The 144,179-nt window shown below is 44.2% G+C and overlaps 3 protein-coding genes across 4 annotated transcripts; 2 read left to right on the top strand and 1 right to left on the bottom strand.

The window, feature by feature from the left end:
- Positions 1-24,098: 24,098 nt before the first annotated feature.
- Positions 24,099-26,837, top strand: LOC129713184 (THAP domain-containing protein 2-like). The gene is made up of 4 exons (XM_055662029.1): positions 24,099-24,273; positions 24,992-25,064; positions 25,158-25,426; positions 26,494-26,837. Exons 1-4 carry the CDS (start codon positions 24,114-24,116, stop codon positions 26,652-26,654), a joined length of 663 nt encoding a protein of 220 aa, XP_055518004.1. The 5' UTR covers positions 24,099-24,113; the 3' UTR covers positions 26,655-26,837.
- A 27,200-nt stretch (positions 26,838-54,037) lies between these two features.
- Positions 54,038-96,962, bottom strand: zgc:152830 (uncharacterized protein LOC767682 homolog). The gene is made up of 17 exons (XM_055662028.1): positions 96,855-96,962; positions 87,654-87,695; positions 86,703-86,799; positions 86,131-86,196; positions 81,383-81,465; positions 80,943-81,051; positions 80,288-80,412; positions 79,291-79,390; positions 69,345-69,420; positions 67,607-67,692; positions 64,155-64,259; positions 62,411-62,486; positions 62,014-62,132; positions 60,617-60,709; positions 58,415-58,472; positions 57,243-57,424; positions 54,038-55,473 (listed from the first exon to the last, which is right to left on the bottom strand). Exons 1-17 carry the CDS (start codon positions 96,878-96,880, stop codon positions 55,339-55,341), a joined length of 1,578 nt encoding a protein of 525 aa, XP_055518003.1. The 5' UTR covers positions 96,881-96,962; the 3' UTR covers positions 54,038-55,338.
- A 109-nt stretch (positions 96,963-97,071) lies between these two features.
- On the top strand, positions 97,072-139,767 carry fahd2a (fumarylacetoacetate hydrolase domain containing 2A). 2 transcript variants are annotated; one of them, XM_055662027.1, is made up of 9 exons: positions 97,072-97,188; positions 107,767-108,053; positions 112,953-113,169; positions 113,638-113,697; positions 119,614-119,776; positions 121,069-121,177; positions 134,693-134,780; positions 135,711-135,806; positions 138,464-139,767. In XM_055662027.1, the coding sequence occupies exons 2-8, from the start codon at positions 107,884-107,886 to the stop codon at positions 135,771-135,773; spliced, it is 870 nt and encodes a 289-aa protein (XP_055518002.1). In that variant the 5' UTR covers positions 97,072-97,188; positions 107,767-107,883; the 3' UTR covers positions 135,774-135,806; positions 138,464-139,767. The 2 variants fall into 2 exon arrangements, with proteins under 2 accessions (XP_055518002.1, XP_055518001.1); XM_055662026.1 differs by having other exon boundaries at positions 97,112-97,188; positions 107,754-108,053.
- Positions 139,768-144,179: the final 4,412 nt, after the last annotated feature.

The following is a 144,179-nucleotide window of genomic DNA, read 5'->3' as shown; positions in this document are numbered from 1 at the left end:
AGGTACTTCAGAGCCGCGTAACATAATTCAAAAACCAGGTTCAAGTTCAAAAATAGTTTTAATTATTCAATGGAACACAAAACCCAAACCTGATTCAAACAACCCAGTCAGGGATATGGATGGACTAACAAACAATTAAACAGTGCTCCAGCCAGCCACGTAATGGACCGTCGAACCAGAGACTCTAAAACCTGCCTAAAGAGATATAACCCTGAAACAAAATACCCGAAAACACTAAGGTCAGCCCTTATCCGTCCCAATTCAATATTTGTTAACAAGTAATGGTGAAAGTACACAAAGTTCTATGCCATGTGGCCAGGCCTTCCTCAGCTCACACCAGCAGGCTGCTCACAAGTCAGGGTCTACGAAGAAGAGAGGGAATCCTGAGAAACTCTGGTATTTAAGCTTCAGATGAGTCACCCGTCACCTGACGCAGCTTGGCTAATCGGGTACAGGAGCCTTTAACCCCTTGATTCCAGGCTCACAGCCACGAGGCCTGTACTCGGGAGAGAAACAGAGAAAGTTAAGTACATAGGATTCACCAGGGGGGGAGCGCCTAACATACACTTTAATCATATTTTCTACTTAGCCATTTTCTAATCTCTAATTGTTCTCATGCGTTTGCTGAACCAGGTCCAGCTCAGCTATTAAAGAATAAAAACCATGCCTCAAGGTACAGATTCTGCGCTTCATGCATGATAAAATGTACAACTACACCCAGAATCGAGAACACATAGTCTACTCATCGCACGATGATGTCCTTGGCAGGACATTGCTTTGAATCTATGAGCTGGAACAAAATATACAGTACAATCCACAGTAAGCAAAATGCAGTGGACGCAAGAAAAATGAAGTAAAAGCTCTGTACAGTGACATGGGGGAAGGGAAGATGGCCATGCTGCCCATTATCTGCTATAACCAAGTGAGGGATTACCTAATGATGGAATATCATTGTATAAGTAGTATAAATATCTTAGAATAAAGGGGAGGTCATTTAAGACGGAGGTGAGAAAAAACTTTTTCACCCAGAGAGTTGTGAATTTATGGAATTCCCTGCCACAGAGGGCAGCGGAGGCCAAATCACTGGATGGATTTAAGAGAGAGTTAGATAGAGCTCTAGGGGCTAGTGGAGTCAAGGGATATGGAGAGAAGGCAGGCACGGGTTATTTATAGGGGACGATCAGCCATGATCACAATGAATGGCGGTGCTGCCTCGAAGGGCCGAATGGCCTCCTCCTGCACCTATTTTCTATGTTTCTAAACAAAGAACGAATAACTCAGCGGGTCAGGCAGCATCTCTGAAGAACATAGACAGGTGACGTTTCGGGTCGAGACCCTTCTTCAGACCTTCGGTCTGGAACTGGGCCTGGAATCCAGGTGAGTTGAGGTGAGTATCGGCGGAGTCAATGGTCGTGGCCCGCGGGTGTGGGGGGCCGGGGTGCGGGGGGCCGGGGTGCGGGGGGCCGGGGTGCGGGGGGCCGGGGTCCGGGTAAGGGTTGGCGGTGTTTATACATCTTTGGAGAACATGGATAGGTGACATTTTGCGTGGACTCATTTCTTAGACTCAAGAAACATCACCTATCCATGTTCTCCATGGAAGCCACCTGAAACGCAGTTACTCCAGCACTTTGTATCATTGTTTGTAAACCAGCATCTGCAGTTCCTTGTATCTCATTGCAAGTCCATACTTCACAAGGAAATAAGAGCACAGATTCCGATATGAAGTTACTGACACATGTTTCCGTCTTCTTCTACAAACATGACTGCCTGGTATTTTTTAGTGGCAGCTTATCCCAGCTGACTGAATTTGACCTCACACCGACCTGACATATTGCCTGTCCATTCCCTCCCCAGATGCTGCCTGACCCATTGAATTCCTTCAGCACATTGTGTTTAGCTCCAGATTCCAGTACTGGGAGTCTCTGTGTCTGCATAGGTGGATGGTTAAACGTTAACAGTGCTGATCTTGCTCTTTATTTTGTCCTGGAGATTCTCTGTTCCTATAGCGCTACCACACTACAGTATATTCCGCATTGAGAATCCGCCTCTTTCCACTGTACCTTAATACACATGACCATAATAAACCTATTATCACTGTGGCACAGTGGTGGTGCGGTAGAGTTGCTGCCTTACAGAGCTTATAGTTCCAGACTCAGAGACCCAGGTTCGATCCTGACTACGGATGTGCTGTCTGTACAGAGTTTGTACGTTCTCCCCGTGACCTTCGTGGGTTTTAGCCGAGATCTTCGGTTTCCTCCCACACTCCAAAGCCATGCAGGTTTGTAAGTTAATTGGCTTGGTATGAATGTAAAAATTGTCCTCCGTGTAGGATAGTGTTAATCGCTGGTCGGCACGGACTCGGTGGCCAAAGGGCCTGTTGCCACACTGTATCTCTAAACTAAACTTCTTCAGCTTCAACTTCACTGTCCCTTCCCAAACTGGAAGAGGTCTGTTTACCACACAACCACAATGCCCTTGTTAGCGAGCATGAGTAGTGCTGGCTGCAACTTGGGATCAAACTGCACGTAAAGACTAGCTGCGCACATATGGAAATCTGTGACAGGGTGACACTTTTTCACAGCCTGGGGAACTAACTGCTTGGATATATTAAACAGATTTTACACCTTGGTGAGACCACACCTGGAGCATTGCGTACAGTTTTGGACTCCTAATCTGCGGAAAGATATTCTTGCCATAGAGAGGAGTACAGACAAGGTTCACCAGACTGATTCCTGGGATGTCAGGACTTTCATATGAAGAAAGACTGGATAGACTCAGCTTGTACTCGCTAGAATTTAGATTAGATTAGATTAGATTCAATTTATTTGTCATTTGGACCCCTTGAGGTCCAAACGAAATGACATTTCTGCAGCCATACATTACAAACAAATAGACCCAAGACACAACATAATTTACATAAACATCCATCACATTGCTGTGATGGAAGGCCAAAAAATTGAATTTAGAAGATTGAGGGGGGATCTTATAGAAACTTACAAAATTCTTAAGGGGTTGGACAGGCTAGATGCAGGAAAATTGTTCCCGATGTTGGGGAAGTCCAGAACAAGGGGTCACAGTTTAAGGATAAGGGAGAAATCTTTTAGGACCGAGATGAGAAAAACATTTTTCACACAGAGAGTGGTGAATCTCTGGAATTCTCTTCCACAGAAGGTAGTTGAGGCCTGTTCATTGGCTATATTTAAGAGGGAGTTAGATATGACCCTTGTGGCTAAGGGGTATGGAGAGAAGGCAGGTACAGGATACTGAGTTGGATGATCAGCCATGATCATATTGAATGGCGGTGCAGGCTCGAAGTGCCGAATGGCCTACTCCTGCACCTATTTTCTATTTTTCTATGTTTCTATGTCTATATACTTCAGCGAAGGACCAAGTGATACCTTAAGACGAGTTTTATTTAATTACTCATAGACAATGAGGTGAGCTTATAATACCCACCTATAGTTGTCCTTGAACTGTGTGGATCGTGAGTCTAATTATATTTGAAAGTCACACACAAATCAGACCAGAATACGTTTCGAAATGAAAGAGACCGAAAACAATTGTGGTGTTAGAATTAACAGTTGGAAAGTAATGAAACTTTTGTAAAGATGGTCTGGAGTTTAACTGTTGAGGCAGAGATAGATAGATTTTTGATTATTACAGGTGTCAGGGGTTATGGGGAGAAGGCAGGAGAATGGAGTTAGGAAGGAGAGATAGATCAGCCATGATTGAATGGTGTAGTAAACTTGATGGGCCGAATGGCCTAATTCTACTCGTATCACTTATGACCTTATGGCCGGTCAGATATCACAGGCCAGACCAGTCCGCACCGACCAGCGATCCCCGCACATTAACACACTGGGGTAATTTACACTTATACCAAGCCAATGAACCTACAAACCTATACGTCTTTAGAGTGTGGGAAGAAACCAAAGCTCTCGTAGAAAACTCACGTGGGTCACGGGGAGAACGTACAAACTCCGCATAGACAGCACCCGTAGTCAGGGGGGGGATCTTATAGAAACTTACCCGTGTCTCCAGCGCTGCAAGCGCTGTTAGGCAGCAACTCTACCGCTGCGCCACCTACTGTAGCTGTGGGAGGCAGTACATTTATATAAGACATTAGTGGATTGTTTGTCTCATGAGAAGGAGGCAGAGAAATGCAGAAAATGGAGTGTTGAGAATGGTACAAAATCTGTAAAACATTGAATTTATAAAAAATTGTTCTCGATTTACAGCTATGAATGTTGAATATTAAAATCCTGCAAGTTATTGGGTGACAATAGACAGTAGACAATAGGTGCAGGAGTAGGGCATTCAGCCCTTCATTTACTAATTCTAAATAAAACCTACAGAGAACAATATTTGACAACAGATTAGATTAGACAACAGATTGACAACAGGCAGCAGACAACAGATCAGTATATCGATTGCAAATGATTTGATCCATTCCACTGCCTGATTTTATTCCCGGGCTGTGAGAGGTTTAACATTTTGAATCAGTCTCAATGGCAATTCATCTATACATTAGAAGAAACTGGATTATTCAAATGGCCACAGCAAATGAATCTGTACAGGAGCTTAGAGTTTAACTAGACTCAGTCACACGGGAGGCCTGGTCCCCAAACGCAACCCATTCTGCAAACCAATGTTCCCCCAACGCAACCCGTTCCCCAACGCAACATTCCACCACTCACCCATAGCCCCTAACTGCGCATGTGCGGCTCATTTCCCCTCATCCCCCAGCAGGGAGGGTTGGAGGGGGGAAGTGGGGTGTGTGGCGGGGGGGGCTGTGGGGGGGAAGGGGGGGGAGGTGCGTGTGGGTGTGAAGTTGTAGGGGGGGGGGGGGGGAAAGGGATGGCCTGGGAGGAAGGGGATTTGTGGGGAGAATGGGTGTGTGAGCAGGGGGGGTGTGTGTGGGGAGAGGAGTGTGTGGGGGGTGGAATGGGGGGGTGTGGGTGGGATGGGGGGGGGGGAGGGGGGGGGTGTGTGTGGGGGGGGGTGTGTGTGGGGGGGGATGGTTGTGGGAGTAGGGGGTTGTGGGGGGAGGGGGTTGTGGGGGGGGGTGTATGGGCGGGGGATGGGTGTGTGGGTGGGAGTTGTGGGGGGAAGGGGTGTGGGCAAGGGGGGGTTGTGTGGGGAGAGGAGTGGGTGGGTGGGGGCTGAAGGCGGGGGAAGAGAGCTTGGAGAAAAGACGGGGAAGAGCCATGAGGGAGAGGGGGGTATCATGGGAGAGGGGGGCAGGAGCCAGTGAGACGGACCAGAGGGGAAGGGGTTGGAGCACGAGATGCAATGGGGGACTCACAGTGGGCGCTGGTCACTGGTCGCTAGTCGTTTTCCTCCACCGGGATCAGAGTCTCCGCTTTCCGTTTGGCAACATCGGCGACATCTCCGACTCCACGCCGCACCGCACACGGCTGGATCGGGCCACTTCCGGTCCCTCCGAAAATTGTGTCCAGTTGGAAACCTCCGTCAGCCACCCTCAGCCCCAGTAAAGACGCGATGGCGCAGGAAGGGGCGGACCGTCACAGGGAGTGACAGGAGAAGAGACCAATCTGCGCAGCGCTGACTGGCAGGAGAGGAGATCGACCTGCGCACGCACCTTTTTTACGATTTTTAAACCTCGCTAACTTTTACAATATGCCACCGATCGGAATGAAACTTAGTGCACTCGCAGTGCAGGAGAACGGTGAGTGAGCTGGCGAAAAATCATAGCGCAATCCTGTACTGTTTTTGTGCAAATAGAAAAAACGCCCAAACTGAATGATAACAAGATCAGAGTTTTATGGATAGATAGATAGATAGATAGATAGATAGATAGATAGATAGATAGATAGATAGATAGATAGATAGATAGATAGATAGATAGATAGATAGATAGATAGATGTTAGCACCAAGCAGCAGGGAAAAAGTAATCAAAACCCAGGATATAAACTTTTTTAATCAAATTGTCTCCATGGTGTTTTGATTTTTGAGGCAAGCATTCTTATGCCTAGAATTTGTATTGATCAATACATACAATAGTTAGGTGAGATGCAGAGCCTTATGTCCAGGATTATGAATTATATATACTAAGAGTTATTTTGGGTCCAAAGATGAATTAATTGCCAATGGTAGGAAGCTTCTCACCATTGGTGCATCACGCCAATACTTTTTCTGTGCATTATTAACAGCATGCCACTGTACCTTAATAAATCACATTATTCCCCCAACAAATCTGGGGATTTATTAAATGGAAGAGTTTGGTCTCTCAGGGGCGATACAGACTAAGGGACTGTGGTACACTGTGAAATCGACAGAAGGATGGAGGGTTGGGTGTTTATGCGTGCTATTTTCGTGATATTTATTTAGTTGTTTATCTTTTAATATTTTACCGTGTATGTATCGTTAGCATTTAGAAATGTTTGAATGGTGCACTGACTGGCTGACATTTTTAAATTTCGTTGTACATGGCTCATGTTACAATGACAATAAAGAAACTATTCTATTCTATTCTATAATAACAGGCAGGGTTATTTTACAGAAACACAAAAGAGACTGCTTGTGAGAAAAACAGCTGGAGGAACTCAGTGGGGCCAGGCAACATCTGCAGAGGAAAAGTGATGGTTGGTGTTTCTGGTGGAGACCCTACATCAGGACTGAGAGTGTAGAAGGATGATAGGTGGTGAGGAGAAAGCGAGAGGGGGGGGGTGGCGGGGGGGGCTGGTAGATAATAGTGGAATCAAATAAGGGGGGGGGGGAGAAGGAGGTGTTAGGGAGAGATGGGTTGGTCAGGGCAATAGGTGCACGTATGATGGGCAGATGGAAATGTGAAAGGTGAACAAAGGGAGAGAGGATCGTAGAGCACGGAAAGAGAATTGCCGTGCATGGCGTCAGAGAGCCATTCGCTATCTATAGTCCGGGTTGGGTCTGAACTGAACTAGGAGGTGGGGAACTGGAGCTGGAAACCATGAGGTACAAGATGGAGGCGCAGGCAAGTCACGAGGAAGCAAATGTGGTTGTGGTACTAGGTCTGGGTTAGGATGTGGTTGTAGATTTGGACGGATGGGAGAATCACAGAGGGGGGGCAGTGAGAGAGGAGGTTGTTAAACTGTCTTCGGAGGGAGGAGGAGAACATCTTCAAAGTAGGCATACCTTGAGGAGACTTCGCAGTGGAGTAGACAAAATGTTCAAGAAGGAACTGCAGATGCTGGAAAATCGAAGGTAGACAGAAATGCTGGAGAAACAGCATCAATGGAGCGAAGGAAATAGGCAACGTTTCGGGTCCTTGATGGATTGATGTGAAAGACACCGGGGGTGTGGCGTACCTGAAATTGCTAAATTCAATGTTGATACCATCGGCACAGTGGGTAGAGCTGCTGCCTCACAATGCCGGAGAACCAGGTTCAGTCCTGACCTCCAGTGCTGTCTATGTGTTATGATGGTTTGCCAGATGCTGAGAGAAGTAGGTCGACAGGATGCGCTACCATGGGTGGCGTAGCGGTAGAGTCGCTGCCTTACAGCGCTTGCAGCCCCAGAAAACCGGGTTCGATCCCGACTACGGGTGCTGTCTGTACGGAGTTTTCCTGTACGAGATCTTCAGTTTCCTACCATATTGCAAGTTAATTGGCTTGCTGTATGTGTAAATTGTCCCTGGTGTGTGTAGGATAGTGTTACTGTACAGGGATCACTGGTCGGTGCGGACCCTGTGGGCCAAAGAGCCTGTTTGCACGCTGTATCTCTAAACTAAACTAATGCTGAGAACCATATACAGCACTTTTATCTTCCCCATTGCTCTATCTATTTAACTTAAGTTTCGATATAACCATATAACAATTACAGCACGGAAACAGGCCATCTCGGCCCTACAAGTCCGTGCCGACACAACTTTTTTTCCCTTAGTCCCACCTGCCTGCACTCATACCATAACCCTCCATTCCCTTCTCATCCATATGCCTATCCAATTTATTTTTAAATGATACCAATGAACCTACCTCCACCACTTCCACTGGAAAGCTCATTCCACACCGCTACCACTCTCTGAGTAAAGAAGTTCCCCCTCATGTTACCCCTAAACTTCTGTCCCTTAATTCTGAAGTCATGTCCTCTTGTTTGAATCTTCCCTATTCTCAAAGGGAAAAGCTTGTCCACATCAACTCTGTCTATCCCTCTCATCATTTTAAAGATCTCTATCAAGTCCCCCCTTAACCTTCTGCGCTCCAGAGAATAAAGACCTAACTTGTTCAACCTATCTCTGTAACTTAGTTGTTGAAACCCAGGCAACATTCTAGTAAATCTCCTCTGTACTCTCTCTATTTTGTTGACATCCTTCCTATAATTGGGCGACCAAAATTGTACACCATACTCCAGATTTGGTCTCACCAATGCCTTGTACAATTTTAACATTCCATCCCAGCTTCTATACTCAGAATCAGTTTCATCTGATTGTACGTATGTGTGAGTGGGTTGGATAGCATAAGAAACAAATCTTTGTACTGTACTGTTGGACAAGTGACCATAATAAACTTAAACCTAAATTTCAGGGTAATTTTGAACTGGGTGGCAAAGGAAAAAGGAATATTGAATACGATTTCTATCTTGGTCACAAAAAAATCAACTTGCACACAAGGCATTAGTCTGAAGAAGGGTCCTGACCCAAAATGGCACCTATCCCTGTTCTCCAGCGAATCTGCCTGACCCGCTGAGTTCACTAGGTTTCTAGGTTTTCAGTGTAGAATTAGGCCATTCGGCCCATCGCGTCCACTCCGCCATTCAATCATAGTTGATCTCTGCCTCCTAATCCCAGTTATCTGCCTTCTCCCCATAACCCTTGACACCCGTTCTAATCAAGAATTTGTCTATCTCTGGCGTAAAAATATCCACTAACTTGGCCTCCACATCCCTCTGTGGCAATGAGTTCCACAGATTCACTACCCTCTGACTAAAGAAGATCCTCCTCACCTTTTTAAAAGAGCGCCCATTAATTCTGAGGCTATGTCCTCTGGTCCGAGACTCACCCACCAGTGGAAACATCCATCCACCCTATCTATGCCTTTCATTATTCTGTGAGTTTCAATGAGGTCCCCCCGTCAACCTTCTAAACTCCAGCGAGTAGAGGCCCAGTGCTGTCAAGCACTCATCATATGCTAACACACACATTCCTGGAATCATTCTTGTAAACCTTCTCTGGACCCGCTCCAGAGCCAGCTCATCCTTCCTCCGATATGGGGCCCACATTTGCACAGTTCCTCCAGCATTTAAAATAGAGAGAGCAAAGGGAAAGATACAGAGTGCAGAATGTGGTTCTCAGCATTGTAGGGCATCCCTCTTCAGTATCCCGTTCCCCTCTCCTCATTTGGTCTCGGAGGAACCTTCGTCCCTCTAAGCTGGTGAGCAGTTTGTCCATTTATGAACACAAACCAGCATCTGCTGTTCCTTGCTTCTGCACAAGGAATAGTGTGGGAAACTCTGTATGATAGTTATTGATAGGGGACGATCAGCCATGATCACAATTAAAAGCGGTGCTGGTTCGAAGGGCCGAATGGCCTCCTCCTGCACCTATTTTCTATGATATACTACGATAGAAGTTTTTTTATCCAAGAAGGAAATTGGTCTGTCAACAGTCATAGAAACACAAGATACATGAAAGTGACAAGTGGAAAGGATTGGGGATGTGCAAAGATTGGGGAGGGGGGTTGGGGTGAGTCAGTCTACCCCATGACAGAAGGGGGAGGAGTTGTACAGTTTGATAGCCACAGGGAAGAAGGATCTCATGTTGCATTCCGTGCTGCATCTTGGTGGAACCAGTCTGTTGCTGAAGGTGCTCCTCAGGTTGACCAGTATGTCATGGAGGGGGTGAGCTGTATTGTCCAGAATGCTCCGTAGTTTGAGAAGACGGAGCCGGCCTTCCTGATGAGTTTGTTGATCCCATTGGTATCCGCGACCTTCGCCCTGCTGCCCCAGCACAAGGCAGCGAAGAAAATGGCACTGGCTATCACCGATTGGTAGAACATCTGCAGCATCTTACTGAAGATGTTGAAGGAGTGGAGCCATCTCAAATGGTAGGGAATTGAGGAATGCAGTTGAACAGAGGGATCTGGGTATAACCGTGCATAGTTCCTTGAAGGTGGAATCTCATATAGATAGGGTGGTAAAGAAAGCTTTTGGTATGCTAGCCTTTATAAATCAGAGCATTGAGTATAGAAGTTGGGATGTAATGTTTAAAATTGTACAAGGCATTGGTGAGACCAAATCTGGAGTATGGTGTACAATTTTGGTCGCCCAATTATAGGAAGGATGTCAACAAAATAGAGAGAGTACAGAGGAGATTTACTAGAATGTTGCCTGGGTTTCAACAACTAAGTTACAGAGATAGGTTGAATAAGTTAGGGCTTTATTCTCTGGAGTGCAGAAGGTTAAGGGGGGACTTGATAGAGGTCTTTAAAATGATGAGAGGGATAGACAGAGTTGATGTGGACAAGCTTTTCCCTTTGAGAATAGGGAGGATTCAAACAAGAGGACATGACTTCAGAATTAAGGGACAGAAGTTTAGGGGTAATATGAGGGGGAACTTCTTTACTCAGAGAGTGGTAGCGGTGTGGAATGAGCTTCCAGTGGAAGTGGTGGAGGCAGGTTCATTGGTATCATTTAAAAATAAATTGGATAGGCATATGGATGAGAAGGGAATGGAGGGTTATGGTATGATGAAGCAGGCAGGTGGGACTAAGGGGAAAAAAAAAATTGTTCGGCACGGACTTGTAGGGCCGAGATGGCCTGTTTCCGTGCTGTAATTGTTATATGGTTATATAGTACAGCCGGCTCTGTCCCTTCTTGTACAGGGCCTCAGCTGTCCAGGTACACTCCTAGGTATTTGTACTCCCTGCACATCCACACCATTGATGGGGACAGGGGACAGGGGTGTTCCTCTCCTCCTAAAGTCCACCACTCACTCCCAGTGTAGGCAGACACTGGAAATCGATGAAAACCATCCAAGCCAGAGACAATGAGTCAGTCAGTGTTGTATTCTGCATGGTCTGGTGTTCACAGAAACTGCAGGGTGGAAAGGGCAGCATTGGAAAGAATCTGAAGGTCACAAAATGGTCTTAAATCACAGCCGCAGCAGCATGACAAACCTCTGGCTCGATCTGCAGCCTCTTTACTCATCTTTACTACATTCTTAAGTTCATATTTTAAATAAAGAATTAATGGCATTACTAAATGCAAAAATATTCAAAATGAATCTGCAAGTCAATGAGGTTGTTCAATCAGCAGCAGGTGAACATGTCCACAAAACATCACGGTAAATGATCACCACATCCGAACTTTGCATTGGTGATGTTCAAGGACATTTATTAATAGATGTGATAAGTCTTTTGTAATACATTTAAATATTATTTGCAATTGCATTTTAATTGCAGACAATTCCCAAGGCTTTCAGCACTTAGAAGATCCAATAAAGAGGTTATACCGGGAGCTGTTAAAGAGCCTATATAAAGAGCCGGGATGGCGTGGCAGCGCAGCGGTAGGAGCCACTGCCTCACACTGTCAGAGACCCAGGTTCGATCCTGACTACAGATGGTGTCAGTGTGGGGTTTGTACACTCGACCTGTGACTGTGGGTTTTCTCTGGGTGCTCCGGGTTTCCTCACACATCCAAAAGACGTGCAGGTTTCTAGCTTAAAGGGCCTGTCCCACGAGCATGCGACCTGGTTGCGGCAAGCGCGACCAAACCGGAAGCGGGGGCCGTGCGGAGGTCGAGTGATCCCCGTACAGGGCCGGTCCCACCAGCATGCGCCTGCATGCGGCGAGCGCGACCAAAGTTCGCGTGTGACTTATGGCGTCAAGACGCTGCACACATCGTTGAGGCGGTGCGTACGGCGTTGAGGCGGCTGCGGGCCGGCAGGCTGTTGCCGCGCGGAATATTTGAACATGGTCAGTTTTTCGGAGCCCCGCGCGATGTCGGGACCAGCTCCGCACAACTCCAGGCGATCGAAGTGGGACCGGCCCCGCGAGGCCGTACGGCTCAAGCGACCACGTTAGGTCGCGCTTGCCGCATGCAGTCGCATGCTCGTGGGACAGGCCCTTTGGCAGCTACTGTTAAATTACTCCTAGTGTACAGGATACGAGAGTGGGATAGCATAGAATTATTGCATGGGAGATCGATGGTAGAGGTGGACTCGGTGGGTCGATGGGCTCATTTCCACGCTGTATTTCCAAATGAAACCTATCAATTGTCTATAGAATCGTATAGTATGGAAACAGGCCTTTCGGCCCAACTTGCCCACACCGACCAAGGTGTCCCATCTACACTAGTCCCACCTGCCTGTGTTTGGCAAAATACCATGCCTTTTCTTAGCAATTAAACAAGTAATTTGAAGCAGCATAAACAAAATCACCAACTGCAAATTAGTTTTCATGTTTACTTTAATGTTTCCTTTATAGAACACACAAAACTTGAGGGAATTTTAAAAAATATATTGATATTCTGAATTTGCATACAGAGAAACATAGAAAATAGGTGCAGGAGTTGAACATTGTTTCACCTTCCAACACAGTGGGGAATGTGTAGGAGTCACTGTGGTGGATGTTCATGTTAAAATGTGTTTTTTTGAGTGATCTGTTACTTAATTATATGGCTGACCTGGCCAATGAAATTCCTCGTATGTTGCAAAACATACTTGGCGAATATAGTGTGATTCAGATTCTGATTCTGATCGTAGTAGACCATTCGGCCCTTCAAGCCAGCTCGATCATGGCTGAACATAAAAAATCAATACCCCGTACCTGCTTTCTCCCCATATCCCTCGATTCCATCAGCCTTAGGAGCAATATTTAACTCTCTTGAAAACATCCAGGGAATTGGCCTCCACTGCCTTCTGTTGCAGAGAATCCCACAGATTCACAACTCTCTGGGTGAAGAAGTTTTTCCTCATCTCTGTCCAAAACGGCCTACCCCTACCCCATTTTCTTAAACTGTGACCGCTGGTTCTGGACTCCCCCAACATCGGGAACATTTTTCCTGCATCAACCCTGTCCAATCCCTTAAGAATTTTATAAATACAGAGAGTCATACAGCACAGAAAGAGGCCCTTCAGCACAGAAAGAGGCCCTTCAGCCCAACTTGTCCCTGCTATATAACCATATAATAAATTACAGCACGGAAACAGGCCATCTCGGCCCTACAAGCCCGTGCCGAACAATTATTTTCCCCTAGTCCCATCAACCTGCACTCTCTTCAAAAAATTCAAGAAGATTAGTCAAACATGACCTTCCAGGCACAAATCCATGTTGACTGTTCCTAATCAGACCCTGTTTATCCAGATGCTTATATATATTATCTCTAATTATCTTTTCCATTAATTTGCCCACCACTGAAGTCAAACTATCAGGTCTATAATTGCTAGGTTTACTCTTAGAACCCTTTTTAAACAATGGAACAACATGCGCAGTACGCCAATCCTCGGGCACTATTCCCGTTTCTAATGACATTTGAAGTATTTCTGTCATAGCCCCTGCTATTTCTACGCTAACTTCCCTCAATGTCCTAGGGAATAACCTGTCAGGACCTGGAGACTTATCCACTTTTATATTTTTCAAAGGTGTCAGTACTTCTTTTTCTTTGAATCTCATAGTATCCATAGCTACCTCACATAATTCAATATCCTTCTCCTTGGTGAATACCGAAGAAAAGAAATTGTTCAATATCTCCCCCATCTCTTTTGGCTCTGCAGATAGCTGTCCACTCTGTCTCTCCAATGGACCAATTTTATCCCTTGTTTTCCTTTTGCTATTAATATAGCTGTAGAAACCCTTTGTATTTACTTTCACCTTACTTGCCAAAGCAACCTCATATCTTCTTTTAGCTTTTCTAAGTTCTAAAGATTCTTTATTTATACTCCTCAAGCAGCTCACTCACTCCATGCTGCCCATAATTATTGTAGATCTCTCTCTTTTTCCGAACCAAGTGTCCAATTTCCCTTGAAAACCAGGCTCTTTCCAATTTTTACTATTTCCTTTCAAACGAACAGGGACATAAAGATTCTGTACTCTTAAAATTTCCCCTTTAAATGTCCTCCATTTCTCTTCTACATCCTTCCCATAAAACAAAATGTCCCAATTCACTCCTTTTAAATAATTTCGCATCTCATCAAAGTTAGCCTTTCTCCAGTCAAAAATCTCAACCCTAGGTCCAGTTCTGACCCTCTCCATAATTATATTGAAACTAATGGAAATCTCCCACAATCACTACCTTGTGCTTACTACTAATATCTGCTATCTTCTTACATATTTGCTCTTCCAATTCTCGTTCCCCATTTGGCGGTCTATAATACACCCCTATAAGTGTTGCTACACCTTTCCCATTTCTCAGTTCCACCCAAATAGCCTCCCTAGACTAGCCCTCTAATCTATTCTGCCAAAGCACTGCTGTAATATCTTCCCTGACAAGCAATGCAACACCTCCACCTCTTGCCCCTCCAATTCTATCACACCTGAAGCAACAAAATCCTGGAATATTTAGTTTCCAATCACAGCCCTCCTGCAACCACGTTTCACTGATCGCCACAACATCATACTTCCAGGTGTCAATCCAGGCTCTAAGCTCATCCACCTTTCTTACAATGCTCCTAGCATTAAAATATGCACATTTAAGAAACCCACCACCTCTTATTCTCTGTTTATTTTCTTTTTCTTCTTTCTCCCCTAGAATTAGTGTCCGAGTGCTTCCCTTCTCTGCCTCCTGCCTCACACTCTGTCTACTAGCGTTCTCTATTCGAGTCCCTCCCCCCAACCATTCTAGTTTAAAGTCTCCCCAGTAGCCTTTGCAAATCTCCCCGCCAGGATATTGGTCCCCCTCGGCAACCCATCCTTTCTGTACAGGTCACACCTTCCCCAAAAGAAGTCCCAATGATCCAGAAACTTGAATCCCTGCCCTCTGCACCAGTCCCTCATCCATTCATTTATCCTCCACCTCGCTCCATTCCTACTCTCACTGTCGCGTGGCACAGGCAGTAATCCTGAGATTGTTACTTTTTTGGTCCTTTTTCTTAACTCTCCTCCCAACTCCCTAAATTCTCCCTTCAGGACCTCTTCTCTTTTTTTACCTATGTCATTGGTACCTATATGTACCACGACCTCAGGCTCCTCTCCCTCTGATTTCAGGATATCATGGACACGTTCAGACACATCGTAGACCCTGGCACTAGGGAGGCAGACCACCATCCGGGTCTCCCGACTGCGTCCACAGAACCGCCTATCCGACCCCCTAACTATAGAGTCCCCAATTACTATTGTCCTCCTCTTCTTTTCCCTACCTTTCTGAGCAACAGGGCCGGTCTCTGTGCCGGAGGCCCGGCCGCTGTCGCTACCCCCAGGTAGGCTGTCCACCCCAACCGTACTCAAACAGGAGTACTTATTTTCAAGATGTACAGACACTGGGGTACTCACTCATCCCTGCCTCTGCCCCATGTCCTTCCTAAGCGTGACCCACATGTCTGTCTCCCGTGGTTTTGGAGTGACCACCTCCCTATAACTCCTCTCTATGATCTCCTCACTCTCCCTGACCAGACAGAGGTCATCCAGCTGCTGCTCCAGGATCCTAATACGGTCCCTTAGGAGCCCCATCTCGATGCACCCGGCGCAGATGTGGACGTCTGGAGGGCCATCCGACTCCATGACCTCCCACATCTGACATCCAGAACAGTAAACTGCCCTGGCCCTCATTCTCCCGCCTTACCCTGGATACAATACAAGTACAAGTACAATACAATACAATCTGCTGGAAGAAATCAGCAGGGATCTGACTCGCAATCAGCTGCTCCCTTTTGTCCTTTAAACTGTACCTTTACTAAAAAAAAAAAGCACTGTACCCTTTACCCCTCTCCACCTCCCTCCCCACTCTTCCACTTCTCTCCCCCTTCCCCTCCACTCTCCCTCCCGACTCTTTCCCCTCTTTCTAATCTGAATGGAGCTGTGTATTGCATGCTCATCAATTGAAATTATCAACAATAGGATTTAAAGTTTTGGAGTTATGCTGCAAGCAAACAGGGCCTTCGGCTGAACTTGCTTATGGCAACCAAGTTGCCCCGTTTACCCATATCCTACCTACCTGCATCTGGTTCATCTATCTATCTATATAGTTGCAAGCCGGGAACACTGAACTTTTCACTGCTGCAGCAGGCAGGGATTTTTTTTTAAAGAGACAGGGCAGTGCTGGAATCTTACTTTTCAGAACGGCTTCAGTTCCATTGGAGGAGACGGGTGCATGGTGGAATATTGGGCTGGGGGATCACACCATTGGGGGAGCAGACCCAACCCTTCACTTGCTGACCAAGATGCTCCATATGAGCTAGTCTCATTTGCACATGTTTGGCCCATATCCCTCCAAAGTTCCCTAGCCATGCACCTGACCAACTAATGAAAACTCTTGAAAATTCAGCAGATCATGCGGTGGCACTGCAGAGTATTTCAAATGTTTTGTTTTGTTAACTTCAGATTTACAGCATCCACAGTAGTTTGCTCGTCTCCTCCAAATACAACAGATTGAGTGAGCACAATACTTAAACTGATGTTTTAAGGTAATTCTGAGGAAGATCTACAATATCAAAGCCGTCAAGGCAATCAACTAACTCTAAACCTGATTCACTAAAAGTATTTCAAGCTCTTTCACCTCATTGCATTTGCGTATTGTTTTGTGAACAACATACATTTGTCAACATTACATTTGTCAACAGTTGTAATGTATCGAAGGTAGACAAAAGTGCTGGAGAAACTCAGCGGGTGCAGCAGCCTCTATGGAGTGAAGGAAATAGGCAACGTTTTGGGGCCGAAACCCTTCTTCAGGCCCATTATGCATCAGTCATTCGTCATTTACACATATTATGAAGTATTATATGTATAGATATTAAAAATATAGATGAGTGTGTGTGTGTTGGAAATAACTGCAGATGCTGGTTTAAATTGAAGATAGACACAAACTCAGCGGGACAGGCAGCATCTCTGGAGAGAAGGAATCGGTGACGTTTCGGGTCGAGACCCTTCTTCAGACTGATGTTAGGGGAGTGGGCAGTACAGAGGTAAAATGTAGTCGGAGACAGTAAGACTGGTCGGACAACTGGGAAGGGGAGGGGATTGAGAGAGGGAAAGCACGGGCTACTTGAAGTTAGAGAACTCTATGTTCATACCGCTGGGGTGTAAGCTACCCAAGCAAAATATGATGCACTGTTCCTCCAATTTGCGCTGACAATGGAGGAGACCCAGGACAGAAAGGTCACTGTGGGATTGGGAGGGGGAGTTAAAGTGTTTAACATCTTGGAGATCAGGTAGGTTTCGGCGGACTGAGAGGTTGAGTTCAGCGAAACTATCGCCGAGCCTGGGCTTGGTCTCGCCGATATACAGGAGTCCACACCTGGAACAGTGGATACAGTAGATGAGGTTGGAGGAGGTGCAAGTGAACCTTTGCCTCACCTGGAAAGACTGTCGGGGTCCTTGGACAGATTCTAGGGGGGAGGTATAGGGACAGGTGTTGCATCTCCTGCGGTTGCGGGGGAAAGTACCTGGGGAGGGGGTGGTTTTGGTGGGAAGGGACGAGTTGACCAGGGAGTTGCAGAGGGAACAGTCTCTGAGGCACTAAAAACTTGTCCCACTGTGGTCATTCCTTCTTCTCCCCGCTCCCAACAGGCAGAAGATAACTGAAGCTTGAAAGCCCGCACCACCAGAATTAGGAACAGCTTCTTCCCCTCTGTTATCAGGCTGCTGAACGGTCCTTCCATAATGGGAATGGGAGGGTGTTGAAGTGTTGAGCAACTGGAAGATCATGTGGGTTTAGACGGACTGAACGGAAGTATTCAGCGAAACGATGGCTGAGTCTGCGCTTGGTCTCACCGATATATAGGAGTCCACACTTGGAACAGCAGATACAGTGGATGCAGGAGGTGCAAGTGTGCCTGTCCCGCTGAGTTCCCGATGTTGGGGGAGTCCAGAACCAGGGGGCACAGTTTAAGAATAAGGAGTAAGCCATTTAGAACGGAGACGAGGAAACACTTTTTCTCACAGAGAGTGGCGAGTTTCGGGATGCTTTCAAGAGAGAGCTAGATAGGGCTCTTAAAAATTGCAGAGTCAGGGGATATGGGGAGAAGGCAGGAACGGGGTACTGATTGGGGATGATCAGCCATTGAATGGCGGTGCTGGCTCGAAAGGCCGAATGGCCTTCTCCTGCACCTATTGTCTATTGAGTTATTCCAGCGTTTTGTGTCTATCTTCGATTTAAACCAGCATCTGCCATTCTCTCCTACATGTAAATATCCTTTAGTTTAGTTTTAGTTCCGGGATACAGCAATCTATTGGGAGGAAATGTCTCACCGTACCATAACTAGCCAGAAACTGAAACACAACTGGAAAAGTGGGCGAAAAATAGACTGCAGCGTAGAGGAAAGAAAAGAGCAGGATTGCAAAGGAGGAGAGGAATGAGGAAATGATTGGAATTAGGCTTGGGGTGTTGCTGGAATCAGATGAGAGGAGGCAAGGGTGAAGGTAGCTTGGGTTAGGAGCAAAAAGGTAAATGGTTCTGATGGAGGATAAACGTCAAAACGTTCAGAACATCACTGCAGGAGCCCCTCAGGGCAGAGATTTGGGTTGAATCATCTTCTGTTGCTTCAACGGCCTGCTTCCATCTTCATGTGAGAAGGGGGATGTTTAATCTCATTCACAAGTCTTCAGCAAAATGAAGCAATCACCTATATGCTCCCAACAGCATTCAGGCATGGCTCGGTAAGCGGCAAGGAATATTTGTGCCACGGAAGTGCCAACAAGCGAGATGTGTAGGAAAGAATTGCAGATGCTAGTTTAATTCGAAGATAGACATGAAATTCTGGAGCAACTCAGCAGGACAAGCAGCATCTCTGGAGAGAAGGAATGGGCGACGTTTCAGGTCGAGACCCTTCTTCAACACCCATTGCTTCTCTCCAGAGATGCTGCCTGTCCCGCTGAGTTACACCAGCACTTTGTGTCTATCTTTTCCAACAAGAGAGATGCTACTTACCTCAGCCTAGACTATCAACATCCTGAGGGCCACCATTTATCAGCAACTCACTGGCTAAGCAACATAGATATTGCAGTCTGAAGAAGGGTTTCGGCCCGAAACGTTGCCCATTTCCTTCGCTCCATAGATGCTGCTGCACCCGCTGAGTTTCTCCAGCTTTTTTGTGTACCTTCGATTCTCCAGCATCTGCAGTTCCTTCTTAAACACAGATATTGCAGTGCTGAGGGTCAGAGGCTGGGTAGTCTGTGGTGAGCGACTCATGTCCAGTCATCCCACCGTTTTTCCAGCATTTCTGAGTCGCACCAGGAGTGTTTTAAAAAAATAAAATAATTATTATTTTTATTAGAAGTAATTGTACAAGAATAAAACATTCGGCATGTAAAATTATACAATTATACAATTATCATACAGCTTCCATTTTAACCTTTTAACCTGAAAATGAGAGAAAAGAGAGAAAGAACAATAGAAAAGGTGAAAAGTGAAAAGATAATAACCCTAGATTACCAACGTAGTGTGGCCAAAGAGTGAATAAAGATATGAGCGAGAAAAAAAAAAGGAAAAAGAAAAAAAGAAAAAAGTGGAGATATACCTGCCCCTCGTCCCCCCCACCCACCTCACATCAACCCAGAATCGGATTTAAATCTAAATTGGTGTTGCTAGGCTGTGGGCCGAGCATCAAAAATGTGTCTAGAAATAGTTTTTCGTGACCCAAGTCACCAAACTACATGATATTTTTCACAGATTTAGATGAAATATAATTGAGAATGATGTCATAACTCGTCATTGCCAAAAGTTGCATATTAATTAATTAAACTAATTAGAAAATGAGAGCGGGAAAATAAGCGCCATCTAGTGGCCAATGCCTGTATTACACCATGGGCAGCCTATTTCCGTGTTGCAGTCCATTTAAACTGTATATTATTATACCAATATATATATAGATATATATATATATAACCTGTTAATATGAATGTTATCATATATAATTAAGTATAATTATATTATATAAAAATAATATGATGAATATAATTGTGAGTGTTTTTTTTAATGACACTGTCGCAGAGGTCCTGCTCCTGAACCAGCCTAATTAATGGGTTAGGGCAGTTCTTGTGGGTTCCTCCCTTTACTGAACCCCACTGACTGCCAGTGTGCAGAGTGGGGGTGACGGCCATAGTGGGACTGGGGCAGTGCCAGGCAGGCATGTTCCAGTCGCTTTAATAGGAAATTAAATGAGACTGCAGCAGATGTCCCAGGTTTTAAGGGCTCATGAACCTGCCTAATTAAAGGGTCAGGACAGTTCATCTAGGTTTCCCCATTTACTGAACCCCGCAAAACCTGACTGCCAAAGTGGGGAGAGTGGGGGTAACGGCCATAGTGGGACTGGGGCTGTGCCAGGCCTGTAAGAGACCTGTCTTATTTCTGATGTAAATGTCACATCCTGGCCAAGAATCGAATGCTCTGATGAATATTCATTTTAAGCTACAATGAGCTTATATTTATGTTATAGACCCCCCCCCCCCCCACGATGGTGCCTTTGCAAATTAGGGCGATTACCGTTGACCTAAAAGAACCCTAAAAGTGTTGCATTGTTTATCTCTAGTTTGTGTGTGTGTCTGTGTCTGCCTTTCAAACGTGTATCTGTGGATGTAAGTGTGTACGTGTGGATGGATGTATGTGTGCATGTGTTTGGATGTGTACATGTATGTCTGCGTGTGAATGGATGTGTGGACGCGTGTGTGTGGATTTATGTGTGCATGTATGTGTGTGTTTGCATGCATGAAAGTGTGCGTATGGATGTGTGTGTGTGTGTGTATGTGCGTAAGTAAAAAGATTTGTTGTTTGAGTCCTATCATTACCTTTCTTCCTTCTAGACTTTGCTATCGCTCAATTTATTGTTATGTTGCAGAAGTGACGATAGCACTCCGCATGATAACCCGGGATACACTGCTGCCTCCTAATAATAGAAGATAATATGTGTCAAGGTGTATTTTACATCTTTTCATGTTTTATATTATGTAAGACAATATCGACATATCAATGAGGAAATTAAACATGCATGCATATCCAGGTAGATGGGATGGCAAGTCTGCAAATTATCAAATTAGTGTTCATTAAAGCACACTGCATGTCCACACAAAACACTTTTGTGTGGACAGACTCTGAAGAGTGGAGGGGCAGAAGCTGCAGAAAAAAAACCTCATATTACTTAGGTCTGCATGGACTTCAATTCATAAAATGTCAATCTCTTCTTAATGTCAATGAGACTTACACTGTAATTTACTGCCATAGATAAGACTTCAAGTTCAAGTGCAGGAGCAGAGGCTGCAGAATAGCTAGAGAAAGAAACATCTCATAGTACCCAAGTCTGCATGGACTTCCATTCATAAAGTGTCAACCTCTATTTAATGTCAATGAGACTTACACTGTAATTTACTACAATGGATAAGTTATTTCAAGTTTAAGTAGAGGCTACAGAAAAAAAAAATCTCATAGTCATTAAGTATGCATGGACTTCAATTCATAAAATGTCAACCTCTTCTTAATGTTAATGAGAATAACAATAGGTCACTACCATAGAAAAACTAGTTCAAGTTCACATATCACCAATTCATTTCTACAGAAACATCAACCATTTCTGACCATTTTTCACTGCAATGGAAACCTATAAATTGCGATCAATATCCCTCCGTTTTTCTCCCGTGGCCGGGGGCTGGAAACGGCCGCTACAGACGGCATTATGTACAGCTTCCACACCCCACCCCCCCCGCGGAGATGATCGGCGGTTCCGCGTTTGCGAATCGGCCGCTTCTTAATTGAGACCGCGGCTTCACTATATTAAGTACCTAGGCCCCGCGGTTGGAACACCTTTTCCCGGTAAGTTATCGCAGGCAGCTCATAGATTAGCTGTTAAAGACTTATTACTCTACTACAAGCTGGCATTATTGACAATGTTTAATTGACTGTGTTATGGATACAAATAGTTTAGGCCCTCAACTTCATGAATGAATGAATTTATTCACATTCATGAAGTTGAGCAATTAAATTAATTAAAGTCCATACAGATAGATTTTCATAAATTCAGACTTTAAATCTTACCTTTCAGTTAGAGTTGATTCCTGGCTGTCTTTGTGTTCCAGCACCTCAGCAGTGACTTTGCTTTCAAGGCTTTCTTCCACTTAGCAGCACATTCTTCAGCCTTTTTAATGCTTTTCGCACCAAATTCAATTACCCTGCTGCAAGTTTCCACGACATTTATTCCACAGAACAACAAATCGGAATCTCCAGTAAAACAGGCATCTGTAGAGGCACCCTCAGCCATGTTGTGTGCTAGCCTGAAGCAAAGCAACATGCTTTGATTGAACTAAAAATTACGCAAAATTTTTCTGGCTTTTCTCTAATTTAATAAAAATGTGCAAGTCTTGTTCATGTCGAGTTTCTGGGGTGATTTATATAATTATTTTACACAATATGTGACAATTTCATGTAGTTTGGTGACTTGGGTCACGAAACAGTACAATAAAGCTCTTCGCCCACAGCCTATGCGTCATACTATCCTTGTACGAATTCGGTAAAGGGTGTCCATGTCTTGAAAAATTGATCTGGTTTTTCTGCCAAGACAAGTCTAATATTTTCCAAATGTAGTGTCTCAGACATGTTTGTAATCCACATCTTCACAGTAGGGACTGGTGTGTGTTTCCAAAATCATGTTCCTGTTATACCAGGAGTGTAACAGGAACATGATGGAATGCTCTCCACTTGCCCTTGGTGAGACCACACCTGGAGTATTGCGTACATTTTTGGTCTCCAAATCTGAGGAAGGACATTATTGCCATACAGGGAGTGCAGAGAAGGTTCACCAGACTGATTCCTGGGACGTCAGGACTGTCTTATGAAGAAAGACTGGATAGACTTGGTTTGTACTCTCTAGAATTTAGGAGATTGAGAGGGGATCTTATAGAAACTTACAAAATTCTTAAGCGGTTGGACAGGCTAGATGCAGGAAGATTGTTCCTGATGTTGGGGAAGTCCAGGACAAGGGGTCACAGCTTAAAGATAAGGGGGAAATCCTTTAAAACCGAGATGAGAAAAACTTTTTTCACACAGAGAGTGGTGAATCTTTGGAACTCTCTGCCACAGAGGGTAGTTGAGGCCAGTTCATTGGCTATATTTAAGAGGGAGTTAGATGTGGCCCTTGTGGCTAAGGGGATCAGAGGGTATGGAGAGAAGGCAGGTACGGGATACTGAGTTGGATGATCAGCCATGATCATATTGAATGGCGGTGCAGGCTCGAAGGGCCGAATGGCCTACTCCTGCACCTAATTTCTATGTTTCTATGCCCGACTGAGTGCACTTACAGCAATGTTTGAGAATCTCAACATGATGCAAAACACCTATTTGAATGGTGCATCATCCAACACTATAAACATCCATGAATAATAACGTGATGCTTTTCAGAAGAGTGTTCTACTTGAGATATTTCCCACTGGAAACAACTAATGGGCCAAATTAGAATTGATGACTGTGTCTGTTTGCGTATCGTCACCAATCAAATGCGTCTCATTTAATAGAAAACTAACACAGTTGATTTTCAATGGATCGATATTTTTGATTTGCTTGAGCACTGAAAATGTCTGCAAATTCTGCATGCAAATAACATCCCAAAGATAAATGGATTAGACAAATACAGATATTATGAAAACCGAAATCACTAAATTTATTAGTGGGGCTGCATTGCTAAATGCATTTAGATTAGTTGCTTGAAAAGGTCATGTAATATTAAATACAAACTAGGAGAAAAAAGTATTCCATATAAAGTTTATTGTCAAACATATATGGTGAGGTACGGGTACAATAAACAATTTTCTTGCAACAGCATCATGGGCACATATTCAGCCAACACACAATAGCATACATCTCATGTTCAAGAAGGAACTGCAGATGCTGGAAAATCAAATGTAGACAAGATTGCTGGAGAAACTCAGCGGGTGCGGCAGCATCTATGGAGCGAAGGAAATAGGCAACGTTTCGAGCCGAAACCCTTCTTCAGACCAAAGATCCTAGAGGGACAAGATAGACCACTCCTCGAAAAACGCGTAGTATGACGTGTGTGACCGTCGACGCCATATTGTTAAGCATTTATTGGGCTGTAATGGCGTCCTCAGCTAAATCTTCATCTCACTGCTCCGCTATCAACTGTTCTAATCGTAAATCTAAACGACCAGAGCTGTCATTCTTAGGTTCCCCAATAAAAAAGAAAGGTAAGAATATATTATTATAATTTTTTGTCGATATTCTGTCGTGAAAATGTTATTTTCTGTTCTCCCATCAACGGCCACGGGGTTTGTCGGTACATTAGAAAGTTATTAGACTTATTTTATTACATCTTTACTTACCACAATAATAAAGACAAGTTTAACACTTCTATACGTTTTTTGTTTTGTTCTTGTAAGGGTTTGGTCTCCAAAATATGGCCCGCGGGACACATTGGGCCCAGTGACCACGAGATTTTTCGAGCTCAGACTCGAGTCCGAGAACGCGGCGGCTGTTACCCGTTATATCCCTCGAATTGTCGTGAAGAAGGGTACAATCAAAGATTATACAACTCAGCTCTATCATCTTTGGGTGCAATGGTGGGCCGGGGATTCGGCGGCGGCGGTTGCAATGAAAGATAGTAGAGTAGCTCTGCACTATAATCTTTGGTCGGAATGGGACGGCTGAACGTTATAACATGCTATCGTTCCACCCTCCCTCCCCCCCCTTCTCCCTCTCCCCCCCTTCTCCCTCTCTCCCCCTTCTCCCTCTCCCCCTTCTCACCTTCTCCCTCTCCCCCTTCTCCCTCTCCCCCTTCTCCCTCTCCCCTTCTCCCTTCTCCCCCCTTCTCCCTCTCCCTTCTCTCGATCCCTCTCCCTTCTCTCGATCCCTCTCCCTTCTCTCGATCCCTCTCTCCCCTCTCTAATAAACTCTTCTACATTTAAGGTGAAATGACATATAAGAGACAAAAAGCATCGTCAATATACAGGTCTCTCCACACAACTGAAAACAATTGCACTTAAGTGATATGTCATCCATTGTGCAGGCATCTAGTTATGATCATTTTTTTTTATTATTAGTTAATCATAAATGATATCTCCTGTAATTTCAGATGTCAACGGTGGGTCCAGAATACTCGTCGACAAGATTTCCTACACCGAAGTACGGAGTACTTGTCAGCCAACTGTTGTCTTTGTTCTGTACACTTTGAACTTGACCAGTTTTCCAACAAGCAGACTAAGAACAGGCTAAATTGGAATGCTGTTCCAACGCTCTTCGACGTTCCTAACCCGCCGAAACGTCTGTCTTCCCAACGGAGGTTACTCAAGAGGACGAATGTGAACCTCCCATCCTCACCAACGCCTTTAAAACAGCAACGAGGCAAGTAATTTTCTCCTTTTTAAAATAATTTATATTCTCTCACTTTGGCTAAATATGAGAAAAAAATTGTATCCAACCTGATATGATTGCTAATGGTCAATATGTAATGGCATGTATGGTACTTTGATTTTCATTTGTGAAATGTTCACAAAACTATAATCACATATAAGACTGCACAGTGTGGGTGGTGGAATGCGTACTAGTATTTAATTCAAGTAAGAACATCCATTTAAAACTTCCTCAAGCCTAATTATTAGAACATTTGAATTGATTAAATTTATAAAAAACCTACAAAAATATATAGATCATGATTTTATTCTGGTAGATTGAAATTGGTGCATCACATATATATTTAATTATAACTAGACCAAGTGCAGACCCGTTGTGTGATCCCCCAACGTGCGGTTGTGGGAGGTGGGCGGCACGCAGCGTCACGCACACTAACTATCCCCCTCTCGCATTCACGCTAATTACCCCCTTGATATAAAATTAATATGATTAATTTGCTCCTTTTACCCCATAACCACCCTATCTACTGAAGCATAGCCCCCAACTTGCAGTCACATCAAGAGCGGGGGCGGGGGGCGGGCGGGGGCAGAGAGAGAAGGGGGAGAGGAGAGAGAGAGAGAGACAGAGACACAGAGAGAGGGGCAAGTGGGATAGGGGTGGAGAGGAGGATAAGAGGGAGGGGGGGGTGTGAGCGGAAAGGTGGGGGAGATGGGGAGGAGAGAGAGAGAGTGAGGGGGAGAGAGAGGGGGATGAGGTGGGGAGCAGGGAGGGGGGAGGGAGGGGGGATGGTGGAGGGTAGGGGGTGTGGGGGAGGGGGGGGAGGGGGGGGGGGGTGGAGAGGAAAGGGGGGGATAGAGGAAAGGGGGGGAGAACCTCGGCACACATGCGGCGGAGGGGGGCTCTGAGCGAAACGGCCGTAGGTGGCGGCATTCTCTCGGAAATCGCAGCACAGATGGCAAAAAACGGTCAAGAACAGACTTTCAGTAGTAGATGATTATTTTTTTAATTAGTATGCTTGCCATTTCATTCCCCCTTTTTCTTTTTTCTTGTATTGGCAGTGCCATACAACATACAGACAGAACATTCTTACTGCTCAGCTGCAGACAAAGTTCCGCGGGAAGAACCCAGCAGTGTCTCTACAACTCCTGAAACACCTGATCTTCAAATCACACCAAATGTAAATGACAGCAGAGCTCTGAAGAAGGATTTTCTTTGTTAAAGTCTGACCGCTGAATCTCTGTCTATTGAAATTGTCTCTTTTTTTTATCAACAACAAAGAGACATAAAGATGCAGTGAGCAGCAACAAGAGGCACAGCAAGAAAGAATTATACTCATCTTTGACATTTAAAATGTTGTTATATTTTAAGAGATGTTAAACTTTAATAAATCATTTTTCCACTTTTCATGCCTGCGTGTTCTTCATCACAATGGGAACCTAATGGGCAGGAATGGATACTCTGTGGGAGTATCTTGCTTCTGCCCAAAGATAGGATCTTCCCTTCGGCCTCTGCACAGATCCTATAGTGGAGCAAACATAGAAACATAGAAAATAGATGCAGGAGGAGTCAATTTGGCCCTTCAAGCTAGCACCGCCATTCATTGTGATCGTGGGTGATCGTCCCCTATCAATAACCCGTGCCTGCCTTCTCCCCCTATTCCTTGACTTCACTAGCCGCTAGAGCTCTATCTAACTCTCTCTTAAATCCATCCAGTGACTAGGCTTCCACTGCCCTCTGTGGCAGGGAATTCCATAAATTCACACATTTCTCTGGGTGAAAAAGTTTCTTCTCACCTTAGTCTTAAATTACCTGCCCTTTATTCTAAGACTGGCCCCTGGTTCTGGACTCACCCAACATTGGGAACATTTCTCCTGCATCTAGCTTGCCCAGTCCTTTAATAATTTAATATGTTTCTATAAGATTCCCCCTCATCCTTCTAAACTCCAGTGAATACAAGCCTAGTCTTTTCAATCTTTCCTCATATACAGTCCCACCAACCCAGGGATCAATCTCGTAAACCTACGCTGCAGAAGAACCTCTTCACTCTATACTGAAATCCTCTTGTTATGAAGGCCAACATTCCATAGCTTTCTTTACTGCCTGCTGTACCTCTAAGCCAACTTTCAGTGGCCGTTGTACAAGGACGCCCAGGTCTCGCTGCACATCCCCCTTACCTAACCTAAATCTATTGAGATAATAATCAGCCCCCTTGTTTTTGCCTTCAAAGTGGATAACCTCACATTTATCTATAGTATACTGCACATGCCATGCATCTGCCCACTCACTCAACCTGTCCAGGTCACCCTGCAACCTCCTAACATCCTCTTCACAGTTCACACTGCCACCCAGCTTTGTGTCATTTGCAAACTTGCGAGTGTTGCTCCTAATTCACTCTTCCAAATCATTAATATATATGGTAAACAGTTGCGGCCCCAATAACAAACCTTACGGCACTCCACTCGACACTGCCTGCCATTCTGAAAAGGACCCGTTCACTCCTACTCTTTGCTTCCTGTCTACCAATCAATTTTCTATCCATGTGATCACCCTACCACCAATACCATGTGCTCAAGATGGACCACTCCTGCAAAAACAATCGGCAATCGGCAATGTGGGCAATACGACTTGTCTTTCTTCAGGTTCCCCATTAAGGAGGAAAGGTAAGAAAACATTTATTACTTCTGGTTAGTTCATTGAGCTCAGATAGTTGAGTCCTCATGGCAACATCCTTGTAGAAATCTTCTCAAGAGCATTTTCTTTCTACATCTCTGTTATTTAATGCAGAATAAGAGCATATTGACTGCAGATATTTTCTGTAATTTCAGATGTCGACATTGGACATGATCTACACCGAACTGCGGAGTATTTGTGAAATAACTGCCCTCTTATGTACATTGTGTGAAATTGTGATTTGCTAACTGCACAAATATAATGCGAATGGCGATTTATTTATTATTGTATCTATGTTGGACATTTTGCTGTTTGGTGAAGCAGGGGTGGGGCTATCATTGTGTTACATACGTTAAATTGTACATCACTTTCACTGGTTAGCTGATATGCTGAACTGCAACCCTGTATAACTCGCACACAGAATAATGTGAATTGTGTAAATCTTATCCCAACGGGTCCCACTTAGTCAATTGATTGTGTATAAGCTGCAAATTTTGTCCTTTGTTTGAAATGTGTAGAATGTGACATCACTTTTATTGATTATCTGATATTCTAAATTCTGCAAATTCTGCAAGCCTGTATATGTCGTGCACAAAATGATGTAAATAAAAATTGTTTTCCTGTTTAAGAAGTTCAATTGAGAATTATTTGAAATTGTGGGGGTTGATACAAAATACTGTTGACCCACAAATGTGTTGATATGAGACATTCACATTTAAAAAATCCATGTCGCAAAAAAAGCAAGAAGGTGCCCATGTTATTTGACCAACTTGCCAGATTAATTTAAATATACACAATACACAATACAATTTATTTGTCACTTGAACCTCATAGAGGTTGTTGGAGCCCCCGGCGTGCGCTAGAAAAGTGCCGCAGCCATTTAAGCCACGCCGGGCGATGATGTAAGGCCCCGCTCCAGGTCATCCTCGACCCCCGCTACTCGGGCGGAATAATTTGCCGTTGCGGAAGCCCCGAAAAGCGGTCTCCCAGCAGGGACCCGCAGGCTCCGATATTACTGTCTGCCAGGCCTGCGGTTGGAGCCTCCGAATCTCTGGGGCTCGGGTCACAGCAGCGCATGGGTACATATGTAGGTATGTATGCATTAGTTTTGCTCCTAATTCCCTTTTCAAAATCATTAATATATATGGTAAACAGTTGCAGCCCCAACACCAAGAAGGCTACCGGCCCAGATGGAGTCCCTGGTAAGGTGCTCAAAGCGTGCGCCCACCAGCTCACTGCCATCTTCACCAGAATTTTCAATCTCTCCCTGGCCCAGGCAGTTATTCCGTCCTGCCTAAAATCAGCCACAATCGTCCCTGTGCCGAAGAAGTCTCCCATCACCAGCCTTAATGACTACCGTCCTGTTGCCCTCACTCCGGTAATCACGAAGTGCTTCGAGAGATTGGTCCTCCAGCACATCAAGGACTATCTACCACCAGACTTCGACCCCCACCAATTCGCTTATCGCCAAAACAGATCCACAGAAGACGCCATCACCGTAGCTCTCCACTCTGTGCTGAGCCATCTGGAGCAGGGGCAGAGCTACGTCCGGATGCTCTTTGTGGATTTTAGTTCAGCCTTTAACACAATCATCCCGGACATCCTCATTGGTAAACTGGTAACTCTCGGCCTCCCCACTGTCACATGTGCCTGGATTAAGGATTTCCTCACAAACCGGCCCCAGACTGTGAGACTTGGCCCCCACCTCTCCTCCACTCGCAGGTTGAGTACCGGTTCCCCACAGGGCTGTGTGCTAAGCCCCCTCTTATACTGTCTCTACACCTACGACTGTAGTCCGGCCCACAACAACAACCGCATCGTCAAATTTGCTGACGACACTACTGTGGTCGGACTTATTTCAAAGGGAGACGAGGCAGCCTACAGAGAGGAAGTCCTGAAGTTGACAACCTGGTGCTCAGAAAACAATCTTGCTCTGAACACCAGGAAAACAAAAGAGCTCATTGTCGACTTCAGGAGGCACAGCACCGACTTAGTCCCCCTACACATCAACGGCGAGTGTGTGGAGAGGGTCAACACCTTCCGGTTTCTCGGCGTCCATATCGCGGCTGACATCTCCTGGACGGACAACACGACAGCGGTCATCAAGAAGGCTCAGCAGCGGCTGCACTTCCTGAGGGTCCTCAGGAAGCACAACCTGGACTCTAACCTGCTGCTGACCTTCTACCGCTCGTCCATCGAGAGCCTGCTGACATACTGCATTACAGCATGGTATGGCAGCTGCACCATGGCAGACAGGGAGAGGCTTCAGAGGGTAACCAGGACAGCGCAGAGGATCATTGGTTGCCCTCTCCCCTCCCTGATGGACATCTACACCTCCCGCTGCCTTAGCAGGGCAAAGAAGATCACCAAAGACAGCTCCCATCCTGCGTTTGGACTGTTCGACCTGCTGCCCTCTGGAAGGCGCTATAGGTGCATCAAATCCAGGACAAACAGACTCAGGAATAGCTGCTTCCCGAGAATTATATCTACCATAAATTCAAATCCACACATGCACTGACTACACCGCCCAACACGGACTTCCATCTGTATATATGTATGTAGCGCCGTAGAATTTGTGCACCTATTCCCCCCCCCCCCCCCCCCCATCTCCCTTCTGTTTTGTTTTCTGTTTCTTGTTTTTTGTGTAAAATTGTATGTATGCACTGAGTACGAGCAGCTTTCAGTTTCACTGTACATGTATAGTGACAATAAATGGCATATCTATATCTATCTAAACAGTTGCAGCCCCAACACCAAGCCTTGTGGCAAAAAAATCCAGAAGATTAGTCAAACATGATTTTCCTTTCATAAATCCATGTTGACTTGGACAGATCCTTTTACTGCTATCCAAATGCCCCATTATTGCATCTTTAATAATTGACTCCAGCATCTTTCACACCACCAAAGTCGGGCTAACTGGTCTGTAATTTTCCGTTTTCTCTCACGCTCCTTTCTTGAAAAGTGGGATAGCATTAGCTATCCTCCAATCCACAGGAGCTGATCGTAAATCTATTGATCGTTGGAAAATGATAATATATATAAATATATATGTATGTGTATATATGCATGTATGTGTATATATGCATGTATATGTGTGTATATACGTATGTGTATATATATATATATATATATATATGTTTATATATGTGTATATATGTATGCATATAAATGTATCAATATGTATGTGCATTTGTGTATGTGTGTGTATATATGTGTGTGTATAAATATATATATATGCATATATTTATTATTACTATATAATTATATATATAATTGCCTTTATGGTTTATGTATATCATCTTACAAGACAAATAAATTAATAGTGATGATTTAAATCAAAGTTGCTTCTGATACATGAGAATAAACTATTATCTCTAACTTGCCTCTCACACACAGACACACATTCATATAAATATATTAAATATATATACGTTAAATTTAATTTTTTGCAGTGTGTGTTAAAGCAATACAATGCAAGGGAAACTACACAAAGGAGGGGTCTGTTCCCGCTACAAGATACTTGAGGATCTTTGCTTTGGATCAAAGATTATAGCGGAGCTCTATAATCTTTGCTTTGGATCACAGCGGGTGGAATACCGGAAGTCGAGTGTCGCTGTAACAAATGGCGGCCGTGACGTTCCGTTGCGTACTACACGTCAGCCCATTGAATTTCGAAGGAGTGGTCTATCTTGTCCCTCTAGGATCTTTGCTTCAGACTGATGCAGCGTGGGAGGGGCGGGAAGAAGAAAGGAAGGGGAGGAGCCAGAGGGCTGAGGGAGAGCTGAGGAGGAGACAGCAAGGGCTACCGGAAATTGGAGAAGTCAATGTTCAGGCCACTGGGATGCAGACTGCCCAAGCAGAATATGAGGTGCTGCTCCTCCAGTTTCTGGTGGTGCTCACTCTGGCAATGGAGGAGGCCCAGGACAGAAAGGTCAGATTCGGAATGGGAGGGGGAGTTGAAGTGCTGAGCCACAGGGAGATCAGGTTGGTTAATGCGGACTGAGCATTACATCTAGCATACATCTCATGCCACACTGCCATGTCACCATGTCACATACAAGCCACACACTAATCACATAGGACAGTACAACACAGGAACAGGACCTTCAGCCCACAATGTCCATGCTGAACATGATGCTAAGATAAACTAATCTTGTTTGCCTGCACGTGATCCGTCTCCCTCCATTCCCTGCATATCCAGGTGCCTATCCAACATCCTCTTAAACACTTCAATCATATCTACCACCACCTCTGGCAGCATGTTCCACGCACCACTATTCTCCGTGTGATAAACTTGCCCCATGTATATCTCCTTTACATTTTTTCCCTCTCACCTTCGAGTTACTCCCTCTAGGCTTTAACATTTGCACCCTGGGGAACAGGTTCTGACTGTCTCCCCTATCTATGCCTCTTATCATTTAATATACTTTCATCACGTCTCCCCTCAACCTCCAGCATAGCAGAGAAAATAATTCAAGTTTGTCCAATCTTTCTTTATTGCAAAAAAGACTAAATTAAACAATAGGTAGACAAAAGTGCTGGAGAAACTCTGTGGGTGCAGCAGCAAAGCAAAGGAAATAGGAAATGTTTTGGGCCGAAACGTTGCCTATTTCCTTCGCTCCATAGATGCTGCTGCACCCGCTGAGTTTTCTCCAGCACTTTTGTCTACCTTCGATTTTCCAGCAGCTGCAGTTCCTTCTTAAATAAATTAAACAATACATGAGTTCAAAACATAATTAGTGAACACAAGTCCATGGTAGTGCAAAATGTGGTCAATAGCGTTTCATTGCCTATGTAGGGTTAGGATTATGTACAAAGACAGACACAAAAAGCTGGAGTAACTCAGCGGGACAGGCAGCATCTCTGGAGAAAGGAAACAGGTGAGGTTTCGGGTCAAAACCGTTCTTCAGACTGAGAGCCAAGGGAAAGGGAAACAAGAGATAGAGACGGGGATATAGAACGAATGAATGTAGACAAAAATGCTGGAGAAACTCAGCGGGTGAGGCAGCTCTATGGAGCGAAGGAATAGGTGACGTTTCTGCACTGTATCTCTAAACAGTCAACAAAACCAAAAAATAACTTTTCTCTCAATGCCACTTCGCTGTGCTAACGCCACGTCATTCAATTACCTTGGTTTTCAAATTATTGCTAAGATTGGGAACAACTCGAAATCTTGCACCATTCCACTAGACAATACTCGAGGCAAGAACAAATGAATGGATGGGGGAATTCATTAGCAGATGAGGTGAGATGGAGAATGAAGCAATGTTAGGAATGTGAAATGGAAAATCCTAGTGATTCATGACCAGTATATAACAATTCATACTGTCAGATAGCCGTCTCAAGCTGAAGATTTATGGAGGTGCATGGTTTACCTTGCTGATGCAGGCACTAGATGCTCCATTTCTCTCAATACTATTGTACCATTTTGCAATTTTAGCAACTTACCATACTGAAAGTTGGGACACACATGACAGGTCTCGCTAACAGAAGATTTTATGGCCTATTTTTCGAACTGGGCAATAGTAGGAAGGAAATTAAGGAAATAGAGAATAAATTTTTTGGAGATGCAAGTGGGCAGCGTACGTAGATAAATCCATTATGGAAAAGTCACAATAAACAAAGGAATTCTAAATCAACTTGAAAATTCAGGGACTAGGCAATGTGTAGAAAAAGAAACATTTTAGGTGTTTATTAGAACTCATTACTCCACAGTGGGACAAGTGGTGGAGCTACGGCCTCACAGAACCTAAGACCCGAGTTTAATCCTGACCTCTCCGTGACAGTGTGGGTTCCTCTGTGTGTTCTGTTTCCTCCCACATCCAAAAGACATGCAGGTTTGTAGGTTCATTGGCCACTTCTACAATGGCCCCAATCTGTAGGGAGTGGATGCAAATGTGAGATAACATAGAACTGGTGTGAACAGTTGATCAGCGTGACCTCGGTGGGTCGAAGACCAGCCTGTTTCCATGATGTATCTTTTAATCAATCAAAGATATTGCTTACCAATTTCTCTGGAGTTTCAAAGGATGAGGTGACATCCGATAGAAATATATAAAATTATGACAAGCATATGGTTACATTTCACAGTCAGAACCTTTTTCACCCTAGGGTGGAAATGAATGTCAAAAGCTAGAGGGCAGAGCGTTAATGTGTGAGGCAAAAGGGGAGGTATGGTTCAAAGAGCGGTGGGTGGCTGGTTCGCATTGCCACAGCCCGTGGAAGCAGATATCAGAGTAGTTGTTAAAAGGCTTTTGGATAGGCTCATGGCTATGCAGGAAATGGAGGGTCACGAGTAAGGCAGAGGAGATCAGATTAACTTCACATCGTGTTCGACACAGATGTCATGGGCCGCTGGCTGTGCTGTTCTATGAGCATATCTAGCATTTTTGGCTCTTTCTCAAAATGGACAATAGACAATAAGTGCATGAGTAGGCCATTTGGACGTTTGAGCCAGCATCGCCATTCAATGTGATCATGGCTGATTATTCCCAATTAGTTCTCCGTTCCTGCCTTCGCCCCATATCCCCTGACTCCGCTGTCTATAAGAGCCCGATCTAGCTCTCTCTTGAGAGTATCGAGAGAACGTCCTCCACCACCCTCTGAGGCGGAGAATTCCGCAGACTCACAACTCTCCGTGAGAAAAAAAGTGTTTCCTCGTCTCCGTACTAAATGGCTTACCCCTTATTCTTAAACTGTGGCCCCTGGTTCTGGACTCCCCCAACATCGGGAACATGGACCATCATTTATGCTGCAATTTCTACCAGGGTAGCAGGAGAACCTCGATGTGCAAATCAAAAATACAATTACAGTTGTGAAGAGATATGATTTTTTTCTCTGGATGACAGGGAATACAAAAGCAAGAGATAATATTGATCTGTGCAGGCACAGGTAAAATACCATTAAGCATTGAAGAGTAGCAAAATAATGAACGTTGTACACCTATTCACGAAAAGGAAGACAAAATTAAAGATGGGGGTGGGTTGTACACTGAACATCCACAAATCCAATGTCTTGCACCAACCTTGCCCTGCTGGTACCTCACTGCTCTGAAGACAGCATGGAATTATTCGCCACAAGTCTAATATTGTGGCTAAATCCTTCATTTTTATTCTTTCCAAATTAAAATTAATTAAATGAGGGAGTGCAGCGTAGGTTCACCAGGTTAATTCCCAGGATGGTGGGACTGACATGATGAAAGAATGGATCGACTGGGCTTGTATTCACTGTAATTTAGAAGGATGAGAGGGCATCTTATACAAACATATACAATTCTTAGAGGATTGGATAGGCTAGATGCAGGAAAAATGTTCCCCATGTTGGGGGAGTCCAGAACCAGGGGTCACAGTTTAAGAATAAGGGGTAGGCATTTATAACCATATAACAATTACAGCACGGAAACAGGCCATCTCGGCCCTTCTAGTCCGTGCCGAACACTTATTCTCCTCTAGTCCCATCTACCTGTACTCAGACCATAACCCTCCATTCCTTTCCCGTCCATATAACTATCCAATTTATTTTTAAATGATAAAATCGAACCTGCCTCCACCACCTCCACTGGAAGCTCATTCCACACAGCTACCACTCTCTGAGTAAAGAAGTTCCCCCTCATGTTACCCCTAAACTTTTGTCCCTTAATTCTCAAGTCATGTCCTCTTGTTTGAATCTTCCCTACTCTCAGTGGGAAAAGCTTATCCATGTCAACTCTGTCTATCCCTCTCATCATTTTAAAGACCTCTATCAAGTCCCCCCTTAACCTTCTGCACTTCAAAGAATAAATACCTAACTTGTTCAACCTTTCTCTGTAACTTAGTTGCTGAAACCCAGGCAACATTCTAGTAAATCTCCTCTGTGCTCTCTCTATTTTGTTGACATCCTTCCTAATAATTAGGCGACCCAAAATTGTACACCATACTCCAGAATTGGCCTCACCAATGCCTTGTACAATTTTAACATTACATCCCAACTTCTATACTCAATGCTCTGATTTATAAAGGCCAGCACACCAAAAGCTTTCTTTACCACCCTATCTACATGAGATTCCACCTTCAGGGAACTATGCACAGTTATTCCTAGATCCCTCTGTTCAACTGCATTCCTCAAATCACTACCATTTCCCATGTACGTCCTATTTTGATTTGTCTTGCCAAGACGAATTTAGACGCACAAGGGACGAATAGGGTTAGTCAGCATGGGTTTGTACATGGGAGGTCGTGCCTCACAAATCTGATTGAGTTTTTGAAGACGTGACCAAAAAATGTTGATGACGGCAGAAGTGTAGATGTATATATGGACTTCAGCCAAGCATTCAACGAGGTTCCGCATGGTAGGCTGCTTTGGAAGGTTAGATCACATGGGACCCAAGGACACAGGCGTTTAGAAACATAGAAAATAGGTGCAGGAGGAGGCCATTCGGTCCTTCGAGCCAGCACCACCATTCGTTGTGATCATGGCTGATCGTCCCCAATCAATAACGCGTGCCTGCCTTCTCCCCATATCCCTTGACTCCACGAGCCCCTAGAGCTCTATCTAACTCTCTCTTAAATCCATCCAGTGATTTGGCCTCCAATGCCCTCTGCGGCAGGGAGTTCCACAAATTCACAACTCTTTGGGTGAACATTTTTTTTCTCACCTCAGTCTTAAATGACCTCCCCTTTATTCCAAGACCGTGCCCCCTGGTTCTGGACTTGCCCAACATTGGGAACATTTTTCCTGCATCTAGCTTGTCCAGTCCTTTTATAATTTTATATGTTTCTATAAGATCACCCCCTCATTCTTCTAAACTCCAGTGAATACAAGCCTAGTCTTTTAAATCTTTCATCCTATGTCAGTCCCGCCATCCCAGGGATCAATCTCGTGAACCTGTGGGGGATGAACTAGAATCTAAGATCCTGCTGCCCATTGGACACCAAAGGGTTGATCCTGTGTAGCAACTTCAAACAGATCGCAGGTAATTTGTTGAAAGAGGAAACACGAATGGCATTAAATAGAAAGTACAGGTTTGTCTGAAATAATGAATGTATCGATTTAATGATACAAAAATGTAAATGGAGACAAATACTGATTGGACTGTATTTCCAACATGTGTTTGTAGCATTAAAGTTTATTTTGAAATATTGCAAAATCCCTGTGCGACGTGTTTCTTGCAGCTGGATATTTATCAGGAGCGATCTCAAGGCAGAGGAGTTAAACGCCATCTCCATAACAACCTACAAACTCATTGGAAACACAATCTCCAACAGGTCAACATACTCAGCACAAAGATAGGCACAAAATGCAGGAGTTATGCCCCTGTCCCAGTTAGGAAACCTGAACGGAAACCTCTGGAGACTTTGCGGCCCACCCAAGGTTTCCGTGCGGTTCCCGGAGGTTTTTGTCAGTCTCCCTACCTGCAACCTCCGGAAACCACCTGCAACCTCCGGGAACTGCACGGAAACCTTGGGTGGGGCGCAAAGTCTCCAGAGGTTTCCGTTCAGGTTTCCTAAGTGGGACAGGGGCATAACTCAGCGGGACAGGCAGCATCTCTGGAGAGAAAGAATGGGTGACGTTTCGGGTCGAGACTGCAGTCTGAAGAAGGGTCTCTTCAGTCTGAAGAAGGGTCTCGATCCGAAACGTCGCTCATTCCTTCTCTCCAGAGATGCTGCCTATCCCGCTGAGTTACTCCAGCATTCTGTGCCTACTTTCGATTTAAACCAGCATCTGCAGTTCTCTCCAACACATCCTCAGCACAAAGGACCTTATTACTCTGAGGACTGCACTGGGCTGCCACGCCACCTAGATCCCAACACCAGAGTCCAAGACAGACAAAAATAGATTAAAGAAGTAATGTCTTGAACAATTCCTAAAAATCTACAGACAGGTAGAGAACTTCAACGCCTTGTATTGGGGGGACATGGAAAATGCATATTCGGCAAAAAAGTAAACTATCTCACAAACTCTCCACCTGTCCATTTACTTCCTATCCTGAAGAAGGGTCTCGACCCGAATCACCGCCCATTCCTTCTCTCCAGAGATGCTGCCTCATCTGCTGAGTTACTCCAGCATCCGCAGTTCTTTCTTATACATACTTTCTATCCTATCTATCTCTGGATCCCACAATGGTCTCAGTCAGCATACGACCAGCACAGTGGCACAGCAGTATAGCTTCACAGCACCAGAGAGCACCATGTTCTATCGAGAGTATGGGCATTGTCTGCACGGAGTTTGTATGCTTTCCCTGTGACAGCGTAGGTTTTCTCTGGGTGCTCCAACTTCCTCCCACATTCAAAAGGCATGCAAATTGCCCCTAGTGTGTAGAATAGAACTAGTGTATGGGCGATCACTAGTTAGCACAGACTCGGTGAACCAGAGGGCCTGTTTTCAGGCTGTAACTCTCAACTAAAACTAAACAACTCACAAATACAGAGAAGCAAGCCAACTTTGGAATTAAACCGACTTACGGACTGGGTGATGGGTGCGGAGAGAAATGAAGCAGGTATATAATCACTTATTGTTTTTTTTTCTGTTTCTGTCTTTTTATTTCTTTACGTTTTTCTCATTTCTTTTACTTACTCACTCTTCGACTACACTTATTTAGTAGTTTAGGGGTTCTATTCTTACACATTCACTTTTCTTTCTTTCTTTCTTGCTTTTTCTCTCTTTTTCTATTTCATCTTAGCTAAAATTAAAATCGAAGCTGTATAATAAATGTATTGTCATATATACTTTTGTACACTGCTTCTAATTAATAAATTAAAAAACAAAAAACAAATAGAGAAGCAAGAATACAGAGTCGTGAGGGACCTCAAGCTATTTCAAGTGGGCGTGTGGGATTAATAGTCCACATCCTTTGTAGCAGCAGGTTTTGATACCGTTCAAGAGATGACTCCCCCTAGTTGCTAAGTGGACGACATGGTTAAGGGGAATGTCGTTATACGCATGCGAGCTCTCCATCAGAGACCTTCAGAGCTTCTTCACAGATAAATCTTCAAACACCATCTTTTGATTAATAAATTCTTTATTGCTGATGAAAAACAATAAGGTACATCCAAACTTCTTCCGACTCGTACACTATAACCTTCATCGAACTCCAGCTTATCGCTTTAAAGGTCAGAAAACTCCTCGTGTCTCCATTACATATCGCATGGTGAAAGGGTAAATCTCCCCCATGCTGGTCTAAAACTAAACTAACAACTAACCTTCTGCGCACGAAACTTAGCACCAAACACGCCCTAAAATACGTCCTAAATCCCACCAACAATATAACGAGCAGTCTAAAATGTAAAGACACATGCCATCATTAATGACACACAAAACAAGCCAATTGGCCACTACATCCTTCACTAAATGTTATGTCCAAATTACTCATACAAAAAGCAAGATCTCATGCCTTAATGACCACTGCCCAGTAGCCTTGAAATCCACCATCATGAAGTGCTTTGAGAGACTGGTTATGGCACACATGAAATCCTGCCAAGCAAGCAGCCTTGATCCACTGCAGTTTACCTAAAGATGCCATCTCCCTGGCCCAATCCTCATCCCTGGAGCACCTGGATGAGAGAGACACCTGCGTCAGTCTCCTATTCGTAGCCTGGCTCTGCTTTCAATACCATTATCCCCACCAAGCTCATCTCCAAACTCACAGAACTTGGAGTCAGCACTGCCTCCTGACCTACAGACCACCATCAGGGAGGATAGGTGACAAATCATCCTCCACATTGGAGCCCTGCGAGGATGCATTCTCAGCACCTTTCTATACTCCTTACACAATGACAATTGTGCAGCCACATACCAATCCAAGTCAATTTACAAGTTTGCAGAAGACACCATCGTAGTTGGCCCAGATATCGAATAATGTCGAGACTGAATACAGAAAGGAGATTTTTCTCACAGAGAGATGTGAGTGTGGAATTCTCTGCCTCAGAAGGCGGTGGAGGCAGGTTCTCTGGATGGTTTCAAGAGAGAGCTAGATAGGGCTCTTAAAAATAGCAGAGTCGGGGGATATGGGGAGAAGGCAGGAACGGGGTACTGATTGTGGATGATCAGCCATGATCACATTGAATGGCGGTGCTGGCTCGAAGGGCCGAATGGCCTACTCCTGCACCTATTGTCTAAACCAACCTTCCTTCTATTGCCTCCATCCACACTCCATGCTGCCTCAGCAAGGCCAGCAGCATAATCAAGGACCCGTCTCATTCCCTCTTCTCCCATCAGGCTAGAAGTACAGAAGTTTAAAAATGCATTTGTCCTGTTTCTTTCCGGCTGTCATCAGGCAACTGAACAATCCTCCCATCATCTGACCCATCTACAGCACTGAAGACCTTTCAACTATGTTTAATCGGACTTTACCTTGCACTAAATGTTGTACACTTAATCCTGGATGGTTTGATTGTAATCATGTGTACTCTTTTCTTTGACTGGATAGTACACAAAGGCTTTTCACTACCTCAGTAGAGGGCACAATACTAATAAACTGAATATTGTGGAAGGTTCCCTGGAGGCCTGTTCCAAACACAGGATATCATTAGTCACCTTGAAGTGACAGAAAAAAGGTAATGTTTGCAAATTATTCCACGTTTACTTGCAGTTCACATGCTGTGAAATCATTTGCATGTCAACAGCGATGATAACCAAAAAGCCTTCAGCCTGATGGTGCAAGGAATTTACATTTATTGACTGATATTAATTGCAGAAAGGTTTTAGATGTCAAGGAGTTTGAACTGATTGCAACTTGATTTTTTGCTTACAGAAAGGCCCAGCAACATCCAAAGGACCTCGTGCTTTACCAAGGCAGGAGTGTTTTATATTAGTGGTCTCTCATCTACCTCTTGTACGCAATTTGACAGAGTTGCATGACGCCTTCAGCGACCCTGCAGGTGGGCCCCAGTCGCGTTTCACCTGGTCGAGGTCGGACGGTTCAGTCCGGTCCCGGATAGACTTCCTCTTCACGACGAAGGCTGTCATGGTCAGACACACTGACCACTGCCTCCTTCAGGCTTCCTGTCACCTAAAGGCGGACCAGAAGGCAGGAGGAGGGACGTGGGAGTTAAATGTGAAGCTATTGACCCCAGAGAACGTTGAGGAGCTAAAGAGGTACTACGCATGTTGGGGAACGGTGAAGCCCCTCTTTGACTCCCCGACAATCTGGTGGGAAGTAACCAAGGAGAACATTAAGAGGTTCTTCATATTTAAAGGGGTTCAGAGAGCAAGACTTATGGCTTGGGAATTGTGTCAACTCCAGACAGATTTGCAGCAACTGCTCCTTCTGCAGTCGAGAGGGGTGGATGTGAGGGAGGAACTTATAGAGAGTTGAAGGGCCGGCAAGCTCGGCTCTTTACCTCTGAATCCTCCAAGATCATCTTCCGATCCAGGGTCCGCCATGTGGAGCAGGATGAGACGTGCTCATCTTTTTTCTTCCATAAGGTTCACAGGGGGAGCTCTGTGATGAACAGCCTTAGGGAGGAGGACGGCTCGGTAACATCCTCGCAAACGGACATGCTGAGGATCTGCTCATCCTTTTATACAGATTTGTATGACAAAAAGGCCACAGACAGCACCGCCTCCCAGAACTTCCTGTCCTCTGTCACGGAGGCCTTGGAAGACAGCAAGCGGTAGAGTCTGGACCAACCACTGACCCTAGAGGGTACACAAAAATGCTGGAGAAACTCAACGGGTGCAGCAGCATCTATGGAGCGAAGGAAATAGGCAACGTTTCGGGCCGAAACCCTTCTTCAGACACTGACCCTTGAGGAGCTGACTGACTCCATCCGTTCCTTTGATTCGAGTAAAACTCCTGGAAGCGATGGCTTACCGGCCGAGTTGTATTCAGCTCTGTGGGACTGGGTGGGCCCGGACCTGCTGGACGTGTACAACGACATGCTTCTAGCCGGCAGCATGTCAGACTCCATGAGGAAGGGCAGCATCACCCTAATCTACAAGCAGAAGGGGGAGATGAAGGATATAAGGAATTGGAGACCCATCCCATTGTTGAATGTTGATTACAAGATCCTGTCTAAGGCCATCACCAACCGGGTCAAGTCTGCTCTGGGATGGGTGATCCACCTGTGCTGTACCTGGCAGGATAATCTCAGACAGCTTGGCGCTGTTGAGAGATACTATTGCCTACGTGCAGGACCGACGCGTGGATGCCTGCCTAGTCAGCTTGGACCAGGAGAAGGCCTTCGACCAGATATCGCACACATACATGAGGAACATGCTCTCTAAATTGTTTAAGAAGGAACTGCAGATGCTGGAAAATCGAAGGTAGACAAAAGTGCTGGAGAAACTCAGCGGGTGCAGCAGCATCTATGGAGCGAAGGAATACTAGGCAGATGTGTCTGCTCCACGGTCCAACGGTCCAACGACTGCCTGCTGACCCCGGTCCAGATGCTTTACCTGCTGCTTCGCATCCCCGGCTGCTGCCGAGGTCTCTATCCTCACCCTCAACACTGGTCAGACCTGCGGTTTTACTTCTCCTGTTCAATCGCCGGTGAAGGGAAGAAACGGTTGGTACCGTACGCGCGCAGGTCGGGTCTGCAAGCCGAATCCAGAGTACAAGGACTCTGTTTGAACTGACTGTAAACTGTCTTCTTACTTGCTGCTCCCAGCGCACAGTACACAAAGGAAAGCGTACTCCCTTCATATTGGTGTTTTTCTATATACACCACTAAATGCATGTTTAATTATGATTTGCTTCTTTAAGAGGAAAGATGTCGATCAACCATGTTAATCTCTGTCAATATAGCCTTTACCACACATATTATGCATGATACACATTCCGCATGTAATCCAGTCCGGGATTTGAGTAGGACTGCAGATACTGATAACAGCCTTAGTTTGGTAGTGTGAAAGTTAATGCGATGAGTGTAACAGTACGTATTGTTCTCTCTGCATGGGTTTTAATAAATGCTTTGTGGTTCACCTAATGCTTTGTAATGGTTTGATTACAAAACACCAGTCAAGGCTGCAGGAGCACGTGCTGAGGGACGCACTGAAACTCGGTGCAGATAATGCAAAAGCTCTGTGGGGGAGGTCCCACAGTCTAGGGAATTGAGGGGCAGAGCCTGAGAACGTGTGTCTGATGTGTAATCTTCCTTTCATGTCCGTCTATCACAGAAAATACAGTAAGTACAGCACAGGATCAGGCCCTTGGCCCACAATGTAGGTGCTAAACTAATCTTATCTGCATGCACAAGATACACATGGCCCCATTCCCTAACTAAAAGCCACATATCTCTATTACTAAAAGTCTGATCTTAACCACTTTCTGTTGTTCTGTATATTGATTTTAGAATAAACGCTGCCACTTACGGCTGTGATTTTTGGCCATCTTACTCAGAGTCCCCCTCCGCTGCGCAGGACAACAGGATTTTTCCCATCAATGAAAAATAAAAGAGTTAATAGTGTTTAAAAAATGTTGAGCTTCTCTCTCCTGTCAATCATGCCATGAAGACCATGCCCCTTCTGGTGGGTGAGACTATAAAACCCAGAAGTGTGGGCGTGGCTCACTCTGCAAGATGGAGGAGGGAGAGGTCACGACTCGCTGTCTTTAGTGGCCTTGCACCCTGCTTGAAATGGTATGAAAATGCACTTGAATTTGGTGGCCTTGCACCCTGCTTGAAGTGGTGAGAAACTGCCCTTGAATTTGGTGGCCTTGCACCCTGCTTGAAATAGAATTTCAAGGAATAGCCGTGAGTCAACTGCCATCCCACCAGCCATGAATGAGTGAGCTGCCAGCACAACAAGCTTGAGTGACTGGGCCGGCAACCCAAGAATCCATTCGCCCACAATGTCCATACTAGCCTTCTGGAAACCAGTCACCTCAGCCCACAACACCCATACTAGTGCTCCAGAAAGCCCCCTCCCCCCTCCCCCCCACTGGCCACCAATATTGGAATTGGTGGAGAGGTGGAATATTGCGTTGGGGGACCAGCCCTCCTGTGTGATGCTGGGACCCAACGGCAACTATTTGCAGGCAGTGCTTTTTCACTTCAACCCAAACCCCCCAAAGAACCATTTGCAGGCAGTGCCTTTTCACTTCAACCCAAACCCCCCAAACAACCATTTGCAGGCAGTGCCTTTTTACTTCAACCCAAACCCCCCAAACAACCATTTGCAGGCAGTGCCTTTTTACTTCAAACCAACCATATTTTCATTTTCAAACCACATTAAGGGCACTCAAGTGAGTAGACATGTGTTCAGTGTTATTCAGAGCTCAGAGAGACGTGCCCCTCTGGCTTCCTCCATCTTGCAGAGACTGAGTGAGGCACACAACTTCCTGGTTTTATAGTCCCTCCTCCTCCTCCCTCCAGCAGGGGCAGCAGAGACAATGGCATTTAAAAATAAAACATTAATATCTCTCTGATATTTCATCGATGGGAAAAATCCTCTGGTCCCGGAAGGCGGTGGTAAAGGAGGCAGATACCATCGTAGCATTTTAGCGGCTTTTAGATAGGCACATGGATGTGCAGTTAATTAAGTGATACGGTGGCGCAGCGGTACAGTTGCTGCCTCACAGCAAAATGCAGCCCCGGAGACCCGGATTCGATCCCGACTACGGGCGCTGTTTTGTTTAGTTTAGAGATACTGCACGGAAACAGGCCCTTTGGTCCGCTGGGTCCGTGCCGACCAGCAATTCCCGCACACTAACACCATCCTTCTCCCATTAGGGACAATTTTTATATTTCAACGGAATTTGTACATTCGCAAAGTGACCTCCGTGGGTTTTCTCCGAGATCTTGGGTTTCCTCCCACATTCCAAAGGCGTACAGGTTTGTAGGTTTATTGACTTGATAAATGTAAAAATTGTCCAGTATAAAATTGTCCATCTTCCAGTGTAGTCCCTGGTGGATTCTTCGGAAGGTACAAGGATGAAAGTAGATAAAAATGCTGGAGTAACTTCTTCATACTGATGGGTCTCGACCCGAACCGTCACCTTTCCCTTCGCTCCATAGATGCTGCCTCACCCGCTGAGTTTCTCCAGCATTTTTATCTGCCTTTGATTTTTCCAGCATCTGCAGTTCCTTCTTAAACAGGTACAAGGATGAGATTAGTTTAGCCAGACATCATATTCAATACATACGTTGTGGGCCAAAGGGCCTGTTTCTTTGCTGTGTTGTATGGACCTGTGCTGTACTTTTATAAGCTGAGACGGACTGGACATGGGAGGATGACTAAACAACAGACACATCCACAGAAAGAAAACTTCCACTGTGTACAATGCAAATTAAATAATGCACATATTTAAAAAACTGAATTGAAGACAAACTAGCAAGTGAAATAAACATTAGCACAAACCTAGATTACATGAACAATTGCAATATACTAGGAAACAAAGAATATTTGGAATAATATATGAAACATTCAAAGTACTGAAGAGACGCGTACAAATAAAAGGAATCAGCAGCCTCACATTTTAAATTAAAAAATGGATGCAAGTGAAATAGCTATTTTCATCCAGGACTATAAAACGTGTCCAACACAATAACAGCACGAACATTTTAATAAACATAAAGGTATTACCCATCCATTTGCACTCAAGTTTTATGATTTAAGCATTCACAATGCTATGTAAAATTTGTAAGTGGAGAGCTTCTGCACTGAGAATCATCAACATGCAATTTCAAACATTGCTTCACGGTCTAACCAGGTTTATTAATAACACACATCATGAAGTCTCTGGAGAGGCCGTTGCTCAGTAACCTGCCATTCCTGGTTAAACCCTAACTGGACCTCCTGCAGTTCGCTTACCAAACAAAGTTGGGGGTTGAGGACACCATCATCCACCACTTCCATTGTCCAATGCCAGGCCTGTGCCATCAGGGTAGGCAAGGAAGGCACTGCTTACCCTGACTAAAATTATAAAGTGGTGATTACTAAATATAAATAGTAAAGGCATGGGAGAATTATGTCTATCTAAGAGATAGATCTCTTAGGTAGGCATAATTCTCCGTGCCTTTCATCCGCAGTACTTGTAACCCTTGAAGGTCTGTCAGCGCTGCTTCAAGTCGTCAATTTCAAGTGGGGCTGAAGGCAGCTGAAATTCTGCCTTTGCAACACTGCGCGGGCGCATCAGCCTACTGCGCATGCGCAGCGCTAGTTTCTTGGCGGGGTTTTCAAATATGGATTGTCATCATTTATCTTAGGAAACAAAGAGAGAAGAATGGAGTTTAGCTTAATTTATGAGTGGCGTACATGGGGAAGGCAGGTAGATGTTTCCCCAGGTAGGGAATAGGTTTAGGCTCTGAGGGGTAGATTTTTCACACAAAGAATATTTGTTATTTAGAGTGAGCTGCCAAAGATGGTGGAAGAGGGAGGAACTTTCAAGATGTATTTGGACAGTATTTGAATGAGCAGGGCATAGAGATATATAGAATGAATGCAGACAATTTAGATAATCACGGTCAGTGTAACTGCAGTGGGCTGAGGGCCTTTTTATGATGTGTTTCCATGTATATTGGTTACAGATAGCAAACATTTCAACTCCAACGTGGAAAGTCAATAAATGGTAGATATTGAAAAAAAAAAATTATGCTGGAAACAGCCAGGTCAGGCAGCGTCTGTGGAAAAGGAATCCAAGTTAGCATTTCAGATCAGAGAACCTTTTGTCAGTTTCCAGCATTTTCTGGTTTTAATTTCAGCTGTTAGCATTCTCAAATGAACAGCTATCTTTGTTCAGATCACCGGTGCTGTCTGTGTGGCATTTGCATATTCTCTGCAACCATCTGGGTTTCCTCTAGCTGTTTGGTTTAATTCCCAAGATGTACTGGTTACTACAAATTACCCCGAATATACATAGCTGGTGGGAGAATCAGGAGGATGTGAATCGATAAAAGAGAGAAACCAGGTTGCACAAAATAGTGGGGATATGGAAAACATAAAACTACAATGCGGCAAGCAGAAAATACCTGCTTCAAGCTGAAGCTCAATTTTTCAACAAAAATACCTGCTTCAAATCATTGTTTAAGAAGGAACTGCAGATGCTGGAAAATCGAAGGTACACAAAAATGCTGGAGAAACTCAGCGGGTGCAGCAGCATCTATGGAGCGAAGGAAATAGGCAACATTTCGGGCCGAAACCCTTCTTCAGACTGATGGGTGGGGGAGAAGAAAGGAATAAGGAGGAGGAGGGCTGAGGGATAGGAGGAGACAGCCTGAGGGCTGAGGAAGGAGAGGAGTGCCATCGTGCCGGTGCCAAAACACTCCACTGCGGCAAGCCTCAACGACTTCTGCCCAGTTGCACTTACTCCCATCATCACCAAGTGCTTCGAGAGGCTGGTCCTGGCACACCTCAAAGGCTGCCTACCCCCCACACTGGATCCCTATCAGTTTGCCTACCGCAAGAAAGGAGGACGGAGGATGCCATCTCAACGGCACTTCACTCCGCCCTCTCCCACCTCGACAACAGAAACACGTACGTAAGAATGCTGTTCATCGATTCCAGCTCAGCATTCAACACCATTATACCATCTAAACTGATCACCAAACTCGGTGAACTGGGCATCGACCCCTCCCTCTGCAACTGGATACTGGACTTTCTAACCACCAGACCCCAGTCTGTGAGGTTAGACAAACACACCTCTTCAACCCTCACCCTGAGCGTTCCACAGGGCTGAGTGCTGAGCCCCATCCTCTTCTCCCTCTTCACCTATGACTGCACACCTGTACATGGTACTATCACAATCATCAAGTATGCAGATGATACAACGGTGATTGGCTTCATCAGCAACAACGATGAGCCGGCCTATAGGGAGAAGGTCCAGCTCCTAGCAGCATGGTGCGCTGACAACAACCTGGCCCTTAACTCCAAGAAGACCAAGGAGCTCAATGCAGACTTCAGGAAGTCTAGGGGCAGCACGTACACCCCCATCCACATCAACGGGACGGAGGTGGAACGTGTTTCCAGCTTCAGGTTCCTGGGGGTCAACATCTCCGATGACCTCTCTTGGACCCACACTACCTCAACTCTGGCCAAGAAGGCTCACCAGCGTCTCTTCTTCCTGGGGAGACTAAAGAAGGTCCATCTGTCTCCTCAGGTGAACTGTCTCTTCTGGTGAACTTCTACCGCTGCACCATCAAGAGCATCCTTACCAACTGTATCACAGTATGGCATGGCAACTGCTCTGTCTCCGACCTGAAAGCACTGCAGAGGGTGGTGAAAATTGCCCAACGCATCAACGGTTCCTCACTCCCCTCCATTGAGTCTGTCCAAAGCAAACGTTGTCTGCAGAGGGCGCTCAGCATCGCCAAGGACTGCTCTCACTCCAACCACAGACTGTTTACCCTCCTACCATCCGGGAGGCGCTACAGGTCTCTCCGTTGCCGGACCAGCAGGTCCAGTAACAGCTTCTTCTCTGCGGCTGTTACACTACTCAACACTGTACCTCGGTGATTGCCAATCACCCCCCCCCCACGGACACTCCTCCCACCAGGAAGAAAAATACTATGACTGTTTGCACGTAAATAGATTTATTTATTGCTCATATTTATGTCGCTCTTCGAGGGAGATGCTAACTGCATTTCGTTGTCTCTGTACTGTACACTGCACAATGACAATAAAGTTGAATCTGAATCTGAATCTGAGAAAGGGGAGAATTTTGTTAGCCCTTGCTGTCTCCTCCCCTTCCTCAGCCCTCGGGTTGTCTCCTCCCATCCCTCAGCCCTCGGGCTCCTCCTCCTTTTTTCTTTCTTCTCCCCTCCCCCCATCAGTCTGAAGAAGGGTTTCGTCCCGAAACATTGCCTATTTCCTTCGCTCCATAGATGCTGCTGCACCCGCTGAGTTTCTCCAGCATTTTTGTGTACCTTCAAATTATTGTGTGCAGTTTTGGTCTCCCAATTTCAGGCAGGGCATTCTTGCTATTGAGGGAGTGCAGCGTAGGTTCACAAGGTTAATTCCCGGGATGGGGGGGACTGTCGTATGTTGATAGAATGGAGTGGCTGGGCTTGTTTACTCTGGAATTTAGAAGGATGAGAGGGCATCTTATTGAAACATATAAGATTATTAAGGGTTTGGGCACGCTAGAGGCAGGAAACATGTTCCCGATGTTGGGGAGTCTAGAACCAGGGGCCACAGTTTAAGAATAAAGGGCCTGTCCCACTTGGGCGTCATTTGCGCGGCACGCAGATGGCGCATCACGATGGCGTGTCACGCAGATTTTGTACATCCCAAAATCTTGGGGCATCGCGCGCAACCGCTCGTCATTGCCTACATCACAACACGCGCGTAATTAGCACCATGCACGCATCATGTGTGTGTGTCGCCCAAGTGGAACAGGCCCTTAAGGAGTAAGCCATTCAGAACGACGAGGAAAAACTTTTTCACTTTAAGAGTTGCGAATCTGTGGAATTCTCTGCCTCAGAGGACGGTGGAGGCTGGTTCGCTGCATGCTTTCAAGAGAGAACTAGATAGGGCTCTTGAAGATCGCAGAGTCAAGAGATATGGGGAGATGGCAGGAACGGGGTACTGATTGTGGATAATCAGCCTTGATCACATTGAATGGTGGTGCTGGCTCGAGGGGGCGAATGGCCTACTCCTGCATCTATTGTCTATTGCGATACATCTGCAGAAAGAGAAAGTAATTAACATTTTTGGTTAAGGACCCCTCCTCAGAACTAAAGGAAGTGCCAGCTTGCAAAATTGAAGTGATGGGATGAGATTGTTTTAGGTATGGAATAGACTTGATAGGTTGGGAATGTCAGGACATAATGTTTCACGAATAAATGTAATTACTATTAATATATGGTGGTGCTGTGAGGCAGCAGCTCTACCAGCTGCACTACTGGGCAGCACAGTAGCTCATCGCAGCACCAGAGTCCCAGGTTCGATCCTGACATTAGGTGCTGTCTGCGTGGAGTTTGCATATTTTCCCAGTGGCTGCATGGGTTCTGCCGGGTGCTCCAGTTTCCTCCCTCATCCCAAAGACATGCAGTTTTGGAGGTTAACTAACCACTTGAAATTGCCGTTAGTGTATAGGGAGTGGATAGGTAAGTGGGATAAAACAGAACTAGTGTGAACAGATAGATGATCAAGGTTTGGCACCGACCAAGGGCCGAAGGGCCTTTTTCCACACTGTATCTCTAAAATAAAATATGCCTTACAATATGGAACCCACTCAAGCATATAATGATGATAAATATGTAGATAAAGAATCTAGACTTTGCAGGATCAACTAGGATAACAGAAGACTCATGTTCTTCTGCCTCACATTGACTGCTTGCTACTAATGCAAGGTTAGGTGGTGAGAGGAATGCAGACAGGCTCCAGGCAGTCCTGACAGCATAAGGAACTTGGCATGATGCTGATGAGTGTAATGTGAAAAGTGAGGCTGTCCATAAATTTGGAGATTCAGATGTCCATGTACATAAAAAATAATTTAACCTTAATAAGAATGTACAGCAAACAATTAGGAAAACAAACGGCATGTTAGCCCTTATTTTACAAGGATTGGAGTATTAGAGTAGGGACACCTGGCTCCAATGAAGGCCCTGGCCAAACTATCTGGAATACTGCATGCAGGTTTGGTCCACACATGAAGAAAATTATTACGATGGAAATGCTGCAATGGTTGACTCCTGAGATGTGGATTTTTAAACAGACTCGACTCCATACCCCCTGATCCCTTTAGCCACAAGGGCCACATCTAACTCCCTCTTAAATATAGCCAATGAACTGGCCTCAACTACCTTCTGTGGCAGAGAATTCCACAGATTCACCACTCTGTGTAAAAAATGATTTCCTCATATCGGTCCTAAAAGTCTTCCCTCTTATCCTTAAACTGTGACCCCTAGTTCTGGACTTCCCCAACATCAAGAATAATCTTCCTGCATCTAGCCTGTCCAACCCCTTAAGAATTTTGTAAGTTTCTATAAGATCCCCCCTCAGTCTTCTGAATTCCAACGTGTACAAGCCGAGTCTATCCAGTCTTTCCTCATATGAAAGTCCTGCCATCCCAGGAATCAGTCTGGTGAACCTTCTCTGTACTCCCTCTATGGCAAGAATGCCTTTCCTCAGATTAGGAGACCAAAACTTTACGCAATACTCCAGGTGTGGTCTCACCAAGACCCTGTACAACTGCAGTAGAACCTCCCTGCTCTTATACTCAAATCCTTTTGCTCTGAATGCTAACATACCATTTGCTTTCTTCACTGCCTGCTGCACCTGCATTCTTACTTTCGATGACTGGTGTACCATGACAACCAGGTCTCGTTGCATCTCCCCTTTTCCTAATCGGCCACCATTCAGATAATAGTCTACTTTCCTGTTTTTGCCACCAAATATACCTCACAATTCATCCACATTATACTGCATCTGCCATGCCTTTGCCCACTCACCCAACCTATCCAAGTCACCTTGCAGCCTCCTAGCATCCTCCTCACAGCTAACACTGCCCCCCAGCTTCGTGTCATCCGCAAACTTGGAGATGTTGCATTCAACTCCCTCATCCAGATCATTAATCTATATTACTAAAAGTCTGTTCTTGACCGGTTTTGGCTTTCTGTGCTGCGATTTCTGAGAGTACGCCGCCATCTACGGCCACCTCGCTCAGAGCCCCCTCCGCCGCATGTGTGCCGAGGATTTTTCCCGTCGATGAAAATTGACAGAGATATTAATGTTTTTACAAAATTCCCCATTCTCTCTGCTGCCCCTGCTGGAGGGAGGGGGGGGGAGGGACTATAAAACCAGGAAGTGGCGTGCCTCAAACAGTCTCTGCAAGTGGTGTGCCTCAATCAGTCTCTGTAAGTGGTGTGCCTCAATCAGAGCTCTGAATGACACTGACAAATGTCTACAGCACTGCGAGTACCCTTAATTTGGTTTGAAAATGAAAACATGGTTAGAGGTAAAAAAGCACTGCCTACAAATGGTTGTTTGGGTTTGGGTTGAAGTACAAATACATTCTCTCTCTCTCCCCCCCCCTCTCCTCCTCCCCCAGTCCCTCTTCCTTTCCCTCTCCCTCTGCCCCCCCCCTCCTCTCCTCCTCCCCCCCCCCCCCCCCTCTCCTCCTCTTCCCCCTCTTCCCCCCTCTCCTCCTCTTTCTCCTCTCTTCCCCTCTCTCTCTCCCATATAACAATTACAGCACGGAAACAGGCCATCTCAACCCTTCTAATCCGTGCCGAACACCTAATCTCCCCTTTTCAGACCATAACCTCCATTCCCTCCATCCATATAACTATCCCCCCCTTTAAATGAAAAAACCCCCTCCACCTCACTGGAAGCTCACCACACAGCTACCCTCTGAGTACCCCCCCCCTCCCCTCCCCCCACCTTCCCTCCCCCCCCCCTTCTGAAAGTCCAGATATAACACATCCACTGGTTCTCCCTTATCCACTCTACTAGTTACTTCCTCGGAAAATTCTATAAGATTCGTCAGACATGATTTACATTTCATAAATCCATGCTGACTTTGTCCAATGAACTCACCACTTTCCAAATGTGCTGCTATCTCATCTTTAATAACTGACTCCAGAATTTTCCCCACCACCGATGTTAGACTAACTGGTCTGTAATTCCCCGTTTTCTCTCCCCCTCCCTTTTTAAAAAGTGGGGTTACATTAGCTACCCTCCAATCCTCAGGAACTACTCCAGAATCTAAAGAGTTTTGAAAAATTAACACTAATGCATCCACTATTTCTGCGGCTACTTCCTTAAGTACTCTGGGATGCAACTTACCCGGCCCTGGGGATTTATCAATTTACCCAACACCACTTCCCGGCTAACCTGGATTTCACTCAGTTCCTCCATCCCATTTGACCCCCTGGTCCCCTGATATTTCTGGCAGATTATTTATGTCTTCCTTAGTGAAGACCGAACCAAAGTAATTATTCAATTGGTCTGCCATGTCCTTGTTTCCCATGATCAATTCACCTGTGTCTGACTGCAAGGGACCTACATTTGTTTTAACTAATCTTTTTCTCTTGACATATCTATAAAATCTTTTGCAGTCAGTTTTTATGTTCCCTGCCAGTTTTCTTTCATAATCTATTTTCCCTTTCCTAATTAAGCCTTTTGTCCTCCTCTGCTGGACTCTGAATTTCTCCCATTCCTCTGGTAGGCTGCTTGTTCTGGCTAATTTGTAGGCTTCCTCTTTTGTTTTGATACTATCCCTGATTTCCCTTTCTTTAAGTTCAGGACCCTTGTTTCTGAATTAACAATGTCACTCTCCATCCTAATGAAGAACTCAACCATATTATGGTCACTCTTGCCCAAGGGGCCAACACAACAAGACTGCTAACTAACCCTTCCTCATTACTCAATACCCAGTCTAGAATAGCCTGCTCTCTCGTTGGTTCTTCTACATGTTGGTTTAGAAAACTATCCCGCATCCATCTCAAGAAATCCTCTTCCTCAGCACCCCTGCCAATTTGATTCACCCAATCTATATGTAGATTGAAGTCACCCAACAGGAAATTATAAACGCGTGCAACTAAGGTAAAGCCATAATGGTTTTACCTTAGTTGCACGCGTTTATAATTTCCTGTTTGATGCCATCCCCAACTCCACTACTACTGTTAGGTGGCCTATTATTGCGTTAATCGCCTCTAACCAGCAACGCCTCCTTTTCCTTTCTGTCTATCCCTCCTGAATATTGAATATCCCTGGATATCCTGGAGTACATGTGGATAGACACAAAATTCTGGAGTAACTCAGTGCGACAGGCAGCATCTCGAGTCCCAAAATATCACCTATTCCTTCTCTCCAGAGTCACTCCAGCATTTTGTGTCTATCTTTGATTTAAACCTGCATCTGCAGTTCCTTCCTACACAGAGTACATGTTTCCTTTGCTAATGTGACTGGATGTGGTGAACATTTTGAAATTAAAGGGGTTATTCATTAAGGACTGAGATGAGAAATGTCTTCATCTAAAGGATAGTGAATCTTTGGAATTCTCCACCCAAGAGCAAAATCTTCCCTAAATAGTTATGAGTGGACCAGAAAGATTGAACAACTCGACAGTTTCAGTCAGTTACTGATTCCAATATTTTATTGTTGATTACAGAAAGAAGGCCAAAATCACAATTTATTAAGAAGTTGGCACAATCCAAAGCACAGGAAACACATTGCATCATTTTTAATCCACAACAAAAACCATAAATCACAATGGGGAGTGCAGTCACATGCCATGGAATTGCACTTGCAGTCATTCACTCTTGGAATAAAGTTACAAAGAACCTTCCATGTCCTCTTAAGGTATCAGAATGAGAAAATACTTCACTCCGTTAAATACCTTGCCATTATCACCAGAGACCTTTCTAAAAAAATCTTGTTCGATAACAATAGGATTACTGTTCACTAAATCATGATCATGACACTTTCATACATTCAGATGCCTCTCTGATTTAACTAAGTAGTGAAAGCACCATTTTAAGTATGTGTCTGTCAAATCTAATGCAAGATCTGTCTCCACTTTGATTGAAGTTCAGCCTTTTTTTGAAAGAATAGTAGAAAATAGAACTGCTTCACATTTGCTGATTTCCCTTGGTCTAAAAATTGTCCAGTAAAGACAAGCTTTGGTCACAACAGGAAACCCAGAGCTTTATATTGCAAAGAAAGTATCTCGCAGCCATTGCTGCATAGATTAGTCTAATTGTATCTTTTTGCTGAATGTAGTTAACGATGAACAGAAATAGTATTCTAGTTGGGAGCCACACTATAGAAAAATGCATACACAATTACAGGACCTCGTGAAAGGCAGACCTTCCTCTAAGTGGTACACTCGGTTTTCAATCCCATGATAATGCAATAGTGACCAATTAACACAAAAATGCTACTTTCAAAAGTGCAATCTGATTTTGATGAAAACTTCAATGCCAAGGGTGCACAATTATTGAAACTACACTTATTAGCAGCAGATCTTTGAACACAAATCCTACCAAATGCACAGGCACCTTTAACACTTTGCTTTTTGACTGCTGTGATTCCATTCATTTCCTGCATGTGATGGATTGGCCCTCAAAATCTACCCATTTTTATTGAAATATTTAGATTGCACAACACAAAAAATACATAGAGAAACAGTGAACTCACTGATTATCCTACCTGAGAAAAGTTTGGAGTGTTGGTTAACCTGCAGGTAGACTATCCTAGTAAAGCTCCACTGTATGGCTACGACATTATCATTAACTTCAAATTTCCTTCAGAATCAAGTCGACAAGCTGACCACTTCCCTGGAGTTCCTGCGATTAGACTTTTCTAGGTGGTCTCTGAATGCTGATTAGAAAAAATCATCTCAATGGACCAGACTATTGCAAACATCTATTTGCTCAAACACGATGTAGGATGTACTTTGCTGCCAGAGCAAGCACCGGTGATCCAGTTGGTACCCCAGGGAATGGGCCAGAAGATCCAGCTATGTCAATGTGGGAGTAGCAAAGGGGTTTTTCAGAATCTATTCCATGCTGCAAGAAAAGAATCAATTTAGTACATACGGTTTTACAGCACGCATAATTGCAAAGCATCACCATAAAGCTGAGAATAGCTTGAAAATAAAAATGCAAGTGAAAAAGACAAATCTTAAGTATCATCATCTCCATAATTGGATTATTACAATTCTTCCCTCATACCCATCTAGTCCAAAGGGCTTCCACCCAAATTTTCAACTGCCCATTTCTCTCCAAAGATGCCACACCAGTGAGGTTTCCTCTACAGTTTGTCGTTTGTGCCACATAATTCATTTCATTTGCCCATTCCACCAGCCTTCATATTTGTTTCAAGTTTGTAACTATCCACTTCGCAGCTTAACACACGTCTAATACACCTGTTCTGTCTTCAGTAAAATTGAGCTTTGTACAACCAAATTATTAATAAGAAAAGCAGTGGCCGAAATACTGGCCATCAGTGACAAATCACCTTACACCTCCCCTCTGTCTTGGCACTACAGGTGCACAACCTTTTATCCGGTGTTCCGGAAACCGAAAAACTCCAGAAAACCGGCCATTTTTTCCAAGATGTCGTCTGCACACCAAAGCTCGCGTTTGGCGCCAAACTTGACCCGAAACGACCCACGGTCAACCCAGGTCTGTACTACTGTAGCGGCTGCCTCCTCCCCGGAGACCGGGGAGACACTTAAACATCTGTAAATGATTGCTTAAATGTTAGTTTGGAGGACTTTTATGTGAAGGGGGGGGTTGAAGGGGTAAACTTTAATTCTCAGTCCCCTACCTGGTCGGAGAGGCGGGGAGCAGTCAATGCCTTACCGGGTCGCCGTGCAGTATGCTCCGCAGCGCTGTGGCCGCCAACCCAGCTGGAGCTGCGGCTGCCGCCGGTTGTAGCTCCGACCCCGGCAACTCTACCCCTGGCTGCGAGGCGCTCCAAATCCAGCGCCGCCCGCAGCCCCAGCTCCGCGAACGTTGGGAGAAGGCGGCCTCAGCGCCCTGGAGCTTACCGCACAGCGACCCGGTAAGGCATTGCCCGCTTCCCGCTGGTATCCCAGCGCTGCTGGGGCTGCGGGCGGCGCTGGATTTGGAGCGCCTCGCAGCCAGGGGTCGAGTTGCCGGGGTCGGAGCTCCAACCGGCACCGCCCGCGGCCGGACGGAGCCCCCAGCTCCGCGATGTTGGGAGTTGCCGACCAGGTAGGGGACTAAGAATTAAAGTTTACACCTTCACCCACCCACCCCATAAAATCCCTCCAAACTAACTGACTAACATTTATGCAATGATTTACAATGATTCCCCGGTCTCCGGGGAGGAGGCAGTCGCTCCAGACTTTTCAAGCCGCCCGCGCTACCTACCTAATCTACGCTAGAAATCTTCCATTCGGAAATCCGAAAATGTCCGAAATCCGACAAGTGTCTGGTCCCAAGGCTTTCGGATAAAAGGTTGTGCACCTGTACTATTATTTAGCTAATCTTCTGGGGTGGAAGGTTGCAACCTTCACGTGGTCCGCCCTGTTTCGACGAATGCAATCAACCCGGCGTGTACAATCAAATAAGATCAAATAGAACAAGTTGTCCTACAACTTTAGGCTGTGCACGCCATACGCAAGAAGAAGCTAATCTTCTATCCACGCTGTTACAGGAGTTACGGTCTATTAAAATTGCATGAATGTATGACAACACAACAAAGTTAAACATTGTTGAATTCAGTTTTTGTGCAATCAACTGGCTGAAGTTCCACAACATACACCTGGAAGCTCAACTTAAAATGCCTCATAATTCATAAACATTACCTTATCTAGGCCAGAACCCATGATGAGGAAAGCTGCAGGTGATTGGTGGCCACGGGGTGTGGCGCTGGATGGCAAGTTGTTACACTGTAAAATATCCTCATATTCCGACTTTCCTTTGTGGAAATCATAATCATCGCGGCGAATGGTAGAGATTTCAAAAGGATCACCCACTTCATCACCAGCTACCAGCAACACACAACAGCAAAATGTTTTGTTTGTACAGCAATCACATTGCAATAATTAACATGTAGTACGTTACTACAACTAGAGCAAGTGTCATAGACACTTATGGAAACAAACCCTTCAACCCACTTAGTCCACGCCAACCATTCACTCCAATCCTAAACAAACCCCATTTAGTTTTCCCCACATTACCATCAACTCCCGAGATTCTACCTCTCAGCTACACACTAATGCAATATGCAGTGACTGATTAAACTGTTAGCCTACGTGTGTTTGGGATGAGATGGAAAACCAGAGCACCTGGAGGAAACCCACAAGGTCACAGGAAGAATGTACAAACTTCACACAGACAGTATTCGAGATGAGAAATGAGCTCAGGTTGCTTGTGGTTGAGCTGTAACTCGCTTTGCTGCACACTGCATCAACTGCCCCCACCGTCAACAACAACACAATGCATTTCGTTGTCTCTGTACTGTACACTGACAATGACAATTAAAATTGAATCTGAATCTGAATCTTATTCCCCACCCTACCCCACGCAACAAAAGCTTTCATAACAAGTGTTAGTCCAGGAGGCAGGAAGGTCATGTCTACAGCTTATCTTTCTTGGCCTATTCCGAGCTATATCAAACTACATGTAAAATAGTGCACACAGTGCTTAGAATTTATACTTTTGAGTGGAATCAATATAAAGCTATTAGGAAGATAGATGGGGTCAAGGAAAGAGTGTTCACGTCGCGGCCCTGTCTCCACCAATCTTTCCACCACCACGCACAAGAAGCACAAGAAGCGACAAGACAGACACCATTGTATGCAGATGCCGAGAGGTGTGTTCAGCTCTGGCTGAACAACTTCTAATCCTGTGTGTGGACTCGATAACAAGAAGAAGAAGAAGGAAGATAGATTCTTGCCATATTGCTCATCTTTTACATTTAGAGAGGTGAATTTGCTAGTACAGCAGTAGATGTGGAGGGACAAATTGTTCTTACCCCCTTGAAGCCCATGAGCAGTCCTGGCCCAGCGTGCAGGACCATTATCCATTATTATCTGCAACAAAAAGCCGAGTTGTTTAAAGCATGCAAAGAAAACAGATTCAAGATTAAACGTCAGGTGCCACAGAGCTACACAGCACAGAAACAGGGCCCTTGGCTCATCTTCTCCATGCTGGCCAAGTTGGCATACTGGGTTAGTCCCATTTATCGACATTTGGCCCAGAGACTTCTCAAACTCTTCCTATCCATGTATCTGCCCAAATGTCTTTAGAAACTCGGAATTTTATCTGCTCTATAACTTCCTCTGGCAACGTCACCCATTCCTTCTCTCCAGAGATGCTGCCAGTCCCGCTGAGTTACTCCAGCATTTTGCGTCTACCCAGAGAATAACAGCAGATACTGCTGTGAACGTCACAGATGAAAACGTGCTTCTTTTGGCCCATTAAAATAGCTTCTAGTTGTCATATGAATACATGAATTTAGCTTGGCAATTGACTGGAAAGCTTATTTTCCAACTTTCGCGTCAATTCTGAGGCAAGTCCATTTGCGTTCAATTTAACTAAGACAAACTTCAGGTTTCAAGGCAATTTACAGAAGTGAGAGATTTTATTTACATACCTATGTCATCACAGCCCAACTCACAGCTGAATCACTGGAGACTAATTGCACATAGTAAAATCCCATAAAAATGTAGTCGATACCCATTTCAATTACTGTTGTGTACTTGTTAGGTGTAAAATGCAGCCAGGACACTAATGATATCTCAGCTCTTCAAAGGAGATTGCTATAGATGTTTTAATTATTTTGGACAGACGGACGTATAACTCGAAGTCTCACCATAACACAACAAACCAAATGGCACAGCATTCAGCATCAGAATGTCTGTTTTAATTATGTTTTAACACCAAGGGACAGCACATATCAGACCGACTACACAAAATGACAAAAGATACACTTTTTATAATCAGAACCCACACAACTGACAGCAATACAATTCCAATTGTGTCACATTGGTCAGTGAGGATGCTGCAAGCTGGCAGCCCTGCCAGCAGCGTGTTAGTTTTTTCAACATTTTTTGTTTTTTTTGTGTGTTTTAATGTATGTTTTTAATGTTTCTTTGTATGTCTTGTGTGGGGGAGTAAGGGGGAAACCGCTTCGGTCACCTCCTCCACGGAGAGGTGACTTTTTGCATATCTCCTCCCCTGTGGCCTAAAATAAAGGATCGGTGCGGCTTTTCCCGGAGAAGCGCCTGGGGTTTCAGCAGCGGGCGCAGCGCAGACTTTCGTCGCGGAGCGCGGCAGCCTGAAGCTGCGGAGCTCTCGTCTGCAGAGCTCCAGCTGGCGCAGCGTCCGCAGCCTGGGATCTCTCGTTGGGGGCCCCGGAGAAGACCTTCAACTTCAACGCCTGCGGCCAACTTCTACCGCGGGCGCAGCAGGGACTTACCATCCGGAGCAGGGTCCCTTGCCGGGGGTCCCTGGAGAGGAGCTCTGACCGCCGGCTCTGCAACCCTGCAGTCTGCGGTGCTTCTGGCTGAGGCCCGGCAGGCATTTTAAATCTTCGACCGCCGACCTGCGGCCTACACTATCTTGAAGCCGCGGTCTTCGGTGGGGAGGCACCAATTCAGGACTTACTTGGACTTACCCAGTCTGTACATCTGGACGCCCGCAGAGACGACTGCGGAGGGTTGAGGTCCCGACCAAGGGGGAAAATGGAGGAGGACTGGTCAAATTTTGTGCCTTCCACCACAGTGATGAATGCTGTGATGGATGTTTGTGTAAATTTTTATTGTGCATTGTGTGTTATTTTTTTATTGTACCGCTGCTGGCAAATTCATTTCACTTGCACTTATGTGCAAGTGATGAATAAAACTTGATTGATTGATTGATTGGACAACATTCTATAAGTAGCAAAACTTCAAACTAGTTGATTTAATTTAGATAAATTCACTTTTAAGTTCCTACTCCAAACCTGACAAATTGGTTAAAGACACAAAGTACTGGAGTAACTCAGTGGGATCAGGCAGCATCTCTACAGAACATGAATTTTAGGTCAGAGTCCCAACCTGAGGTGTTGCCTATCCATGTTCTCCAGAGATGCTGACTGACCCACTAAGTTACTCCAACATCTTGTGTCTGATATTTGATGCAGTGCCAAACTATTTGCAAGCCCCTCACATTATAAACTATAGATTGAACTCACAGAATAATTGCAACCAACAGCTCGAATAGCATGGCCAGTCAGTGTGGCAATTGTGAACAATTCAAAGTGATTAGGTTCATATTTTTCAAGAGCCTGTAAAATAGAAATAGTAATAATTCATTTTGAAACAGGTAATGCTGGAACATGTACTTCTACTCAATGAGCAGGCTTAATGCTATTCAAACATCAGATACACTGAATGAAAACAAGTAATGTTTATGAAAATTTCCATCCCGCACTCAAATTCACTTGGTACATCGCCGACATCTCCCAACCGTTTCTAGATCTCACCGTCTCCATCACAGGAGACAGTCTATCGACTGACATCTATTACAAACCCACTGACTCCCATAACTATCTAGACTACACTTCTTCCCACCCTGCTTTCTGTAAAGACTCTATCCTCCACTCCCAATTCCTCCGTCTATGCCGCATCAGCACCCAGGATGAGGTTTTCCATACCATGTAATCGGCGATGTTCTCATTCTATAGGGAATGGGAGACCACTGTCTCCTCGATATCTCGTAGCTCTGCTCTTACCCCCCCCCCCGTAATAGGGACAGTCCCTTTTGTCCTCACCTTCCACCCCATCAGCCATCGCATACAGCACATGATCCTCCGACATTTACGTCACCTCCAACAGGATCCCACTGCAAGCCACATCTTCCCATCACCTTCCACCCCTTTCAGCTTTCCGCAGAGACCGTTCCTTCCACAATCTGGTCAACTCGTCCCTTCTCACCCCATCCCCAGGTACTTTCCCCTGCTACCCCAGGAGATGAAACACCTGTCCCTATATCCTCGACTCCGTCCAAGAGTCTTTTCAGGTGAGGCAGAGGCTCACTTGCACCTCCACCAACTGTATCCGCTGTTCCAGGTGTCGACTCCTATATATCAGCGAGACCAAGCGCAGGCTCGGCGATCATTTCGCTGTACACCGCTCAGTCCACCTAAACCTACCTGATCTCCCAGTTGCTCAGCAATTTAACTCCCCCCTGCCATTTCCAATCTGACCTTTCTGTCCTGGGCCTCCTCCATTGTCAGAGAGAGGCCCTGCAGAAGGACCTCTTTGCTCCTATACTCAACTCCTCTTGTTATGAAGGAAAACATGCCATTCGCTTTCTTCACTTCCTGCTATACCTGCATGCTTACTTTCATTGACTGATGAACAAGGACCCCGAGATCCCGCTGTAGTTCCCCTTTTCCCAACTTGACACCATTTAGATAATAATCTTCCTTCCTGTTTTTGCTACCAAAGTGGATAACCTCTCTTCAGTATAAGCTTATTATCAGTAAACATTCCTGCACAGTGAAATAAGAATGGAAGAATGTATCGTGTTTGCCCTGTGGACAACTCGTGTAGCTAGATGTGGACTGTAGGCAGGGACAGAACACACCTTTTCCTTCATGCTGCACAACAGATCCACCATTGCCATGCGCCCCTCAGCATCAGTATTTCCAACTCGAATTCTTCTCTTTGCACGAGATGTGATAATCTCATCGGCCACATAGCAGTCTAGGCACAAGAACACACAAGTTCAGGGCACAAAATTACATTTCAACTTGTTTATATTAGGGATAAATTTCAGAGTAACAAGTGCCTTTGAAAATACAAGAATCATCCGAATTTTTCAGGATCTTTTGCTGGCAACTAGAGCATAGTTTTTATCTCAGTATCTGATTCAACTGCTGATGATTTGGAATTTTATCTAAAGCAATACCATCTGTGCAAAGTCACACTGAGCAGTAACTGCAAGACTGGCATGTCTGTTTATTATTCCAGGATCACAGTACCTGAACCAACGCTGTTCCTGACCATTGACATTGCACCGATTACTTTGATTCCTCTGGGTTTCAGGACAGAAAGTACCTGCAGTTGGAGACAATTCAGGTCAGAAAAGAGCAGGTAAAACTTCAGAGACCAAGGTGATCTCAATCTTGCATCCTAAATGGCTATGTAGTGAAAGACTAAATTGCCGCAGCAATTAAATTCCTGTACTTCAACCAACGCCGACCTTACAGCAGCCCCCTATAACAACCATATAACCATATAACAATTACAGCACGGAAACAGGCCATCTCGGCCCTACAAGTCCGTACCGAACAACTTTTTTCCCTTAGTCCCACCTGCCTGCACTCATACCATAACCCTCCATTCCCTTCTCATCCATATGCCTATCCAATTTATTTTTAAATGATACCAATGAACCTGCCGACACCACTTCCACTGGAAGCTCATTCCACACCGCTACCACTCTCTGAGTAAAGAAGTTCCCCCTCATGTTACCCCTAAACTTCTGTCCCTTAATTCTGAAGTCATGTCCTCTTGTTTGAATCTTCCCTATTCTCAAAGGGAAAAGCTTGTCCACATCAACTCTGTCTATCCCTCTCATCATTTTAAAGACATCTATGAAGTCCCCCCTTAACCTTCTGCGCTCCAGAGAATAAAGACCTAACTTATTCAACCTATCTCTGTAACCCCCTGCACAACAACACTTCTCACTGCCTTGGGAAAGCAGCCATCATAATCAAGAACCACTTCCATCCCGGGCTTTCTCTGTACTCCTCGCTCCCATCAAGCAGAAGATGAAAGTTTGAAAGCACATGTCACCAGGTTCCGAAACAGCTTCTTTCCCACTGTTATCGGACTACTAAACAGTCCTCTCACATGTCAAGGTTGTGGCCGCCAATCTCCCAGCCCACCTCATTGGCTAGGCCACAGCTGGAATATAATATCCAGTTCTGGTTGACACTATAGCATAGGAGAGGAAGCAGACCAGATTCACCCCAATGCTACCCAAGAAGAAACTGGATTGTCTGGGTTTGTTTTCCTTGGAGCCGAGGAAGCTGTAGGTGGGTGGGAATGGACCTGATAGTGGAGTACAAATGATGAGCTGCACAGGTCGGTATAAATAAAATACTTTACCCCCCCCACCTCCCCCATGGCAGAGATGTCTAAGATAAGCAGGTGCAGCTTAACAGAGAAGAAGAGATTGAGGGATTGGGGAAGAAAACGTTTTCACCCAGAGGGTGGTTGGAGTCTAGAACATTCCAACTTCCATGTTATGCCACTTTCTCAACCACTCCCTACACAATCGGGGCAATTTACAGAGGCCAATTAACCTGCACATCTTTGGGATGCGAGAGGAACCCGGAACACCCAGAGGAAACCCACATGGTCACCTAAACATGGGTATTTGGTTGGCAGGGACATTAAAGGATCATGAGGGCACCCAAACTACAAACATATAACAATGAAATTATCCATTAGCCCAGTGTTGCAAGACATGTCCGAACTATGCAACATGTGCTTTAAATATTGAATTAGATTTATCGACATTTTGACATCAGCATTCCACGGTTTCTTTTCAAGGATGGTTAGTGATCTTTAATACAATAATCAGTATTATGTGACTGACAGTGTCATCTCTGTTGGAACCACTCTGAAAGCGATACACCAGTGGGAACTGCATAGTTAAAGAATGGTTGAGGCAAGTTATGGACTAACTTAAATAATGAATTGGAGATGGTGACGTACCTGGAAGATCCCAGCAACAGCAGCAGCTCCACATTTGTCTCTGTGCATTCCTGCCATAATACCACCAGCTTTGATGTCGGCACCACCAGTATCATACGTTACTCCCTAGAGGGAAAAACATTTTTACATCTGTATAACTGATATCCACTGCTCAATCCAAAGACAAATAATTTGTGAACCATTCCACAAAAATACACACTTTTCTGACAATTTGCTCAAATCTTTGATTGATAGTAGTTTATAACATCTTTTTAAAATTCTATACAGGACCCATCCACACAGCACAATCTGAAAGACTATTTGAGTTATTGATTAAACAGTTTTAAATCCAATTAATTAGTATGTCTTTGCATTTTGCCTTAACACATCTTTTTCAGGTTGACTATATATTATATATTATTATTATATTATCAAAACTCTCATCTTGCTTGTTTATTTGTTGTATGAGAGTCCTGGAAACTCCGCCAAAACGGTACACGATAGCGCTACAATTTTTGGCCCATCTTACTCACCATTGTCCTGCTGTGTGCAATACCCAAGTTTAGTTCAGATTGATGGTATATTTTATAAGTTATTGGCATTAAACTTTACAAAACCACTTTTCCACTTGCCCTAGCCGTCAGACGCGTTCAACGTCACAATGGGATCCCAAACATCATTTTTAAAAAAATAAAATATCGTGATTTTCATTGACATTGATTTTATTCTAAAAAAACTCAATTTTAATAAAGTTCTTCCGCTTTCATTATCATCTAACATTGTGTTGAGGTTATTTTAAAGAAAAAACGATTTTCATTAAGAATTCCATTAAAGAATATTGTCATAGTGGGGGTGGGGTGGGATAGGGGGGAGGTAAGGCATTGGGGAGCAGGGGATCGAGGGAGAGGAGGGGGTAGGGAGGGGAAAGTGGGGGAGGTGAGGGAGGAGAGTGGGTAGGAGAGGAGGGGGAAGTGGGGGAGGTAGAGAGTGGGGGATAGAGAGAGAAGAGGGCAGTGGGGGAGGACAGTAGGGAGAGTGGGGGGGGGGGGATAGAGGAGAGGTGAGGAGTGGGGGAGCAGGGGATAAAGGGAAAGGAGGGGGTAGAGGGGGGAGTGGAGTTGAGGGAGGGAGTGCCTGAGGGTGGGGGAAAGGAGAGGGAGAGGTGAGGGATGGAGTGGGAAATAAGAGGGAGGGTGAAGAGGAGGGGGTGGGAGTGCTGGGGATGAGGGGGAATGTAGGAGGATAGGGCTAGGAAGCGGGATGGCAAGGTAATGGAGGAGGGGAGGGGGAAGAGGAAGGATGGGAGGGGAAGAGGGAGTGAGGGGAGTAAGCAGAGGAGGGTTGGTGGAGGGTGAGGAGAGGGAGGAGGGGAACAGGGGACTGAAGAGGGAGAGTGAGATGCATTCACATGAATCTTATATTTTACAGGTTATTGTCATTATGAAGTTTAAAAACACCAGTCGGGCTCCCAAATGCCGGCCGCGCCTGCCCAGTTGGGGGAGGGTTGCCGTGACTCGCGTCACAATGGCTATATCTGGCTTAACAACGGGAACCCGTTAGCCGCGCCTGTGCAATTGAGGGCTATGGGTGAGTGGTGGAATATTGCCTTGGGGGACCAGTCCAATTGGTCCGCACTTGGTCTAGTTTCTATTATAAAAACCGAGGAAATCTGCTTTTAGGAAACCAAGTCCCCTAATTCTTCATCGCAATATAGATCGAGCACTGAAGGATTAGCTTCTGCTCAGCACCCTTTCTAATGCCACAAAAAGTACTTGTGTGACACTCTTGCCATCAGGGTAGGAGTCTGAAAACTAACATCCAGGTTCCGGAACAGCTTCTTCCAAACAACCAGACTATTGAACTCTACGAACTCCAACTAAACAACAAACTGATCGTTTCGCCGAACATCTCCGCTCGGTCCGCAATAACCAAGCTGACCTCCCGGTGGCTCAGCACTTCAACTCCCCCTCCCACTCCGACCTCTCTGTCCTGGGTCTCCTCCATGGCCACAGCAAGCAGCACCGGAAATTGGAGGAACAGCACCTCATATTCAGTTTGGGGAGTCTGCATCCTGGGGGCATGAACATCGAATTCTCCCAATTTTGTTAGTCCTTGCTGTCTCCTCCCCTTCCTCCGTCCCCCTGCTGTCTCCTCCCATCCCCCAGCCTTCGGGCTCCTCCTCCTTTTTCCTTTCTTGTTCCCGCCCCCGATCAGTCTGAAGAAGGGTTTCGGCCCGAAACTTTGCCTATTTCCTTCACTCCATAGATGCTGCTGCACCCGCTGAGTTTCTCCAGCTTTTTTGTGTACCAACAAACTGCTTTGGTTGCACAAGGGACTGCTGGCGGTTTAATTTTGCACTAAATTGATTTTATTTTTGTTTGAACTTTTTTTTCCTTAGTTTTTTTAATGATATAACCTTTTAAATACTGTGTTTACAAACCTGTTGTGCTTCTGTAAGTAAGAACTTCATTGTTCTGTTTCAGTACATATGACAATAAAACACTCAACTATTTGCTCTCGTGATTTGAATGAAGCACAATGGATAAATGTGGACAATTCTAACATTAGGTGAAAATTTCATAGACCTTGGTCTCTGCAAACAAAATTAAGGTGGCATTAATTCTACATTAACTGAGGCATAGAATACAGCAGGAGGTGGGAGGTGGGGTCATTGTACATACCATTTATGGATAAACTGGAGCACACTGTAAGTTCTAGTCACACTATTGGTGGGATGTGACAACACAAGAGGGCACAGAGGAGGTTTGAAGTTACCAGATCTGAAGAAATGGGAGACTGACTACACCCTGGTGATTTCTTTGAACAAAATAGACTGGGCAAAAGGTGGGGGATTTAATCAAAGTATGTAATGAGAAGCCCAATAACGATAAGCATGGATGGATCATTTCCTTGGTAGAGAGGGCATAGATTAGGCCAAGTTAATTGGTAGAAATAATTAGAGATGATTTTCCCATCTCTGCCCACCCATATTCAAAGTGTTGTGGGTCAGGGCTTGGTAGGGTTATCAGGACACACCTACCACAGCACTTGAAGTGGCACAATCTACTTAATTATAGTTCAAGAGCTAAACATTGTAAGCCTTGCCAGCCTAAAGAAACTGCCTCCACCAGAGCCAAAACACAAAATTCTATAATTTATAATTAAGGGACTCTAATGTAAAACTAGTCTCAATGGCAAATCAAAAAGTACAGGTGACGGAGGTCTAATATAAACAAAATGCCAGACACGACAAGTCTATGGAAGGAGAAACAGTTAACCTTTAGATGCTGCCTGATCAGTTTAGTCTTTCCAGCTACTTACCATCTTTTAATTTCAGTTCAGACCAATTAAATTAAAATCAAAGTCTATTTAACGCGGATAGGTATGCAAAATTAAATATAATGATAAAAACATTATAAGCATGGATTCAAAACAACAATGAGATAACCACAGGATATTAAACATTCTTATACCTTGCCAACAAGCAGGAGTGTTTTTTCTGTGGCACCTTCTCCAGTATATTCCAGCTCAATAACCCGTGCTTGATGACGTGGAACATCTGCAGTGATTTTTATTTTGAGAGGGGGTGGAAAAGAAAGCCACATTTTTAAAATATCGCCCTTTGGTCTATTAGATGGTTACATATGATCTAACTTACATGCAAGAACATAATGGTAATTAGTTTTAAACAGATCATTATAAAATTCAATTACTTAAGTACCAGAATTTCATTCCGATAGTTCAGATTAGAAATTATTCACGTGAAAACATTGCAGTGAGACAGAACAAAATTGTGACATTGTCTGAAGCAATCTTCCATAACATTGAGAACAGTCATAAACTGAAATTTTACGAATGCAAATTCAAAGCTGCAGAATATCCACAGTGAATAGTTATTATTTCAACAAGATAAAGCATTCAACGTTTACTTCTTTGTTTATAGAGTTGATGGTAGAAATATATTAGGGCGACACAAAGGTGCAGCTAGTAGAGCTGTTGCCTCAACGAGAGACCCAGATTTGATCCTCGCCTCGTGCCCTTCTGTGTGGAGTTTGCACCTTCTCCCCTTGACTGCATGGATTTCATCCAGGTGCTCTAGTTTCCTCCCATATGCCAAGAACGTGCCATTTGTAGGTCCTTATCCATTATAGGCTTATTAGAAAAGTTGGCATTAAAGGGACATTAAATCTTTCTAGTGGTCCATTATAGCATATCAAATACATAATCCCTGCTTCCTACCAAATTAATAAAACATGATTTTGGCGTTAAATCTGTGTCGCCTTGCCCAACTTAATTGGTCAGGCCACTGCTGGAGTACTGCATGTAGCTCCAGTCAACACAGTATTGGAGAGGAGAAGATATAGCTTGAAAGGGTTCAAAGGAGATGTTGCTTGGGATGGTGTTTCAATTATGAGACATTAGAAAGGATGGGTCTGCCTTCCCTGGAGAGGAAGTTAAAATGAGCCACAACTGAGATATACAATTATGAAGGGTATCGTATAGTTGTAATAACTAGAACTGTTGATAGCTCCTTTCCACTCAACAGATGCTGCTCAACCTGCTGAGTTCCTCCAGCAGATTGTTTGCTGTCATAGATAAAATCAGAGGACATAGATTTAGGGTTGGGGGGGGAGGGGGGTAAGAGTATTAGAAAGGATCTAATGGGGACCCTGATAATCCAGAGACTGGCAGTACCTCAAATGCACTGCCGAGAGTGGCAGAAGCAGAATTGCTGGCAACAATTAAGTGTAGGGATGAGCATTTGAATTACCTGGACATAAAAGGACAAGTGTTGGAAGATGAGATTGATATGGATGAATTCCCAATGGTCAACATGGACATCATGGGCCAATAAACCATTTCCACCACATTTAATAAACTTTCTTCTTTGCTGGAGACGGATGCAAAGTACTTTTCCCTTGGCATCCACACGCAACTTCTCCTTTTGTCCTTAACCCCACTTGTCAACATACTTCCCTTTTTACTACATATTCCTGTAGAACATTCATGAAATATCATGCATGTTAACATTTTCTTTCGCTGCCTCATTTTAGTTTTCACTTCCCTTCTGATTCTTTTGAACCAAGGAAATAACAACAGTACTAACTACAATTTCCATACCGGGATCATAGAATCACGTGATTAGAATTTGTTTTTTAATCTGAAAATTCACCACGCTATTTCCATGCTGCACCCCCAGACTAATCTTACCTTTGGCACAGCGATTGACTGCTGCCAAGCATGGGTATTTCTCCTGTAGAGTTGCTACATCGCTAGTTACTGATACCTGGCAACAAAAGAGATTAACAATTCAGAGACACAGACTGCAGATGCTGGAATCTGGAGCAAGAAACAATCTTCTGGAGTAACTCAGTGGATCAAGTAGTCTTGATACAGGGTTTCAACCCGAACCACCAACCATTCCCTTCTATCTCCAGATGCTGCTTGACCCACCGAGTCCCTCCAGCAGATTCTTTGTAGATTAATGATTTAAATTGAAGGAGATAGGGTAGGGAATCAAAAACGAGACGACATTGGTTTAAGGCGAGGGGGTCAAGATTTAGTACAAATCTGAGGGGCATCTTTTTCACTCAAAGGTTGGTGGGTATTTGGATTGAGCTGCCAGAGGATAGAGTTGAGGCAGCTACATTTACAGCATTTAAAGGACATTTGGACAGGTACCTTGAATGGACCAGCTAAGTGACCAATGTAGACACTCAACTGTCCCCGGTCCTCTTCTCTGAACAACAGAATTACATTGCCTTAAATAGGTTTTTTTTGTCCCCTTAACACCTTCCACAGACATTAATCATGTCAGAGGTACAGGAAAAGGTTTCCACAGATTGCATCACATCAAAGGCCTTTTGTTTACATGGTACAAGATATACTAAAAACATTGACCATCTGCTTTATCATTTTATTTCCACTTTCCTGGTTTTTTTTTTCTTTGTCACTTGGTCCCTCATAAACATAGGCCATCTGGTTTATTACCTCTTGCTTCAAAGATGTGACCACCTATATCTCTCTTCCTCTATCACCTCCTCCCCCATAAACCTTGGTCATTTGATTTCCACTTTCCTGGTTTTTTTCTTTGTCACTTGGTCCCTCCTAAACCATCTGTTTACAAAGATGTGACCACCTATGTCTCTCTTCCTCTATCACCTCCTCCCCCATAAACATTGGTCATTTGGTCTCCACTTTCCTGGTGTTCCCTTGTCACTTGGTCCCTCCTAAACATAGGCCATCTGTTTACAAAGATGTGACTGCCTATTCCTTGTCTTCCTTTATTGCCTCCTAAACATAAACATTGGTCATTTGATCTCTACTTCAAAGATATCTTTATCTCCTTCTCTCTCTGCCTGTCACTTGGAAGACAATGTTATAGGATTTATTATCTCCCACACCCCGCAACCTTAGACAAGCCTAATTTGACACTAAATGTAAACTGTAAGCTAGCCCTGAAACCTATTTTAATTTTTTCTTATTTTTGTAACTTTATTTGGCTTCATCATTCCATCCTTTTATCAAACTTTTGATAACTACAGTCCCTGCCGAATACATACAAAAGACCATAAGCATCGCATCAGACAAATTACGAGTACAACTAGTAATACAATCAATCCATAGTGGACAATCATTCCCCAAGTCCCTCCAAACATATTAAATGGCCACCAAACTCCACCGGAGCTATAACCATGGAATTCAGCTCCTACCTTCCTTATTTTAGCTACTTCCATTCTGATATGGGCAGCCAAGTTGGTAATGTTGGAGGAAGCATCGGGAATAAAAGTGCAACATTCTCGATCTATTATTGCACATGTTCCCCCTTTTTCTGCCAGGATAAAATCTAAGGCCATTCTGTTTTGCAATATTACAGTCCTCATAGCTACCATTTCAGCTGTGACCCCTTCTACCTCCTCCTGGGTTGCACTCAAGGAGATGGCAGTGGCATTAGCAAGTGTCTCTAAAGCGGAGGCCATTGTAATTAGTTCCCGTGACACTATTATACTACCAAAGGACGGGAAGGGAAGAGTATCATAAAAAAATTGCTCAGCCTTTGCTAGGCTTCGCTTGGAAATCCCCGTGTGCTGGTGCAACTGGCTCATGCTTCTCATTCGTGGGACTACATATGCGACATAACAACACCCTGTCCAGTGATGGGGTCCTTTTAGTCGTTCCCAAGCTGCCCCGTCTGCCGGTGGCATTCCTGGTAACCATGGGTAGGCCCAGGATCCACATACAAAATATGTGCCATTAACTGGTCGGGGTGGGCCGATAATGGTGGCTGCCTGAGTTGTCATACAAGTACTGTTTCCCAAGAATACACCTGTGCCTCGGTGGTGGCAAAAACAGGTAGTATTAACTGGCCTATGAGGATCTTTTACTATCTGTAGTCGGGGTATATCTGCGACATTTGTCACGTTCAATTTCCAATCTCCTTTGAAGGGAGGGGTGTACCATCCTTCAAAATTATTGTATTTTGGGCCTCCATAGGTGATGTTTATTGTTTCGTTTTTGGTATTTGTTATCCGTATGATTTTTAGGCATGACGATTTTTTATCCGAGTTACAAAAGCACCTCAACGCTAGTCTCTCTGTAAGGTTTAATGGAATGGGGACCAGGGGAATTCCTTCCTTACTGCTAGTCGGAACACCGGTGCATACCCAACATTCAGTCCCATGTGCCCGTACGGCAAACTCATGGCTCATAGTCAGATAGGTATTAGTCCATGTTACCCCGGCCATGGTTAGAATCGTCAGTAGAGCGAACATCACTCGTGCCATCCTTGTGTCCAATCTTTTTGCAGTCGGAGAGATGTATCCAACGTGGATGGTTTTCAACCTTCACTGCTGTTGGTGTAGTCAGCAGCACCTGGTATGGTCCGTTCCAACGGGGGCCGAGTTTCTTGCGGTTCCAATTTCTGATAAGTACGTAGTCCCCTGGTTGGACTATTTCGCACTGGTCAGCATCAGGTAGCGGCCTCTGGGACTCCTTTACCTGTAAATGCAATGCTGACAGAATATGGGTGAGTCGTTGAACATAGGTAATTATTTCATCATTTAATGCGTGTAAATCTAAGGTTCCTTCATGAGTAATGCTTGCTCCCCAGGGGGTTCGTAGAGGTTTACCGTAGATAATTTCTGCTGGGGATAGCTTTGTAACACTGTGGGGAGTTACCCTCATTTCAAATAATGCTAAGGGTAATACTTTAATCCAAGTCTGTCCCAATTCTCCCATCAGCTTGGTAATTTTGTTTTTTAATGCCCCATTGGCTCTTTCCACCATCCCAGATGCCTGTGGGTGGTGTACACAGTGAAATTGCTGTCGGATATTAAAATGTGCACATATTTCCTTATTAATAGTGGCAATAAAATGGGGACCATTGTCCGAGCTTATGACAGTAGGTAGGCCAAACCTTGGAATAACTTCTCTTAACAACAATGTTACCGTAGTTTCAGCAGTATTATTAGTGGTTGGTAGAGCTTCAATCCACCTGCTAAATAAATCTAAAATAACTAAGCAATATTTATAACACTGAGCCCTTGGCATTTCAATGAAATCAATCTGTATGCATTCAAACGGTCGTGATGGCATTGGCGTTACCCCTGATGGTATCCGAATTGGTTTGCCTGGATTATGTCGTTGGCAAATTTTACATTCAGAAGCCTGCTTCAGTGCCTCTTGCCGGATTTTTGGGTGCCACCATGTCTCTTTTGTCATCCTTATCATTCCCTCCTTACCAGCATGGGTAAGTGAGTGAATATATGTTAGTAAAACAGGTAAAAATGCATCAGATACACAAACTTGCCCAAGCGGGGTGAGCCAAAGACCTGTGGTGGAGTCAATGGCACAGCCCTCTTGTTTCCATAGTTGTTTTTGGTTATCAGAGGCGTCCCTCTGTAATGCACATACCTCCCTCATATCTGGCAGGACCGGTCTATTTGCTAGTATCTGTTTACCAGATGTCACCACGCATTTGGATGTACAGGCTGCTTGCTTGGATACACTATCGGCAAATTCATTACCTTTTGCTATAGAGTCCCCAGCACCAGTGTGTGCACTACATTTAATAATGGCCAGCTGATCTGGTAGCATCAACGCCGTAAGCAAATTTCGCACAAAAAGGGCATTCTTAATGGGTGTTCCTGCCGAGGTCAGGAATCCTCGGTGTTGCCAGAGAGCGCCAAAGTCATGAGCAACGCCGAAGGCGTATCGGGAATCAGTATAGATGTTAATTTGTTTGTCCGTTGCTAATATGCAGGCTCGAGTTAGGGCAAATAATTCTGCCTGTTGCGCTGATAACGGAATCTGAAACCTTCCTTCTTCCAAAATCATCTGTGACCCGTTTACTACAGCATAGCCGGAAGCCCGCTGTCCTGTTTCAGGGATAACCATAGAGGAGCCATCGACAAACCATGATGGTATGTTGCCTTCCAATGGGATATCAGACAATCCTTCCCGTGTTTTTGTTAATAAGTCATTGGCCATCTCACAATTGTGGGGCGGCTCTGAGCAAGGCTCAGGTGGCTCTGTCAAAAAGGCAGATGGATTTATTGTAGAACAATGCTGAAAGGTCAAATTTGGATTATTCAACAATGTCAGTTCATAGCGGCCCAGGCGTGCCTGGGTGAGATATTTCGTTTGGCTTGCATTCATTAATGCGGCGACACAATGAGTAGTAAATACGATTACCGGTTGATGTAAAGTTATGTTGGCAGCAGCTGAAATAGCGGCATGTATCCCAGGCAAAATCTGGGTACAAGGGGGGTAGCCGCGTGCTACTGCATCCAGGCGAACTGAGAAGTACGCTACTGGTCGTTTAACATCCCCATGTTGTTGCGTCAGTACGGCTGATACACAGTCTTGAATTATTGTTACATATAGCTGAAATGATCTGTCATACAGTGGTCTTCCGACGGCTGGGGCGGAGGCTAATGCATCTTTTAAGGCTAAAAAGGCCTCAGTCTGTTTTTCATCGAGGGAAAAATGTCGTTCGGCATTTGCAGACGCCAGTGGTGATAGATGCTTCGTATAAAGTACAACATTAGGAATCCACTGACGGCAAAAGTTCACTAACCCCAAGAAGGCTCTCATTTGTTTGGGGGTTTCTGGTTTTGGGTATCGAACGATAGGGTCCACTCTTGCTGGAGTAAGTGCTCTTTCAGTGGCACTGATCATAACTCCAAGAAATTTAACCTCCTTCTTGCCCTCTTTAACTTTCCTCTCAGGGATCACATACCCCCAAGCATGTAAGGCTTCTAATAACTTTGCAGTGTCAATAATGTTGCTGGCCTCATCAGAGCTGGCCAGAAGTAAATCATCAACATACTGAATTACAATGGAGCCTTGTGGGAGGGCTAATGTCTTTAACTGGTCTGCTAGTACTTGGGAAAACAGAGTGGGCGAATGTACAAAACCTTGTGGCAGGCGTGTCCATGTATATTGTTGTCCTTCGTATGTAAAGGCGAAAAGGTATTGGCAATCGGGATGCAGTGGGATTGAAAAGAATGCATGTTGTAGGTCAATAACTGTGAAGATTGTCGCAGAGGCGGGAACCTGGCTCAGGATAGTTGCGGGGTTCGGTACGATGGCGTGCATAGGCGTAACGATCTCATTAATTGCACGGAGGTCTTGTACTAGCCTCCACTCTGAACGTCCAGGCTTGGGTACCGGGAAGATTGGGGTGTTACATGGTGAGTGACACTGCACCAATATACCCTGGTGTAAAAGAGACTGCACCAGCTGTTGTATTCCTGCCACTGCTTCTGGTTTTAAAGGATATTGAGGAACTGCAGGGAGGCGGACATCCGGCTTAAGCGTGATCATTACAGGTACACAATAAGTCAGTCCTACCTCATGCGGTGATGTCGCCCAAATCTGATGTTTGTCCATGTCGTTTGCCGTTGGCTGATGGTGGCTGATAACTCCTTCAACGATCTGGTTCTCTTTCCAATATTCCAACGTTCCCTGAGAAAAATATTGCTCACCCAGTATGTTACTTGCTTGCTTGCATAATTCGTAGGTGAGGTACCCCAGCTCTTTTGCTGAGTGGTCTGCCCTCACTGAGGTGGTTACATGAGGTGCCACTAGAGAAGCATTCTGTTTCCACAACCCTTCCTCCACTTGCACGATCAAGGCAGTGCCAGGTTCGCCTGACACTGTTCCTATCAAGCGGACCCTAGTTGCTTCCCCTATTAGTGAACTAAAATAATCTTCCATTTCGGGATTGCAACCCGTAGGATCATAACATAAGGTCACATGTGGATCGGGTGTATTTCCAAAGACTGGTGCTGACAAAAGATCAATAGCCCACCATTGAGGTGTTGGGAAGTGTGTGTGCATCATCTTCTGGGTCTGGAGGTGAATTCCCTCGTCAGTGCAGATAATTCCCGCTTTTAATCCTATCAATAGGTCTCTGCCTGCGAGGTTGCAGCCAAGAAAGGGTGTAACGGAAAAGGGGAGGGTACATTGTTCCTGTCCATAGGTTACAGTCAAAGGCTGAGTTAGTGGGTAACACCGTACTTCCCCATCCAATCCTGATAATCGTGTTACATGGTCTGACATGGGAACTCCAAGAGATGCCGCAAGCTCCTGATTCAGGGTAGATGAGGTTGCTCCTGTATCAATCAAAAACGGAACTCTGGTGTCCCCCAGCATCATGTTTACTACGGGTTCTTCATCGGGGTTGGCGATTAATGGGAAGAGATGCTGTACAGGGAAGTGGGTGGGTCATTGGGAAAACGGGTTGTTGGTCGAGTACGGAGCCTGTCTGCCCTGTACTGCCCCGGAAACACCAGAGGGACATTCCCTTTTCCAATGCCCTCGTCCCCCACACCGAAAACAACTTCCTCCAGCTCCCCTCTCACCTCGTGATCTTCCCTGCCCTGGGTGGTTTTGATTTCGTCCTCCCTGGAATTCTCCCCATCGTGGCCTATCCCATTGTGGTCTGGGTGGAAAACCCCTTCCTCTACCAGGGCACATCCCGTTCCCAGGTCTTATAGCCAGAGCCTGGTAGGAATCCTCAGCTGCTGGATCCCACATATAATATTCAGTTTTTATTCTGGGTGCACTGGTGGCAGCCGTGTTTCCAGCACCGTCAGCCCAGAAGGCAGCTACTGCACGTCTCATCTGGGTTATGTCGTTGTCTGACCAGTTTAAGTCAGTTTTAATCATTGACTGCACTTTAAGAGGGAGACAACTCATCAACATAGCATTAAAAGCTGGGGACCTATTACCCGCATTGTATACAGAGTCTCCTGCAAAGGTCCCATAGATACTAGTGAAACGATCCAGATACGACTGGGGGTCTTCCTTTGGACCGGGCTTACAATCGAGGACCACCGACATGTTAATTGGCTTCTTCAAACATTCAAACAGAGTGGTCATCATAAAATCTACACACAAACTGTCTCGTCTGCATGTGCCTGCACGGCCTTTAGTGTCTGCCAAGTCTGATGTGTCATAACATCCTTCCACTTCTGTCGTTCAGCCGCTGACAAAAGTGACAAGGTCATGGACCAAATATCACGGTCCGTAGCCTGATAATATTCTACCGTACTACGGAGGTATTCTACAAATTCCTTCGGGGTCTTATGGCGGTCTGGGGCTTTATCCCGTATCATACATTGCTCGTGTGGTCTCCATGGTGCGTATATTTGCATGGTATCAGCCTGATTGGCGTCACCTGCCCTAGGGTTTGGCACTGTTCTCATAGGGAGGTTCTGTGCAGTCCTTCTAGGGTTTGTTTTTACTCGCTCCCCAACCGATACCACCGTGTTAATTGCTTCATCTTGGACACTGTCCGTCAGCTCACCCATGTCTTCCTTTAGTATTGCACCAAAGTTTTGTAAGGTCGGAACTTCGGGGTATATGGATATTACTGACGGAGCTGCCAAAGGTAAGGATGCCATTTCTACTGGTAGGACATAGGGAGGTGGACGTCTCCCAGGATTATCTAACTCCTCATCTTCACTACCAAACAGGGTCGTCGTGCCAGACATGAAGTCTCCTCCAGAGGATTTACCAGTACTGGGTTTATTTTTACTAACCATCACCTGTTTATCACCTCCCGCCTGTCTCTTAATTCTTTTCTCTTGTTCCTCTGCCCACTGGCATTCTAGTTGCAATAATTTCCATCCTTTCATAGTGCCATCCTTATTCCGTAACTCTATCCCTTGTTTACATGCAGTATCCATCCAACTCCGATCTCTACTCTCCTCGTGCTTCTTCTCTGCTTCTGCTTTCCACGTTTTAATTCCCTTCTTCCATTTCTTTCCTGCCTTCCTTTCCCATATCAACATCTCTGCTTTTTTAATTGTCTCGACATTCCATGTGCCCCCTACTGGCCAGGCTTCATCCCCCAACCGTTTGGTCAATCTGTAACTTAACATTCTAAATTTCTTATTATACTTAGGATTCAAATAACACATATGTTGGACGGGGGTTCCCCCCTCACTGTTATCCAGAGCATTCCCCATAGATAGATAGATAGAGAAAAAGAGAGAGAAAAAAAACACAGACCGCTTTTTAAATGCCGAATCGTTCAAAATCTATCAACCAGGCCGACCCGCGACTCGAGACCCCAGTTTCTCAATTTAGCTGACCTTTTAACTCTGTAATATACAACGCCACCTATTTCTCAATCCGACAACGCCCCGGATGTCTCAATAAGCCAGACGCACACCTCACCTCCCGTATCTCAACCCGACAAAACACGGATGTCTCAACGAGGCTGATGAGCCCTTAGTAGAGAGAAAAAAACAAAAAACAAAGAGAGATAGACAGAGAGAGAAAAAGAGAAACCACTCACGTCCTTCGTAACAATATACACAAGCCCTTCTTAAAAATACATGCAAAATGCTGCCTTAAAAATACATACACAATCCCCTCTTAAAAAAAAAACCTAGAAAGCCCAACTGGTCTTACCTTAGTCTGTTTCTAAGAACCTCGGCAGGGAACCCGGATCAACCTCTGATGAAGGATCACAGACGTTCCCGGGAGTTTCTAGGGAGTCGGTCGTACAAGGGGGCCGATAGAGCTCAGTTATCTCCCTTCCAATCCCGGCAACCTCCGCAACCTCTTGCACAGTCAGCCGTTGATGTGGTCCCAGCGAGGCCTGCCAAAAAAACGCCAATGAAAAAGTTACTTTTATAACAACTAAACCAGGTTCGCTTCTTAATAAACAGACACCACACAAACGGTTTGGTAGACCAGTTCAAAACTTTACTTAACATCGGCCGATGGAAGGGAGCGAGGATTCCAGCTAAGTGACCAATGTAGACACTCAACTGTCCCCAGTCCTCTTCTCTGAACAACAGAATTACATTGCCTTAAATAGGGTTTTTTCCCCTTAACACCTTCCACAGACATTAATCATGTCAGAGGTACAGGAAAAGGTTTCCACAGATTGCATCACATCAAAGGCCTTTTGTTTACATGGTACAAGATATACTAAAAACATTGACCATCTGCTTTATCATTTTATTTCCACTTTCCTGGTTTTTTTTCTTTGTCACTTGGTCCCTCATAAACATAGTCCATCTGTTTTATTGCCTCTTGCTTCAAAGATGTGACCACCTATATCTCTCTTCCTCTATCACCTCCTCCCCCATAAACATTGGTCATTTGATTTCCACTTTCCTGGTTTTTTTTTCTTTGTCACTTGGTTCAAAGATATCTGACCAGCTATCTCTATAGCTTCTCCTCTGCCTGTCACTTGGAAGACAATGTTATAGGATTTATTACCTCCCACACCCCGCAACCTTAGACAAGCCTAATTTGACACTAAATGTAAACTGTAAGCTAGCCCTGAAACCTATTTTAATTTTTTCTTATTTTTGTAACTTTATTTTGGCTTCATCAAATTGGCCGCTGAATTGTCCTTCATGTGTAGGAAGTAGATGAAAAAATGGGACAACATAGAATTTAGTACGATCTAAACTTCACCCACCCTTTGGGTAGAAAAGACTTCAGAGAAATTGAACCATTTGGATTTCTTTCAATTAATAAAGGAATAAAGAGCTGAACTAGTCCTGCCCTCTAATTGAATTTGGCATCAATTTCCAAAATGTATAATATGAAAGCAGAAAATAAAATGTTCAATAGTTTTATAACAAATCAATCAATCAATCAATATGGTATTGAAGCAAACACTTACAGAGACAACAGAATTACGAAAAATATTCTGAACATAGGCAGCCACATTTGGTGCAGCCATTCGCTCTGGATCAGATCCACCAATATCTCTGCATACGGTTCTGGAAAGAGATCATTTTAACTCGAGCAACAAATCTTCAGGCAGTCAACTCATTAAATGAACATTTAAAAGGAATCAAATGAATCTCTGGACTTTCAGTTTGTAACTGCACTACTATTTTTATATGAAGTTTTTTTTAACATGGATTTCACTCCAGACAGAAGGAATAAAACAGGATCAATTTTAACTAGTTTCAGCCCAGTTCAACACAGGCACAGCCCTCCACAACATCAACAAAATCTGCAAGACTCTGCATCTTGAGTCTTCTCACTGCTACTATTGGGCAAGTACCACAGACTTCTGCACCTACTGGTCTAGAAAAGGATACTTCCCCACAACTTTCAGGTTCTTGAACCAACCTGCATGCCCTTAATTCCACCTCAACAATGGGTCCACCTCCGACACAAAGAAACTTTCTTCAAATTATTTTTTCGCCTTAATGTCTTACTTAAAAAAAAAAAATTGCAGTCTTCTTTCTTTTAGAAACGGTGTAATTTGTTATGTGTTTGTCCTATTCTATGTGCCCGTGATGCTGCTGCAAGTAGGTTTTCATTATACCTATACCGCCCTGCAGTTAAGCATGACAATAACTTAAATTTCACATAATTGAACACACGATAATACTTCTGAAAACCGTGCTACTTGGAGCATTTGAGATTACGTCTCCAGATTATAACAAAACAAATATATTGTATTGCAGCAAACACTTAGAGATGACAGAATTACAAAAAAAATATTCTGAACAGTCATTCTTCAAATATATCATGTAAAAAACCATGCAGTTATGCTACCTTAATCCAAAAAGTGAGGCCTCAGTTTGCTAATTAGTTTATGATTTGATGGCTATTCCATCGTTACATATTTTATGCAACCTTTTAACTTTGTCACCATTGCTTACCTTCCTTGTTCCAGTGCCGAGGCCAATTGTTCAAGTTTCTTCCCTTCCTCCTCACTGGGGGCCCACACACCGAGACAGCCTACTCTGGTGGCCTTTTCTTTGTGTGCTTCACGGATTTCCAATGGCTGCAACATATCATCATAGGAACAGGTTTTGTTAACTAGGCACAAAAACTTTGAGTGTAATTTTAAATGATTCATTAAGTATAAGAGCAATGTTTTACTTCAGCAGACTACAATGGAGAAACATTTCATGGAAACATCTCTCGTTCATTCTGCCTCCCAAAATATTAATTGTAGCTTGTCCATTTATCCTCATCAAACACCGCACAGAGCAATCCCAAGAAAATTGCAAAGCAAAAATGAAATGAAGATGAACCAGGAATAAAAGATGACAGGGAATCAACTTGAAGCTTTATCCATTTATTTTTCTAAAAGATATGACCTGACCTATTGCGTATCGCCAACATTTATGCTTTAATCCACAGGTAATGAGCAACATACAGAATTCACAGTGCTGTCCTGGTACATTCAAAGTCAAAGTCAATTTTATTTGTCACATGCACACCAAAGGTGCAATGAAATGAATTTGCCAGCAGTGATCATTAGAACATAAAGTACAGTATAGGTACAGTCACATCAGCATATTTACTTACGACATATAAAGCCTGCAGAGCTCCAAGCACAGACACCAAGGAAGCATCTTTGAACAATCCTTCTGGGGGACACACCAACAGGGGCCTTTTCATACCGGCCTTCAGAGCACTGGGGAATGTAAAGTTGAGAATGGAACAATGTCACATGCGAAACGCAAATCATTAACAGAAACTAACAATCTTTACATTTTTGTAGTTCAAAATGACAGGAAGTAGATACAAGACAAAACGCCTTCGGCAATTTTCACTTGAAGTCCAAGATAAATAAAAATTGAGATAAATGTACTGTCATGAGAGAAAAGAAACAAATGCTGATTGCACCATATTTATACACTTTGCAAACTAATTCACAAGTGATCATTGATTTCAGTCTACACAAACCCCAATTTATTATAGGCAATGCAATCTAGAATATGGAAGAAAGCTTCATGACATGATACCGTTTGATGCCACTGGCAGCCGCATCACTGAATCTCCGCACATCATCATAATCTCTATTGAGAGGTCCAGTTGGTGAAAAGATCTATAAAAGATAAGTTTGGATAGTTAACAATTACTATGTTAGGGGGGGTTCGTTGCTAAAATTTTAATCAGTAATATCCCGATATACAAATCATAATTCACCAAAAAGACATATGTTAATGAATCCCTTATTACTGGCTACAATCCAGTAAATCTGTTCATCATACTCGATGAGCATACTCGATGTACAGAGCCCTGCATGGTACTCCAATTGAGTTTTAATTGGGGTTTAACTAAAGTCTTGAGTTTCAGCACAAATTTCCCATTTTTGTACTCTGTCACCAAAGTCTTTTAGATTCCTTCCATCTTCAACAATATAAAAATAATCTCTGGGCTGTTTCTGAACTAAAATTAAAACATCTAATTTATGTCCCTCGCCTTTAACCTTTTCTACTAAAATGAATCAATCCACACTTGTATCACATTTATAAATTTGATTTACTCCTTCAAATTACAAATCCACAAACATATGCCCATTGCAGCCAAAAGAGTAACGGCTGGGGTTTTTAACATAGAGCTATCCTTAAAAGATCAGAGGGCAGTCCCTTAATCTAAAAGCTGGTCAGCACTAGCTTTATCTCTGCCCCTTTTCGATTCCATATCCTTGCAGCCACTGTACTTTGAACCAATGACCTTATTTTATCCTTATAAGTCTGTGGCACTGCAACAAAAGCCAATTGAAGGATACAAATACACACAATTAACATCCACAATTTCATATTGAACATACAGCACAAGAACAGGCTGTTCAGTCCTCAAAGTCTGTGCCAAGGAAAACTAACCAGAGGTTCAGTGATACGGCTGTCACTAGCACCTATGAAAAAGAATGGCCTTGCACATCATTAAACTTTGCTCCTCTGATCTTAAAGCTGGTATCCCTAGTTTTTTTGTAAACACCCTGGGAAAAAGATTGCCTAGTATGCCTCTCAATTCTATCAGGTCTCCACTGAACCCCCAGCATTCCAGAGAAAAAAAGAACAAATGTCTTCAAACTCTCCTTGCAATTAATACCCTCTAATCCAGGCAGCCTCTGGTGAACCTCCTGCATCCTCTGCAAAGCCTCCAAATCCTTCCTGCAATGGGGCAAATAGAACTGCACACAATACTTAAGATGCAGCCAAACCAAAATCTTGTAGAGCTGCTTCATGACTTCCTGACTCTTAGACATAATGCCCCAACCATATGCCTTCTTGGTTTGATTTAGAATTATTTTCAGCACACATAGTGTGTGACAAATTGGCTTATACCTATGGTTTTGCATACAGTTCCCCGTGGAGGATCTACTACAGGTGCACAACCTTTTATCCGAAAGCCTTGGGACCAGACACCTTTCGTAATTCAGAATTTGTCGGTCTTCGGAATGGAATTTTTTTTGCGTAGATTTTAATGGCTGGCTCAGTGGTAGAGTGCTCGGCTCATATCCGCAAGGTCGCGACTTTGCGCCTTGATCCCGGCAGAAGAAGTTGGAGCGGGGCTGGGCTGGGCTGCTGCTGGCTGTGGGTCTCTGGGATCTCTGTGCTTGTGGTGGGCCTGGTGGTCGACGTCCAATTGGTCCTGACGTCTCCGGTGACTGCACTGACCTGCAGTCATCGCCGTCGTGAAGACAGTACAAAGCCCCCACGCCGGTGCAATGAGCGGGGAGCTGGAGAGGGGAGGGAAGGGGTCACACACATGGCCGGGAAGCAGAGGGGTGTAGGTGGGGTGAAACTGAAGGGAGCGACAATCTGCTGCTGCCTGCACGCTGAGTTTAAAAGTTCCCACGCAAGACTCACGATACACTGTGTATCGTGTCTACCGTGGGAACTTTTTAACTCAGCTGGCAGGTAGCAGCATATTGTCAATTATTAACCCTCCCGCGCAATACTCACCTCAATACTCAAACTCTCACCTTCTCTTTTATGAATGGGGATTTAGTTCCCCTTTCTTCGAGGACCGACCGGAGGTTCCGCTGTCACCTCTGCGGGCCGCCCTCGGTGAACGTCCTGTCTCCCTGTCCCTGGGATAGTAGGGGGCGATCAAACAGCACAATACCCCCCTCCCCCTCCAACTCCAGAGGAATCCGCTCCCCGATGGGCCGCTACGGCGACAAGTGGCAGTTCGCCCACAGCCCGAGCTGCGCCACCCCAAGAACAAGAAGTACCTTCCACACTATCAGCTTCTGCCCATACACTGCGTGTTCCTCTGATGTTGGAACGGGGCTGGGCTGGAGTTGCTGATCTGGGATCTCCGTGCTTGCAGTGGGCCTGGGGGTCGGTGTCCTGATGAGAGGGCGCAGCTCGGGCTGTGGGCGAACTGCCACTTGTCGCCGTAGCGGCCCATCGGGGAGCGGCTTCTGGTGGTCCTGACTTCTCCGGCCAGTTTGCAGTTTTCCTCTGGAGTTGGAACGGGGCTGGGGTGCTGCTGGCTGTGGGTCTCTGGGATCTCCGTGCTGCGGTGGGCCTGGGGGTCGGTGTCCCGTTGGTCCTGACGTCTCCGGTGACTGCACTGTGCTGCTAGAATCGCCGATGTGAAGACAGTGCAAAGCCCCCGCGCCGGTGCAATGAGCGGGGAGCTGGAGAGGGGAGGGAAGGGGTCACACACATGGCCGGGAAGCAGAGGGGTGTAGGTGGGGTGAAACTGAAGGGAGCGACAATTTGCTGCTGCCTGCACGCTGAGTTAAAAAGTTCCCACGCAAGACGCACGACACACTGTGTATCGTGTCTACCGTGGGAACTTTTTTAGCTCAGCGGGCAGGTAGCAGCATATTGTCAATTATTAACCCTCCCGCGCAATATACCCTCACCTCTTTATGAATGGGGATTTAGTTCCCCTTTCTTCGAGGACCGACCGGAGGTTCCGCTGTCACCTCTGCGGGTCGCCCTCGGTGAACGTTTTCAAGGACCTTTCTTCAAGGACCGAAAAAATGTCGCTATTCGGAGGTTTTCGTTAGTTGGATCGTCGGATAAAAGGTTGTGCACCTGTATCATCCAATACAATTGCTCCACTCTATTAAACCTCTTTTCTATCTGTAAAACTAGCACCATTTTTAGTGACTGGAACTGATGCACTACAGCGCTGAGCTTTCCCTTTGTTCTACTTATTGCACTCGAGATTGGATTATATATATAGCATTATTGACAGATTCGTGATTAGTTATGCCCCTGTCCCACTTAGGAAACCTGAACGGAAACCTCTGGAGACTTTGCGCCCCACCCGGTTCCCGGAGGTTGCAGGTAGTGGAAGCAGGTAGGGAGACTGACCAAAACCTCCGGGAACTGCACGGAAACCTTGGGTGGGGCGCAAAGTCTCCAGAGATCTCCGTTCAGGTTTCCTAAGTGGGACAGGGGCATAAGGGTGTTAGGCGTTTTGGGGAGAAGGCAGGAGAATGGGTTTGAGAGGGAAAGATAGATCAGCTATGATTGAATGGCGGAGTAGACTTAATGGGCCGAATGGCCTAATTCTGCTTGCAGAACTTCAGATATAATTTGAAAGTAGGTGAGACAAAGGCTTTCTCTCTTCCTGTGCAAGCATTGCAATAATAAGCCCAAACCAACGTAAAAAAAAACCTACCGATGAAAACTTCACCTAACATGTTAACAGATAGTAAATGTTTCACAATGCTATTTTAAAATATATTTTTAGGTGCTCCACAAGAAGAAAAAGCTTGTGCTTTGCAAACCAAAAGATGAAAAGGAATACAAATAAACCTTATGTAGGAATCTCTGCAGGAACAGTGGGTGAAACTGATCTACATTTGAGAGATGGGGACATCCGGAAGTGGCGGCGCTGCCCAAGCAGGTGCGGCTCACCTGCAGTCCGTCTGTCTTTTCTTTTTTTTTGTCCTGTTTAGTTTATTTTGTTTATTTGACGTGTATGTGTGTGGGGGGGGGTGTGAGAGAAACTGTTTTTAGTCTCCTCCTTCGGGGGGATGCGACCTTTTCTTGTCGTATCCCCCCGTCTCCATCTGCACTGAGGCTTAATCGCGGAGCTGGCGACCAGGATTTACCAACGCGAGGCTGGCCGACTTCGGGGCTGTGGTGGCGACCCGACTTCGGAGCTTCGGCTGCGAGCCTAGTGGACTCGGCCGCAGGCCAAGTGGACGACATCGTCGGGAGCTCGCAGGTCCCAGGTTGGTGGCCGGTTCTCCGGAGCTCCCGCAACGACAGCTTCGTCCACTGGACTGGAGGGTGACAGCTTTGACCGCCCCCAGGCCACGGAGTTTGAACCGGCCCGTTCACGGAGCTCGGATTCAGCCGCTGGACTTACCATCACCCGGCGGGGACACAACATCGGAAGCCTGGATCGCCTCAACGCAGAGGGAGAACAAGGAGGGAAGAGACAAGGACTTTAAGACTTTTGCCTTCCATCACAGTGAGGAGGTGTCTGGTAGGCTCACTGTGGTGGATGTTAAACTCTGTTAAGTGTGTGTTTTGTTATTTTATTCTATGTTATTTGTTCAGACATTTGTGAAATGTTTGAATGACAATAAAGGATACTTTACTTTACTATAGATACGTTCACAGTTTGTGTTTTACTTCAGGAATGGAACTTAAGTTTATTTTGCTGATAAATATTACACACATACTTCAGTGTTATGGCCAGACAGATTTCTTCTAAAATGAAGCAAGGGAAGCACAACATGAATATCTGCAACTGTTGTAGATAGCTGCAATCGTAACTTACTCACCAGTCGAGCTCCTGGGAGATCAGGAGCAGGCACCAACACCACATCCTGTTCCACTGACGCATCGATCTGGAAAGCAGAATTTAGTCTCATTAAACTGAAGAACCCATTATTTGGTCAGTTGGTCCATGAAGAGAAACAAAATTCATCTTGAGAAAAAAAAAACAAAGTACTTGAGTAACTCAGGGGCAACATCTCCGCGAAATCTATAGGTGACATTTTGGGTCAGGACTGGAATTCATGCCCTCCAGTGATGCTGCCTGACTCACCGAACGAACAAAGTTTGGTCTTAGTTATTTTGTGAACTTTAATATTAACAGCAATGAATAAATCTAGTGTTTAGTACAAATGAAAATGTATTTTAGATTTTCTTCTATAGTTCCCACTCTACCATAAGAACTGCGTAAGCAAATCGTTTCATCACATGAAGTAGAAGGTCTGTTAAGTTCAGTAAAGGATATAAAACTAGATTTTAAAAATGAATTAAAACATATTCAGCAATTAGATGGCAACACTCCTCCAGCACATTGTCTTGTTATAAATGTACAATTAAGACAGATATTAAGCATACTTACAGATTTGTACTGGTTAAGTAGGCCCTTCAAACTTTGCAAATCTTCAGTAAGCTTGTCAATGGTATTTGTAACTAAGACAACACCATCAAATGACAGCCTGCCCACAGAAAAAACGTCTATGGTTATCTACATTTAGCATGAATAATGACAAATTTAACGAGCTTGTTCAACCTTTAGTAAGCTGAACTTGTAGTTAAGAAGCAGGGCAAATATCAGGTAAGCACTTGTCAGTAATTCAAAAAAACATCCACAATTTAGAAACGAAAACCAGTACCACTTTAAAGTCCAAGCACAAAGTACCAAATAATTTCTTAATAATAATACAAAAACATCCAAAAATTAGACTTAACATAGAAACATAGAAATTAGGTGCAGGAGTAGGCCATTCCATTCGGCCCTTCGAGCCTGCACCCCCATTCAATATGATCATGGCTGATCATCCAACTCAGTATCCCGTACCTGCCTTCTCTCCATACCCCCTGATCCCCTTAGCCACAAGGGCCACATCTAACTCCCTCTTAAATATAGCCAATGAACTGGCCTCAACTACCCTCTGTGGCAGAGAGTTCCAGAGATTCTCCACTCTCTGTGTGAAATTTATTTTAAAAAAATATATATATAAACCAACATTACAACCAACAGATGTGCACAATATTTTTCTCGATACTTAACAGCATACACTAGCGTCTCATTTTAGCATTGTCTCCCCTCTTGGGGAAACATTCATAACCAACATTCAACACCTAAAATTCTGCTACATTTAAAGATAACCTAATCCCATTTATATTTTACCAGTTTCATCGATAATCTCAAGCATTTATATTTTAATTGAAAGAAAGCGCCAAGAGAATGTAGCAATATTATTAAAATAATTGATAATTTAGCTTAAAGTTTTTTTGAATAATTCTTAAGTACAATTAGGACAAAGACCATTAGAAAAATTATACTCACAGGTTGGTTTGCAATTGAGTTGTGAAGATAATTTCTGGAACCCTGCAAGATAAATTAGTGTAGATTTGAAAATAAATACTTATTTCAAAGATTATGTACCTGCCCAAAGCTGACCAAAATGTTCAAGTCTTCAAATTTTAATTTCCCCAATTCAGGTAAATGAGTACAAGGATGTTCTTTTAGGAAGGAGATGAGGAGAAATGGAGGATGGTGAATCTGTGGAATTCTTTGCTACAGAAGGTTGTGGAGGCCAAGTCCGTGGATAATTTTATGGCAGAGATAGGTAGATTCTTGATTAGTACAGGTGTCAGGGGTTACGGGGAGAAGGCAGGAGAATGGGGTTAGGAGGGAGAGATAGATCATCCATGGTTGAATGGTGGAATAGACTTGATGGGCCGAACGGCCTAATTCTACTCCTGTCACTTGTGACCTTATGACATATCTATTTTGGGCAGCACAGTGGCATAGCGACTGCCTTCCAGCACCAGAGACCCGGGTTCAATCCTGACTATGGAAGCTTGTTTGTTACGGAGTTTGTACGGTCTCCCCGTGACCTACATGGGTTTTCTCCGAGATCTTTGTTTTCATCACACACGTTAATTGGATTGGTATAAATGTAAAATTGTCCCAAGATAGTGTGGAAACAGGCCCTTCGGCCCACCGAGTCCACACCGACCAGCGATCCTTGCACATTAACACTATCCTACACACACTAGAGACAATTTACACATACACCAAGCTAATTAACCTACAAACCTGTACGTCTTCGGAGTGTGGGAGGAAAACAAAGATCTCAGAAAACCCACGCAAGTCACGGGGAGAAGGTACAAACTCCGAACAGACAGCACCCGTAGTCAGGATTGAACCAGGGTCTCCATCGCTGCAAACGCTGTAAGGCAGCAACTCTACCGCTGCACCACCATGGCCGCCCGCAGCATGTAGGGTAGTGTTAATGTGCGGGATCGCTGGTTGGTGCGGACTCGATAGGCCAAAGGGCATGTTTTCGCTCTGTATTTCTTAATTAAACTAAACCGCCGATAGATTTCTCCAGTCTCTCCATCCACATTGTTTGCTCTGTATTTTTATTTCTATATTGCACTATTACTACGGACTGACACTAAACTGCATTTCGTTGTACCCATACTTGTATTTGTGCAATGACATTAAAGTTGAATTGAATTGAACAGCATAAAGCAGCAATACTATTGCTTTTACTTCATTTAACATTATGAAAGTGACAATGTGTTCATTTAATATCAAGGTATTACTCTAAATTAGATTTGTTTTCACTCTCAACTGGTCTGTCTCCACAACAGCATTTTGAGGTATAGAGTACCATAAGTGTACTCACATAGCATGTGCTACAAATTAGCTGGCACAAGGAAGCAGCAGCAGAAGCCATATTGCATCTTATGACTGCACCACAAAGTCATGGCTGAGCTTTTACCACAGCATCATTTCTCTAAATAATCTCCATACCCTTTGTCCAAAAAATTAACAGAAGTTGCGTTTTGAATATACCCTGCCTCTGCTTCCATTGCACTCTTGAGTAGACAATACCAAGGCTCATTAGCCTCTGTGTTAAATGATTTCTTTTTCTGTCCTGAATAACTAACCCTTTGAAGCTAACTTTTGCCTAGCCCAAGCTAACATTTGACTCTGTACTGGATAATTTTGTACATGTCAACCAGTTTGTATGAAATTTAATAGAATTGTAGCTGATCGACTTCAATCGGCTTCCTACTGTAATCTTGTGTCCAAAACAAATTGATCACCACCCTGAATGTACACCATAATCTCCGCCATCCACATCCTAGCAGTTTCTACTTCCCAAGAATTCCCAACATCTCACGGAATCCAAAAAACCCCAATCAATTCTAACTAGATGGCTCCTTATCCAAAACCCAGTTCTAAATTCTCCTGCCTGAGGAAGAATTTGTCATGACCATTGGGAAACTTGAATTAAAAAAAAAATCCAAACCCCAGCAAATATACTGTCGGCACTTCCTAATTAATGATCAAAGGTCCTATGTAGTCAAGATAAGATTCTTATCCGTTAATCCCTTTAAGGGCAACCTATCATCTCCTTTTTCAACTCCAGCATAATTTTGTTTCACATCACACATTTCTGTCAAAGATTTTATCCTGTCACTCAGTATTTGAATAAAAGTTTGTTATTTGCTTCTTAGAAATAAGTGACCAAATAGATCTTAAGACAAACAATTTAATGATAACTTTTATTGATGCCATAATTAGATTTGATAGTTATCTGCCACAATTTTCCTCACTGGTTATTATTTTGTGACCATGACATTCATCTCACTGCTTGCTTTTGCTTTTAAGTTTTTCAGTTACAAAAACAATTTGAATGAATAAAAGTAAACTGCATATACAAGATATTAAATAACAATATGAATGAAGAACAAAGTGGCAGATAAATCAACGTCATCTGAAGATAGCATCGTTAAAAGTTACCATGAAATTGTTAGCTTGTCATTTTAACAACTAATTGGTCACTTCTTCTTCTTGCGAATGTAACATAAACCAAAAGAATTGTCACTAATGGTCACTAATTTTGGTGAAGTAAATGGCAAACATTTTATTCAAATAAGAGACTGAAGAAAGACTTTGAAAGGAAGGTCTAAGTGTATGTGAAACAAAGTTAACCTACAATTGGAAAAGCAAGTAGTATGACAAGGTACATTGTTTTTTACAGTGCAGTAATTTAAAACCTAAATACTGCATCCAAATGCCTGAAAATATATGCACAGACAATATGAACTTACAAGCTGGCAAAGGGGCACAACAAAATTAAGTCTGCAGACAAGACTGGAGATTTAATTGCACCATTCCCAGGGCTCGAAATTAACGGTTGCCCAGGTGCCACAGACCACTCAAAGCGCCGCCGGGCAACCTAAACACCGAGCCATTTTGCCTGGCTTGGCAACCAGAAGATAGACACAAAAAACTGGAGTAACTCCGCGGGTCAGGCAGCATCTCAAGAGAATAGGAACGCAACATTTTGTGTCGACGGTGACGGCTGTATTGCGCGGGAGATACTAGATGCGGGGTGACGAAGGGTCGGAGCGAATGACGGGCCCCGAACAGCGGCTCCATCTCCTCCTCCTCGCCTGCCCTGATAAGGGCCGCTGCCTGCAAACCCGCTAATGTCGATAACTACATTAAAAAAAAAACCTCCGGCACGCCGAGACCGGGAGGAGGGAGGGAGGGGGAGGCCTCGGCGTACGGGAGGGTTTTTTTTAAGCGGTTATCGACGTTAGCGGGTTTGCAAGCAGGAGGAGGAGGAGATGGAGCCGCTGTGCGGGACCCGTCATTCGCCCCGACACTTCTGAAGCAGCAGCACCAAAGATACTATAGCTATAGGATGTTTGAGCTACACCGCTCAGTCCTGCACCTTGGCTGGCGGAGGAGGGAGGCGGTGGGGAGGAGTTCCCAACGGCCAAGGCAGCGGGGCGATGTTGTCCTAGGAGCGCTGACCTTCCTTCCTCCCCACCTCGCCCCCCCTTCTCTCTCTCTCTCTCTCTGTCTCTCTTGTACGCCCCCTCCACCCCTTATCCTGGGACCCCTCCTCACCATCCCGCACTGATCCCCATTTCCGCCTCTATTCAGTCCTCACTGACATCCCCCATGCTCTCCCCTCACAATTTTACCTACTCCAACCAACACGTACTAATTCACCTTCCTCAATCCATCCATTCTGCACCGACTGCCATCTAATCTCCCCCCCCCCACCATCTACCCACCCCGCACTGATTACACACACCCCCCTCCCTGACCCTATTGTCCTGGAAATGTCTTCAGAGCGAACATTGACTATGTTTGATAACGGAATGCAACCAAATGTGTTTTAATTCCCAATGTTATTATTTGTTTTAATCCCTAAAGATGGATTAATTAAATTGTGAACACGTGAAACATTAAAACCGCAGTGTTCGATTGTCACTGCTACCGTTGACACGTTATTACAGAATTAATTTTAACGACAAATCAATGCTCTTAATATGGAGTATCAGTACTGTAGTTATTTAATGAGCAACATTCACAACTATACGTACGCATATATGTTACCAAGGTCCAGGATTTATTGACACAAGTTGCTCATACGCTGAATAATCCAACCACATTTTTGTTTGGAAGTGGAAAGAACTAATAGAAATTGCATTAATTGCAATGTGTAAAAAGAGTTGAGATACCGTCTTAAAATTTCACTGCATGTCATTGTGGGATATATCATGTCTTGATTGGTGAATGTTTAGTTTGTGACTTTATTTGAAGCAGAAATAATATGTGAATGCTGTATTTGAAGCAGAAATAATATGTGAATATGTGAGTATAATTCCGACTGGTAACCACGCACTTCGTCCAAGCACAGTATCGCACGCGTCATGCAAGCCATCTTAAATGACCACCTAAACTGTTATATAGCAATCTAAAAAGCTGCCAAGGTTGCCTGGCTGGCAACAGGGGGAAAAAGTCAAGTGAGAGCCCTGATTTCTAGGAGGTCTACTATCAACCTTGGACCCAACCTTATAATTTAAGGCAATAGTATCTTACTCTCTGGTGTCAGCAAAACTCAACCTTAGATCATAGCTTCCCATCATTTGTAAATTGGCAATTAATTGGCATAATCATCCAACACATCACAGTGAGCAGCACAGTGCAATTTGTGTTGTGTTAAATCGTGACAATTAATCAATTACGGGGTTGCTGCTCAAGACAGAAGAAAGCCAGACTTACAAGTGCGCAGGAGCTATCACACCCCATCGTAATTTTACATAGATCACTACTGATCTATTTTCACATCAGCAAGCATAATTTCAGCATATCTTGGAATGTTAGGAAATGTTAGTGATAAGCATAATTTCAGCATATCTTGGAATGTTAGGAAATGTTAGTGATAAGCATAATTTCAGCATATCTTGGAATGTTAGGAAATGTTAGTGATAAGCATGCTTATCACTAACATTTCCTAACATTACAAGATATGCTGAAATTATGCTTGCTGATGTGAAAATAGATCAGTGGTGATCTATGTAAAATTACGATGGGGTGTGATAGCTCCTGCGCACTTGTAAGTCTGGCTTTCTTCTGTCTTGAGCAGCAACCCCGTAATTGATTAATCTTCAAAGAATAGTGATTATCTTCAAAGAATAGCGCATGTCAAGGTCCAATGACACTTTATTATGGTTATCAACACTCAGGATGGAGACTACCAAAGTCCGAGAAGCACAAGATTTATAACAGTAAGAGTTTACACTCCTTCGGGGAGTGGCATGAGGGGAGTTTGTGCAAACTCCACATACACACACAGCGATTAAACCCTGGTCACTGGAGCTGCCAAGCTACTGCATCAACTGCCGTGTCACACAGATCATTTGGGACAATAGATTTGGATTGGTTTGTCCAACCAGTCGTAGAACCCTAAAATTGAATTGTATTGATATGTGAGAGATATGAATTTGTAGGATTCTGGAAAAAGGGGGAAGGAACAATAGGACTACTCTAATAGCAGGCACTGTTAAAATAATGGCTTCTGTATATCATGACGATTTTATGCTTAATGGGGGTCATAAACATATTACCCACAACTGCTTAGCCTTGTATTACTCTTATATTATTCTACTAGACTAAGTGGGACCCGTTGGGTCCCAGCATCACACGGGAGGGCTGGTCACCAACGCAATATTCCACCTCTCCACCAATTCCAATATTGTTCGCCAGTGGGGGGGGCGGGGGGGGGGGGGGCTTTCTGTTGTGCTAGTATGGGTGTTGCGGGCCAAAGGTACTGGTATCCAGAGGTCTAGTATAGACATTGTGGGCCAAATGGATTCTTCGGCTGGCAGCCAAATGTTGCAACGATTTTAAAAGCCAAACAAGGCAAACAATTGGGCAGCAGCCACCTGACAACCTAAATTCATTTTGTGAACACAAACTTTTAAAAAACGGCGAGGCAAACAATTGGCCAGCAGCCACTTTACAGCCGCATCGAGTGGAGTAGACGTGCGTTCAGTGCTATTCGCAGCTCAGAGAGCCGTGACCCCCTCGCTTCCTGGGTCTGGCAGAGACTGAGTGAGGGACTTCCGGGTTTTATAGTCCCTCCCCCCTGTCGCCAGTGGGGGCAGCAGAGAGAATGGCGAATATTTTTAAAAGATTAATATCTCTCTGATTTTTCATCGATGGGAAAAATCCTCCGTTCCCGGAAGTCGGAGGGGGACTCTGAGCGAGGTGGCCAAAAATGACGGCCGTAGGTGGCAGCGTTCTCTCGGAAATCGCAGCACAGTGGGCCAAAAGCGGTCAAGATCAGAATTTTAGTAATATAGATTCATGTATAAACTTCACTGCTTTAATTAGCACAAGAATCATATAAATATGCAATTTAATTTTGCCATTTATATTTACCATTATCAAACTACAAAATTGGTGCTACAAAGCAAGTTTGTATTTTTCTTGTAAATTAAATCCACAAGTTTACTCATATTAGTAAAGCACAGACAATAGACAATAGGTGCTGGAGTAGGCCATTCAGCCCTTCAAATCAGCACCACCATTCACTGTGCTCATGGCTGATCATCCACAATCAGTACCCCGTTCCTGCCTTTTCCCCATATCCCTTGACTCCGCTATCTTTAAGAGCGCTATCTACTTACAGCCGTTAATCATCAACAGAGTTTCAATTCCACAAGCCTTAGATCTCAATTCTTCGAGTTAGGATCATTGACTGGTCCATTTTGTTACCCTCGCCCAGGGAGAATATGGACCAGGCACAGACAAGTGGGATTAGCTCAGTGAAGCAATTTAGTCAGCATGAGTTGAACTGAAGGGCCTGGTTCGGTGTTAATCGCTTTAGTTTATTTTAGAGATACAGCATGGAAACAGACCCTGCAGCCCATGCCATCAATCACCCATTCGCACTAGTTCTATGTTATCTCACTTTCTCATCCACTTCCTACTCACTAGGACCAATTTACAGAAAACTGTTAATGTACAAAGCCACACATCTTTAAAAAGAGGAAGGAAACCGGTACATCTACAGGAAACCCACATGGTCACAAGGAGAATAAACAAATAACATTTAGATAAATCTTTCAACAGAAAGGGTGTGCGTAGGGGGATTTGAATATTTTTATTTCCACCCGAAGGGTGGTTGAAACCTGGATATCATAGCACGAGGTAGTGGAGAAGGCTGGGACCATCAAATATTTAAGCAGTTTTTGCAAATAGCACTTGAAACTTTATGGCATGGAATGCTGCAAACCAATAACTGAAAAATAGAATATAAGTAATTGAGCAAAATGCAAACTGCTGGACCAACTCAGCAGGTCAGGCAACATTAGTGGAAGGCTGGGATACTGTGGATATGGAGAGGATGTTTCCCCTGTGTGAAGAGTTTAGGACCGGAGGTCATCACCTCAGAAAAAAAAGGATGTTCGTTGAGGAAGGAGATGGAGGAATTACTTAAATTGGACGGTGATGAATCTGTGGAATTCTTTGCCAAAGAAGGGTGAAGGCAGAGATAGATAGATTCTTGATTATGGGTGTCATGGAGAGACGACAGGAGAAGGGGATTGAGAGGGAGAGATAGATGAACCATGATTGAATGGCTGGAGTAGACTTAACGGGGTAAATGAGCAGACAACAATTTGAGTTGGGACCCTTCTTCAAGATTGTAGTAGTGTTATCTGGCACAAAGAGGCGTGATAGATGGATCCCGTGAGGAGGGATTGATTGGCAATAAGGATCCCAACTCAAAACATCATCCCTCCACAGATTTCCCCCCCTATTTCCTTCGCTCCATAGATGCTGCTGCACCCGTTGAGTTTCTCCAGCTTTTTTGTGTACATCCCTCCACAGATGATGCCCGACTCATTCTTCCATGAGTTTGTTTTTGCTCATCTACCATCTGCAGTCTCTAGTGTGTCTCCATAAATAGGTACTTGATTGGCAGCACATATTTAGTAACCCATAAGTGCAAAGTGAGCACAGCACCTGAAACCTAGGTTTGATGTCTAAATTTTTGCACATTCTCCCTGTGACCTTGTAGGTTTCCTCCCACATCTTAAAGAAGTGCATGTTTGAAGGGTAATTGGCTTCTATAAAAATTGCCCCTTATGTCTAGGGCGTGGATGAGAAAGTGGGATAACATAAAACTAATGTGGTCAGCATGGATGCACTGGGCCAATTTCCATTTTCTTTTTCTCTGGAACTAAAAGTGAAACTAAAAGAAAATGGCTCAACAAAGGCAGGAAACAAAATGTTCAATTAATTTTGATTATGGAGACAGTGAGATAATATCATGCGCAGGAAGGAACGACAGATGTTGGTTTACAGCAAACATACACAAAATGAGGAACTTAGTGGGTCAGACTTCTCAGTCTGAGGAAGGGTTTCAACCAGAATCGTCACCTATTCCTTTTCTTCAGAGATGCTGCCTGACCCAATAAAATCCAACATTTTATGTATATCTTCTGAGACAACATCATTATGTCTCTTCCCTCTTTATAATTGCACGAAATACCCTGGAACACCCCCCACAAATTGTTGGAAGAACTCAGCAAATAAACGACCCGCTGAGCCACTCCGGCACATGTGTTTTGCGCAAGACTTCAAACATCTGCGGTTCAAAATCTCTGCACGAAGTACCCATGTTGAGTACAAACTCCTGTAAAAGTATAGGTGCCCAGTTGGAGAGGGGGTGGGGTGTTGGAAGGAACTGCAAGCGCTGGTTTACACAGAAGATAAGACACAACATACTGGAGTCAGGCAGCACCTCTGGAGAGTAGGATTGGGGCAGACATGTCACTTCTCTCCAGGGATGCTGCCTGTTCCGCTGTGTGACTCCAACATTTGGCATCTATCTGGAGTGTGGTACCTGTGCCACAAGGGAAGGTGGAGCCAAGTCCGTCTGAAGTCACGGTCAGTGAACCCACCCCTCTGGAACATTCTCTCTTTCCCCCCCTCCCCTCAGGTTACATACTGCACATAGGCCGGCTCCACCACTGAATTATAAACTTGAATGCATCGATGGCCACCGGCCGGACAACCCGGCGCCATGGGCCGGTAGCGCCATGGGCCGGTAGCTCACACTCAGCCCGGCGCCATGGGCCGGCTCCTCACACTCAGCCCGGCGCCATGGGCCGGTAGCTCACACTCAGCCCAGCGCCATGGGCCGGGCCGACTCACCTCACACACGCTCCCGCTCCCGCCATCGCCCCTCAAGCCTCTGCCCAAAGATAGCGGACGCCGCCGCTCCGCGTCCTGATTGGCCAACACGCCCCCTCGCTAAACCCCCTCTGATTGGTCAGTCTCACTGCGGGCCCCGCCCCTGCCACGTTCCGATTGGCTGCGACCCTGGTTCGCACCGGATTGGCTGCAGGCCCACAGATTCGCCATTCTGATTGGCCACTGTGGAAGGTGGGCGGGCGTTACAGACGTCCTGTGATTGGCCGACTGCCTACCCCGCCCAGGCGGCCGTCACCGCGTCGATGCGTTTGGTGTTGGGGACAACAGGGCTGAGGTAAAATATGTTTAAACTTGGAGTTATTGGCGTCGAGCTACCTGACAGTATTTACTGACACGGTTTAACTTGCGAACTGAAGAAAATATAAAGCGGTTCACTTTCTGATAACGTTAACTAAGTACCTGGGCCTTTGATAGACACAAAATGTGGTGTCACAGGTTATGGGGAGAAGGCAGGAGAATGGGGTTGGGAGGGAGAGATAGATCAGCCACGATTGAATATTGAATGGTAGAGTAGACTTGATCGATGGGCCTTATGGTCTAATTGTACTATCACTTATGACATGACCTTAAACAGCTGCAGTAACTCAGCAAGACAGGCAACATCTCTGGACATGCTCAGTCTGAAGAAGGGTTTCGACCCGAAACGTCACCCGTTCCTTTTCTCTAGAGATGCTGCCCGTCCCGCTGAGTTACTACAACATTTTGTGTCTATCTTCGGTTTAAACCAGCATCTGCAGTTCCTTCTTACATTTCCTTCCAACACACCAGGGTCTCTGGGCAGCAGGACTCGCCTTCAGCCGAGCGAGCTTCTATTCCTGACTCTGACCTGGTGCTGGATACAAAAAGCTGGAGTAACTCAGCGGGACAAGCAGCATCTCTGGAGAGAAGGAATGTGTAACGTTTCGAGTCTAGACCCTTCTTCAGACTGAACATCTCCAGAGATGCTGCCAGCATTTTGTGTCCATCTTCGGTGAAAACCACCATCTGCGGTTCTTTTCTGCACATCTGACCTGGTGTTTGTCAGCCTGCGACCGCTGTGCCATTGACTGGAGACTGTGTATGCAGCCCAAAGCCCAGTGAAGCTAACTTGGCTATTGATTAAAAACTGTCCCAATTACCAGAAAAAAAGACACCACAAGCACTGGAGTAACTCAGCAGGTCAGGCAGCGTTTCCGTAGAACATGGATGAGCACCATTTTGGGTCAGTACCCTGCTTGAGTTACACCAGTACTCTGTGCCTTTTTGTAAACCAACATCTGCAGTCCCTTGTGTCTCCATCTCATTCCAAGTCTGCGTTTTCCTCACCCAGTACCAAGGGCTCCTTCTCACTATGACAGCAACTTGTATTATGTAGCTTCTTCTAAGACAATATCCAGTACTTTGAGATGAGGGTGACCTGCTTGCACTTATGTATTTTGAGTGGAAGATGCCTCTTTTGAGGTAGGGTGGCCACTGCACACTAGCTACTATATCAATTTGTCAAAGCAAGATCTTAATTGAATGACAAGAAAATCCCAATAAGGTTGGCAACCTAGCACTGCTGGATAGGTTTAGCACACTTACATACGATGTGGCCTGGGTGCATTCTAACCAGGTGCAGTCTCAGTCTAACCACGTACACTCACCAAAACTTTTCCTTAGCCCCCTCACTCTTATCTCTATCTCCTATCTTCAAACTTTCTCTCTTTTAAACTGTAGAAACAACATTTCAGGTTAAGCTACGCAAGGAAATAGAAAAGGGATGACCAAAGGCTTGTTTACAGAAGTAGATGATGCAATGTCAGAAAAGTGGAAAGGGAAAATAAATGTAGAGGGGTTGAGGGACAGATTTCCATACTTTGTCCTTCAGCAGCTGAAATCACACGAACCAGTGGTGGAGCGATTAAATTTGGGATGACTAAGGCCAGAATGGGAGGTGTCGATAGCTCTTTGGGTTATTAGACTGGATAAGATCACAGATAATGAGAGGCACTGCATTAGAGGAATTTGAAAACAAGGGTGAGAATTTTTAAATCTAAGTATTGTTTGACTGAAAGTTAATAAAACTCAACAAATTAGAAATCATGGAATGAATGAGATTGAGATACAGTAAGTCAAAGCCAGTAGAAGGACAAATAAGGGAGGCTGACTAGGAAAACATTACAAGAATCAAGTTTAAGGTAACAAAGGCACAAATTATAGTTTTGACAGGATTATAATCTCACTGACCATTGTTGTACATGCTGCATATGTTGTAAGGCATCTTTCTGACAGAACAAGTTTATTACCTCTACTATATACCCATTGTCTCCCACACATTCTCCCACCCTGTCTCTTGCAAAGACATCAACCCCTGCTCGCAATTTCCAGGGGATTGTCTGCTCCCAAGATGAGGCTCTCCATCCGAGATGCTCTCGTAGCAAATGTGGTTTCCTCCCTGCTGTTGTGGATGGATTTCTCACCTGTGTCTCCTCTGTGTCCCAGAGTTTTGCTCTTGTTCCCCCTTCCCCAGACGGAATAAGCATAGAGTACCTCTCGTCCTTATAGAAACATAGAAAATAGGTGCAGGAGTAGGCCATTCGGCCCTTTGAGCCAGCACCACCATTCAATATAATCATGGCTGATCACCGAAAATCAGTACCCCGTTCTGGTTCCTATTCTGCTGGGGTAGTTTATAGCACAATGGTATGAACAATGAATTCTCCAATTTTAGGTACCCACCCCCCAATGTTTTAAACCCTCTTTCCTGTGCCCCTTCACTCAGTGTGCACCTAATTCTCCCACTAGCTCACATCTCCCTTTCTCCAACCTGTACACTTCCACCTATATCCCAACCTTTGACTTTATATTTCACTGTTTTTTTTCACTCTTCTCTCCTTATCTGACAGACATTTCTCCCTTTTTCATCTCTAACATTTTTCCACCCATCTATCAATGAACTCCACCCCATATCCCTTGTATCCACTTGACAGGGTTTATCCTGCCCCTACCTCTTTTCCAGCTTTCTGTCCTTCCCTCACTACAGTCTGAAGAAGGGTCCCGACTCGAAACGTCTTTTTGCGTTCTCCAGAGATGCTACACCACCCGCTGAGTTACTCTAACACCTTGTGTTCTTCACAAGATTACAATATTTGCAGTTCAATGTGTCTCAACAATAATATTGTATTATTGTAATTGTAATTGTAATTTATTTATTTAGGGGACAGTGCATATTAATAAACATTTACATGTAATACGCAAGATTGTGGCCAGTAGCTAATTTCCATCTTTAGTCCCTCTTGAAAAGAAGGTAAACACCAAAGATCTTTGGTAAACACATCACAACACAATCAATCAATAAGAAAAGAGACAAAACAAAAATCAAAAACAAAACAAAACAAAACAAACAATAAAGTAAAAAAGTAACAATAAAAGAGTACCATAGGATAATTTTAAGGTAGATTATGATTGCAGTTTTGATTTTGCAGTGACCATGTTTTTAGATGTTTGGTAAATGAAGTAAGGGTTGGCAGATCCCGTATGACGCATGGTATCACGTTCCAGGTCTGCGACGCTCGATTTGAAAATACTGACTGCCCAAAGACACTTTTCCTAAACGGGACTATACAATCACCCCTAGAGGCTGCTCTTGTCGACCTATTTGTGTTTATTATAATTATGCACAGCACATGGATACTAATCTTTGCATATCATGTACTAGAACACCCAGATCCTTCTGTACAATAGACCTCTGGAGATTTACCCCATTTAACTTGTTTTTATCTTTACTGCCAAGTAGATAATTTTGCATGTTCAACATTATATGTCACTTGCCAGTTCTTTGCTCGCTGCTTAAATCTGTTTGTACTCTTTGTAGCCTCTCTTGCAATTATATCCTTATAAATATTCTTTGTGCATAAATGTTATATCTTAATTCAACTCACTTATCTGAATTGGAACACGTTGAGGCACAGCACTGATCCCTATAGTACACTAAACATGACGTCTTGTCAACCTCAAAATGATCCATTTGTGTCTACTCTTTGTCCTGACAACCAGCCAAGCTTCTGCCACCACATCTGCCACCACAATTTAAATGTTCACAATAACATTTGATGCAGCACCTCATCAAATCCCTTGTGAACATCTGATTTTTGCACAACATATTTGACTTCTTAAATAAACTTCAATACGTTTCTCAAACATAATTTTCCTTTCACATAAGTTTAGTTTGTCTGATTAGCTTAAAATTTCTAAGTATCTTGCGAAAACATATTTAATTAATATTTCCAACATTTTCCCTTGGACCTTTTCCTGTACATGCTGCCCATCAAACAAAACATTATCTGAAACCACTGCTACCATTTTCATAAGTATGTTGACCACACCATACCTGTACACTAATTCAAATCTGTCCAACATTTTGTTCTAGGCAAGAACATCCTATAATTTTCCTCCAGGTTAATATTTAGACCAAAGTCTTTGTCTTTAACCCTTGCAGTCAGTACTCATAAACCTTTAAAGAGCTGCTGTCCCTAAATCATCTTTTTGGTCTGCTTTTTTACTGTCGCATTCTTGATTAAGATTTTACTCAAGATTTTTCAATCCACACTTTTGTTCTGTTCTACCCAATGTTTTATTTCCCAATTGTATATACCAGAAAGCATTTCTTCTGATTGTTTTATGATTGTTAAAGTTAATATAAACCCGTGACATTATTTATTGGAAGAGCCAGTAATTTATTAATTTTTGACCAGTTGAGCCAGACATTCTTTCTCAAAATAGTCACAACATGTAGCTGTTTTTTTGGTAATGCCCTAGTTTCATTCTTGTTCATCATGACTATCACTTGACTAGCAGACCATTTAACTCAATCTAGCCATGTCATTGTTTTTGCTTCCAATATGCCTTGTCCCATATCATCAAATACGATCTTCTTAAAATTCCATTCCTTTTCGCATAACTATGCAGTTTCCCATTATTGTCCTCAGAACAAACGTACGAGCTAAAAATTGTGCTTTGGCTCATATGAGTATGAGTCCAATTGGCTCATATGTTTCTTGTAATACAAGATTCAAATTCTAACTGGTTTGTGAGCAATTCAGTTTTTGAATTTATTCTTAAAAATCTTTTTATTTATTGCCTCCATTTTGTGTAAAACCTTTCTCTGCCCTTTTCAGAATTTTAGATCATGCAGGGTGATTTTTATAATTTAATTTAATCTCCAGGCTTTAGTTTCATTTTAACAATGTTGTAACATTTCCATTATTTATGGTCATATTTTGCCTTTTTAGTTTAAAATATAGTCAAGCAACAAACATTCCATCTGATAGCAAAGAAAATGTGTATCAGAGAAAGACTTCAGCCACCCATTCCCTCAGTGTTTTTAGTACTTCTTCAGGATGTATTTTAATTTAATTTCCTTATGATTTCTCCCTTATTTAAAAAAATCTTCATGTATAAATAGTAATTCAATCTTTTACCAATGATATTATAGTCTCTAATTCAGCTGCTATAATTTTACAGGAATATCTCTTCTAAACTATTTACAGTTTCCCCAAGCTTTCTCACGTCACGTGATACTTGTGAATGTTTAATCTCTTGTTTAAACATTCCATTGATTTACCAATCATAGAAAACAAGATTTTGCAATTCTTAGCAATATTGGTTGTTTACAAATGGGCAAGTCCAGGCACACATGAAACTAGTAGAGTTGTGATTGAAGGCAGATAAATCCCATGGGCTTGGTCTGCATCCCAGAGTAGTGTGCAAAATTACAGCACATGATTTTGGGGGTAGGGTATTGACATGGATAGAGAACTCGTTGGCAAACGGCAAGCAAACAGTTGTAATTAACGGTTTCTTTTCAGAATGGGAGACAGTGACTTGTGGGGTGCCGCAAGGCTCAGTGCTGGGACCCCAGCTATTTACAATATATATTAACGATTTAGAGAAAGGAATTAAATGTAACATCTCCAAGTTTGTGGACGACACAAAGCTAGGTGGCAGTGTGAGCTGCGAGGAGGATGCTATGAGGCTGCAGGGTGATTTGGATAGGTTGGGTGAGTGGGCAGATACACGGCAGATGCGTGAATGTGAATAAATGTGAGGTTATCCATTTGGTAGCAAAACACAGGAAGGCAGATTACTATCTAAATGGTGTCAAGTTGGGAAAAGGGGAAGTACAACGGAATCTGGGGGGTCCTTATTCATCAGTCAATGAAAGTAAGCATGCAGGTACAGCAGGCATTGAAGGTAGCGAATAGCATGTTGGCCTTTATAACAAGAGGAATTGAATATGGGAGCAAAGAGGTCCTTCTGCAGTTGTATCGGGCCCTAATGAGACCACACCTGGAGTATGGTGTGCAGTTTTGGTCCCCTAATTTGAGGAAGGACATTCTTGCTATTGAGGGAATGCAGCGTAGGTTCACAAGGTTAATTCCCGGGATGGTGGGACTGACATATGATGAAAGAATGGGTCAACGGGGGTTGTATTCGCTGGAATTTAGAAGGATGAGAGGGTATCATAGAAATATAGAAAATTCTTAAGGGATTCGACAGGCTAGATGCAGGAAAACAATTCTCGATGTTGGGAGAGTCGAGAAATCTATATTCCACTAGACTAAGTGGGACCCGTTGGGTCCCAGCATCACACGGGAGGGCTAGTCACCAACGCAATATTCCACCTCCACCAATTCCAATACTGCTCGCCAGAGGTGGGGGGAGGAGCTGTCTGTTGCGCTAGTATGGGTGTTGCGGGCTGAAGGTACAGGTGCACAACCTTTTATCCGAAAGCCTTGGGACCAGACACTTGTCGGATTTCGGACATTTTCGGATTTCAGAATGGAAGATTTTTAGCGTAGATTAGGTAGGTAGCGCGGGCGGCTTGAAAAGTCTGGAGCAGCTGCCTCCTCCCCGGAGACCGGGAGAATCATTGCATAAATGTTAGTCAGTTAGTTTGGAGGGATTTTATGTGGTGGTGGTGGTGTAGGGGTGAAGGGGGAAACTTTAATTCTTAGTCCCCTACCTACCTGGTCGGCGACTCCCAACCTCGCGGAGCTGGGGGCTCCGTCCGGCCGCGGGCGGCGCCGGTTGTAGCTCCGACCCCGGCAACTCTACCCCTGGCTGCGAGGCGCTCCAAATCCAGCACGGCCCGCGGCCGGACGTCCCAGCTACGAGAATGTCGGGAGTCGGCGGCGTCGCAGCGCTGGGATACCAGCGGGGAGCGAGCAATGCCTTACCGGGTCGCCGTGCGGCAAGCTCCGGAGCGCTGTGGCCCGCCTTCTTCCAACATTCGCGGAGCGTCGCTGGATTTGGAGCCGCGGAGCTGGGGGCTCCGTCCGGCCGCGGGCGGCGCCGGTTGGAGCTCTGACCCCGGCAACTCTACCCCTGGCTGCGCGGCTCCAAATCCAGCGACGCTCCGCGATGTTGTGTGTCGGCGGCCACAGCGCTCCGGAGCTTGCCGCACGGCGACCCGGTAAGGCATTGCCCGCACCCCGCTGGTATCCCAGCGCTGCGACGCCGCCGACTCCCGACATTCGCAGAGCTGGGGCGTCCGGCCGCGGGCCGCGCTGGATTTGGAGCGCCTCGCAGCCAGGGGTAGAGTTGCCGGGGTCGGAGCTACAACCGGCGCCGCCCGCGGCCCCACCGGCCACAGCGCTGCGGAGCTTACTGCACAGCGACCCGGGTAAGGCATTGACCGCTCCCCGCCTCTCCGACCAGGTAGGGGACTAAGAATTAAAGTTTACCCCTTCACCCCCCTTCACATAAAAGCCCTCCAAACTAACTGACTAACATTTAAGCAATGATTTACAGATGTTTAAGCGTCTCCCGGTCTCCAGGGAGGAGGCAGCCGCTACAGTAGTACAGACCTGGGTTGACCGCAGTTTTGGGTCAGGTTTGGCGCCAAACGCGAGCTTTGGTGCGCAGACGACATCTGGAAAAAATGGCCGGTTTTCGGAGCTTTTCGGTTTCTGGAACACCGGATAAAAGGTTGTGCACCTGTACTGGTTTCCAGAGGGCTAGTATAGACATTGTGGGCCGTATGGATGCTTGGGCAGGCATCCAACTGTTGCAACGATTTTAAAAGCCAAGCCAAGGCAAACAATTGGGCTGCAGCCACCCGACAACCAAAATTCATTTTGTGAACACAAACTTGTTTTAAAAAAAAGGCGAGGCAAACAATTGGGCGGCGTTCTCTCGGAAATCACAGCACAGTTGGCCAAAAGCGGTCAAGATCAGAGATTTAGTAATATAGATGTGTTTCTATTATTAGAAGTACATAGAAAATTGAGTTCAAAGTTTCAAATGTAATGCAAGGATTACTTTAGATTTTACAATGTGGAAACAGGCCTTTCAGCGCACTGTCTGCGCCGAACAGCGATCACACCGTGCACTGGCACTATCCTACACAATAGGAACAATTTACATTTTACAGAAGCCAATTAATTGACAAATTTGTACGCCTTTGGATAACAGTCATGAGAAATATATCTCAGTATAACAGCCCTTGGAATATTCCTTTGTTATTATAAAGTGAATTCTGATTAATAAGAAGCTCAGACGTAAACTTTAACTGTATTCTATCCAAAGCTGCAAAATCTTTCTATTTGCTTAATCGCTAGAATTGCTATTACAATTGGCATTGGTATTGAATTAGTATTATCACATGTACTGAGGTACTGCAAAAAACATTGCATGCTACCCAGTCAAATCATACTATACACGAGTACAATCAAGCAGTGCACAAGTACAACAGGTAATGCAAAGAGAAAAATACAAAGTGCAGAATATAATAGTATAGCATTACAGTTACAAATAAAGTGGAGAGAAAAGAAGTGCTGTAGCCACAATGAGGTAGGTTGGGAGATTGTGGTTGTCAGGACTGCAGTTTATGAGAGGATCAATCAGTGGTCTGATAACAGCAGGGAAGAAGTTGTTCCCGGACTTTGATCACACGTGCTTTCAAACTTTTGTGTCTTCCATCCAACGAGAAAGGGGAGAATAGGGAATGACCGGGGTGTAAACAGTCATTGATTATGTTGGATGCTCTCCTGGAGTAACATGAAATGTAAATGGTGTCGACAGTGGGGGGGCTGGTTTGTGTGATGAACTGGGTTACTAGCGGTCTTGGGCCGAGCAGTTGATATACATATTTATTTTTTTTTTTTTTAAATTATTTTATTTTATTAGAAGTAAGTACAATCATATGGCACCAAAGTGCCTAATATGTATTTTCATAATACATTTTATGTACAGCTTCTTTTTTTTTATATATTAAAGAAAGATTAGAATAAGAAAAAGAAGTTAGATAGTAAAGGATAGAAAGACGTGAGATATATAGTGTGTGAAGAAAAAGAAAAAAGACGAATGTGAAGAAAGTTGAGAAAAAGAAAATAGAAAAAAGAGAATAAAACATTAAAAAAAAAAGTTAAAAAAGTAAGATCATTGTTTATAATCTTGACCAACCCTCGTCCAGTCCTGAAACAGTTATTTTTTACAATTGTGTTGCATCATATGAGTCCAAAAAGACGCCAAATAGAGACCAACTCGTTATGAATTGGTCTGATTTATCCATTAGGAGGAATCGCATTTCTTCAATATGTGCGGTGTCCAACATACTTGCAATCCACATTTTAAGCGTTGGTATTGATGTATTTTTCCAAAATTAAAGTATTAATTTTTTTGCTATTATTAAACCATAGTTTAAAAATAAATTTTGAGATGTGTTCAATTTATTCCCATCTTCCATTACCCCAAATATAATCATTTCAGTATTAGGTTCCATTCTTATCTTGAATAATTTTGTAAATATTTTGAAAATATCACTCCAAAATCTATAAAGTTTTATGCAGGAAACTAAGGAATGTGTTATAGTTGCATTTTGGGATAGATATTTATCACAAATGGGGGATATATTTGGATAAAATTTGTTCAATCTTGTTTTTGAATAATATAATCTATGTAAAATTTTAAATTGAATTAGATTATGTCTTACATTAATCGAACATTTGTGAATATATATCAAGTACTTTTCCCATGTAACCTTCATAATTTTTATCATTAGTTCCCGTTCCCACTCTTCTCTAAGTACCTCTGTCGATGGTAGGTCTATATTTAGAATACTATTATATAAATATGATATTAATTTTTGTGAGTCAGCTTCAATATTCATTGCTTCTTCCAATAATTCAGGAGTTATTTTTTGATATCCTTGTATATATTTTTTCATGAAATCACAAATCTGAAGATATTTAAAATATTGGTTGTTTTTCAGTTTAAATTTTAATTGTAATTGTTGGAATGATAGTAGGTTTCCCATTTCGTACATATTCCCGATCTTTCTAATTCCGAGACTTTCCCATTGGTTATATGTCTTATCAATAAGAGATGGTTTAAATAAAGGGTTATTTGCTATTGGCATTAACAATAATAGATTTCTTAATTTTAAAGATAATTTTATTTGTTTCCAAATTCTTATTGTACCATATATAATTGGGTTCTTCTTATATATTGTGATATTTTGGAGAACATAAACTAAATTCTCAAACTATATAGTAGGTTGAGCAGCATTCTCTTCAAATTGTTAACTTATTTCTCTCTCCACTGCCAGAAGTTTCTGTTTACATTTCAAATCTCCAGCATCTGCAGTTTTTTTCCCTTTCAAACATCCCTTGGGATTTGAATCAGAAGTCCTGAAGCGAGCAGGGAGAAGAGGGAATGACTGGGCTGTAAATGGTCCTTGATTATGTTTGCTGTTTTCCTAAGTCAGCGTGAGAATGGAGTGGGTGGTTTGTGCAAATTTAATCAGTTTTGTATATGACTGAAATAATAGTTTGTTTTGCAAAGATCTAACAAAGTTGATTGAATTACCATATTCAGTGTTATAATGCAGGCTGTTACAAAAGCAACCGCAATTCTACGTTTGGCCAGAACTGGTCCCCGAAGCATTTGTTTGAATCTCACCTGTCCTCTCCAAGTGAGGCATCTGTCAAAGTCCAGGAGTTGGAGGATGAGGCTTGTCCAGTTCCTGACTGTTGGCGATCCATGTGGAATGAGAGTGGGCGTGCAGCAGAAGGAAGCAGGAAAAGTAATTGACCTGAATTTATTCGACAGCTCCCTTCCCAGAACTATGAAGGAGTTTCTGGAAAAGGGAGACATTGCCATGGAAACTGCAAGAAGGTATTTGTTCATTTTGTTCACTACTTGTTAGAGGGTGAAATAATTTCTGTAAGTATCATTTTCAACAACACGGTGAAAAACAAAGAAACCAGAAAAGTGAATGCGCCTCTTGTCTTTTTGTTTTGCTAAATGTATCATGGTGAATGGCTGAATAACTCACGCAAGCACTGTCTGTACATTGGCAGATAGGACAGCCTGAGAAGTGAGCAGTATGAATATGGTATCTTGTTTTCTTTGATGATTTTACAGAAGAAATTTGTGTGTACCACACAATTTCTGGAAGGACATTCTCTAACCATTAATTAATTTTAATGTTGATGGGGAAACAAAAACAAATATTAACTTCAATTTTCAGAATTCAGTCCGGTTATATCAATGATCTAGCTTTAAATATATAATATTTTTCAAGTCAGCATAATTTTACTTGCTAAATTTGTTTGAGGAATTCATACATTTAGGTTGAAAGTTAATTTTATAACCTTAGGATTGCAATCCACTTTGTAAAGCCTGCTTCTCATACCACATTGAAAAGGCATTATTCTTGGTTAATGGAGTAAGGATTAAATATTTATTGTTGCCGTAATGTACTGTTCCACTTTTTTCCATTAATGGCAGTGAAAACGTAGACCATCTGTGTTATTGCAGTGTAGAAGAACACAGGACGGTACAGCTCAGGACGCTACGGCCCACGGTATCTGTGCCGAATATGATGCCAAATGAAACCAATCCCTTTACCTGTGATCTATATTCGTCCATTCCCTGCATATCCACGTGCCTACCCAAAAGCCTCTTATCACCACAATCTGCTTTCAGTGCATTCTAGGCACCTACCACTCTTTGTGTAAAAAAAAACTTTCCCGCACATCTCTTTTAAATTTTCCCCTTCTGTCCTTAAAGTTATTCCCTCTAATATATTTGACATTTCCACCTTGGGAAAAGATTCTGACTTTCTTCCCTATCTACAATTCACATAATTTGATAAACTTGTATTAGGCGTCCCCTCGGGCTCTAATAGCCCTGTCCCACGGTGCGAGTTCATTCCAAGAGTTCTCCCCGAGTTTTCACCTGAATCAAACTCGGAGATTTACGCTAATGGCCATTCATCGGTACTCGGGGCTCTCGTGGACATTTTTCAACGTGTTGAAAATTCTTCACGAGTCTTCCCGTGCTTACCTGCCGTTAGCGAGTCTTCCCGAGTACCTGCCGTTAGCGTTACGACCCGCTAAGAGACGTCACCGAGCTCCGACGTACCTGCTATGTTCATTCTCCGTGCTTACGACGAGTTTACTCAGCACTTCAACTCCCCCACCCATTCCCAATCCAACCTCTCTGTCCTGGGTCTCCTCCATTGCCAGAATGAGCAACACTGGAAATTGGAGGAACAGCACCTCATATTCCGCTTGGGGAGTCTGCATCCTGCGGGCATGAACATTGAATTCTCCCAATTTTGTTAGCCCTTGCTGTCTCCTCCTCTTCTTCAGCCCTCGGGCTGTCTCCTCCCATCCCCCAGCCCTCGGCCTCCTCCTCCTTTTTCCTTCCTTCTCCCCGCCACCCCCTATCAGTCTGAAGAAGGGTTTTGGCCTGAAACGTTACCTATTTCCTTCGCTCCATAGATGCTGCTGCACCCGCTGAGTTTCTCCAGCATTTTTGTGTACTTTCGATTTTCCAGCATCTGCAGTTCCTTCTTGAACAGCAACATTTATTACTTGTGTTGACTAAGATCTCCTCAAATATTATTTAATACAAACTTGCCAAAACATTAAAAATACATTTTGAGAACATTTTCCACAGGGTTAACAGTCTAAATCTCACTGGAGAGCCACTCAGGTCAAATTTACTGAGAGGATCTCACCTGTGATATTCTGACTTCACTCTGACGTTGCACTCCATATAAATTCCAGTGGTGGGAGCCAACCTCCCACGATTTACCAGCAATATTATGCCAGGCTCGACAGCACAGTTCAACAAAATAAGGCATGGATTGCTGGAGTAACTCAGCGGGTCAGGCAGCATCGCCGAGGAACATGGATAGATGTTTTTGGGTCGGGCCCCTTCATACCGTTCAACAATATTCATTTCAGTGGAGAGGACTGGCATTGTTTCATTTTCATTTATTTATTTTCATAAATGAACAGTTTCATTTATTTGACTGAATTAGGGTTATTTAATTCTTCAATTAAATGATTGACAGTGTTTTATATGTTATATTTTTTTCAAAGCATTTTTGAAGGCAAATTCAGCATTTTTGTGGGGAAGAGTCTCCACTCTGCTGGAGTCGGCTTTGGCTTATCAATCACTAGCTAGGCTGGCTGAACCATCCAGCACTGCTGGACACTGTCTATTTACACCTCTGTGTATGCAGCAAACTAGACGGGGTAGACACAACAAGCTGGAGTAACTCAGCGGGACAGGCAGCATCTCTGGAGAGAAGGAATGGGTGACGTTTCGGGACTGATGAAGGATCTCGACCCGAAACGTCACCCATTCCTTTTCTCTAGAGATGCTGCCTGTCCCGCTGTTACTCCAACGTTTTGTGTCTACCTTCGATTTAAACCAGCATCTGCAGTTTTTTCCTATGCAAACTAGAGGGGTGTGTATAAGGCCAGGACTTATAGTGAAATTACTTTTACAACAAACATAGTTTAAATGGGCTTGACAAACTGTAGAACATAAAACTCATGACCAACATTATAGCACAGTCACTTTTAACGGCGATAGATTTGGTACAGGTGCACAACCTTTTATCCGAAAGCCTTGGGACCAGACACTTGTCGGATTTCGGACATTTTCGGATTTCAGAATGGAAGATTTTTAGCGTAGATTAGGTAGGTAGCACGGGCTGCTTGAAAAGTCTGGAGCAGCTGCCTCCTCCCCGGAGACCGGGAGAATCATTGCATAAATGTTAGTCAGTTAGTTTGGAGGGATTTTATGTGGTGGTGGTGGTGTAGGGGTGAAGGGGGAAACTTTAATTCTTAGTCCCCTACCTACCTGGTCGGCGACTCCCAACCTCGCGGAGCTGGGGGCTCCGTCCGGCCGCGGGCGGCGCCGGTTGTAGCTCCGACCCCGGCAACTCTACCCCTGGCTGCGAGGCGCTCCAAATCCAGCGCGGCCCGCGGCCGGACGTCCCAGCTCCGAGAATGTCGGGAGGTCGGCGGCGTCGCAGCGCTGGGATACCAGCGGGGAGCGGGCAATGCCTTACTAAAGTAATGCGGCAAGCTCCGGAGCGCTGTGGCAGCCTTCTTCCAACATTCGCGGAGCGTCGCTGGATTTGGAGCCGTGGAGCTGGGTCCTCCGTCCGGACGGGGGGTGGCGAGGTTGGAGCTCCGACCCCGGGATGAGATACATTCTGGCTGTGCGGCTCCAAATCAAGCGACGCTCCGCGATGTTGTGTGTCGGCGGCCACAGCGCTCCGGAGCTTGCCGCACGGCGACCCGGTAAGGCATTGCCCGCACCCCGCTGGTATCCCAGCGCTGCGACGCCGCCGACTCCCGACATTCGCGGAGCTGGGGCTTTCGGCCGCGGGCCGCGCTGGATTTGGAGCGCCTCGCAGCCAATTGTAGAGTTGCCAGGGTCGGAGCTACAACCGGCGCCGCCCGCGGACAGCGCTGCGGACAATTACTGCATAGCGACCCGGTAAGGCATTGACCGCTCCCCGCCTCTCCGACCAGGTAGGGGACTAAGAATTAAAGTTTACCCCTTCACCCCCCTTCACGTAAAAGCCCTCCAAACTAACTGACTAACATTTAAGCAATGATTTACAGATGTTTAAGCGTCTCCCGGTCTCCAGGGAGGAGGCAGTCGCTACAGTAGTACAGACCTGGGTTGACCGTGGGTCGTTTTGGGTCAAGTTTGGCGCCAAACGCGAGCTTTGGTGCGCAGACGACATCTGGAAAAAATGGCCGGTTTTCGGAGCTTTTCGGTTTCTGGAACTCCGGATAAAAGGTTGTGCACCTGTATATTAATTTAATATGTGCCTTAATCTTGTGCGTGTGTGTATACATATATATAATGTACACGTTTATATACATATATATAAATTATATGCATAATGAAGGCTTATCATCCAGGATGTAATAACACCATAATATTTTGTTGAATATAGATCAGATCCTTCTCCATCATTATATACGGTCCCACATATCAAACGACCTTTTGTCATTTAAAATTTCTCATCCATCTCTTGGTTTCATTATGGGCTTCCCCGTGGTTAAGGAGATGAAAGGGTGTCAGATGAGGAGAGTAGAGGAGGAGTATAATGTAAAGCCGGATGGAGGAATATGGGTGCAGGGGGAAGAGGGGAAATATGAAATAGGGGGAAGGAGCGAGGTGACGGAGGGTGGAAGACAGTACTAGAAATGTGTGCGGACCACAGTCGATGGGGGCACAGGAGAGAGGAAGTATTGCTTGAAATTGGAGAATTCAATGTTCATACCACTGGTTTGTAAGTAACCCATGCAGAATATGAGTAGGTACACAAAAATGCTGGAGAAACTCAGCAGGTGCAGCAGCATCTATGGGGCGAAGGAAATAGGTAACGTTTCGGGCTGAAACCCTTCTTCCTGAATATGAGTAGTATGGGTTTTGATCAACTGGGAGATCCAGCAGGCCTTAGCAGACAGAACGCAAATGTGACTTTTAAATAATCAATATCATTTAGATACCAGATTATTTGGTCATTATTGCATCTCTGTTTTTGAAATCTTGCAGTATGCAAATTGGCTGTAAAATTTCTTGCGCTAAAACTGTGACTACACTGGGGATGACCTTGATCATGAAATGTTCACATGCAAAAACATGTCTTATTGCATGGTATTGATAAATGTTGCCATATTTATACTAAGTATGTAAATAACTATGGCAAGTGTATAATTTAACAGATTTTTAAAATTCTGTTATTAGAGCCCTGGATTGTGGAAACAATGCACTTTGTCACTCTGCAATAGAGCTTTTGTCACCGGTAACAAACCCTGACAAAGTAGTGTGTGTTGGGATGAACTATATGGATCATTGTTTGGAACAGAATGTGGCAATCCCAAAGGAGCCAGTGATATTTAGCAAGTTTGGTAGCTCTATAGTGGGACCCTACAGTGACATCATCCACCCGACCGACAGTAATGTAAGTACATTTTTATTCTACAATTTGCGGATCAGTTAGATCTTTTATATCACGATTCACTGGTGGAAGGAGTCAATGTCCTTGTAGTTTGATGATGGAAAGGGTTTAATTATTGTCCATCAAGAGTACTTTCTTAGTTCATTTAGATTGAACAGGGGAGACTTCTAGCCTGAGATGTTTGATTCTGACAGATTTCTTAAAGTTTATGCTGAATGTTTAATTGACCTGGTGAAAAATTAAGTTGTGTTTTTTCTAATGAAGCAACTACGAATTTGAGCATTTGGTTCACACACTTCTGAGCAGTCTGCATGCGTTAGGAAAATAGTGCATGATTTTCAGTTCCCTTCTGTTATTTCTTGTTAGAAATGCTGACAGAAATCAGTTGTTAAATAGTGGTGCCCTATTGCCGGTGGCAGGATTGCTATATTCATCAGTGGTTCTTATCTGTATCTTGAATCCTTCTTTCAGGAAGTGGACTGGGAGGTAGAGCTGGCATTTGTCATTGGGAAGAAAGGAAAGCACATTAAGGTATGTCAATGCTGAATTATTATGTTTGTTATCTGGGATATAGATCAACTAGCAAGTCAGGGGTTGCAGATCTTCTGTGGCATATTCCAGTTAATCTGCACTGCACAATCACCCATTCTGATGCTAGACTTAGAGAACAAGATCCCATTGGATTTTCGTCTCTGAGCTATTGACTGAAGCTATAATCTACGAGTTGTAATCTATGAGCTATTGGCAGAAGAATATAAAGGTCCATTCCAAACCACATAAATCTGACAAACATTGAAATACGACAGCCTGCTGTGCTTCAAGAGAGAGTTAGATAGAGCTCTTAAAGATAGCGGAGTCTGGGGATATGGGGAGAAGGCTGGAACAGGGTACTGATTGTGGATGATCAGACATGATCACATTGAATGGCGGTGCTGGCTCGAAGGGCCGAATGGCCTACTCCTGCACCTATTGTCTATGCAAACCTTTGGACAAAAGTAGGCGTGCACTTATTGAGACTCAGGTGGCCCAACAAAAACGAATGAATTATTTTAGAGTGCAACAATAAAGTGGCAGGAATGGGGGGTGGGAGATTGTAACCTTCACATGGTCCACCCTGTTTCGACTAATGCAATCAACCCGACGTGCACGAACAAATAGATCAAATAGAACAAGTGGTCCTACAACTTTAGATTGTGCACGCCATAAGCAAGAGGAAGAGGAAGGCATGAATGAGAGTTGATTTGCACTACGAGATGAAGACAGCATTTATCATTACGAAGAAAGTAAAATGTGTTAAAGTCACTACCTTACCTGTAAAGAGTACAAACCATGCAGCTTTGAATTTCACTGTTGATGCCTGTCTACGAGAAGGATAGGCCCCTGGTCATGCAAATGCTGAGTGTAAGGCCCATCATCTCTTGTATGCTTCAATGAAAGCATCAATAATGACTTGAAGGTGGGCCGCTGAGCATATGCAAACACAAACCATTCCAGTTTCTATGTTATAGGAGCAGAATTAGCCCATTCGACTTATCAAGTGTACTCCGCCATTCAATCATGATTGATCATGACTGATCTATATTTCCCTCTCAACCCTATTCTCCTGCCTTCTCCCCATCAAAGGGGATACTAATCAAGAATCTATCAATCTCCGCCTTAAAATATCCACTGACTTGGCCTCCACAGCCATCTCTGGCAATGAATTCCACAGATTCACCACCCTCTGACTAAAGACCTTCTTAACTTCTTTCTGAAGGAGCATCCTTTCATTTGGAGGTTCTGGACTCTGGTCCCACACTCGCCCAACTAAAGGAAACATCCTTTCCTGCTTTATAAAGCCTCAGCATTATGTCCCTGTTTTTATACTCCAGTCCTCTCGAAATAAATGCTAGCATTCTATTTGTCATCCTTACTACTGATTCGACATTCAAATGAACTTTTTGGGAATCCTTTATCAGCACTCCCAAGTCCCTTTGCACCTCGAATTTGTGAATTCTCTCCCCATTTAGAAATTGAACCACACCTTTAGTCCTACTACAAAAATGCATGACTCCACTATTTGCCACGCTGGATTGCATCTGCCACTTCTTTGCCCACTCTCCCAACCTGTCCACGTCCTTCTGCAGAGTCCCGGCTTTCTCCGTAGATCCTGCGTCCTCTGAATTATTCCCAGAAATTCCTGCCATTGCTGTTTCACCATCATTTCTGCTGGGATCCTTTTCCAATCAACTTTAGCCAGCACCTCCCTCATGCCTCTAGTCACCTTTGCTCAACTGTAATACCAACACATCCAATTTCTTCTCCCTCCCAAATTGCAGGTTGAATTTGATCATATTTCACTACCCCCTACTGGTTCCGTTACCTTAAGCTCTCTAATCAAATCCAGGTCACTACACAATACCAAATCCAGAATTGCCTTCTTCCTGGTAGGCTCATCTACAAGCTGCTCTAAGAAACCATCTCGGAGGCACTCTACAAATTCCCTCTCTTGGAGTCCATTACCAATCTGATTTTCCCAGTCTATTGAAATCCCGTGACCACCATAACATTGCCTTTCTTCCATGCCGAGTGTATCTCCAAATGTAATTTGTACCTTATATCCCGGCTACTGTTTGGGGGGCCTGTAAATAACTTCCATCAGGGTGTTTTTACCCTTGCCGTTTCTTAGCTCTATCCACGAGGATACTACATCTTCTCATCCTGCGTTACACCTTATGAAGGACCAAATTTCATTACTGACCAGCAGAGCTACCCCCCTCTCCCTCTGCCTACCTGTCTGTCTCTTCGATAGGACATGTGACCTTAGATCTTCAGCTCCCAGCTCCGATCCCCTTTCAGCCACATCTCTGTAATGTCCACTAAGACATACCTACCAATTTCTAACTGTGATACAAGCTCCTTGTATCATTTTGTCCTTAAACCAAGTGCATTCAAATATAACACCTTTAGTTCGGTATTCACCACCCCTCCTCTCACATTGGTCCCAATTTTACCTGACCTTACTCTCTTATCCCTTCCTAAACTTTCCATCGTATTACTTGTGAAGACTTCCGTAACCTCTCCTGCACTCGCCATCCCTTTAACTTCAACCATACATTTCCCATTTGTTGACCCCCATGCCTCACTATAACAACTAGTTCACCACTACTTTCAATGCACCACGCAGCCATTGGCAATTGAGTGATGGAGTATTTGAGGGTCAATACCTCAGATCTGGCTCAAACCTCATGTCTATTGAAACAGCATCAATTGCTGTCCTGGTGCCCGCTTCTGAGTTCTGGGCTACCTGCCACAAGGACTCTCATGGCACTGGAAAAATACCACCAATGCTGCTTCAGCAAAATCTTCAAATTCACTGGAAGGACGAGTGAACCAATGTCCATGTCCTTTCCCAGGCCAGCACACACAGGATTGAGGCCTTGGTTGTCAGAAATATTGGCTGGGCCAATTTGTTTACCTGCCCAATACCATACTTCTTAGCTCCATCTTGGAGGAAAATTACGGGCGAACTGAGGGAAAAGTTCAGATGTACTCAAACTTCCTTGAAACTTCCTTGAAGAAATGCAATATCCCCACTGACTCTCGGAAATCAATGGGGATAGATATATAAATGTTTCAAGTGGAAAAGCGGCCCTTGGAATGATGTTAAGAACCTGGAGGCTATTCATTGTAAGTCAATAGAGGTTGTGTGTAAGAAGCAGACTACCTCACAAACTGCCCACCCACCCATTCCATCAGCCATATCTGTGGATGAATCTGCATTTTCTACTTTGGTCTCGTTAACCATATCCAAACCCGCAGAACGGGAGAGGGGATAAATCACAATCCTGAGAGGCCACTAAAGACAAAGAATCTTTAATGTCCACAAAACAAATAGATTAGGCTTCAGAATAATTCTACATTGCATCAACCAACATTTCCTCTGCCCTGCACTGGTGCTTCAGAGAGGCTTGATCCATGAGTTCTGACAATGAACTAATAGCGTAGGAAAGATCTGCAAATGCTGGTTTACACCGTAGATACAATAAGCTGGAGTCACTCAGCGGGTCAGGCAGCATCTCTGGAGATAAAAGAATAGGTGACGTTTCGGGTCGAGACCCTTCTGACAGTGGAAGAGGCATCACCCATTCCCTTTCTCCAGAGATGCTGCCTAAGACGCTGAGTTACTCCAGCTGAATGAAGCCATTAGGGCTGTTCTGCATGATTCAGTATGATCAGGAAGGAATAGCTACTGAATGAGGCAGTGAGCCAGGACTGATGCAGATAAGTTATGAAAACAGGAAGCAACAGAGCCTCTTGAACGGTCAGTATGATTTCTGATGAGTTATTAAACAAGCATGGTGGATGCACGAGTCTGCCAAGCTGCTGAGTCTCAATCCACCCTCTCAAACCCACTATCCATATTGATGTTGATGCGTATTAATGCGAGTGCAATTTGCATGTATTTGGCCCATATCCAGCTATGCCTTATCTGCCTATTTAATGTTGTCATTTAATCTGCCTCCACCATCTTCTCTGTCAGCTCATTGCTGATAAGCAACTCTCACTGTTAAAAACATACTTCTCAAATCCCATTAAGATTTATCTGCTCTCACAAGTAAACAGAGTGGTGAAAATGGTGTTCAGCATGCTTGTCATGTTACAGTTGCACAAGATATTGGCGAGGCTAACATCTTGTTAGCTAACAGCTAAAGGAAGAATGTCATTAAAAGAAAGATATATGGAGATGTTACCGGGAATGGGAGGAAAGGCTGGATAGGCTAGGACTTTTCCTGTGAAGTGTGGGAGGGCGAGGAGTGATCTTGTAGCGGTGTATAATATGATAAGGGCACAGGTACAAATAATAGTCACAGTCTTTTCCCCGGACTAGTGGAGTGTAAAACTAGAGGGAACACATTTAAGACGAGTGGGCAGAGATTTAAGAGAGACTCTAGGGGCAATTTTGTTTTCCCACACAGAGAGTAGTGGGTATATGAAATGAGCTGCTAGCTGAAACCATAGAGGTGGGTACAATTGTAACATTTAAAAGATACTTGAATGGGCACATGTTTAGAGGAATATGGGCCAGGCACAGGCAAATGGGACTAGCTCAGTTACGCAACATCAGCATGGATGTGATGGTCTAAAGGGCTTGTTTCTGTGATGTTTAGCTCTAAGACTGGATCACTCTGAATTCTGCCACCACTCTGCTCAGCTGTGCAGCTGGTCCACATCCACTAGATCCTGAGACATCTTTGCTGTCTATGACTCCACCAATTTCTGTTTGATCCGTAAACATTAATCAGACTCTTACATTCTCATGCAAGTCATTTGTATATATGTTACAAACAACACAAGGTCGCTGCATCAATCCCTGTGTTACACCACAGGTTACAAGCTTCCAGTACACCATTTACCACTGCCCTCTGCCGCCTATCGCCAAGCCAGTTTTGGACTCAGTTTGTATTCTCATCTTGGATCCCTTGAGCCTGTCCTCAGCCTCCTACGCTCCAGGATAAAAGTTCTAGCCTATCCCGACTCTCATACAAGTACCGATAAATCTTTCTTTCTGGACCATTCTACCGTCCAGGATCTTACTCAGGTCCATATAAACCATGGCCACCATACTGTTTTCAATTTATTTAGTTACCATTTGAAGACTCCCAACAGCTTCAAAAAATAGTTTTATTGGTCAGTATCCAGAATTCATCTGTTTAAATTTGCAACTTCAATTGCAAAATATTTACATTTGCAAAGTTTCCACCTGTATGACGAATGTATTAAAGTACCAGCAGAGAATGAGCATCAGGTATTGTAGATACTGCATGGCAATCAGAGGGGGAAACAATTGGAGAACAGCTTGGATATGAAGGTACGATAGACAGGCAGCTGCTGCATTAGTAACATTGAACCAAAGTAACGTAAGCCAGATTTAGGAAGACTGCATCATAAATGTAAGCAGCTGTAATGAGAACAGTTATATATAGTTTAGTTTAGTTTAGAGATACAGCACAGAAACAGGCCCACCCAGTCCGCACAGACCAACAATCCCTGCACATGAACACTATCTTACACACACTAGGGACAATTTACATTTTTATTTATACCAAGCCGATTAACCTACAAACCTGTATGGAGTATTGGAGGAAACGGATCTCAGAGAACACCTATGCAATCACGGGGAGAACGTACAAACTCAATACACATAGCACCCATAGTTGGAATCGAACCCGGGTCTCCGGCACTATAAGGCAGCAACTCTACCACTGTGCCACCGTGCCATCCTTGTCGGTGACTTTGTGAATGTAGTGTTAGTTCAAGGAGTAATACTAATCTCAGCAATTAACAGCAGTTAATTTGAATCTGAATTATATATGGTCCTGTGTAATGAGATGATGATTGAAAGATTCAAACCATTTATTGTCTTTTTGTGAAGATGGCAATAAATATGCCATACCTTCTTCACAGAAAGAAGCAGCAATGGAGCATGTGGCTGGTTTCATGGTTGCAAATGATGTCAGTGCACGAGACTGGCAGATGAAGCGGAATGGCAAACAGTGGCTACTGGGTAAAACATTTGACACGTTTTGTCCACTGGGTCCAGCCATTGTCACCCGGGATGCTCTCTCAGGTATTGTTAGAACATTATCATTGTCGTCGTCACAGAGCTTTACAGCACAAAAATGTGTCCTTCAGCCCATCTTGGCTGCACCCAAACCCTTGGCATGCTAACATGGAGAAAATGGAACCCAGCCAGACACCGTGCACTTCTTCACCTTATCCGCAACCCCCAAGCAATTTTGTAATTCTCATCCTGATTACAAAATGCCTCCATAATCGCTCTAGACTGAGCCTGGACTCCTGCAACATTGCCATTTTTCCAAATCTTACATTTTTCCAATTGTGGCCTCTTTCAAGATTTATCAATTACATTTCATACATTTACCAAATCTGTTTCTGTCATATGTTACATATTTATCTTTACATATTTATCTTGTTTGCTCAATGCCAAACTGCCAAAACTGCCAGTTGGTTGCAGTATAACATGACTTCCTGAATCTTACACCCAATTGCCCAATACTCTGTGTATTAAATATGATTGATAATGGTCCGTCAAAAGTTCAGTAATAGTTTAATAATGTTAAGCATGTTTTATAAATGAAAGCTTTCATTGTAATGTCCCTCTAACTGTAGAATCCACTAACCTAGGAAAAAGTCATTCATTAATGGCGTCATCCCTCAGCCTTCTATGCTCCAGAGAAAAAATGATGGGGAGAAGGCAGGCACGGGTTACTGATTGTGGATGATCAGTCATGATCATAATGATTGGCGCTGCTCGCTTAATGTCCCCCTCCTGCACCTATTTTCTATGTGTCTCTAGCTAACTTCTCAATATAGTGTAAATTAAGCGTGTAAGTCCAGACAACATTGTGGTGAATCTCTTCCGCACCCTTTCCAACAGTGACATCCCTCGTGCACTGGTGAGACCACAGTGCTCTGTCTAGTCTCACCAATGAGTTCTACAGCTGCAGCCTGCTTTGCACTTAATTATTTGTTGAATTAACTAATAGAAATATGAGAGTGTAGAATGGCTAATACCAACCAGAAGAAAGGGGAGAGTTTGAAATATTCACAAGAGGAGAGTAGATCTGCCGTTCTGCACCATCAACAAGATTCCTGGCTTAAGGCAATCCATCAAGCATGAGTTTATAACAAACCTGATTGAATTAATTCAGATTCAATTTGAAGGCAGCTGCCTTATGTTTATTAAATGACTTGGTAGAGATCATGACAGGATAAATTGTACCAGGTCCAAGAAGTAAGACGACTAATTGAATGTATTCCTCACTAATATTTCCTCATTCTAGGTAGTTTGTTCATGTCCTGTTTGACTATGTCATTCAGCTACACTCTCTGTTACAGACCCGCATAACCTGGGGATACGCTGCAGGGTTAACGGACAGATTATGCAAGACAGCAACACCAGTCAACTTGTCTTTAAAACAGAGCAACTCGTTGCTTGGGTGTCACAGTAAGTATCATTTTGATAATGTGCCGAATTTTCCAAATTATTCATATGCAGGGCGAGGCTGCCATTGCCAAAGCCTGCATTTCTTGGCCTTCTTCAACTACGCTTCCAAATGTGATCATGAGTCATTGTGTTGAATCACTGCAGCCACCAGATGGTTATTTCCTGTTGCGTGATGACTTGCAAGCTTTCGACCCAACAGCATTAAAGGACAGTTCTATATTTCCAAGTCAAACTGGTGTGCAGCTTGCAAAGCTATAAATGGTGGAGTTTCAGTGTTTTTTCTTGGCGTACACGGGTTTCGGTGAATCACTGGCCACAAAACACCGAGTCTCTAAAAAGCTATTGTAGCTGCACCATTTATGTGGCTGATACCAGAGACTGCAGATGCTGAAATCTGGAGCAAGTACCAAACTGGTGAAGAAACTCCGCAGGTCAAGGAATACCTGTGGAGGCAAAGAGATGGTTGACGTATGTGCCTGGTCTAGTTGACATTCTGGTTAATAGTGATCCCCCTAGGATGCTGTTGGAATGGTGGTTGATGATGAAGATGATCCCACTGAATGTTAAGGGTGGCTGGTAAGACTTATTTTGGAGATGATCACCATCTGGTACATTAGTAGCACAGACGTTACTCACTGAAATGTCGCCTTTCCGTGTTCTCCAGAAATACTGCCTAACTCACTGAGTTAATCCAGTACTTTATATCTTTTTTGGAAAACCAGCATCTACAATCCATGCCTTAATATTTTCTAGAATCTGCTGCATGTAGACGTGGACTGTTTCATTTGTTGAGGGGCTAGGAATGGAAGTGTACAGCTAGATTAGGGAGTATTAGCTACAAGGACAGATTGCTCAGTCACAATGTTTTTCCCAGGATGGAAATGTCAAAGATGAAGGGCATATCTTTATGATGAGAGTTTAAATGAGATGTGCAGGGCAAGTTTTATACTGGGTGCCAGGATCGGGCAGCCAGGAGTGTTGGAAGGGGCAGAAACGATTGTGCTGTTGAATGTGCAGAGAATTGAGGAATATGGACCACATGCAGGCAGAGGTTTTAATTTAATGTGGCATTATGTTTGACGCAGGCATTGTGGGCGGAATAACCTGTGCTGCACTGTTCTATCTTCAAACATTCCCACTTCTCAGCTTATGTTAGGAGGAATGTTTAAGAAAGAACTGCTGATGCTGCAAAAATAGAAGGTAGACTAAAATGCTGGAGAAACTCAGCGGGTGAGGCAGCATCTATGGAGCGAAGGAATAGGTGACGTTTCAGGTCAAGACCCTTCTTCAGACTCCTATGTTAGGAGGAAGGCCATTTAGATATAGATAGCCGGGTTTTTCAAGTGGAAATTTAGAATAACTTGAAGTGGATTGAAGGATGATAGGTAATTAGATACTCTGAGTGAGAGAGTGAAAATGGTTTTATTATGTAACCAATTCTGCAAAATCCTATTCTACCTTTTTAATTTTACAAGGTATGTAGACAGCGGTTAAATAAACTTTGATAAACTACCAGAAATATTTAAAGGTTCTCCTGAATTTCTAAGGATTTAGTCCCAATCTATCTCATTGAAGTCCTCGCACTTTTTTAATCTGCACTTTTTAGTTTCGAGGTACAGCACTGAAACAGGCCCTTCGGCCCACCGAGTCCGCACTGACCAGCGATCCCCGCACACTAATACTATCCTACACACACGAGGGACAATTTTACCGATGAGCTCGGAGAAAGCCCACGCAGGTCATGGGAAGAACGTACAAACTCCGTACAGACAGCACCCGTAGTCAGGATCAAACCCAGGTCCATGGTGCTGGAAAGGCAGCAACTCTACCACTGCACCACCATGTACACCTTTTCTGTGGCTGTAAGACTATATTCTGCACTCTATCTCCTTTCTCTTTTTGCACCATCTGCTGTACTCATGTATGATTCTGATTTGTAATCACACCTGGATGTTTTTTATGGAGAGCACACAAACATTTTTCAATGTATCCCAGTACATGACAATAATAAACCAGCAAACCAGTCGACTTCAATGGGATACAGTTATTGTATTTAATTGTTCAGTGCAGGGAACATCGTGGCTGGCCACAATTTCTGGGAAAGTAAAGTTTGGCCTAAATCGCCTGCTTCATAATTTCCAAGAAGAAACATTAAAGGGGCCAACAATGTACAGTGGCTTGCAAAAGTTTTCATACCCCTTGAACTTTTCTACATTTTGTCACGTTACAACCACAAACGTAAATGTATTTTATTGGGATTTTATGTGATTGACCAACACAAAGTGGTGCATAATTGTGAAGTGAAAGGAAAATGATACATGGTTTTCACATTTTTTTACAAATAAAAAACTGAAAAGTGTGGCGTGCAAAAGTATTCAGCCCCGCTGAGTCAATACTTTGTAGAACCACCTTTCGCTGCAATTACAGCTGCAAGTCTTTTGGGGTATGTCTCTACCAGCTTTGCACATCTAGAGACTGAAATGTTTGCCCATTCTTCTTTGCAAAATAGCTCAAGCTCAGTCAGATTGGATGGAGAGCGTCTGTGAACAGCAATTTTCAAGTCTTGCCAGAGATTCTCAATTGGATTTAGGTCTGGACTTTGACTGGGCCATTCTAACACATGAATATGCTTTGATCTAAACCATTCCATTATAGCTCTGGCTGTATGTTTAGGGTCGTTGCCCTGCTGGAAGGTGAACCTCTGCCCCAGTCTCAAGTCTTTTGCAGGTTTTCTTCCAAGATTGCCCTGTATTTGGCTCCATCCATCTTCCCATCAACTCTGACCAGCTTCCCTGTCCCTGCTGAAGAAAAGCATCCCCACAGCATGATGCTGCCACCACCATGTTTCACAGTGGGGATGGTGTGTTCAGGGTGATGTGCAGTATTAGTTTTCCGCCACACATTGCGTTTTGCATTTAGGCCAAAAACTTCAATTTTGGTCTCATCTGACCAGAGCACCTTCCTCCACATGTTTGCTGTGTCCCCCACATGGCTTGTGGCAAACTGCAAACAGGACTACTTATGGCTTTTTTTCAACAATGGCTTTCCTCTTGCCACTCTTCCATAAAGGCCCGATTTGCGGAGTGCACGACTAATAGTTGTCCTGTGGACAGATTCCCCCACCTGAGCTGTGGATCTCTGCAGCTCCTCCAGAGTTACCATGGGCCTCTTGGCTGCTTCTCTGATCAATGCTCTCCTTGCCCGGCCTGTCAGTTTAGGTGGACGGCCATGTCTTGGTAGGTTTGCAGTTGTGCCATACTCTTTCCATTTTCGGATGATGGATTGAACAGTGCTCCGTGAGATGTTCAAAGCTTGGGATATTTTTTTATAACCTAACCCTGCTTTAAACTTCTCCACAACTTTATCCCTGACCTGTCTGGTGTGTTCCTTGGGCTTCATGATGCTGTTTGTTCACTAATGTTCTCTAACAAACCTCTGAGGCCTTCACAGAACAGCTGTATTTATACTGAGATTAGATTACACACAAGTGGACTCTATTTACTAATTAGGTGACTTCTGAAGGCAATTGGTTGCACTGGATTTTATTTAGGGGTATCAGAGTAAAGGGGGCTGAATACTTTTGCACGCCACACTTTTCAGTTTTTTATTTGTAAAAATATTTTGAAAACCATGTATCATTTTCCTTCCACTTCACAATTATGCACCACTTTGTGTTGGTCTATCACATAAAATCCCAATAAAATACATTTACGTTTGTGGTTGTAACGTGACAAAATGTGGAAAAGTTCAAGGGGAATGAAAACTTTTGCAAGCAACTGTAGGGGTGCCATTGCATTGGTGCAGGTTAGTCAGTTAAGGGCCTGTCCCACTTACATGTCCTTGGCACGTAAATTACGCGACCTCGATGTCACGTTGAGCCGAGGTGGTCCCGCGAATGTCGGGCGCGATTACATGTGTACGCACAGCCGTCTGGAGCGCGTGACGTCATTTGAAGATGGACACAAAGCTGGAGTAACTCAGCGGGACCGGCAGCATCTCTGGAGAAAAGCAATGGGTGACGTTTCGTGTCGAGACTCTTCTTCAGTCTGAAAAGAAGGGTCTTGACCCGAAACATCACCCATTGCTTCTCTCCAGAGATGCTGCCGGTCCAGCTGAGTTACTCGTGCATTTTGTGTCTATCTTCAATTTTCTTGGCCCCGCTCTGGGAGTAGAAGTGGGGGCGGATTCGGACCGCAACAGCCATGAGCCCCAGGCCGAGCTTGGCGATCGTTTGCCTGCTTTCTGCTGATGTTGAAGGTGAGACGTTGCATCATGCCAGGGTCTTGGTCCTGTCCCATTTTGGCCGTCAGTTCCGCGACAGGCCGTTGGCGCGAAGATTTCGTTCACTACAAAAATTTCGGAGCCCCCGCTCGATGTCGTGCACAACTACATACCCCTCCGCGCTTCTAAGTGGGACCGGCCCCGTGTGGCCATACAATGCCTGTGCTCCTCAACGCGACCACGAGGTCACGTAATTTGCATGCCAAGGACACGTAAGTGGGACAGGCCCTATAGTCCCATATGACCTAACACTATAACATTAGTTAACTTGCACATTAGCAAAAGACAAATTAGGAATAAAAATAAATTAATAAAGTGACAATATCCTCCCTTCCAAGTAAAATGTAAGAACTGAGAATACTAGAAAAACCCAAGGGTCAGACTCCACCCAACAGAAAGAGAAACAGTTAACGTGATCTGTAGTTTTTACATTTTCATTCATGGAAGAACGTCATGCTGCTGAGCAGCTTTGCAGTGCCACATTCTGGAGTGCAGATGATATTACAGGCACTGTGGCTTTCCCTGATTTCTCATTCACCGCAGAAGAACACAATTTTAGGCTCAACGTCTAGATTCATAGATTACAATGGGATTAGGTTATTCATCAATGCAACACCTGCTGAGAAGGGGTAATGTATGTGTTGGTGGTTGATGAAAGTTCCACCCCAGCATTGATCCTTCACCAAGCACAGCTAAAATACACACTCACTGGGAATGGAAGATTGTGCTCTCCATAAATTGGCTGTCTTATTTTCCAATCGACATAGCAGAAGTAGCTATACCTCAAATATAATTAACTGGCAACTGTACCTAACCATCTTTCTTATCCTTTAATTCCAAAGTTTAATAAAATAGATGACTGTGAGTTTCAACTCTGCAGCCATAATGAGATTGTGTTTACCTCCTACAAATAGCAATATAATCACTTAAACTGCTTGAAGATCGTACATTCATGCATTACTCCCAGCCCAAAGGTCCCATTGCATTGATCTATGAACATTCCGCAGATAGTTAGTCCAGCTTTACGTAGCTTTCTGAGTTCACTGATTAGATTAACTCCTCCTCTAGCAGCAGCCCCTATTGCTAATGTCTTTGATAAATCATGTGTATCAGTTCTTCTCAAGAAGAACTGAAGAAGGGTCTCGACCCGAAACGTCGCCCAGTCCTTTTCTCCATAGATGCTCGTTGCACTTATGTGCAATGACAATAAAAGACATTATTATTATGCTGCCTCACCCACCGAGTTACTCCAGCATTTTGTGTCTACCTTCAGTTCTTCTCGTCAGGTTTGTTTCTTCCTTAACATTCAGCCATATAGTTTCAGTTCAATTTAGTTTATTGTCACGAGGTACAGTGAAAAGATTTTGTTGCGTGCTAACCAGCCAGCAGAGAAACTAAACATGATCACAATCAAGCCATTTCCAGTATATAGATACATGATAAGGGAATAATATTTAGTGGAAGGTATAGCCAGCAAAGACCGATCAAGGATAGTCCGAGGGTCACCAATGAGGTAGATAGTAGTTCAGTGCTGCTCTCTGGTTCAGTTTAGAAATACAGCACGGAAACAGGCCCTTCGGCCCACCGGTCAATGCTGCTCTATTTAATTATAGATGTTCAGCAGTAGAAATCAATCTCCTTGGGTCCCATTCTCACACGGGAGGCCTGGTCTCCCAATGCAATATTCCACCACTCACGCATAGCCCCCAACTGGGCAGGCGTGGCTGACGAGTTCCCATTGTGACGCCCCTGATCCCTCCTCCTCCCCTCACTACCCCCACTCTGCCTCTTGCCCTTCCCCCCTCACACACACTCACTCCATCCCCCCCCCTCAAACCCCTCCCCCCATTCACTGTTAGCGGCTCGCACCCATTAGGTTCCCATTGTGACGTAGAACATGCAGGTATTACTGCGCAGGTGCAGCTGACGGGCACGGCAAGTGGAATAGGGATTTATTAAAGCTTAAAAATGTGAATAACTCTTAAAATATAACACCAATTTCAATGTTAAAGAGGAGATTTATTCAGTCCATTCTTTCTTGTTGCGCCTCTTTTTGCTGGAGGAGGGGGTCAGGTTCAGGCGGGAGCTGCCTGGGGCCGTTGGGGGGAGCGTCCTGCAGCCTGGGGAGGGGCACAGCTTCAGGCGGGGCTGTCGGGGGCTGGTGGGGGAAGGAGGTGCGTCCTGCAGCCGGGGAAGGGGGACGGCTTCAGGCGGTGGCCAGTTGGGGGCTTTCTGGAGAGCTAGTATGGGTGTTGTGGGCCGAAGGGATTGATTTCCAGAGAGCTAGTACAGACATTGTGGGCCAAATGGATTATTGGGCTAGTCCTGCAGCTGGGGATGGGTAGGCTGCAGTTGGGGCCAGCGGGAGCGTTCTGTAGCCGGGGGAGGGTGATGGCTTCAGGCAGGGGCCGGTGCGGGGGGAACGTTGCCATGGCCTACCGCTGACGTGGCCCTGCCGCTGGAGGGGGGAACAGTGAGTAGGTGCGCAAGGGGAGGGGGATTTTTGCGCAAATTTAAAAACAACGCACACCAGAAGAGGACATGGGGGGTAATAGGGGGGAGTGGTTTCAGCATGTGGACTCACAGTAAAATAAGATTTCCTGTTTGGAGATGTATCAAACAGGAATTAGGTATCACAAAGGCAAAGCAGTTATAATGGGTGACTTCAATCTACACAGATTTCACTCACTCACGGCTTCTAGACTCACAGTTTCACTCACTCACGGCTTCTGGACTCACAGTTCACTCACTCACGGCTTCTGGACTCACAGTTCACTCACTTCTGGACTCACAGTTCACTCACTCACGGCTTCTGGACTCACAGTTCACTCACTCACGGCTTCTGGACTCACAGTTCACTCACTCACGGCGTCTGGACTCATAGTTCACTCACTGACGGCTTCTGAACTCACAGTTCAATCAGTCACGGCTTCTAGACTCACAGTTCACTCACTCACGGCTTCTGGACTCACAGTTCACTCACTCACGGCTTCTGGACACAGTTCACTCACTCACGGCTTCTGGACTCATAGTTCACTCACTGACGGCTTCTAGACTCACAGTTCACTCACTCACTGTTTCGGGGCGGACGGCTTCCGGACAGCTCAGCCCAGCCTCCGGGGATTTATTCTCCTCGCCCCGGTGATTGACAGCGGGTGACGGAAGGGGAGTCGCCTGACAGACAGGAGAGAAGACCAATCTGCTGATCTTACCATTTTTAAACCTTCATAACTTTCGTAATATTCCACCGATTGGAACAAAACTTGGTGCGCTTGGAGCAGAGGGGAACGGTGAGTAAGGTGGCAAAAGATCATGGCAATATAGGGTACCATTTTTGCGCAAATTTAAAAACAACGCACACCAGAAGAGGACATGATGAGAGTTTTAGTATAGATATAGATAGAAGAAAGATAGATGTCTGTAAGTTTGAGTTTCAGCATGTTTCAAGGACTCTTGTATTAATCAGTAAAAATAAGATCAGTATCACAATAATTAAAATCATAATACATTGTAGTACTATTAACACTATTAGCCCATTATAAACTTCCGCAACAATTGGTGACTAATGTTTATGTGCTGTACAGTCTTGTACCACATGCATTAAGGTTATTAGGAATAAGAGTACAATTAGGCCATTTGGCCCATCAAGTCTACTTCGCCATTCAATCATGGATGATCTATCTCTCCCTCCTGACCCCATTCTCCTGCCTTCTCCCCATAAACTCTAACACCTGTACGAATAAAGAATCTATCCATCTCTGCCTTAAAAATATCCACTGACTTGGCCTCCACAGTCTCCTGTGGCAAAGATTTCCACAGATTTGCCACCCTCTGACTAAAGAATTTCCTCCTCATCTCCTTCCTAAAAGAAGATCCTTTAATTCTGAGGCTATGACCTCAAGTTCTAAACTCCCCCACTAATGGAAACATCCTCTCTGCATCCAAGCCTTTCACTATTAATGGTTCTCCTAATATTTTAATGATTTGTTATCTTGTTGGATCATTCCCACTGATTATCATCGGTGCTTGTTCCTTTCGGGATTGAGATATGATCAATTGTGAAGGGGAATGGACAGGCCAATTGCATGATAGCTTTGATATAGATACAAAATACTGGAGTAACTCAGCGGGCCAGGCAGCATCTCTGGAGAGGAGATGGTGACATTTCGGGCCGAGACCCTTCTTCAGCAGTCATCCATTCCTTCACTCCAGAGATGCGCTTGTCCCACTGAGTTACTCCAGCACTTTGTGACGATCTTCGGTGTAAACCAGCATCTGCAGTTCCTTCCTACATATGTATGATAGCTTTGATAGCTCTCCCTTGCATGAGGATCAAGTAACCCCTCAAGTACATGGTGTAATGGGTCAGGTTGGAAAACGAGTGCCGTCTTCTCATTGTTATATTGAAGCAGAAAGTAATATCATGAATGGGACTTCTTTTGTACCCATGCATCATTACCTGTCCATCAGACACACTTCTTCCCACCTTTGTGTTTGACAACTTGGTGAATGAGTCATGGAGTTATACGGTGTTGAAACAGCCCCCCTGCCCACACCCACCAACATGCCCCATCTACACTAGTCCCACCTACCTGCGTTTGGCCCTTATTTCTCTAAACCTATTCTGCCCATGTACCTGTATAAATGTTGTGATCATACCTGTTCCAATACCTCTTCTGGCAGCTCGTTCCTTACATCCACCACCCTTTGTGTAAAGAAAGTTACTCCTCAGGTTTCTATTGAATCTTTCCCCCCCTCACCTTAAATGACAGTCGACTGTGAAGTTACAAACTGGCTCCCCACTAATCTAACGCCACAACAATAATGAAATACTATTCTACTAAGAGTGGTGGGTGTGTGGAACGAGTTGTCAGGAGGTAGTTGAAGCAGGTACTGTAATGACATTTACAAGACATTTGGGCAGGACCATGGATAGGAAAGGTTTAGGGGATATGAGCCAAATGCGGGCAGGTGGGGCACCTTGCTGAGCATGGGCAATGTGGGCCGAAGGGCCTGTTTCCATGCTGTATGACCCGATGACTCACTAAATACCACTCCATTGTCAAAGCAACAATGGTTGGACAATATGGCGTGTTCCATCTTTGAATGAGGCTTCCTGTTGGGTGTCCTCCTCCAGTCTCCCAATTGACTCCATAATTCTTCGGATTTAGATAATGATAAAATGAGTGACATGACACACATCACAATTGCCCTTTGGATTCTATATCCTTTTACAAGTCTGGTACCTCACTCTCTCCCACTGCCTGTATTATGTTGCAATCAGCAAATGGTATCTGATTGTTTGTTCTATAGTTAAGGCAGCATTGTATCTAATCATTGTTAACTCCCACAAATGGTACATGCACACATTGTTTTCTGGTTCTTCCGCTACTTCTTTTATCTGTGGAAATAGCTCTGCAGCATTGTGAGGAGGTTTGATTTACTTTCTGAATCATGCCTCTCTCAGCTCGGTTCATTTCCTCTTTAACGGATTTCTTGCCACTTCACTGCGCACCTTCACATTTCCCACATCTGTTCAGTCACAGCCCACCGCTGCCCCTACACCAACCCACTCTCGCAATTCGTGAACCCTTGTAAATCCTCTTCTCATTTCCTTAGAAAATAGCTTATTCACACATAAAACCCACTTTGCAGGCGTGGATAAATGTTAAAAAAGATTTCCCGGTGATTCTTTTTGACTTGTTTCCATCTAATGGATGATTGTTGTAAAGTATTTCCTCTCCTTGGCCTTCAACCATCCCCATTTCAAATCTGTGCCCACCTGTGAAAAGCCTCAAAGATGGCCATACATTTTAACTCCAATTCAATTGTTTCAAAGTCAGCTTTTCTAACCATGTCAGTGATTTAGGACTTTGAAGTAACATCCACGATTGTGAGTGGATTGTAACATTCAGTCATTTGAATCAATTATAAAATACACAGAAATGTGCCCTCCCAACAACGAAGACGAAAGGCCAAAGTGGGATTCAGCCTTATCCAACCTAATCCTTTGAGAGACCCTGGGAAACGACTGGTTGAAGGGCATCCTCTGAACCATTTTGCAGCATCCTCCTCCACAAGTTCACTAATGGAATGGAACACTTTATTGTCACCTGTGACAAGGCACAGTGAGATTCTTTGCTTGCTTATGGGCCTATAGGTACTCGGGGCTATTTTTTTACTCGTGGACATTTTTTATCAGGCTGGAAAACACGTCCCGACTTACCTGATGCCCCGAGTGCCTACGGCTGGCATAACGAGCCGCTATGATATACCCACGCACTCCTACGGACTCGTCACGAACATTCTGCGAGTTTGAAAACTCGGGAGAATTTGTGAATAACTCGGAAGAATTTGTGAATAACTCGGGAAAGCGGGACAGGCCCTTTACTCAACGTATACAAATAGCGGCCAGCTACGGCACTGACAAAGTTACAAAGTACGCCGGCCCCTCTTTTGTTCCCCCTCTCCTCCACACCAGTTCCCCCATTGTCCATTGTTCTCCCCCTCCTCCACACATGTGGATCCAGCCCACTTCAATGGAGATCCCACTGCAGTTGTACAGGGTCTTGGTGAGACCACACCTGGAGTATTGCGTACAGTTTGGTCTCCAAATCTGAGGAAGGACATTATTGCCATAGAGGGAGTGCAGAGACGGTTCACCAGACTGATTCCTGGGATGTCAGGACTGTCTTATGAAGAAAGACTGGATAGACTTGGTTTATACTCTCTAGAATTTAGGAGATTGAGAGGGGATCTTATAGAAACTTACAAAATTCTTAAGGGGTTGGACAGGCTAGATGCAGGAAGATTGTTCCCGATGTTAGGGAAGCCAGGCCCCAGCTTACTAAGGGGGAAATCCTTTAAAACCGAGATGAGAAGAACTTTTTTCACACAGAGAGTGGTGAATCTCTGCTCTCCACAGAGGGTGTTGAGGCCAGTTCATTGGCTATTTTTAAGAGGGAGTTAGATGTGGCCCTTGTGGCTAAGGGGACCTTATGGAGAGAAGGCAGGTACGGGATACTGCACTTGGATGATCAGCCATGATCATATTGAATGGCGGTGCAGGCTCGAAGGGCCGAATGGCCTACTCCTGCACCTAATTTCTATGTTTCTATGATGATCCACAAGCTGCCCCAGTTACTGGTAAGCATGGCGCAGCTCTGCCAATTTTCACAACCTGAGCCTTTGGCACTGGGCTGATACTCCCTCCTCTATCCGTAGCTGCAAGCGACCCCCCCCAAGTGCTGAAGCTAATGAGAACCACTTTCATTCTGCAGATCTGTACAATATCCTGTGTAGGAAGGAACTGCAGATGCTGGTTCACACCAAAGATGCTGGAGTAACTCAGCGGGTCAGGCAGCATTTCTGGAGAAAAGAAATAGGTGACGTTTTGTGTGGAGACCCTTCTTCAGCCTGAGAGTCAGGGGAGAGGGAAACTAGAGGTTTCGCTTTCCCTGTACTCTCTGCTCTAACTTCCCATATTTCATACTACCCTTGCCATTCCAGGCACTTGTAGATAACTCCACACTTCTCTTTCTGCTCTCTTATACCATTCTTCCAATTCCAATTATTCAATCTTTCCTTTAATCCATCCCACAGCGTTCTGATGTCCTGGTGTGTTTATTATAAGATACATCCAGTGGTACTCTGCGTAGTTATTTCATTGTGTAACCTGGGTGAATATCTCCATTGATCAGTTGTCCTCGATGAATCCGAAGCCTGGAGCTGGCTGTCACAGAATTGCATCAGCTTTTTGCACAATTCTAAGTTCCTGCTCATTACACAGTCCACAGCTGCACCTTCCCATGTTCAAGGCCCCAGCAGAGTGGTACCTTGATAGTTGTCAAGCAGCTGATTACTCACCGCTTGAAAACTATCCAGGTACCACTCTGGGGAAGGAAGATAACCATATAACCATATAACAATTACAGCACGGAAACAGGCCATCTCGGCCCTACAAGTTCGTGCCGAACGACTTTTTTCCCCTTAGTCCCACCTGCCTGCACTCATACCATAACCCTCCATTCCCTTCTCATCCATATGCCTATCCAATTTATTTTTAAATGATACCAATGAACCTGCCTCCACCACTTCCACTGGAAGCTCATTCCACACCGCTACCACTCTCTGAGTAAAGAAGTTCCCCCTCATATTACCCCTAAACTTCTGTCCCTTAATTCTGAAGTCATGTCCTCTTGTTTGAATCTTCCCTATTCTCAAAGGGAAAAGCTTGTCCACATCAACTCTGTCTATCCCTCTCATCATTTAAAGACCTCTATCAAGTCCCCCCTTAACCTTCTGCGCTCCAGAGAATAAAGACCTAACTTATTCAACCTATCTCTGTAACTTAGTTGTTGAAACCCAGGCAACATTCTAGTAAATCTCCTCTGTACTCTCTCTATTTTGTTGACATCCTTCCTATAATTGGGCGACCAAAATTGTACACCATACTCCAGATTTGGTCTCACCAATGCCTTGTACAATTTTAACATTACATCCCAGCTTCTATACTCAATGCTCTGATTTATAAAGGCTAGCATACCAAAAGCTTTCTTTACCACCCTATCTATATGAGATTCCACCTTCAAGGAACTATGCACGGTTAAACCCAGATCCCTCTGTTCAACTGTATTCTTCAATTCCCTACCATTTACCATGTACGTCCTATTTTGATTTGTCCTGCCAAGGTGTAGCACCTCACATTTATCAGCATTAAACTCCATCTGCCACCTTTCAGCCCATTTTTCCAAATAAAGATAAAGACCAAGATTTGTATTTCTTCATTAATTTAACCATTTGTATCCAGGGGGATAATTCTATACAATGAAGGGCTTCGGAGCATTATAAAAAACTGTTGGTTTAGAGATACAGCACAAAAGCAGGCCCTTCGGCCCACTGGTTCCGTGCCGACCAACGATCTCCACACATCAACACTATCCTAGATACACTAGGGACAATTTATAATATTACTGAAGTCAATTAGCCTACAAACCTGTATGTCTTTGGGAAGGTCACGGGAAGAACGTACAAACTCCGTACAGACAGCACCCATAGTCAGGATGTAACTGGGGTTTCTGGTGCTATAAGGCAGCACCTCTACCGCTGCACCACTCTGCTGCCCCACACCTCTGGCCCCACACCTGATCATTAGCGGCTGCAGTTACTTGCATGACATTGGCTTATGGTTGCTGGAACACCGTTGCACTGAGACTTTGCCATTTACCTTTGCAGGTTTGTGACTCTGTCCCCAGGGGACGTCTTCCTAACTGGAACACCGTCTGGAGTTGGCGTATTCAGGAAACCACCCAAGTTCCTCAAAGTAGGTGGAGCTGGTGCTAACTTTCAGCTAAAATAACAGGTTTCACTGTGTGCAAGATGCCTTCAGTTATGCAATGAAGATCAAATATTCGTGCAAACATGCAAAGATTCCCTGAGTTACGCCCCATAGCAGTAAGAGTAATGTATCTAGAAAACAAGCAGTTTGCCTCATCTAATTGGACATAGTGGTGAGAGTTAATGCCACTGATCTCTGACAAAAAATGGACAAAGAATCCAATTCTTTACTTGAAATATCAAATGGGCCCGTCCCACTTACACGGCCTTTTCGGTGACTGCCGGCACCCGTTATAGGTTGCCGAAAAGTTTCAACATGTTGAAAATCCAGTGTCGACCAGAAAAACGCTACGACTCTTTGGGCGACTGAGGAGACGACTCATGACCATACAGGGGACACTCTGGCTGAAGATCATTGGGTGAAGCTGTATGGTCGTGAGAACTCGCCCAAAGAGTCGTACCATGTTCTGGTCGCCGCTGGATTTTCAACATTTTGATAATTTTCGGAGACCTGCTGTGACTATGAAGAGTGCTGGCAAGTCACCAAAGAAATCGGGTAAGTGGGACAAGGCCCATAAGTATGTACTTTCCACCAGGATTTCAGAGATAGTCAGAGGAATCTTTCTCTCTTGCTAAGACACGGTAATTAAATGACATCCTTGGAATGTGCCCCAGATTTGCCGGGCTGCCATTTTATTGCCCCAACTTCTCTTTTGAGACAAATGAAACTAGGATTGTTCCATGAGCAAATTGAGGAGGAATTTTTCCTCCATTGCTACTTCAGGATCATTTAGGATTGCCGATACAGTTAAATATCTTAATTCTTCAGTTGTAATTCACAAGGTCCCAAACACTTTTCATAATCTGTCACCATTTCCGACACATGAAAGGCATTCACTGGTTGAATTTTTTGCAGCGTGGAGACATTGTGGAATGTGAAATAGATGAAATCGGAACTCTAAGGAACGTTATTAATTAGGTCCTTGCTGTCTTCAGATTGGATTCCCTAAAGGTATGAAACTTTTCATGATGAAAAATTACAATGACTTCAAGAGATGGAGCTACAGACAAGCTCTGATTAGTCATGGGTTCATAGTGCGAATCTGCAGAACTGGGGATACTCTAGGATTAAAGGGTTATGTATTCTGTCTCATGGTGATTATGGGATACCTTGTGACATATTGAAGTTAAGTTTCACTTTCCTTGCTGTGACATCATCATTCTTGTAATGTGATGTTTAATGCTATTCTAATTGGCTAAGATGTATTATGCTGTGTATGGTTGTAACTGGGTGGAAAGATTGTCCCCACCTGTATAACCATGTAATACTGTAGTTAGAATCACCACCCTTTGTAAGTTACCTCCCACTCAATCAACTATATATATATATCTTTTAAATGTTGTTAGACAACATTAGGACCGTTTCAGACACAAAGTGCTGGAGTAACTCAGTGGATCAGGTAGCATCTCCGGGCCCTTCAATCCACTACGAACATGGACACTGGGTGACGTTTTCGGGTCGAGATCCCTTCTTCAGCTCCAAACGAAACGTTTACGACAACATTAACGTTAGACAACATCAGGACCGTTTCAGACACAAAGTGCTGGAGTAGCTCAGTGGATCAGGCAGCATCTCCGGGGAACATGGATGGGTGACGTTTCGGGTCGAGACCCTTCTTCAGCTGAGTCATCCATGTTCTCCAGAGGTGCTGCCTAACCTGCTGAGTTACTCCAGCACTTTGTCTTTTTGTACATTAACCAGCATCTGCAGTTTCTACGTTAGGCCAGTATCCTACTGTCCCTTTCCTATTTAAGTGTCTTTCTAAACATCTCTTAAACATAATGCATTGATCCCACCTCCACCAACATGGTCTAGATGTCAACCACTCTCTGTATATATTCAAAAAGTGACCTCCAGATCCGTTAAAGCTGCTTCCTCAGCCCTTAACTAATGCCCCCTTGCCCCCTACGGCTAACTGAGGAAAGGATATTGACTGTCCACCATATTATATCAGTCACATTCTCGTGTACCATCTGATTAGTTTTGGAGATTAGAAATTTTCAATGAGGGACTTTTTTTTGCTCAGATTAATAATAAGAACTGTCTTCCGTGAATCTGTAATCACATAGATTCTTGCCCACATTGTTGTGGAAATTCCTTCTATGTGCATCAAACTATATTTTGATTTTGAATGAGTTTCCAATATAGCTATTTCTACCACCGGTGTTACAAAGATTCCACTGTGTCCCAAATTTCTGTGTCAACTGTACAAGCATTGTTACTGCTTGCCCGGCTGGGAAGCTCCAATACATGATATGAAGTGTATCCGCTTAAATTTAAAGAGTGTTTTATAAACTGAAATGGATTAACCAAGCTGTTGTTTGTTGAATGTGTTTCTGTCCTGCTGTGCTTTCTGAGTAAAATCACAATAAATAAATCTTCATCTCGTAGTTATCGATGATTTAAGTAACTTGGTTTATTTTAAAAATGCAGCAAGGAAACAGGTCCTTCAGTCCGAGTCCACATTGAACATTGAACCCTGTCTCCAACGTGACCCCACCACTTGCCACATCTTCCCATCTCCTCCCCTGTCTGCTTTCCGCAGAGCCCGCTCCCTCCCTAACTCCCTGGTCAATTCGTCCCTTCCCACCCGAACCACCCCCTCTCCGGGCACCTTCCCTTGCAACCGCAGCAAATGCTACACTTGTCGCCTTACCTCCCCCCTTGACTCCATTCAAGGACCCAAGCAGTCTTTCCAGGTGCGGCAGAGGTTCACCTGCACCTCCTCCAACCGAACACCTAGCTCAGTGCGCAATAACCAACCTGATCTCCTGGTGGCTCAGCACTTCAACCCCTCCCTCCCATTCCAAATCCGACCTTTCTGTCCTGAGCCTCCTCCATGGCCAGAGTGAGGACCACCTCATATTTCATATTGGAGGAGCAGCACTTCATATTTCGCTTGCGCAGTTTGCACCCCAGCGGTGTGAACATTGACCTCTAATTTCAGGTAGTCCCTACTTTCTCCTCCCCTTCTCAGCCCAACTGGCTCCACCTCTTCCTTTCTTCTTCCTGCCCCTTCCCCCCGCACCCTCACATCAGTCTGAAGAATGGTTTTGACCCGAAACGTTACCTATTTCCTTCGCTCCATAGATGCTGCCTCACCCGCTGAGTTTCTCCAGCATTTTTGTCTACCTTCGATTTTCCAGCATCTGCAGTTCCTTCTTAAACAACTGAACATTGATCACCCGTTCACGCTAGTTCTCTTTTCCCACTTTCACATCCACTTCCTTCACACTGGGAACAATTTACGGGGACTAATTAACCTGCAAACCTACATCTTTGGGAAGTGGGATGAAACCCCGGAGCACCCAGAAGAAACCCACGTGGTCACGGGGAGAACGTGCAAACGCCACATAAACAGGACCCGAGGTCAGGATTGAACCCAGGTCTCTGGCGCTGTGGGGCAGCAGCTCTATCAGCTGCTCCACTGTGCCACCCAAGTGACTTAAACAATCAGTTTGCAATTTTTTCCTAACGTTTTGAATGGGAAGGGAGGATCTATAAAGGATCTGGCAAAAAATGCGTTAAAGATATCTACTCAAGTAAAATAACACGGAACCACGGTATTTCAGTGCAATTTTAAACTGAAATAACTTTTTATTTTGCAGGCTGATTTATGTGACAAGATGGAACAATCTTGTATGGAAAGAGGCCAGAACGTGGGAGGAAGTTGAGATGTGTAACTCGAGCTCGAGCTCTTGTCAGAGATCCAGCAATCTGACTGGATTATTAAAGTGAAACATGCACTTTCACAAGCAATGAAACATGTTAAATGATGTGATTTGAAAGATTAATGTAGCATGGTAAATGACATGATCACCTTGTTTATATCATTGTAATTGCTGTGCCACTATGTACACACAGCTTTCATCAATGAACTTCCTAATTCACATCTGGTTTCATTCTTAATATAAAAACTCCCATTATTCATTCCAACATTCGCGCAAATGTAAATGGAAGCAGGTGCAATGAAACTTCCTCATATGATTAAAAATATATATTCTGCACACAAAGATAGGTGATGTTGTGGATAGTGAGGAAGGTTGTCTAAGACCCTGCAACATATAGATCAGGTGAGAAGTTAGCAGAGTAATGGCAGGTGGAGTGTAGTCCCAACAAACGTGAGGCGATGTGTTTTGGGAAGTCATATCAGGGTGGGGCATACTCATAAATGATCGACTACTAAGGGATGTTAATGAACAGAAACCAAGGGATCCAAGTCCACTGTTCCCTGTGGCTACACTGGTCAATAGTGGTGGAGAAGGCAAATAGCATACTTGGCTTAATAGGTCAAGGCCCAGTGTAAAACCCTGTGACTATGATGTTCCTGCTATAGAAGATGGTGCCTCAATAACAAATATTTTGAAAGAAAGTAAAACTAAGCCCCTTTCTGCCATGGAGATGACCACGGCACGACCTAGCTGAAGGTTTCCTCTGGTGCTCCAGTTTCTTCCCACATCCCAAAGACCTACAGGTGTGTAGGTTAATGTTAGTTTAGAGATATAGCGCAGAACAGGCCCTTCGGCCCACCAGGTTTGTACCAACATGTGGTCCCCGCAAAGTAACACCATCTTACACACACTCAGGACAATTTACCTTTATACCAAGCCAATTAACCTACAAACATGTGCGGGGGGAAAAAACAAAGAGCTCGACGAAAACCCACGCAGGTCACGGGGAGAACGTACAAACTCTGTACTGACAGCACCCGTAGTCAGGATCGAACCTGGGTCCCTGGCGCTGTGAGGCAGCAACTCTAACGCTACACCACCGTGCCACATTGGTAGTTAGCCTCTATAAAATTGTCCCTGGTGTGTACGGAATTAATTAGAAAGTGGGATAACAAACAACTCGTATGAACGGGTGATTTATGATCGACATTGACCAAAGGGCCTGTTTCCAGGCTGTGTCTCTAAATAAAATGAATCCAATTTTAGAATAATTAAATGAATGCCATTAAATGCCATAAAAATGAATTGCAACCTTAGAATAAAGGGGAGATCATTTAGACTGAGGTGAGAAAAAACCTTTTCACCCAGAGAGTTGTGAATTTATGGAATTATCTGCCACAGAGGGCAGTGGAGTCCAAGTCACTGGATGGTTTTAAGAGAGAGTTAGATAGAGCTCTCGGGGCTAGTGGAGTCAAGGGATATGGGGAGAAGGCAGGCACGGGTTATTGATAGGGGACGATCAGCCATGATCACAATGAATGGTGGTGCTGGCTCGGAGGGCCGAATGGCCTCCTCCTGCACCTATTTTCTATGTCTATGTCTAATTTCTTACTTGGGTAGACTAAAAAAGATAGGGAATATAATGCTATGTTAACATTTAGAATAAGGAATATACCAAGATATATAGACATTTAAAATCATGAATAATCTCAGTAAATGGAAACGGTATGAAGTTAATTGGGAACCTTTTGTAGCCACATCAAAAATCATTGTATTGTCAATAAAAAGTCACATTTGGAGAGAAAACTGAACAGTCACCTAAGCTGCCCCCAAAGCCATTACCTTTTATCCAATGTATCAGAAATAAAAGTGCCAAATGAGTACATAGGTAAGTTCAACAGGTTCAAGTTTCATAGACATGCATATATCTGAAGATCTGTCCTGGACCCAGCACACTGATGCAATCATAAAGATAAGTCCATCAACACCTCGACCTCCTTAGAAAATTGAGGAGATTTAGGGAGGTCAATAAATACTCCATTAAACTTCTGCAAGTGTACCCAAGAGACTGGTTGCATCAGTGAATCAAACACCCAGGAACTCAGCAGATTTCAAAAAGTGGTCCTTCACAGGGTACTGACCTCCCCACCATTGAACGGGTCTGTAAGTGATGCCCTTTCAAAAATGCCGCCAGCATCATCCGACGAGCCGGCATGGGGAGAAACCACCGAGAGGAAGAACAAAGGAGGATCCGGCGTGGGGGAACTGCCGAGAACTAAGGGGAATGTATTTAAAATGGTTTGTGTAAAATGGAATAGTTTGTGACGTTGTCTGCGCTCTTTATGTGGTGACTCTTTGCATTCCTTAGGTAGGCAAAACAAGAATATCACTGATTTGTCACATGTGACAATAAAGTATCATTCATTCAAGGAACTACGCCACCCTAGCCCCACACTCATTTCACTCCTGCCATCGGGAAGAAGATACAGGAGTCTGAAAACTAACGCCCACGTTCAAGAACAGCTTCTTCCCAACGACCATGAATGCCAACTGAACTCCAAACTGCCTTCAATATACTAGAGAATAGAATAGAATGCAATTTATTGTCATTCATACCTAGACTTTGGGCTTTGGCTTTTTTGTACTGCATTGTGTATTTTATTTAGTCCATGAACCTTTTTTTTACATTGTTGACTTCAGTGTACACAGTTGAGTACATGACAAAAAACACTCTTGACTCAGACACTGCTGAACTTCACCATTTCATCACATTATTAGGCGGCACTTCTACAGGGTTTCCCCATTGCTCACGTACAAACTGCTTCTCACAACTCTCACCACTAGATGGAACTTCATCAGAGATTGATCCCTGGGATGGCGGGGCTGTCATAGGAAAGATTGAAAAGACTAGGCTCGTATTCAGTTTAGAAGGATGACGGGGTTCTTATAGAAACATATAAAATTATAAAAGGACTGGACAAGCTCGATGCATGAAAAATGTTCCCAATGTTGGGTGAGTCCAGAACCAGGTCATAGAATAAAGGGAAGGTCATTTAAGACTGAGGTGAGAAAAAACGTTTTCACCCAGAGAGTTGTGAATTTATGGAATTCCCTGCCACAGAGGGCAGTGGTGGCCAAATCACTGGATGGATTTAAGAGAGAGTTAGATAGAGTTCTAGGGGATAGTGGAGTCAAGGGATATGGGGAGAAGGCAGGCATGGGTTATTGATAGGGGATGATCAGCCATGAAAACAATGAATGGCGGTGCTGGCTCGAAGGATCAAATGGCCTCCTCCTGCACCTATTTTCTATGTTTCTATGTAACTTCAAAGCTGCTGTTCCCATTTTACTTCAAATTTCTTTCAAAGTTTTGAAGGTAAATCATATCTTTTGTCTATTTTCACTTGCTCCTTTCTTTGAAAATGTCCCCAATTTCCTGCCAATAAAGCAAAAAGTTTTCAGAAACTTAAAAAGTTATCTTCAATGCAAGTCTGTCAAACTGCATTTAAACTTCCCTCCTCTACCTCCATTCGAACCAGATCAGAAGGAACAGCTGATAGGGACAAGGTTGACTTGTATCTGTGCCCAGTATCAACACAAGAAGACAAACACAGCTTTTGTTTTGACTCATCAGTAAAACTCTGCCTATTGCTTGCGTAACTATCCACAGGCAATGTGGATAGTTGGCAAAATGGCAAAAATAACTGGCAACTTGGCAGAATAAATGAAAATCCTGACTAAAATTGCATTTCAAAACGTGGAATTATTAATCATTTAGGATGCAGTTTACAACCTAATTTCCAAGTTGTGATGGTTCATTTAAAGGTTACTTGAACAGAAACATAGAAAATAGGTGCAAGAGGAGGCCATTCGGCCCTTCAAGCCAGCACCGCCATTCGTTGTGATCATGGCTGATCGGCCCGAAACGTTGCCCATTTCCTTCGCTCCATAGATGCTGCTGCACCCGCTGAGTTTCTCCAGCATTTTTGTGGCCCCAATCAATAACCAATAACTGCCTTCTCCCCATATCTCTTGATCCCACTAGCCCCTACAGCAATAGTACAGCATAGGAAGGCAAGAGGCATAGACAGTCAGAACCTTTTGTCCCAGCATGGAAATATACAGCACTAGTGGGCATAGCTATAACATAAGAGAGAGAAAATTTAATGGAGATGTGTTGGGTAATTTTTTGTTGCCTAGAGTAGTGATATAAAAACAAAGATGTAATGTGGAGGCTTCATAAGGCACTGCTCAGACCGCATTTGGAATTGGCATTTGAAATTCAAGTTGATGATATGCAGAATACTGCACATGCCAACTACTAATTCAGAAGGATTATGATGAGCAGTTTTGGGCCAGAATTTTAGACGATGGGCCGAACGGCCTAATTATGTTCCAAAAACGTATGAACTTATGAATAGTGACGTCTAAGATGCTTTTAGATGGGCGTTGGGATATGCAGGGAATATGGATCATACACCGGCAGATGATATCAGTTTCAAACGTCAAAAGTTTCTGTGCTGTTCTATGAGCAGGCCCTTCAGCCCATGCTGTCCATGCCAAATGTAATGTCCAATGAAATTAATCTCATCTGCTTGCCCTCTATTCCTTGTATATCCATGTCTATGCTTCCACCACTACTTTGGCAGCATGTTCCAGGCACTTTGAAATAAACATTTGCCCCACATATCTTTAAACCTTCCTCCTCTCGTCTTGAATCTCTGCCCTCGAGTATTTAACGTGTCCTTTCCCACTCCCTCCTGTCCTCCCTGGTCATCTATTCCTTTGTTCACCTCACCTCTCTCCCCTGGTCTCCATCCACTCACCTGATTCCACCATCACCTACCTCCCTGCTCCTGCCCCATTCCTCCCACTCTTCTGTACACCCCCCACATTTCCTGGTCCTCCCTCAGTCCTGATTCAGTGTCTCGAGCAGAAATGTTGCCTTATCCTTATTTCCAGCAGTTTACTTTTGCTCTGGTCTCATATTCTCCTCTTCCTTTTAACGTCCATGTCTTGACTGTTTGATGAATTCTGACGTCCTCAGCCTTACTGCTATTTTGCACCATAACAGAAGGCAATCTTCTATTGATCAGAAAGCAGTTGTCAATGCATGTAATGCATGCATGACCAAGATACACCCGTTTAAATTTAGCCAACTGTCCATGTTCACCATGGATTCCCCGTTCACAATAGTTATCCCATTTTCTCATCCACTAGGGGCAGCTTTTCTTAAAAATTTTATTTTAAAAATTAAAAGAGGCCAATTAACCTAGAAGCCAGCACGACTTTGGGATGTGGGAAGCAACCCGCGCAGTCATAGGGAGAATGTGCAAACTTTGCGGAGACAGTCCCCGAGGTTAGGATCAAACCAGGGTGTCTGGCACTGAGAGACAGTGGCTCTAGTTGCTGAGTCACTGTGCTGCCCACTTCCCCAGTTCTACTCAATTCCCCACTGGTGGACATTCAGGGCTCGGAGGGACCATAAAGGCGCACAAAACGTCAGGAGTTGAGCAGAAGTCACGTTTCAAACCTCAAACTGTCAAATGAGCCACAGTAAATAGAATATTTTTTAAGGAAAAACGTTTCCGTAAATTACAGAACCCTGAAATAACATCTTTGATAGTGGACTAAAATCTTACCAAGCACTGAA

The sequence above is a fragment of the Leucoraja erinacea genome, chromosome 35, assembly GCF_028641065.1.
Source record: "Leucoraja erinacea ecotype New England chromosome 35, Leri_hhj_1, whole genome shotgun sequence".
Classification (NCBI taxonomy): domain Eukaryota; kingdom Metazoa; phylum Chordata; class Chondrichthyes; order Rajiformes; family Rajidae; genus Leucoraja; species Leucoraja erinaceus.
Note: the sequence above shows the minus strand (reverse complement) of the source record. Positions and strands in the feature narration are given on the sequence as shown.

Excerpts from the sequence above, each read along its gene's own strand:
- LOC129713184 (XM_055662029.1), top strand. The coding sequence starts at position 24,114 with ATGACGTGTGTGACCGTCGACGCCATATTGTTAAGCATTTATTGGGCT. Across the intron at positions 25,065-25,157 it reads ACAACTGAAAACAATTGCAC|ATGTCAACGGTGGGTCCAGA; the intron begins TTAAGTGATATG and ends CTGTAATTTCAG. Across the intron at positions 25,427-26,493 it reads GCCTTTAAAACAGCAACGAG|TGCCATACAACATACAGACA; the intron begins GCAAGTAATTTT and ends TTGTATTGGCAG.
- zgc:152830 (XM_055662028.1), bottom strand. The coding sequence starts at position 96,880 with ATGGCGGGAGCGGGAGCGTGTGTGAG. Across the intron at positions 86,800-87,653 it reads ACTCAATTGCAAACCAACCT|GCTGTCATTTGATGGTGTTG; the intron begins GTGAGTATAATT and ends TTCTGTGGGCAG. Across the intron at positions 69,421-79,290 it reads TTCGTAATTCTGTTGTCTCT|GTATCAGTAACTAGCGATGT; the intron begins GTAAGTGTTTGC and ends TTTTGTTGCCAG.
- fahd2a (XM_055662026.1), top strand. The coding sequence starts at position 97,157 with ATGCGTTTGGTGTTGGGGACAACAGGGCTGAG. Across the intron at positions 113,170-113,637 it reads TCCACCCGACCGACAGTAAT|GAAGTGGACTGGGAGGTAGA; the intron begins GTAAGTACATTT and ends TCCTTCTTTCAG. Across the intron at positions 121,178-134,692 it reads CTCGTTGCTTGGGTGTCACA|GTTTGTGACTCTGTCCCCAG; the intron begins GTAAGTATCATT and ends TTACCTTTGCAG.